Below are 108,667 nucleotides of genomic sequence, written 5' to 3'. Positions count from 1 at the left end.
GGGAGCTACCTGCTCCCAGAATGAGAAGTTTGGAGAGGAAAGCCCTGGAGTCAGGGATGCTGAGTTCAAGGCTGACAGTCTCCCAGCACCCAGAGCAGGACAGGACTCAGAGGCCCCGAGACAGGGACAGGTGGCCATTGATCCACAACTTGGCACCCAGAAAGAATGAGGGAGAAGGGCCAGCAGGCGCTGAGTGGGCAAGCTGGAAAGCTGACCACTGTGGACACAGTGAGGCCGCTATATCTGTCAGTCAGTATTCAGAGCCCCCACAAGGGCTGGAGGGCAGAGGATGACCACAGATTACAGGAGTGGGCTCTGTTTTGGTTTGTTTGTTTGTTTGGGTTTGGGGTTTGTTTTTTGGTTTTTTTTAAGATGTATTTACTTTCATTTGGAAAGGCAGGTTTACAGAGAGAAGTAAAGAGAGATAAGACTTTCCACATGCTAGTCCCAATTAGCCTAAGTGACTCCAGCTTTAGCCTAGGTGACTCCTGTCACTCTAATCTGAAGTTGCACAAAGGCTGAGTCAGATGACAGGACATTTCTCAAGGCAAGGTCCCCTTTAGAGACAAAACTCTGTTAAAAAAAAAAAAAATTCTATGTAAATGAGGGATTGATAGTTGACCAATAGTATGCCTCATAGAGATAAGACTTTATGTAAATGAGGGATTGATTGTTGCAATTCTGATTGGCTGAAATACAGTTAACCAGTCATAAGTGTGACTGTGTGGAATACCCCTGAACTGTATAAGAACCCTGTGATTTTCAACCTCGGGGCTCTCAACCAAGAACTGCTGTGTCAGTGACAGTGAGAAGTCCAAGCTCAGACATGCCAAGCTTGAATAAACCACCCTTGTGCCCTTGCATTGAAGTCTGACTCCTGCCAGTTCATTTGGGTAAGGCCGGAGGCTGAGAGACCGGAGCTGCCGCCAACTGCAGCCTGCTGTCGAGCCTGCCGCTGAGCCCCTACCAGGCCTGCCGCCAAGCTGTAACACTACCGCGGTGGCTGACACTGCCCCAGCAGAATCAGGACTCATATAAGCCCTGCTGCATGGCCAGCTGTCTCCACCACGGCAACCTGCCACTTTTGTGGCAAGCCACCACTGAGCTGTAGCACGGAGGCAGCAGTGGGTTGCAGCAGGCGTCCCTGACCTGCTTCGGGGGCTGGCAGTGGGTGGTACAACATCCCCAAATGACCACAACAGCTGAAGCTGAGCCAATCCAAAGCCAGGAGCCAGGAGCCAGGAGCCTCTTCTGTGACTCCCACACAAGTGCAGGGTTCCAAGACTTTGGGCCGTCCTCCACTGCTTTCCCAAGCCACAGGCAGGGAACTGGATAGGAAGTGGGGCAGCTGGGACACACCAGTGCCCATATGGGATGCCAATGGTTGAGAGTAGAGGATTAGCCAGTTGAGCAATGGCACTAGCCTCTGGGGTCCGGTTCTGGACGGAAGCTTCAGGGCAGCAATAAATATACATATACAAGGGTGGGATCTTAGGAGGAAATGCTTTAGGGAAGGGAGGCAGGACCGTGGCACACATGTGGGTGTTGAATAGAACAAACCCACATATTTCCAGCAAGCAGCTCTGAGCTTTCTCAGGATGCCTGAGGTCAACCTGGGGACAAGCCGCAGGTGTCACAGGCCAGGTGAGTGTGGCTGCCAGTGACCAGAGGTCAGCAGCTCTCACAGGGACGAGCGCACTCAGGGGCAGCCTCAGGCCACTGTCCCAAAGCCCCAAGACCCAACCTGCATCCTCCAGGCAGATGCTGAAGCCAAGAGCAGTCACACCCAGGAGGACAGTCCCAGTCAGCCCACGTGACAAGCTCCTGCTAACCAGGGTGGTCGCCTATTAGGGAGAGGTCAGAGACCAAGAGAAAGAGAGGCAAGGGCGTAGAGAGAAAGAGGGCTGCTCAGTGACTCCACAGGCCAGAAAAGGCAGCCAGGCCAATTCGCCACACTCCAGGAAAGCTGCTCAGGAGCAGGGAGATGCAGGCGGGCCTGTAGCCGTCACCCCCGAGGACAGAAAGGACAAAGCCAGCCGTGTGAAGGCCGTGCTCCCTCGGCATTTATTAGGCGCCATGTGCTGATGTTTGACTTGTGCAGTTCTCACAGGTTCCTCCACAGCAGCTGGTCTCCGCAGAGGAGGGGTTGGGCCGGGCTGATCCACAGCACACGTGGGTATGAGGTGGTGAAGGCAAGACGTGAACCCAGTGCCACACTGCAAAGCAATGGCTTTTCCAAGGCTGTGTACACACACACACACAAATTATTTTTCTCCAGAGTTAAAAATAATTAGAATTCTTTTTCTTCTTCCTTCCTTCCTTCCTTTTGTCTTTTAAGATTTATTTTATTTATATTTGCAAGTCAGTGTCACAGAGAAAGGGGAAGAGATAGAAATCTCTCATCCTCTGACTCATTCCTCAGATGGCCACACAGCAGCCAGGCTGGGCCAGGCCAAAGCCAGCAGCCTGGAGCTTCATCCAGGCTTCCCAGGCAGGTGGCAGGAGCCCGAGGACTTGGGCCTTGTTCCACTGCACTCCCAGGCTGTTGCCAGGATCAGAAGTGGAGCAGCTGGGACATGAACTGGTACCCCTAGGGGGCTCCAGCATCACAGGTGGCACCTGTCCTGTTCTACCACATCGATCAGTGTCCTCTTTCCTTTTTGTTTTTTAAGATTTATTCATTTTTATTTGAAAAGCAAAGTTACAGAGAATATTGGTTTGTTTAGGTTCTTTTCTAAGGTTGATTTATTTTTACTGGAAAGGCAGATCAGATTAACAGAGGGGAGAGACAGAAAGATCCATCTGCTGGTTCACTCCTCATATACCCACAATGGCCAGAGCTGAGCTGATCCAAAGTCAGGAGCCCAAGCTTCATCCGTATCTCCCATGCAGGTGCCAGGACCCAGGGCTTTGAGCCACCCTCAACCGCTTTCCCAGGCCACAAGCAGGGAGCTGGATGGGAGTGGAGCAGCAGGCGCACAAACTAGCTCCCATATGGGATCCAGGAGCTTGCAAGGTAAGGATTTAGCCACTAAGCCATCGCGCTGGGCCCCTCTTTCATTTTCGAGAGTTAAAGAGAGACAGAGATAGAGGGAACATACCTGACCACCAGTTCATTCCCCCAATGCCCACAAGGCCTGGGAGGGCCAGCCTGGAGTTGGGGGCTGGGAACTCAGTCCAGGTCTCTCACGTGGGTAACAGGGACCCAAACACGTGAGCCATCACCACTCCTTCCTAGGTGTGCCTTAACAGGATGTGGAGTCGGGAGCTGGCGCAGAAAATCAAAGCTAGGACTGTGGTGTGGGATAGGAGCATCTTACCTGTGGGTTGGATGACCCTCTAGGGTGGGGCCCAGCCCTTTCCCTGGGGCAACCAGGGGAATCTCAGCTGCCCTTGGCCATGGGGACATGATGGAGTTCTGGGAGGGAGTGCATGCCCAGGAGGCCCTCCGTGCTGCAGTGTCCCAGACGGGAACAGGCGGTGGGGAATACCTGCACCCTACATTTGTGGAGACCCCCATCTAGGAGCAAGTGGACTCTCGGGTCCTTTGTGAGAAGCCCACCTGCTATCCTTGTGCTCACTTCACTCAGCTTTGCCAGCATGTTGGCTGCTACTCTCTGTCTCACATCTAAAACCCTGGCACTATCGTATTTCTCAGCAGCACGCGCTGTACCCATGTTGCTAAACGACAGAAATTATACTAAATGTGTTCGTTTGTTTGGAAGACAGTTACAGAGAGAGAGATCTTCCATCCACTGGTTCACTCCCCAGATCGCACAGGAGAGGCTGGGCCAGGCCAAAGCCTGGAGCGTCTTCCCAGTCTCCTAGGTAGGCAACAAGGATCCAAGTACTTGAGGCATCCTCTGCTGCCTTCCCAGACACATTAGCAGGGAGCAGGATCAGAAACGGAGCACCTGAAACTCTGACCAGAGTCCATACGGAACCAAACTCCTCTGGGTGTCACATCTCACCGTGAGCGGAGGTGGGATCTCCCCCTGTAGAGGTATTTTAAATGAAGACATGCAGGTCAGCTGAAGTCCCGCTTTGCACTCAGGGACATGGTCAAGCCTAAAACCAAGTAAATGAAGCAAAATTGTTCCCTACCTATCTGTTAGGGATTAAACTGAAGGCGACTCCCCAAGCTCGCACAGGTGCTCCAACACTAAGCCTTTTTCTTGTCCCCATTGTGTATAAAAAAAAAAAAACAGGCTAGTGGAAATACAGATAATGGCTATAAACAACAACTAAACAGAAAAATGACCATTTCATTTGCATTCAGTAATTTTAAAGTAATCACAGATCATCAAAAATACAGTATAGGTCCCAGAGCGATAGCCTAGTGGCTAAAGTCCTTGCCTTGCATCAGCCAGGATCCCATATGAGCACCGGTTCATATTCTGGCTGCTTCAATTCTCATCCAGCTCCCTGCTTATGGCCTGGGAAAGCAGTGGAGGACGGCCCAAAGCCTTGAGACCCTGCACCCGCATGGGAGGCCTGGCTCCTGACTTCAGATCAGCTCAGCGCCAGCCGTTGTGGCCACCTGGGGAGTGAACCAGCAGATGGATGATCTTCCTCTCTGTCTCTCCTCCTCTCCATATATCTGACTTTATGATAAAAATAAGTAGATCTTTAAAATGATTGATTTTTAATTTATTTTGAAAGTCAAAGTTACAGGACCCAGTGGCGTGGCCTAGCAGCTAAAGTCCTCACCTTGAACGCACCGAGATCCCATATGGGCTCCGGTTCTAATCCCGGCAGCTCCACTTCCCATCCAGTTCCCAGCTTGTGGCCTGGGAAAGCAGTCAAGGACAGCCCAAGGCCTTGGGACCCTGTACCGTGTGGCTCCCAGCTTCGGATCGGCGCAGCACCAGCTGCTCACTTGGGGAGTGATTCATCGGGCCTCTCTGTCTCTCTTCCTCTCTGTACATCTGACTTTGTAAAAAAAAAAAAAAAAAGAAGAAGAAGAAAAAGAAAAGAAAAAGACGAAGAAAAAGAAAGAAAGTCAAAGTTACAGAGAGAAGAGGAAAGAGAGAAAGACCTTCCTTCTGAGATTCACTCACATATCTATAGCTGCAATGGCTGGAGCTGGGCCAAGCTGGGTGCAGGGTCCCAAGGCTTTAGGTTATCCTCCACCGCTTTTCCAGGCCACAAGCAGAGACCGGGATGGGAAGTAGAGCAGCCAGGACACAGACCAGCGCCCAGTGGAATGCCAACACTACAGGTGCTTTGCCACTGTGCCGGCTCAGCTCTGGTCTGGGGCCATTTAGGGAGTAAACTAACAGGTAAAAGATCTCTTTGTCTCTCCTTCTCTCTCTGTAAATCTGCCTTTCCAATAGAAATAAATAAATCTTTAAAAAAAAATCATGTTACTTTTTTTTTAATTATGGAATTAAACTGGTGCCCATATGGGATCCTGGTGCTTATGAAATGAGGACTTTAGCCACTAGACTACCGCACCAGGCCCAAGAAAATAAATCTTAATAAATAAATAAATTTGGGGGGCTTTGAGAGCAGATGAGATCACCTGACAGTAGAGAAAGAACAGGACAGGTCCGGGCGTTGAGGCTCTGTGGGTAAGGAGCTGGGGCGACCAGGAGTGACCAGCAGAGAGGGACCTGGGAGGGCAAGGGCTGCCCAACTCCTGAACTTGTACTTACAGGTAACTTGGGCTTCCGAGTAGCTTCTCAGGAGGGGCCACACAGGCTTACTTCAGTGTCTACCGTGAGCGGTGTCTACCATGAGCTGTTCTTAGTCTGTGTGGCCACATGATCAGGAACAGCCCGAAGCTCAGTCCTTGCAAGGTCACAGCTGCCCAGATATACTGTGTGTGACGGGCAAGTTAATCCTATCGGAAGTTAGACAGTAACAGAAAAGTCAGGTAGGCAAAGCAAACCCCTATTTGATGGGATGCTGTGAGGAAAGAGGCCCTCGGCACCAAACAAAATTCACGGCCCAGGCAGCTCACCGTAAGGTGGATGGCACCACCCTCATCAGAACCCACCCATCAGCCAATGGGAGGAAGAAACAAGCTGAGGAAGCCATCAATATATATCTTTTTAAGATTTACTTAGTTTTGGGCCAGGCGGCATGGCCTAGCAGCTAAAGTCCTTGCCTTGAACACACCGGGATCCCATATGAGCACCAGTTCTAATCCCGGCAGCTCCACTTCCCAACCAGCTCCCTGCTTGTGGCCTGAGAAAGCAGTTGAAGATGGCCCAAAGCCTTGGGACCCTGCACCCATGTGGGAGACCCAGAGGAAGTTCCTGGCTCCTGGCTTTGGATCGGCACAGCACCAGCCGTTGTGGTCACTTTGGGAGTGAAGCATCACATGGAAGATCTTCCTCTCTGTCTCTCCTCCTCTTTGTATATCTGACTTTGCAATAAAAACAAATAAATCTTAAAAAGAAAGAAAGAGGAACAGCACAACATGAACCTACACTCATATAGGATTTGACACTGCAGGCTGAGGATTAGGGTGTTATGCCACCCTATCAACTTTTTTAATTTTTTATTTTATTTTTAATATTGTTTACATAGTTGAGAGGATACCCTCCTATGATTAGGGTGGGAAGGGTGAGGTCTGGAGGAAGATGGAAGAGACAAATGTTTTCATTCTGTTCTTTTTCTCTCCCGTGTGTGTCCTCTGAGGGAAATGGTGAGGAGCCACTCCTTGCTGTCAAGCTGTATCAGCACCCGAGGAATGGGACAGTCATTTGACGATGCCTTAGAGACCCTGATGTGGGGAGTGTTACTAGAAATTTTTTTTTTTTTTGCGCTGATGTTTACATAGTTGATTAGGGTGAGAAGGGTCAAGGGTTAGGGAGAATTGGGTGATACCATTGTTTCCACATTTTGTTTTTTCTTCTTTCTATATCTGAGGGAGAGAGAGATAAGGGGAGGAACCACACCCAGACTCCCAACCGTCTCAGTACCAGGTGACAGGAAACAGCCACCTGATGTGGGGTGACCTGATTGTGGTCCCAAGGTCCCTGATGTGGGGCCTTCTCCAAGAGTCCAGCTCAAGTGGCTTCAATTATTTGATAATTCTGAAGTACTGTAAATCTCACCACTTAAAGGACAGTGACATCCATCCAAAGAGCACCAGCTGTGCTGTCCACCTTAGAGTTTTCATTCACCCAGATATTTACTGCCAATTCTTGGCTGGGGTAGTTGACTAATTTGTTCTGCCCTCCTTCCTCTGTTATGGTACCAGATGTCCTCTGCAGGTGCCAATGGACTCCCATATCCTCCATGTGCACCTGGATATGCCATCCACTGCTCCATCTCAGCCACTGAGGAGGCCCAGCTCCGACACATGGACTCCATAGTCAGACCACAGATCCTACAATTCATCCGATGGATGGAGTTTTGAGTCCAGCAGTTCAATTAAGGGGAATCCCCAAAGAAACCCCATCTAAAGTGATCCCTGACCTGACTCTTGTGTGTGCTTGCCAGTGTGGGATCCAGTTCTTTCAGTCACCCATACCAGCCTACGCATACTCTGGTAGTTGGAATTGCTGGGTCAGTTCTGTCTAACAGTTGGGTCTCCCACACAAACCAATGGGTACTGCAGCCCAGCACGACCCTACACACCACACACTCAGCCCTCACATACACCAGCGGGAGCTGCAGCCTCATCAGAGCGGCCCTCAGTAACCCGCACTCAGTCCACCCCCAGCCCTGCTTCCTGTGCTTGCCAATACGTGCAACAGACTGATCCAATCTGTCCCACATCCCATTGAGCTCTCAAACACGTCAAAGAGCGTTAAAGCCTAGCTCAATTCAACTGACCCCATTATCCAGCCCACACTTGTGCCAGCAGGTGCCACCTCCTATCTAGCCAGGCCCACCCAAAGCCCTGGTTCTCATGCTCACTAATGGGAGTGGCAACCTGTCAGAGAAATCCCCACAGTTTCCCTACTGTGCCCACTTGCAGTAGGATCTTGCATTCTCGGATCTTGAACTCTCCAGGTGGTTCTGCAGTCTAGCTTGACAGGATTTTCCCCGAGTCCCAGCACTTGCCAGCTGATGCTGCAGCAAAACCCAACCCACTGTGGCTTATGCATGCACCAGTGGACACAGTCGGGGTTAGCTAAGTCTGGCTCTCCCTCTAACCCAGTTCACATGGAGCCAAACAGGTGTTGCAGCCCTGCCCTGCCTAGTCTGCCCTTCATCCCAGCTCTAACACTCGCCAGTGGCAGCAATAGCTCATCAGGAGCGCCCCCTGCAGCCTTCCTAATGGATTTGCACCCCTCTCCCCAGGTCTCATATATGCTAGTGAGTACTGCTGCCCAACCTGGCATGGCCTGCTCACCTCGGTATTTACCAACAGGTGCTATAGCCTGGCCCAGCCCAGCCTACATCCAGTTCCAGCTCAAGCTGGTGGGTGCTACAGCCTAGCCCAGCCCAGCCAGCCTCCAGTACCAACCCTAATGTGAACTGGCTGGTGTTTCAGCCCAACCTAGCTTGTCCTGCATCCCATCCTGCCAGTTCTCACATCTGCCAGTGGATGCTATGGACTGGTCCAGCCTGACTCACCCCCAGAACTGACCCACATGTACACCAATGGATCCATAACCTGGTCTGGTCTGGCCTTGGTTCCTGTGTTCACTGCAGGGACTGCATGCTGACAGAGTTCTCCAATCTCCTCTGTTAGAGCACCTCCCAGTGACAGATCTTATGCACACCAGTGGGTCCTTGGCCCAGCCTCATTTACTCCACCTCCTGTCCTGGCAGGGACAATGGCCTTATTCACTGGCCTATATCCAATCTGGTTTTTATGGTTGGATGCCACACCTGGTCCACACCCAGACACAGCTCTCATGTGATTCAACAAGGGCAAAGATCTAGCCCAGCCTACACCCACCCTGGCTCTCATGAGCCGTGGGGTACACCCCAGACCCAGTCCACACAGTTTGCTAACTGAAGGAGTTGGTTGCACCCAGCCTAGAGGGGTTTTGATAATTCTGAGACATTGTCAGCTTCATTGCACCAAGAATGAAAGAATCTTTCCAAAGTCTATTGGTTGACAAAGTCCACCTTAGTGCATCCACAGACCTAGACACCTACTGCAAAGCTTGGTCAGAAGAATTATCCAATCTGTTCTGTTCCCTTCCTCTGACGAGGCACTCAACATCCTCTTCTGTTGTGAATGAGCCGGCTGTCATGTCCCCTGTGTGCATCTGGACATAGCGTCAGCGTCTTTTGGCTCAGGGAGAGTGTATAGCTCTGTACATCTAAGTAGGAACACAGAGCCTTGCCTAAGGCAAGATCAGACTGGAGTGGACCACACACCTTCCTGACACTGTCCACCCCACCACACTTCAGACTCCCCCCTCTACCTGACAACTTCTCTGTCGCTGCTGCCATTGCTTGTATATTCCAAGCTCCAGCCTGGGGGCCTGGCCTCTTCCACACACAGTGAGAAGTCAGCAGCAGGACTGAAGTGACACCTTCAGTCCTTTCCACCCAGACTTCTTGGTTCTTCCAGAATCCCAGGGCTTCCCCTGAATTTCCATTCACTACTCAGCAACACCAGCTCCTTCAGTTAGCAAACCAGAGAGCCCAAAAGAAGGGACTTCACACCAGCCTTTCTCTTCCTCTTTTTTTTTGCACCCACAGCCACCTCCTCAGCTAATGACGGTGACAGGAAAGAGGCCATGACACCAATAGGACAACAGGCCAAAATCACAGACAGAAAGCTGATATAAGAAACGTGAATATGGGCCCGGCGCGATGGCACAATGGTTAAGGTCCTTGCCTTGCACACCCAGGATCCCATATGGGTACCGGTTCTCATCCCGGCAGCCCCGCTTCCCATCCAGTTCCCTGCCTGTGACCTGGGAAAGCAGTCAAAGACAGCCCAAAACCTGGGAACCCTGCACTGTGTGGGAGACCTGGAGGAGGCTCTTGGCTCCTAGCTTTGGATCGAAGCAGTTCTAGCCATTGTGGTCATTTGAGGAGTGAGCCAGCAGACCTAAGATCTTTCTCTCTGTCTCTCCTTCTCTCTGTAAATCTGCCTTTTCAATAAAAATAAACGAATCTTTAAATAATAATAATAATAAAAGGCAAGGTAAACCTAAGGAATTGTATCCATATTAAACCAAAGATTTGACAGCTAAAAATAACGCAGGATCCTAGATTTGATTATAGTATTATTTCAGTCTGTGCTTTCTGATTTTGATCATTGTGCTACATCGGGGGTGAAAAACAACAACAAGAAGGAAGCATTCATTCTTAGGAAATTCTCCCTGATAGACCTGTGAAGGGTCCGCTGTGTGCCGGTGGAACCCGTTCATCACAGGGCGGTGCTCAGGCGCCCGGGGCGACAGCTGTGCAGGCCTGCACACTGGGGACACAGCTCCTGCTGACACTTCCTGCCACCCCGGGCCCTCGGTCCTCTGAACCACTGGAGGAACTCAGTGAATGGCTGACCCCAGAGCGGTCGGTTAACTCAACAAGGTAGGATGACCTTTTCTGGACCAGGAATTCCCATTTGGAATTTTATTTACTTGAGTTTTGTATTTTGAAAGTTCTTATGTTTATTTACAGAGGCAGAGAGAGATACACAGAGAAAGACAAAGGCCTTTCTTCTGCTGGTTCACTGCCCCAGATGTCCACAACAGCTAAGCTGGGTCAGGCAAAGACAGGAGCCAGGGGCCTCTTCTGGGACTCCCACATGGATCCAGGGCCATCCTCGGCTGCCTGCCAGGTGCATTAGCAGGGAGCTGGATCAGGAGCGGAACAACCAGAAATCAAATCAGCCCTCACGCATCACAGGCAGCTGCCTAACCCACTGCGTTACACCGGTCCCTTGGACATCGTGCCCTGACTGCCTCCCACAGACTTCTGCAGTGGAGGAAAGCAAAGATGGGGGCGTGGAAGCTTCCTAAATGCAGTGTTTTCTGCAGATAATCCAGACTGCGATATTTACAGCAGAGTGTATTCAGTTTCATATGTTCTCTTCCAAAGGACAGCCAAGACCTCCCCCAAACCATTCCACAGAGGGATAAAAAGGAAGCTCTGCAAGGATCCCCCTGAGGACCAAAAGTCCCCAGGGACCCCCACCCAACCTCCCAGGGAGAGCGGTTCCAACCAGGACAACTTTCAGCTCCTCTGAGAAGCATTGTCCCCTGAGAAGACGAACAGGGCAGTCTCCCAGCACCCACTCCTCTGTGCCAGGCCCTGCACCTCAAGCACAGGGACAGCCACCTTGCCACTCCCTTTTCTAGAAAAAGAGAACCCACATCCACAATGAGAAAAGCTGCCACTGCCCCCCAGGGGCCCCTGCTATTGCCTACCCTCCAGCCACACAGCCCAACTCCCCCCACCTCCACTTCCCCAAGGGTTGTCAGAGACACAAAGGCCCCTCCCTCTCCCCCCATGTCCCTCCACTCGCCCCCCCTCCACCATCACTAGGGTGTCCAGGACATTGTGCGACTCAGGAAACAGCTCAGACGCGAGGTTTGCAGCAGGCCGAGCAGGAGGAGGAAGGGCCAGTGGGAGCAGAGGAGGTGGCCCTGGCTCAGTGAGGGCTCTGAGGGTCCCTTCCCGAAGAGGGTCCAGGCTGGGCTGGAAGCACAGGCCCTGGAATGCAGCCACCTCCTCTGCTGCTGCTGCTACTGCTGCTGCTACTGCTGGGTTTCCCAACTGTCATGACAAGAGGTGAGGCAGGGGGTGGGAATGCAAAGGGACCCAGCTCCCTGTGGAGACTGTCAGGGAGGGTGGGGGAAAGGCCTATAAGCCCAGGCCTCCCCAGGGCCCTGCCTGAAGGAACTTCTCAGCCTTCCCATAGAAACAGCCTCCAGGGAGAGGCGACCCTGGCACTGGAAGTGCACAGCGGCTTTGGCTTGGAGCCAGGCATGGGGACTGCCTAGGGGGGCGAGGAGGGGTGCACACCCCAGTCAGCCCTGGAAACAAGAGGCAGCAGGCTCTTGCAGACTTATGGTGGGAAGGGGGCAACACACTGACCACCTCTCAGGGAGGGAGATGAGTGGGGAGCTAGAGATGGAGACTCGGAAGATCAAGGGCCCAGCCCTTTCCCAGCCCAGTTGTCCCCACCCCCCAGATGGCTCTGTGTTAGGCCCTTCCGGGAGGAAATCCCTTCCACGACCCAGCCATTCACCTCCCTCTCCACCCCCCCTCCTGCTCTCTGTTGTCCCGCTTCCGAGGGAGGAGCCTGAGGCGGCCAGAGAACAAACAGGAAGGGGAGGGGTGGGGTTTAGTAACTGGAGGCCTGAGCCATTGAGGGCTCAGGCATGGGGAGCACGTGGGCACAGGACACAGGAGCGTGAAGGACACCCTCTAGTCAGGGCAGGTGTGAAGGCTGCTCTGGGCAGGCCTCCCTGGGACACCTTGAAGAGGAACCCAGAGGCAGCACCTGGCTCCACCTCCTCTCCCTGTCCACCCCTAGGGCTGCTGTGCGGGAGTTTCCCAGACCCCTGTGCCAACGGAGGCACCTGCCTGAGCCTGTCTCAGGAAAAAGCGACCTGCCAGTGAGTGCACCTTGTGAGAGAGACTAGAGAAAAAGGAGGAGGCAGGGTGGGGGGGGTGCAGGTGGGAAAGAGAGAGGAATGAGTGAGAGATGGCAACATGTGAAGGCCTGGAAGGGAGGAGGAGAGGGACCAGTGGAGTGAGCTCTTCCCTCCCGTCCCCTGCCCAGGTGTGCTCCAGGCTTCCTGGGGGAGACATGTCAGTTTCCTGACCCCTGCCAGGACGCCCAGCTCTGCCAGAATGGAGGCAGCTGCCAAGCCCTGCTGCCGGCTGCACCGGACTCCCCCAGTCCCCCCTCTCCGTCAGCCCCCAGCTTCTCCTGCATCTGTCCCCCTGGCTTCAGTGGCGAAAAGTGCCAGTCCCAGCTCGAAGACCCCTGTCCTCCCTCCTTCTGTTCTGAAAGGGGCAGCTGCCACATGCAGGCCTCCGGCCACCCACAGTGTTCCTGCCTGCCTGGCTGGACAGGTAAGTGCCGACAGGGGCAGTGAGGAGGAGGAAGGCCGAGCAGTGGGCTAAGCTGTGAGGTAGGAAAAGCGAAACCGGAGCCTGGGACGTTGGGAGCCTCTGACGACAAAGGCCGTGAGACAACACGCCAGTTCCCTCCTTACCCAAGACTGGCTTTCACCAGGGTGCTTGTGCTGATGGCTAAAAGGTTTATATATTTCCAAACTAGCTGAAATTTTTGCAGAGTACCATGTACCCTTTCAGCACACCATCCCGATTCCTCTCCCAGCTGCTTCAGCCTCCCTGGGATCCAGTAGTCTGAGGGTTGCCCACCTGGCACCCCAGGGTGCCTCCTCACTCTTAGCATCGAGGAGTCCCTATTCTGCCTAGTGGGTGCCCAAGGGATCACCTAGAAAGAAGGTCCCGGTGGGAGGCATAATGGAACTGGGAGGGATCAGCCCTGGTGAGATCAGTGGGAGCCCATCCTAGGGGTGTGACCTGGAAGCCTGGGGCAAGCTCTGGTTTTCAGAGCAGGAGCTTGGGGCGGCCCCGGGGTCCCAAATGCAGGGTTGCATCCTCTCTGCGTCCCTGATTGTCCACTGACAGAGACACTAGCATCCACACTCCATGAGGTGGTTGAGAGGATGAAGGGGGACAGACAGACGATGCTTGGGAAGTGCCCCAGGGACAGGTGCCATGCCCCTCCCCTACTGCTGCGCTTACCACAGTGCCCACGCTGTGAAGCAAGTTTCCTTAGTGCTTTCCAGGTGGTTACACTCAGGACATCAGTGTCAGGGAGCCACAATAGCGCACCTGAGGATCAGGGTCAGCTGTGGCAGTGCAAGGTGCCAGCCTAAGTCTCCTGCCTTCAGACGCTGAGTGGCACCCACTGCCCCAAGGAGGTGACCACTAAAGGAACCCCTTGTCCCCAATTTTCCCAGGCAGGGCCCATTAGCAGTACTCCATCATTAGGTACAAATTTGAGGTTTATGTTTGTTCCTGATATATCCTCCCAGGGCATGGGAAAACTGAGGCAAGGGGAGATAGAACAGAACAAAAAGAAGTGCAAAAACAGAAATAGTCTAGAGAGAGCTGTAACCTCAGATGGGCTAGAACCCAAGCTGGAAAGCGCTCCTTCCGCCCTCTGCCTCAGGTGAGCAATGCCAGCTTCGAGACTTCTGCTCTGCCAACCCCTGTGTCAATGGAGGTGTGTGTCTGGCCACGTACCCCCAGATCCAGTGCCGCTGCCCACCGGGCTTTGAGGGCCACACCTGTGAGCATGACGTCAACGAGTGCTTCCGTGACCCCAGCCCCTGCCCCAAAGGTGCCTCCTGCCACAACACCCTGGGCTCGTTCCAGTGCCTCTGCCCTGCAGGGCGAGGGGGTCCACGCTGCGAGTTCTGGGCGGGATCCTGCCCCGACAGAGGCTGTCTGAATGGTGGTACCTGCCAGCTGCTGCCGGGGACAGACTCTACCTTTCACCTGTGCCTCTGCCCACCAGGTGTGTGCTCTCAGGATTTTCTCACAGCTCATCTCTCTGAGCAGGGAGGGTGGTCTCTCTTAGCCTTGCCCTCCTCTTCTCCCCAACAAGCTGACCCCTTGACCCTGCCAGGCTTCACAGGCAAGGAGTGTGAGGTGAACCCAGACGACTGTGTTGGGCACCAGTGTCAGAATGGGGGAACCTGCCAAGACGGGGTAGGCACCTATAGCTGCCTCTGCCCGGAAACCTGGACAGGTAAGTTGTTTAAGTCACCAGGGGTACAGAGGGCCAGCCCCATGACTTCACGAGCTCCCTGATCTGGCCCTGGTCCCCTGCCCATCCCTTTACCCCCACAGGCTGGGACTGCTCAAAAGACGTGGATGAGTGTGAAACACAAGCCCCCATGCGCTGCAGAAACGGGGGCACCTGCCAGAACTCAGCAGGCGGCTTCCATTGCGTGTGTGTGAGTGGCTGGGGGAGCGCCGACTGCGAGGAAAACCTGGACGACTGTGCTGCGGCCACTTGTGCCCCAGGTTCCACCTGCGTTGACCGTGTGGGCTCCTTCTCCTGCCTCTGCCCGCCTGGACGCACAGGTGTGGGGACAGTGAAGCCAGCAGGCAGGGAGATTCCGAGGGGAGCACTGGAGGCTTCCACTAGGTGGCCTCCGAGAGCCTCACCAGCCCTACCCCTGCAGGCCTCCTGTGCCACCTGGAAGACAGGTGTCTGAGCCAGCCATGCCATGGAGAAGCCCAGTGCAGCACCAACCCCCTGACAGGCTCCACGCTCTGCCTCTGTCAACCTGGCTACTCAGGGCCAACCTGCCACCAGGACCTGGATGAATGTCAGATGGGTGAGGTGTCCCCATACCACACTACACCCTGAGGTCCTGGCCCAGCTTTAGGAACCTCTGCATTGAAATTAGACAAGAGCACACTGGTTTCCAAATTAAGAACTGAGTCCCTCATTTTCCTAGGATTTGTCTGGTTTGGGTGTCTCAACCCTGGCTCTCCCAGACGTACCCTCTTTTGTCTTACCCCATCTTAGAGACACAAGTTCCTGCCCCAGGATTATCTTATCTCCCGGCACCCAGCCTCGTGCCTCCACCCTGACCCTATGCCTCCTCCCTGACCCCCTTCCCACAGCCTGGCCTCTGCATCCTCTGGCCCCACCTCTTGACTCCCAGCTCGTCTCTCCTCCCAGCACAGCAAGGCCCCAGTCCCTGTGAACACGGTGGCTCCTGCCTCAATACCCCCGGCTCCTTCCACTGCCTCTGTCCACCTGGCTACACCGGCTCCCGCTGCGAGGCCGATCACAACGAGTGCCTGTCCCAGCCCTGCCACCCAGGCAGCACCTGCTTGGACCTACTTGCCACCTTCCACTGCCTCTGCCCACCAGGTGCCAGCAGGATGGGGTCTTGGTGGGCAGGAAGGAAGGCAGGATATTGACCTGAGCCCAAGGGACATTGCTCCTCACAGCAAGCACAGCCTTGGGCCAGTAGGGCTCAGTTTCTGCTCCCTCATGCCCAGATGAAAACACGCTAGGAAGGCTAGCACAGATGGAAGTGAGGTTGCACATGGCTCAGTCGACTCTAGGGGGCTGTCTTTCCTTTCATTTTATCATGGAGTGCACAGCCCGTGGCAGGTGGAAGGGCAGTTAAAATTCCTCTGCTCAGGCATCCCAGAACCAGAGTAGCTTGCTTTGCACCAAGTACAGTGTGAAACTCTTCCATGCCTTCTCTTTTCAACAAGCTATGAGTCTACCTTGTCACTACACCTATTGCGCAGAGAAGTGAAATGACCTGTCCAACATCACCCAGCTAGCATGTGGCATTGCCAAGATTCATGCTGGGGGCTCAGTAGTTAGAACCTCTTCGTTGCCTGGCCTCTGGGAATGGAGTAACACCGAAGGATGATGGCTCAGGCCACCCACAGACAAGGCCAGAAGAGTAGAACTGTCCAGAAACCCAAGGCACAATGTTGTAGATAGCTAAGACCTTCAGGGCAAACTCCCTTGATTCAGGGTGAAGTCTAGGAGAGCCAGTGAGGCCAAAGCAACAGAGCAAATGCAGGAACCACACAGCTTCCCGGTGTCCTTCCAGTGCCCCCACCGTGGACTTTCCAACCTGGAGGACCTAACCAGGAAGGAGCAGGAGGGACTCACTCCCTATCCCCAGTCCACCTGGCTCCTTTGTACCCTGGGGAGTCCTCCACAGGGAGCCTGGCTCTGTGTACACAGCACTGTCCCCAGAGGCACCTTCCCCAGCCCGCCTCCCTGTCCCCAACAAGTCCCCTACTTCCTGACCTTTCACCCCAGAAGGAGGCAAAGTACAGGCCAGAGGAGAACAGGAACCCAGGATCATGGAGTTGGGCCCCCAAGCAGATGACAGTGGCTCACTGGGCAGGTTTAGTTCTAGAACACTGGTGTCCTGGGCAGAGGGAGCAGCCGAGGCAGGGCACACCCAGCTGAGCCTCTCCTCTCCAACATCCGGCCTCAGGCCTAGAGGGACGGCTGTGCGAGGTGGAGATTGATGAGTGTGCCTCAGCTCCTTGCCTGAACCATGCTGACTGCCATGACCTGCTTAACGGCTTCCTGTGCGTCTGCCTGCCCGGTGAGCTGCCACACCTGGCCCAGGCCTCCAGATCTCCCAGTTCAGCCCCAGCAACGGCCTTAGGCCCCTTGAGTGAGGCTCTAGCCTGGCCTGGGAGTCGTTGTTTCTGTCCCCCCATCCACCTCATCCCTGTCCTACTAACATAATTGGGTCCTTCCACTCGTACCCCGAGATGGGTTCCATTACTATTCCCCTTTAACAGGAGGGCTGGAGCCCAGAAAGGCTGGAGAGCTGGCCCTGCATCACACAGCTACCTTTTCCATATCTCCCTCCTGTCACCCCATGCTCACCTGCCCTAGGTGTATCCTCTGGGAAGCCCGACAGGTTCACCTCTGTATACCTCATCCTTCTCTCCCCGCCCACTCCCTGCCCCCCAGGATTCACAGGCACCCGCTGTGAGGAGGACATGGATGAGTGTAGAAGCTCTCCCTGTGCCAATGGTGGGCAGTGCCAGGACCAGCCTGGAGCTTTCCATTGCAAGTGTCTCCCAGGTACGCTGAGATTCAGATGCCGGTTGTGGGGAACGGGGTAGGGGCAGATATCTGTGCAGGTCGCTGAGTCTTCCACTGCTGTGCCCCAGGCTTTGAGGGGCCGCGCTGTGAGATGGAGGTGGACGAGTGCCTGAGCGGGCCCTGCCCCCCCGGAGCCAGCTGTGTTGATCTCCCAGGAGCCTTCTTCTGCCTCTGCCCCACTGGCTTCACAGGTCAGCAGGGTTGGGGGCGGTGCAGCAGAAAGGCCTTGAAGGATACTGGAGTCCATTAGGGGTAGAGCAGAAGTCCTTAGTGGGTGTCAGGATGTGAGAACAGAATGCCAATGCCATCCTTTAAAGTTAATTCAGTACAAAAACCACACAACCATGCAGCCACGGGGACAAGGGCAGCGGTCACTGTAAGGCCCACAGTGGACCAAACCTGAATGGCCAGCGGGGGACTCAGGGACAGAGGATGGGCTTAAAGGGCAGCCATGCACCTGCTCACTTAGCAAGCAGCTGTGAGGCACTGACTGCACCAGACAAAAAGTTCAACAACAGAATTGCTGTCCTCAGCGGCTTTAAATCAAATACAGAGACCAGCACTTTCCCTGTTGATTGTGGGCTCAGACAGGTGTTCTGAGAGGGGAATGTACCAGATTCTATTCAAGCCCTGAGGCCCAAACAACCCAGGCTAAAGGGACAGGAAGGCTTCATGAAGGAGGTAATGGCTAAGCCGTGTTGAAAACGGATCAGGAGTTTATCAAGACAGAAGAGAGGCAGTAGGTTTTAGTCGGAGATAACCCTGTGGTCAAAGGCACAGAGGGGAGGAAAACAGCCCACTGAAGGACCTGCAGGAGAGGCAGAGCTCGGATGCAACGGGGTTAAGAGAGAAAGCGAACCATTGTCAAGGGCCTTGTCACAGTGACTCCACAGTGTCACTGTGAGGCAGTTAGATGCTGTCCAGGAGGCAGCAGGGAGCCACTAGAGAGCGGGTTCATGGGAAGTGCACGAGTCATGCTGAAGAAGAGGACAAGGAGGGTTCTGCTTCCTCTCTGACCTGCCTCCCTACCCCAGGCCAGCTCTGTGAGGCTCCCCTGTGTGCCCCCAACCTGTGTCAGCCTGAGAAGAGCTGCCAGGATCAGGAAGACAAGGCCCACTGCCTCTGCCCTGATGGGAGCCCCGGCTGTGCCCCTGCTGACAACTGCACCTGCCACCATGGGCGCTGTGAGAGGTGACTCCCCCCACCCCCAGATTCTCCCTCTTGGTTCCTTCCCCTCAGCCCTCCTCAACTCAGGTGGGGCAGGGCGGGTCGAGGGAAACAAGCAGTAAGAACAGGAAGGAAACAGCCAAGCTTGCAGGGCATGCTGGGGTGGAGACTCAGCCAGGCCATGTTCAAGGAGGAGCTCAGACTTCATGGGGGAAACAGAGCGGAGAGAAGAGCTCCAAGTCCCAGGACCAGCTCATCGTTCACTCAGTGCCACTGAGCTCTGCTTGGCGTGGACACTGTTCCAGGCACAGAGCCACAGAGACAGGAGGCAGGCCACAGGGAGCTTCCACTCCAGTGGCAAATAGAAAGCACATAAGCAGCAAATTAGAGAAGGCACACACACATATATGCATACACGTACATATACACACAAGCATATGCAAACATATACACATACACGTTATGCATAGTTGGATATGCATAACATGCATAAACATGTGTATATATGCATATATGTGCGTATGCATATGCATGTATGTGGATATACAATGCATGCATATACGCATATACCTATACTGGCATACGTGTACATAAACATGCATGTGCATATATATACATGCATGCACGTGCATATAAACATGCACACAGAGATGTCTGTGTGTGCATGTACATATACACACAAGAGAAAGTGAGCAGGAGGAGGTTGTGAAGAGGGAAAAGGTGATGCTGACAGCAATGTCACTGAAGGCTGTGACCAGCAAATGTCGAGGCCAAAGATGTCCAACCCTTAGTAAAAAGCAAGGATTCACTTAAGAGGAGAAACTCTTTTTCTTTCTATGACCAGATCCTCCTGTGTATGTGATATGGGCTGGACAGGACCTGAGTGTGAGGTGGAGCTGGCAGGCTGTGTCTCTGCACCCTGTGCCCACGGGGGCACCTGCTACCCCCAGTCCTCTGGCTATAACTGCACCTGCCCCGCAGGCTACACAGGTGAGGCCCTCTCTAAGCCACAGACACTATGAGCCAGTCACCCTTCCACCTGACCCAGTTAAAGGCAAGGCATGTGTCCAAAGATTCTAGGTCTCAGTCACTACCAAAGAGAACTGGGCATGGGCTGCAGAGGGTCACAGGTGACATGCAGGGTGGCGGTGGTACATGTGTGAGGGAGGGAGGAATAGAAGAGATTGGATGTGGGAGAATAGTAGGGTGGGAAGGAAGGGGGCAGAGGGAAAGACCCACCTGTTTTTCTCAGGGCCCACCTGTAGTGAGGAGGTAACAGCTTGTCACTCAGAACCCTGTCTTAACGGTGGTTCCTGTAGCCCCAGCCCTGGGGGTTACTCCTGCACCTGTCCTCCAAGCCACACGGGACCTCAATGCCAAACCAGCACAGACCACTGTGTGTCAGGTAAGTGTCACTGTGTCCCATGGGATGGAGGGACTGGGCAGGGTGTGCTAGAGCCATCTCCCTAAAGAACTGATTGGATGGTGTGAGCTGTTGCTCTCTGGTGAGGGACGGGGGTGAGTGTCCTGTGTGCAGTGTGAGGTCACAGGCAAAGAACAAAAAGAACCATCACCTCTCTCCAGCACCGTGCCTCAATGGAGGCACCTGTGTGAGCATGCCAGACACCTCCTTCTGCATCTGTGCACTGGGCTTCCAGGGCCCACGCTGTGAGGGAAGGACTCGCCGCAGCTGTGCAGACAGGTGAGCGGAGCAGAGACCCCAGGATGAAGGAAGGGGGTCTCAATCCCCACCCCTCGTCTCCCCACCCCTCCTCTTCCTTTCCCCTTGGGCTCCAGGCTACCTCCAGGTCCACCCCTTTACTCCTGCTTCCCCTTCATCCCATTTGGCCATCTCCGCAGTGGCTGATTCCCAGCGCATCACACTCCCTCCTGCATGTTCCCCAGACCTTCCTACTGCACCTGTCTACCTTCTTCCACCCTGTCCCTGTCTTGTCCAGTCCCTGTAGTAACCAGGCAACCTGCCAAGACAGCCCTCAGGGTCCCCGCTGCCTCTGCCCACCTGGCTACACGGGAGGCAGCTGCCAGGTGAGCTGAGAAGGGACAGGGAGGGCAGGGAGAGCTCCAATCAGTGGGGTTTGGGGGATAGAACCTGGGCATCGGGAAGCTTGGGAGAGAAAGGTATAAGGATCTCTGAGCAGGAGTGCAGGATGAGGTTTGCATGGAGAGGGAAGTACTGAATGAACATCTAACTCCAGGGACTGCGCTGGGCTGGGAATATCAAAGGAAACCAGAGAGGGTCATCGAACCCCAGGCCATTCGGGAGAGAGCTGCAGGAGTTAGGACAGGAGGAGGCATAGTTGGCAGGGGACCACCTCCAGGCTCTCAGATCTGATGTCCTATCCTGTCTCGTGTTCCCTCCCAACCCCCAGACACTGGTGGATCTCTGTGCCCAGAAGCCATGTCCACTCAACTCCCGCTGCCTCCAGGCTGGACCCTCCTTTCACTGCCTGTGCCTTCAGGGATGGACTGGGCCTCTCTGCAACCTGCCACTGACTCCCTGCCAGAAAGCTGCGCTGAGCCAAGGTACCAGCCCGAGGGACAACTGGGGCGCAGAGGAGGACAAAAGGGTGTCCACCAGCAGAGAGGCAAAAACCACACCGACCAGTCATGGTTACTGAGTCCACGGTTCAGCACCCAGGGAAGCCCAGCACAGCTGAGCCACTGTCACATGCTGAACACCAGGTCAGCAACCCCAACCAGCCAGTGAGCAGGCTCCGGTCTACACAACCACCAGGGACTCACTGTGAAACAACCCAGTTGAGTCATGATCATCACAGCTATGCACTCCACCTCACTTTTTGCAAATGAGTTATTTTTTTAGTTATTTGAAAGGCAAAGTTACAGAAAGAAGAGACAGAATAGTCTAACCACAGATTCACGCCTCAAATAGCTACAATGGCAGGAGCTGGGCAAGGCTAAACCCAGAAGCTGTGAACTTCTTCTGGGTCTCCCATATAGATGCAAGAGCCTGAGCATTTGAACCATCCTCTACTGCTTTCCCAGTCGCAGGGAGCTAGCTCAAAAGTGGAGCAACTGGCACTAGTACTCATGTGGTATGTGGCATGGCAGGCAGAGTCTTAACCCACTACACTACAGCACCACCAACCCCCACCCCCCCCACCCCCGACTTCACTCACTTAAGCTCTGGTCTGAGAGGAGCTTGGGAAAGAGACTTGTGAGGTCAGGGCATGGCTGACAGAATCAATCACAGGGAGAGAAGAGCAAAGATGCAAAGTTCGGGAGACACAAGGGTCCCTGGCCAAGCCACACATCCCCACTTGAAGGTTCCCTCCCATTCTTTGATCATTATTTGATCTAAACCAAGGAAACAAGTATTATGTTTGCAATTTCCTAATAAACTTAAAAAGAGACTTTCTGCAGCACTGGCAGAAAGGACATGAAAGAGGGTTCCCACCCGGGATGGTAGCAGCCCCAAACCCTCTCTCATAGGGTCTGGTGACATCGGAACTACAGTCAGGAGCCCTGGGTGATACTCAGAGATAAAAGGGTTGTAAATCTCCTTTTGGACTCAGGAGAGAAACTTTCTCTGGTCCTTATCTAGTTCCAGCCTTGGCTCCCAGGTCTGTCTTACACCGACCATCAGGGTTGCTCATGAGCCCCAAAATTAGTTCAGATAGACAGAGACTAACAAAGGTCAGCTAGTTGATAATCACTCAGCTTGTGCCTTACTGATCAGGCTTCCTATTTGGCTTTTCAGGTAGAGAGAGACATAGATATAGATATAGAAAGTCTGGAACAGCCAGGGAAAAGGCCAACTAGCTCAGCCTGTACTTACTGGCCAGGCTCCCTATTTGCGTTTCCTGGACTTTACTAGGTAGGGTGTAGAGTTAAATTCTTCCTCACTCACTGGGAGGTTGGGGATTTCCCTGCTCACCTGCCTAAAATTTTTCTATTCTTCAGTTGTTAAAATGCAAAGTTCTGTAAAACCATGCTTAATCACTATACACTGCAAAGTTTAAATTGTGGCTTAATTTTCTTCCCCCCCAAAACTTTATCAACTTATGAGTGTTAATGCTAAACAAGATGTAACAGTATAGAAACTTTGATGTTAAGTTTGTACTTAGCTGTTATATATATGATGGATGCTGATGTTGATGCTTGAAAAAAAAGAAAAAAATAATTCTACCCTCAAAATAAAATTAATAAATCTTTTTTAAAAAAGAAAGAAAGAAAGAGGGCTCATGGGGATGGGCGGGGAGGAGGGGGGCAACCTGATGCTTTTATCCTTTGAGTGTCAGCAGATGCTAACTTCCCAAGCTCAGAGCGGGGCTCATGCAGGAGTGTCCACAGCCTCTTTTCCCAAGGTCAGGGGCCCTGACATTTATCCATCTATGTTCTGATTTCTCTTGCCAGGCATAGAAGTCTCCTCCCTGTGCCAGAATGGAGGCCTCTGCGTGGACAGCGGCCCCTCTTATTTCTGCCGCTGCCCCCCTGGATTCCAAGGCAGTTTGTGCCAGGATAAAGTGAACCCCTGTGAGTCCAGGCCTTGCCAGCATGGGGCCACCTGTGTGGCCCAGCCCAACGGGTACCTCTGCCAGGTGAGAGGGTCTAGAGAAGAGTCAGCAGGGGGGGGTGGCAGAAGAGACTGGAAAAGGCTAGATGGGGAAGAGAGCAATAGGGAGCAAGAACCCCACGTGTCCAATTCCTCCTTCCTCCACCCGACACAAGCAGGCAACCCCAGACACACCATTCTACCCTCTGCCCGGGGCCTTCCTCAGCACCTGTGACCAGATCCGTGTTGCATACCACCAGCCTCCCAATTGCTGTCTGCCTCTACGCTGTCCTACAACTTCACTCTGTGCCCATTCCTTTGCCAAAAAGGTTTGGCTGGCCTGTCGCTGCCCTGCCTGATACTCTGGAGGAGTTGCCCACTTCTCTTCAGAACAGCCCAGCACAGCCCAGCACTGACTGCCTCGTGGGCCTCATCTGCCCCCATCCCCCAGCCTTTCAACTCTCTGCCACAGCAGCATAAGCATGCCACTGGCTTCTGGGCACACGACAATATGGAGTCACACCTCCTGGCCTGTGTCCTGGTTGTTGTATCTGCCTGGAACAACCTTCCTCACCCATCTTTCACAAGGCGGTGCCTAGGAAGTGTCCTCAACATCTCCCCCTAATTCTGCCAAACAAGATCCTCACATTAGTGGTCCAAATCCCCAGGCTCAGAGAGCCAAGTTAGGGTTCAAGCCCAAGCCGCCCAAGGCCTGCACTTGGAGCACAGGATCCCAGCTTTCCACAGAAAGCACAGCACAGTTCCCCAACCCCCTCTTTCTTCCCCATTTCCTTTGTGAACATTTCCAAACACATCCAGAAATAACACACCACTGATCAATAGTGACCCTCCCTCTTTCACAGCACACCCACCTCCAGAGCTTTCCAGCCCCCCAGCCTCACTTACTATCTCTAGCCACGCCCCCGTCACCTGTGCCAGCACATTCCTGCACACGTGCATGCCTTTTCAGTGACCCCTTTCTCTCTAGCAGAGCTGCATGAAGCAATCAAATAATGGTTATGGGTTTTGGTTATGGAGCTACAAGTCAAAGTCTCTTAATCTTTCAGACATTGCCATTTTTTCATCTGTAAAGTGGAGATCAAATGAGGTCATCCCCATAAAGTGTTGCTGGGAAGGCTTTTATAAAGTTCTGTGTAAAAAATCATGCAACAAACGCCATCTCTGGTTGACTAAGAGCTTTGTAGAAACAAGAATGATCTCTAGTTTTCTTGCTATTCCTAGTTCTTAAAACAGTGTCTGGCACCACATAGACATTTAATAGCTGCTAGAAACTTGTAAAGTATGAGAAAGCTTCGTGTGCTGGTCCAGAAAGGAGGTTTTTACCAAAACAGAAGCTGAGCTGAGAGACTCTGATTGTGCGGAACTGGGGAGAGTTAAGTTGTGTGCTGCTGCATGATCATGGGTCATGTGGTGTTGAGACAGAAGGGTCAATCCGTGCATGGCGGTGAGGGATGCTGAGTCGGCTGATACTGTTGAGCTGGAAGGCAGGCAGCCAGGCAGCTGACCTGAGCTGGATGCCTCAGAGTAGTGTCCAGGCTTACCTGTGGGTTCCCTGCCTGACTCTGCCTGCAGTGTGCCCCAGGCTACAGTGGACAAAACTGCTCAAAGGAACCTGATGCCTGTCAGTCTCAGCCTTGTCACAACCATGGGACTTGTACTCCCACACCTGGAGGCTTCCACTGTGCCTGCCCTCCAGGCTTTGTGGGGCTGCGCTGTGAAGGGGACGTGGATGAGTGCCTAGATCGGCCCTGCCACCCTACTGGCACCTCAGCCTGCCACTCTCTGGCCAATGCCTTCTACTGCCAGTGTCTGCCTGGATATACAGGTGAGTCAAGGCAGATCTTGGAGATCCCTACAATCCTGCCCCATAGGCAGCCTTGGCATCTCGCCCAGCCCCTTCCTCCACACCCAGCCCACAGGAGATGCCCCAGGAGGCCTTTGCCTCTCCAGCTTCTGCTGGGTCAGCTCCTTGAAATGAGGCAGGGACCTGCTCAATGTGATGCTTGCTCTTCCCCCGACACACAGGGCGGTGGTGTGAGGTAGAGACAGATCCCTGCCAGAGCCAGCCCTGCTCCCACGGAGGGTCCTGTGAGGCAACAGCTGGACAACTCCCAGGCTTCACTTGCCACTGTCCCAAGGTAAGAGACTACAAAGCTGCTTCCGCTGATGGAAGGCAAGGATGGCTGAGCCAGAACCTAGAGGGAGGCGTGGGGACGCATCACAGTGCACACTGCTGCTGGGGTCAGCCAACTCAAGAGCACAGTGATGCAGTCTCCCAGTAAGCAGTGGGGAAGGCAGGATCCACTGGTAGAGTGGACGGAATGTTCAGAAATCACAGATGTCAAAGGGACAGTAGCCAGCTCCCCCAGGACGAGCTGGGCAGCTTAGAGACGTTCTTTAATTCTCTATATGTGTTCATGGACATCAGATGCACGAGCTTGATTATTTCATCATACACTCACATTGGTCTGTTCCTGGCATTCATTAAAAAAATTTATTTTTATTGGAAATGCAGATTGACAGAGAGAAAAGCCTTCCATCTGCTGGTTCACTCCCCAGAGGGCCACTAGGGGTGGAGCTGAGCCCATCCAAAATTAGCAGCCAGAACTTCTGAGTTTCTGATGCAGGTGCAGGGTCCCAAGGCCTTAGGCCATACCCCACTGCTTTCCCAGCCTACAAGCAGGGAGCTGGATAGAAAGTAGAGCTGCCAGGACACAAAATGGCACCTCTGTGGGATGTCAGCACTACAAGGCAGAGGATTAGCCTGTTGAGCCAACACACCAGCCCCTTTGCCTGGTATTCCTATTTTCTTATTCTCACACTTTAATATCCAGGAACATACCCAATTACAATATTAACAACTTAGAGCTACTTAACGTTCTCCTCTATGCTGTTCTCCCTCAAGAGGAAGACATTTAATTCTATCTCCAAGCATTAAGATGATATGTTAGTTCCTGCCTGTTAACTATGTAGGCTTCTAGGACTTGCATTTTGATGCTGTAGGGACATGGCTGTATTCACCCATCCTTACAAGATGTCCTTGTGGTTCGAACACCCACAGAATGACTAACTTGATGGTCTCCAGGATCCTCCATATATATGAGAATCAAGGCACCTCTGTGCTATCCTAAATCAGGGTAGTCTGCATAGATGGGGAGTACACAGAGCAACACAAGGGCTGCCCTTACTGTCTCTCATCCTCTCCACAGGGTTTCGAAGGCCCCACCTGCAGCCACAGAGCCACTCCCTGTGGCCCCCATCACTGCCACCATGGAGGCCTGTGCCTGCCCTCCCCTAAACCAGGCCTGCCACCCTTCTGTGCCTGCCTCAATGGCTATGGGGACCCTGACTGCCTGACTCTGCTGTCCCCTCAAGGCTGTGGTCCCCCATCTCCATGCCTACATAATGGCAGCTGCTCAGAGACCCCCTGGCTGGGAGGCCCAGGCTTTCGATGCTCCTGCCCTCCTGATTCCCCTGGGCCCCGATGTCAGAGGCCTGGCACCCAGGGGTGTGAGGGCAGAGGTGGAGACGGAGCCTGTGATGCAGGCTGCAGTGGTCCAGGAGGAAACTGGGATGGAGGAGATTGTTCTCTAGGGGTCCCGGACCCCTGGAAAGGCTGCCCTTCCCACTCGAGATGCTGGCTTCTCTTCCGGGATGGACAGTGCCACCCGCAGTGTGACTCTGAAGAGTGCCTGTTCGATGGCTATGACTGTGAGACTCCTCCAACGTGCACGTGAGCTTAAACCCTTGGGAAGGGGAAAGCTAGAGAGGGCAGTGAGGGGAGGACAACAACCATGGGTGCCCCTGAGGTAAAGTGAGGCCTTAGCCTCCAACTTAACCACCACCGTGGAATGGGCATAGTGGGGTGACCTGAGGTCTGGTATGGGGCCAGGCCTTTGTCTGGGCTCCTTGACCCATGGGAGGTCAGGCTCCAACTCTGCCTCCCAAACAGTGCCTTGGACCCTTCTGTAGGATGACAGGGAGCTTGACAGGGAAGGGAGACTGGCAGGCTGAGGAGATGGGTGTACATGGACACCAGAGCAGGTGCACGACCATCCAGAGCATCACAGCTGCCTCTGATCAGCAACTCAAGTTCTAGAGGCCAATGTCAGAAATTCTCCCTGGGGGTAGAATGGGGAGTCTGATTTCTGGAGATCCTGAGTACCCTTTCTTCTCATCCCACAGTCCAGCCTATGACCAGTTCTGCCGAGATCACTTCCACAATGGGCACTGCGAGAGAGGTTGCAACACGGCAGAGTGTGGCTGGGATGGGGGGGACTGCAGGCCTGAGAGTGGGGATGCCAAGAGGGGGCCCTCCCTGGCCCTGCTGGTGGTGCTGAGCCCCCCAACCCTGGATCAGCAGCTGCTTGCCCTGGCCCGGGCGCTGTCCCTGATTCTGAGGGTGGGACTCTGGGTAAGGAAGGATGGTGATGGCAAGGACATGGTGTTCCCCTATCCTGGGGCCCGGGCCGAAGAGGAGCTAGGAAGACCGCAGGACCCCTCTCATCAGGAGAGGGCAGCCCCTCACACACAGCCCCTGGGCAAGGAGACAGACTCCCTCAGTGCTGGGTAAGATGCTGAGCAGAGGGTGGGGATTGAATGCTAGTTTGTTTTTCTTAATGGGGGCAATGGGCAGGAAGGGTGTTAGAGACTGACACTGGTTCCTCTCTGCAGGTTTGTGGTGGTAATGGGTGCAGATTTGTCCCACTGCGGCCCTGAGCACCCTGCATCCCGCTGTCCCTGGGACTCTGGACTCCTGCTCCGCCTGCTGGCTGCCATGGTGGCGGTAGGGGCCCTGGATCCTCTGCTGCCTGGGCCTCTCCTGGCTGCTCACCCTCATGCAGGCACCGGTAGGTGATCCCTCCACCTGCCCTCACCTGTGCGCCCAGGCCAGCTCTCATGTGACAGGCAACATAGAGCCAATGGAACAGGGCAACCAGAGCCCGAAGTGTGCTTTGTGAGGACTTCACCTCCTTCCCCCTCCTTCCTTCCAACCCCAGCTCCTCCCACCACTTGGTTCTGCAGTCTCATCCTTAGACCCCTAACCTCTTCAGCAAGCCTGGCCTTTGGCTTCATCTTTTTTGTTTGCTTCATGATTTATTTTTATTGGAAAGGGAAATTTTTACACAGAAAAGGAGAGAAAGTTCTGTCTGCTGGTTCATTCCCCAAGTGGCTGCAACAGCCAGAGCTGAACCAACCCAAAGCCAGGAGCTTTTTGGGAGTCTCCCATATGGGCACAGGGTCCCAAGGCTTTGAGCCATCCTCTACTGCTTTGCCAGAATACAAACAGGAAGTTGGATGGGAAGTGGAGTATAGCTGGGACACAAACCGGTGCCCATACAGAATGCCAGTGCTTGCAGGTGGAGGACTAATCTGTTAAGTCATCAGCCCAGCCCCTCCTGCTTATCTTTACTGAGAGAGAGTACCCAGAGTCTATCAGATGATTCAGGGCACATGAACGAATACTGTCTCAGGGGGATGCTTACATGTGCGTACACCTATGCACTGTGATGCTGGTAACTCACTAATCCTCCCTGTACCCCCTGAAGCAGGCACTTTATCTCCTTGTACAGAAGAAGAAACAGCCAAAGAAGGGCTCCTGCATCTGCCCAGAGGTCTCACAGGCATGGCCAGGAATGACCTCTTTCACTCTTGCTTCCACCAGCGCCCCCCACCACCCAGCTCCCCTGGCCTGTACTGTGTGCACCCGTGGCTGGCGTGCTCCTCCTGGTCCTTGGGGCTCTTCTGGTCCTCCAGCTTGTGCGGCGCCGACGCCGGGAGCACGGGGCCCTCTGGCTGCCACCTGGCTTTACTCGCCGGCCTCGGACCCAGGCAGCTCCCCGCCGCCGCAGGCCCCCGCTGGGCGAGGACAGCATCCGCCTCAAGTGAGAGTGAGGAGGAGCCCAGGCTCTGGGGGATGAGGAGTTTGAGTTCTCTCTGGTCTCTAAGGATCAGAAGTGATAAGAAATAGCATTGCAGATATTGATGAGGGGAGGGAGAGAGGGGCAGGAAGGCTGCTGGCTAGCACAAAAACCCTGATGGTCTTAACTCCAAGGATCCTTTACCAACCCCCTTCCAGGACACTGAAGTCAGAGGCAGAAGCCGATGAGGATGGAGTGGTGATGTGCTCAGGCCCGGAGGAAGAGGAGGAGGTAGGCTGGGCAGAATGGTCCAGAGCAGGTGGAATGGGGGAAGCTAGAAGCGTATGAACAGCCTTTACAAACCCTCACATGCATTCCCAGGCTGAAACAGCAGCATCTCCCTCCACGTGTCAGCTGTGGCACCTGTCCGGTGGCTGTGGAGGGCTCCCTCAGGCAGCCATGCTAACCCCTCCCCAAGAGTCTGAGACGGAGGCCCCCGACGTGAACACCTGTGGCCCTGGTAAGTGAACCAATCTAGACAAGAAAAATGGAAAATAAGTTATCAGAGCTACAGAAATCAGACAATAAAGAGGCTCATATCAGGGGCTGTCCTAGCGGAGTCTTAGAACTGCATCACCGGGGGACTGGTCAGGAACACAGCTGGCTCAGAAATGAGAACAACTGTGGGCCCACCAAGTGAGCGTGACCCAGACTCCAGTTGCCCTAGAACCTTAGGGAGTGTGGGCTGCTCAGCTCCTTTCACAGACCAGGAACCTGAGATAAGTTAGCGAAAACCACACAAAAATTCACCACCAGTATTTAGCTTCCCAACACTCCAGCCGTGCCTGTCTGAGCCTTGTGTTCATACCTCCCCGTCAGTGTGTCCTCTGGTCTGACCCATTGCTCATGTGTTACCCACACACAGATGGAGTGACCCCCATGATGTCAGCAGTCAGCTGTGGAGGAGTAGAGTCCAGGACCTTCCAGGGGGAATGGCTGGGGGGTCCTGAGCCCTGGGAGCCTCTGCTGGACAGGGGGGCTTGTCCCCAGGCTCACACCGTGGGCACTGGGGAGACACCCTTGCATCTGGCTGCCCGATTTTCCCGTCCAACTGCTGCACGCCGCCTGCTTGAGGCTGGAGCCAACCCTAACCAGCCAGACCGGGCAGGGCGCACCCCGCTGCACACTGCTGTGGCCGCAGATGCCCGGGAAGTCTGCCAGGTCAGCACACACGGGGTCTACGAAGGGAAGGGGGGCAAAACTGAAGCATAAACCTGGGCTGAAACATCCTCCAGAAGGAGAATGGATGTCAAATAAGCACAGGGAGCTAGATATGGTTTGAGGAGGTGAAAGTGTGCAAGACCTGAACGAGCAGCTCAGGGTACCCCCCGATGTCACGGGCCTTCTCTGTCCCCACAGCTCCTGCTCCGCAACAGACAGACCGCAGTGGATGCACGCACAGAAGACGGTACCACGCCACTGATGCTGGCTGCTCGACTGGCAGTGGAGGACCTAGTGGAAGAACTGATCGCAGCCCGGGCAGACGTAGGGGCCAGAGATAAATGGGGTATGGAAGGGTGCTAAAGAAGGTGAGCAGATGGGGACAGATGCGGGATGGCAGGGAGCCCAGCTGGAGGCTGGACACTCCCTTGGAACCCTGCTGTCACGGTGGTGAGCCTGCTGTGCAGTGGCAGTAAGGAGCCATCCTCAGCCATCCACACTGCTCTGGGACAGAAAAAGCTGATGGAGGACAGTGCCTGTAGGAAAAGAAAGGGGCCTCGTGGGAGGTGGTCTCCCGGCTCCAGCGACCCCAAAACAATGCCCCATTGTCCCTCCCGCGCGCCAGTGACGTCATCGGGCCAACGCTTCCGGCCTACCAACGGCGGTCGCCGGGGCAACCCTTTCCGCCTTCCACAGATCCCAGTAGCCCTCCCTCCAAGGCCAGAACCCGTGAGAAACCGGAACCCTGGCGTCTCCCCCATCCACGGCCTGACAACCTTCTGCATTGTCCCCTAGGAAAAACCGCGCTGCACTGGGCTGCCGCTGTGAACAATGCCCGCGCCGCCCGCTGCCTTCTCCAGACCGGAGCCGATAAAGACGCCCAGGACAACAGGGTCAGGCCGGACAGGGCCCCTCACACACACACAAAGCGGGGTGCTGGAGAGATGAAAGCGCGCGGGGAGAATGCGAAAAGTGAAGGGGGTGGGACCAGCGGCCCAGCAGGAGGGGTCGGGAAGGAGCTAGTGCTGTGGGCTGGGCCTTCCCTGACTAGGCCCCTGACGTTTTCTCCTTGACAGGAGCAAACACCGTTGTTCCTGGCGGCCCGGGAAGGAGCCGTGGAGGTGGCCCAGCTGCTGCTGGTGCTGGGGGCGTCCCGAGGGCTGAGGGACCACGCCGGAATGGCACCCGCCGACATCGCCCGGCAGCGGAACCACTGGGACCTGCTGACGCTGCTAGAGGGGGCGGGGCCGCTGGACGCGCGTCACAAAGCCACGCCGGGCCGCGAAGCCGGCGCTCTCCCGCGCGTGCGCACTGCGTCGGGAAGCTTGCCCCCGCGCGGGGGCGGGGCTGCGCCGCGCAGCCGGACGCTGTCCGCCGGAGCAGGCCCGCGAGGGGGCGGAGCCTGCCCGCCCCCGCGTCGTGCGTCCGTGGACTGGGCAGTGCGCAGGGGCGGGGCCCACGCGAGGGGCCGCAGCCAATCCGGAGGCGCTGCGGGCGGCCCGCCCCCGCGCGGCCGCGGGCTCTCAGCAGGCATGCGCGGACCCCGGCCCGCCCCTGAGGCGGTGAGAGGAAGATGCGGGGTCGCGGCGGGGTGCAGAGCCACGGCTTCCCCGCAGGACTGGCCGTGTGACTGGGTGGCCCTGGGAGCCGGCGGGCCCGCCTCCTGCACGCCGACTCCGCCTCTCTGCCTGACTCCGTCGCCGGAGCAGGGATCCCCTCAAGTGGTCTGCTCCGTGCCCCTGGACGCGGGAGGAGAGAATCCGAAATAGAAGGCTGGGCGGGGAGCAGGGACTCAAAAGATGACTACCCATTACATGTCAGGCAGCCTGACTCTAAAATCGAGCCCCCAAAGCCTCCACTGCCCTCAAATGGAGGATAGGTATTTATTATTGAGCACCTGCCATGTGCCAGGTGCTGTGTAGAGGCTGTCCCTTGGCCAGGGGCCACTCCAGCTGGTAACTCCTTGTATTCTCCAACAAAGAAACTATTGCAGAGATGAAATCACTCTTCCAGCCAAAGCTATTTAAGAACCCCAATTTGTCCGCAAAAATAAATAAAGGCTCATTTACAGTGTTATTTTTTTCTGAAGGGGTGGAAAATGGAAGGGCAAAATAAAAGTGCCCACAGTGTCTTCTGAATTGAGGTACAGGATTTCGATGGGGTCGTGAGGAAAAATAAGTTTGCAGATTTAGGGCCTCATCTGGAAAAATTCTGCTAGTTCAGGGAGACCCCATTCAAACCTTTTCCCTCATCCAAAGGCTTGTAGGATGGCGAGAGCCGTCTTAAAGTTTATCACCCTTTGACCCACCTTTAATGTTAACAGGCCTAAGACAGAGGCACAAGGCATCTTGAAAGCCAAAAATAACCAGACTCTTTGCCAGCTGCTTTATTACAATTAGCCCTCACAACTCAATGAGGTAGGTGTGACTAAAACCCCAATTTAACCTTTCAGAAACGGACACCGAGATTTTACTTGCCCAAAATTGCAGGCATGGAGTGATAGTGCCAGCTCTCATCACATTCCATGTTCTAGGTCATTCAGCTCTGAAACCCCAAACACAGCAGGTTGCCCTTCAGTGGTCCCAAGGGCCCGTTTCATGCCCTCTTTGGTGCCAATTAGCCAAAGATGGAGCAGGGGAGCTGGTCCCCTCCCTTTTCCATCTTTGCACCCCTCATTCCTGCCCAGAGAACCTCTCCCCACTGCACTGCAAGTGGTTCCAATGCACTGTGTCCCTGAACTTGACTGTGAACACCTGGAGGGCAGGGACTGTCCCTCCACGAGTTGCTGAAGGCTCATTGTGTGTCGAAACCATGATCAGGGGTATGTGCATTTGTTTGAAAGCCTGGGTCTGGACCCTCTGCTTCCCATGGAATCAGGTTCCTCCCTGTCCCAAAAGGCCTGTCAGGGAAGTTAGAGCAAGTCAGTTCCTGCATCAGGGTCCCTCTCAAGGAGTGAAGGGAACAGGCTTGGGGGGGGGGGTAGATTCTGGGGAGTGAAACCACTTCCTGTGTAACTAGTTCCTGTGTTGACAGAAAAAAAATGAAAGGGGGGGTGGAGGAGGAGAGCCAGAGTTTGGAGTGCTACTGAGGCTCTGGAGAAGGGAGGTCCAGGAGTCCTCCTCCACCAAGAGCTCCAGGACAAGCCCTGTGGCTGGAGAAGTTTCTCCCCGCCTCTGTGCTCCCCTGGGGAGAGGTCAAAAGAGCTGTTTGGGTGGGAAGAGAATGGAGGAAGTTGACAGGGATGGGCGGAGCCCGTTGGGGGGGCTGACCAGGAACCCAGCTTCCTGCTCAATACCCAGACATCCAGCCCCCAGTTCACCCCCACCCCTTCCAGCCCCCACTCCTTTCAGGCACCCTAAGTTCCTACCCTTTTCCCAAATACCAGCCACCCCTCCCCCATCTGTCTCTCCCCTCCAGGGGATGGAGGCTGAGAGACCCCAGGAGGAACCGGATGGTGAGCAGGTGAGCTGGGCACCGGGCTGGGGAGGCAGACCCCAAGAGCGGAGGGAAGACCCACGGCTGAGCCCCAGTGTCCGCTGGCCGACAAGGGCCTAGGCAAAGGGGCAAGAACAGAGGTACAGAGAGACTGGCCCCATCTGAAGCTTATCCCACTCCCTCCCTGCTTCCGGACATCTCTTGGCATCAGGACTCCCCCCAGGATGAACAGGGCTGGCCCCCTCTGAACTCCACCCCTCGGCCTTGGCGGTCTGCTCCTCCGTCTCCCCCTCCTCCAGGGACCCGCCTCACAGGTACCCCTGGACCCTGCTGCCCTCCAACACCTTGACTACATTCCCAAAGCCCACTCCATGCTGGGACCTCTCCCACTTTCCTCTGCTCTAACCCCAAGTCTCTAACCCCTTACCCTGTCCTCACCTGCACCCTGTCCTCTCTCTCCTGGCTTCTCTGGGTCTCTGAGCCATTCCACTCCTTTCCCCAGCCCTGGGGCCCCGCTCGGCCTCCCTGCTCTCCCTGCAGACCGAGCTCCTTCTGGACCTGGTGGCTGAGGCCCAGTCCCGCCGCCTGGAGGAGCAGAGGGCAACCTTCCAGGCCCGCCAGAAGCCCCCAAGTGCGGCTCTCAGCCCAGCAGCCCGGCCTCTGGAGGACCGGGAGCAGCTCTACAGCACCATCCTCAGTCACCAGGTGAGGACCCCTCCACACCCGGGGTGATGAGGGGCAAGAGTCAAGCCTGTTAGTCCCTCCATTTTCTTTTGGGCATTACTCCTTCTGTCCCTTGCTCTCTGCCCCACTCCACTGTCAGACACCAGTTCCTCCACTCCAACCATATTTTCTCCACCACCCACCCCCATACCAACCTGCACTGCCATCAAGGAACACCTCATCTTCACACCTCCCCAATGCACCCTCTTTCCCACTCCTCCAGTGCCAGCGAATGGAAACCCAGCGGTCAGAGCCTCCCCTCCCTCCAGGGGGACATGAGCTGCTGGAGTTGCTGCTCAGAGTTCAAGGTGGTGGTCGGATGGAGGAGCAAAGGTCCCGGCCACCCACACACACCTGCTGAGGCTCAAGCGCCTCATGAGCCTGTGCTCCGTCTTGGGGCACACAGCTGGACACCCTGCTTGGTGGAGGTTACCAGAGACTGGAAGACCCCGCAGCAAAAACCTCTCTGTTGGTTGTGCTCATCACCATCCCTGAGGACCAGAGGGGATTAAAGTCCTCAGACCCTGGGACTAGGAAAGGCAGATGGGCCTCCAGCTCCCTCCCCAAGTGCAAGAAGTAAGGCAGGAAGTAAGCCAGAGGAGGCCAGTGGCTAGGAGCAGGTGTCCAACCACCAACCGCAGTTAAGCTACCAGGTATGGCTGTGGGCTCAGACCACCTCCCACAGAAAGGCGCGTCTCCGGAGTTGTGCCCTGAGCTGGCTCAGCCCTCTATCCAGGCAAGGAGAAAGGGAGCAGGGTGGATGTGCTGAACAGAGACCCCGTCCACCACCCTCCTCCCCAGGCCTGGGTGAACCCTCAGTCCTGCACACGCTTCCCTACCGCGGTTGTGGGTCTGTCTGATGTCGGTTGTACGAATAAATGTGATTCCTCCTCTGGACTCCAATGTGATGTGTACGGGGGTGGGCGGGGGTAGAGGGTGGCAAGGTGAGGCCAGAGGCCGCCTCACTCTCCTGTCTGGCCAGAGGCCAGCTCCCCTCCCTGGCTGCTTAATTACTGGCTCATTAAGCAGCGGCTGGAGACCTTCCTAATTATCTCCCCTAGCCCCCTCCCATGCTTTTAATTAAGTAGAACAGGGAGGGGAGTCATTAGAACAAGAAATATGAACTGAGCGGGCTGTGAACCCAAGCTTTGCGCGGCCCGAGCTCTCATCTCGCAGACCCAGGCCTCGGAACCCAGCAGCGAGCCCCCCATCCCGCGCACGCCCCTAGGGGGCCTGGTCGCAAGGCGGTGCTCCCGGTGGCCCAGCCGCCTCCCCTCCTCCACTCGGTCTCAGTTCCTCCGTTTCTGTGCGTCTCTCTCCGCCCCCTGCTCCTCCCCGTTCCTCCTCTCTTCTCCCCTCCTCTTCCTCCCTAGTTCCCCTCCCCCAGCCTCCCTCCCTCGCTCCCCCCCTTCTCCCTCCTCCCTCCTCCCTCTCTCGCACACACACCCCCGCTTGGGCCTCCTCTCTCTCTCTCCGGCTCCATTTTCTCCGCCGCCGGGGGCCGGGGTCTCCTGTGGGGGGCCCGGCCGGTACCCCAGGTCTCCCTTTAGTGCCGGGGTGAACCCCGGGGGAGCTGGGAGCGGGGGAGACGGGAGGGGGTAGGGGCGGAGGGAGCAGCGGCCCCAGCGAGTTTGGGGGGGGAAGTAGCCAGGCGGGGGGAGGGGCGGAGCAGGGAGGGGGCCTCAGGGCCCCCCCCCCAGCTATGGACGAGCGGCTGCTGGGGCCGCCCCCTCCGGGCGGGGGCCGCGGGGGCCTGGGATTGGTGGGTGGGGAGCCTGGGGGCCCAGGCGAGCCTCCCGGCGGCGGAGACCCCGGTGGGGGCAGCGGGGGGGTCCCGGGAGGCCGAGGGAAGCAAGACATCGGGGACATTCTGCAGCAGATAATGACCATCACCGACCAGAGCCTGGACGAGGCCCAGGCCAAGTGAGTGCCCCCACCCCGGGACCCCACACAGACCCGGCAAGACCCCGTTCACACGTTCTGAGTCTTGGGGAGCCCCCGCCCACCCCAGTCTAGGGTCTTCTCCAGGAACCTCCAGCCCTCTTCTCCCCTTGTGCTTGGAAGCCCCAGAAAAGTGATCCTGCTCAGATCCTGCTCCTCTTAGCCCCAGAGACCTCCACAGAGGGAACCCCCAAGTTCCCTCCTAACCTTTTGGTGACCCCTACCCACCCCTGGAATGGTCCCCTGTCCAGTGCCCCCTTCTGGTTCGCTGACTTAGGAAACTGTCCTTAGGCTGTGCTGCCTTCTGTCCTAACTCTCCACCCAGCCCACCCCCATTCCCTCCAGACCCGGGGCCTTCCACATCCCTCCCAGGAGCTACCCGCCCCATGCTGCCAAAGTCCTCACTCCCCCTAACCCTGCTCAGACACTGGGTGCCCAGCTCCCACCTGCCCAACCCCTAGGAGCACTCCTCTCTTAGCTCCACACCCCCAGCCCCTCTCAGCCACTGCAAACTTTGGCTTTTCTCCATCCACCCCAGCCTGCCTCTCATCTGAAATCTGCAGTCACCCTGTTCCTCCAGGCACCCCATTTCTTTCCTAGATCACCTCCCATTGCCCTCAGCCCACCCTTGCACCTCCTGCCGGCCGCCTGCATCTTCCTGAGCAGAGTAGCTTCCTTCCTGGGGGGAGTTCATCTTTCCCCAGAGCCGCCCCTACTCCATTCCAGCCCCAATCTTGCTTCCTCCCAGCCTGCAGTAGCCCCTGACTCCTCATCCCCAGGCTCGCCCCTTGGCCTTCCTAGTAAGACACTCCAGCTTTGTTTCTCTAGCTCCTCACCTCTCTCTCCCCTGCTCCTACCAAGGAAACACGCCCTAAACTGCCACCGAATGAAACCTGCTCTCTTTAGCGTCCTGTGTGAAATCAAGGAGAAAACCGGTATGTGAGTCCCCCTCTGATGGTGCACCTCTGGAGGCAAGACCCTGTTCAGTGCAGAATAGAGTCTGACAATGTGGGGTCCTGAGCCAAGTGGGGAGTTGGGAGGTTGCCAAGAGACCCTAGGGAGGCACCGAAGTCTCCAGGAGGACTGAGTGTTGGGCATGAGGTCCCCAGGTCGTTAAGCCCACTCACCTGCATGCTAGGCCTCAGCATCCGAAGCTCCCAAGAGGAGGAGCCGGTGGATCCACAGCTGATGCGCTTGGACAACATGCTTCTGGCAGAGGGTGTGGCTGGGCCCGAGAAAGGGGGGGGCTCAGCAGCAGCCGCTGCAGCCGCTGCAGCCTCTGGGGGCGGCGTGTCACCTGACAACTCCATCGAACACTCGGACTATCGCAGCAAACTAGCCCAGATCCGCCACATCTACCACTCAGAGCTGGAGAAGTATGAGCAGGTGAGCCAAGAGGGCTGGGGTAGTGGGCAGAAGTGGTCCTGGAAGCTGGGATTGCAGGGGGTAGGGAGGACCCCAAGGCCAGAAGACTCCCCCTCACCTGCCAGACACCTTCCGACAGGCATGCAATGAGTTCACGACCCATGTCATGAACCTGCTGAGGGAGCAGAGCCGCACACGGCCCGTGGCGCCCAAGGAGATGGAGCGCATGGTGAGCATCATCCACCGCAAGTTCAGTGCCATCCAGATGCAGCTGAAGCAGAGCACCTGTGAGGCCGTCATGATCCTGCGTTCCCGCTTCCTGGATGCCAGGTGGGCCCTGCCCCGAGCTGCGTGGAACCGAGTGCTGCGTGGACGCCCATGCCGGCACACTGAGGTCCTCACCATTCTTCTCGTGCAGACGGAAACGCCGTAACTTCAGCAAACAGGCCACGGAGGTCCTCAATGAGTATTTCTACTCACACCTGAGTAACCCGTATCCCAGCGAAGAGGCCAAGGAGGAGCTCGCGAAGAAGTGTGGCATCACTGTCTCTCAGGTCTTGCAGGGTGTGGAGGCAGGAGTTCTGAAGCAAAAACCTCTCTTGTCCTCCTTGTGGGGAACCTCATGGAAACAGGTTTCCACTTTATCTCCCCCATTCCTTTCTGTCCAACACCACACAGGTCTCCAACTGGTTTGGCAACAAGCGGATTCGTTATAAGAAAAATATTGGAAAGTTCCAAGAGGAAGCGAACATCTATGCAGTCAAGACTGCTGTGTCTGTCACCCAGGGAGGCCACAGCCGCACCAGCTCCCCAACACCCCCTTCTTCTGCAGGTAGGAGCTGGCTGTCACCCTGGCTGGGGTGCACGCTTCCTGCTTTTGTTCCCACTTTTATCTGGGCAGGATTATAACAGAGATCTTTGTGCTTGAGTGGGAGCAAGCTGAGAAGAAGCGGAGATGTCTGGGGACAGAGGTCAAGCCATGTCCTAGCAGAGGCTCAGAACTAGCCTGTTCTTTGGGAGTGTTGACATGTTGCTTTGTGGATAATTTGTGTCCAGTGGTGCGTTCCCACAGAGAGCTTTTTGGAAACAAAGTTGTGATTCATCTGTTTTCTTCCCTGATTTCCCCTCTGCTACCCCAAGGCTCTGGCGGCTCCTTCAATCTCTCAGGATCTGGAGACATGTTTCTGGGGATGCCCGGGCTCAATGGAGATTCCTACACTGCTTCCCAGGTCAGCTGGCCAGTCTTCTCTGGAGCATGACTTTCCCAGGATCCACTTTGACTGCAGCTTCTCTTCACTGTCCTGCCTTCCTCTACTTCCGGCAGGTGGAATCACTCCGACACTCTATGGGGCCTGGGGGCTACGGGGACAACCTCGGGGGAGGCCAGATGTATAGTCCTCGGGAGATGAGGGTGAGTGGGTCCTGGAGCACCCCCGCCCCCCACAAACAACCCTCACCAGGGGGTGGGGTGGGAGAGCCTTCTGCCTAGAAGTGTGGTCCTCACATGGGGCATCCCATGACCCTGTTCCAACTGTCTTTCCAGGCCAATGGCGGCTGGCAGGAGGCTGTGACCCCATCCTCAGTGACGTCCCCAACAGAGGGACCAGGGAGTGTCCACTCTGACACCTCCAACTGATCTCGCCCCTCAGGGTCACGGGGGTAGGGGCTGTCACAAGGCAACTCTTGAAGACGACTTGGGCATCCAGAGGACGAACCCCAAACACAGGAGAAGCACAAGACGGAGAAGGGCAGACGGGCTCGGGCCCTCCCATCTAGACGCTCCGTGCTGGGGCTGCTGACTACGTGGCAGGGAGAATGGGGCCCTGAGGGGAAAGTGGGGTCTGTCTCCCCATTTTTCCTTTTTCTCTCCCCCTCTCCTACACAGAAACCTATTCTTCAGACTTCTTGGCTCCTCCCTCCTCTCCTCTCATATACCCACATTGAACTATTCTGTTTTCTCTGGACACCCCCACCCCTCCCACACACACACATACACACTTTCCCTTCCCCACCCTACTTATATGCTCTGGAATCTGTGGAGACGCCAGCCCTGCCCAACCAGAGATGCCAAAAATGGGGACACGCCTGGACAGAGGACATGGGCCACGCCCCCCGTGCATCCCCGCCCCTCCAGACGGCTTTATTACCTCATACGCAGCTCATCTTAAACCAATAGAATCGCTCGGTGGACGAGAGTGTCTGACTCAGATATCTACCTCGGAGGGAGTTTCTGCTACTTTAGGAAATTGTTGACTGGGCTTTGGGGTTGAACATTTTTTTTCTTCACAGAAAGTAAAAGAAGCCCTGGGATCCATTTGTAATTTTGGGGGGTTTGATTTTTTTTTGGCTTGTTGGTGTTGTTGGTTCTTAATTTTTAACTTAGTTTGAGGGAATTAGTTTTTTATATATAAATATATATAAAATATATATTTCTTTTTTTTTAATGTCTTGCTTCCTCCCATGTTAGGGAAGTCCAAGGGGTCTTGGCAAGAGAAAGGGGAACAGGTGGAACTGGTGAAGGTGCCTCCAGGCCTGTTCATCAGGAAGGCGTTTGCTGGGTACCAAGCCGTTCCCCAGGTCACCATGGTGCTGGCCCTGCCGGCTGCCATAGAGCCTCTTCCCATCACCCCTGGGGGAGGTCTGGATTTCAAGACATTTGAAAATGCCACCTTCCCCTCAGACACGGCTTTGGAATTTTTTTTTAACTGTTTGCAAACTGGAGGGGAACAAATGGGGAAGGGGCTATTGCCAAATATGCTAAGTATGGGTTGGGGTGCTTACATGTATCTCCCTCAGTTTCCCCCAGAAATGTATCCTTTTTTCTCACACCAAAACCCAGGGGGTGGGGAGAGGAGAGAGGTTGCAAAAAGCCAGGTATGGGGGAAGTGGAGTCTACACTATCCCGTCCTTGCCCTGGACCCTACCACGTGATCCCCTCAAGCATCCTCAGGATTTTACAGAACTGACAGTGGGGAACCTTCCCGGCAAAGAACCGGGCAGGACTGTGGGACAGGCTGAGGGTGTGATGGGTTGGGGGGGGCGGGAAGCACGGGCTGGGGCAGTTCTCTCCTCACTTGTAAACTTGTAGTTTCACAGAAAAAAACACGCAGTTTTAAATAAAGAAATTTCTTTTTTCCCTGGGTTTAGTTGAGAATTTTCTTTTACAAAAGCATGAAAAACCCCAGAAAAAGAAAAAAAAATTTCTCTCACCCAAATAACTTTGTTCCTAATCCCCTAATCTTGCCCTCGTTAACAGAACCCCAAGTCCATCCTGGGAACAACAACCAGCCTGCCCCCTGGTGGGGCTCTAGTTGGCCACAAGGCAGATTGATGCAATATGGTGGTGGGGGTTTCTAAGAGGAGACCCTGGTAGGTGCCTGCCCTACCCCCCAGGGAAGTGCCTGTGCCCAGAGGCTGGCAGTGCCTGGGGGTGGGGTGACCATTCTTTCTCTTGGTACCTGAAGGACTCTTGTCTAAGAGGCATGAATTCCTAGCATTCCCTGTGACAGCACTACATGGGGAAATGGGGGCAGGGGAGAAGGAGCAAGCCCCACCTAGGGGGGTGGCCTTGACAGTGAAAGCCACAGTCACAGTCTGGAGCCTGGGGAGGCAGCAGGATGGCAGCAGGGGCAGCAGCTGGAGCCTGGGTGCTGGTGCTGAGTCTATGGGGTGAGCCCCTCTCCCTGTCCCACCAACCCTCTCCCTGCCTCCCCACAATCTTCCCAGTACTTGCCTGGTGCCTGGGCATTGCCCAAGCTGCCATGTTCTAATTGCATTAGTCCCCCACAGTTTCCTATGGTGTTGTCTCCCAGGGGTGGTGGTAGGTGGTCAGAACATCACAGCCCGCATTGGGGAGCCGCTGGTGCTGAAATGTAAGGGGGCCCTTAAGAAGCCGCCCCAGCAGCTGGAATGGAAACTGGTAAGTAGGGCTTGGCTTGGCAGAGGGCAGTGGTGGCTTACCTGCCTTGCCAGGCCTTTCCCAGAGAACCTGGCCCTCCTTACACCCGTCTTCTGCTCTCTACCTCCAGAACACAGGCCGGACGGAAGCCTGGAAAGTCCTGTCTCCCCAGGGAGGCTCATGGGACAGCGTGGCTCGCATCCTCCCGAACGGCTCCCTCCTCCTGCCGTCTGTGGGGATCCAGGATGAGGGCACTTTCCGGTGCCGGACAACCAACAGGAACGGAAAGGAGACCAAGTCCAACTACCGAGTCCGCGTCTACCGTAAGGGTCCCAGAGCCTTGGTTCTTCAGCCTCAGCTCTTGGCCCTGTGGTTTGTGAGGAGCTCCGACTTGGCACTGCCCCATTCTCACCCGCCGGCAGGGCACATGAGAACCCTCAAAGCTACAGCCTCTGAGGGGACTTTTCCTTCCCGCAGAGATTCCTGGGAAGCCAGAAATCATGGATCCTGCCTCTGAACTCAGAGCCGGCATCCCCAGTAAGGTACAAGAAGGGCACAGAGTGTCCCGTGAGGGAGAGGGGAACTTAGCTAGCGCAGGAGTGGCCGTACATGTCTCTTTCAGAGAATGACATGGACATTACCTCCCCAGGTAGGGACATGTGTGTCCGAGGGGGGCTATCCTGCAGGGACTCTCAGCTGGCACATGGATGGGAAACCCCTGATACCTGACGGGAAAGGTGAGTCCTGTGGTGCTGGCCTCCCACCTGCCTCTTCCTCTCCCTCCCTCTTTCTCAATGCTGCCCCAGGGATATCTTTCTGGTCTTCCCCCTTCCACAGAAGTATCTGTGAAGGAGGAAACCAGGAGGCACCCGGACACAGGGCTCTTCACACTGCAGTCAGAATTGCTGGTGACTCCAGCCGGGGGGCCAGGGCCGCACCCCACCTTCTCCTGTAGCTTCAGCCCTAGTTTGCCCCGCCGCCGGGCCATGCACACAGCTCCCATCCAGCCCAGTGTCTTGGGTGAGCCAGTCTGAAGTATGGTGTTCTGGGGGGTGGGGTGGGAGACGACAAGCCCACAGCCACTGGAGCACTTGTACTTCGTGCCCCTACCCATCCCAGAGCCTGGGCCCCTGGAGGTCCACTTGCTGGTGGAGCCAGAAGGTGGGACAGTAACTCCTGGGGGGACTGTGACGCTGACCTGCAAAGCCCCTGCCCACTCCCCTCCTCAGATCCACTGGATGAAGGATGTGAGTGATCTGCCGAGGCTGGGTGGCAGAGAACCGGGAAGTGGGTGCTGGGCTCCTGGAGGGCAGGGCAGGCAAGGAGTCCATGAGGGAAGACGGGGCATTTGGTGAGTGTGAGCCACAGCTTAGTGACAAGTCTCTTACCACCCCTGCTCTGCTAGGGCATGCGCCTGGCCCTGCCGCCCAGCCCTGTGCTGCTGCTCCCTGAGGTGGGGCCTCAGGATGAGGGCATCTACAGCTGCGTGGTCACCCAGCCTAACCACGGGCCCAGGGAAAGCCCCCCAGTCAGCATCAGCCTCGGTGAGACCCAGCCCCTCCTTCAGCCGTGTCCCAGGGAGCCTGTGGCTGGGAAGGACAGCACAGAGTGCAGCTCCCTGCCCCATTCTAACATGATCCCCTGGGGCCACCCCAGCCCTCCCACACCCAGACCGCCTATGCCCCACCCAGATAGCACTGAGAGCAGCCCAGCCTCTCCCTTTGGAATGAAAGACTCCACTGGGACTCCCACCCAACACAAGTCTTCCATTCTCACTCATTCCAACTTTGTTTTCCAGAAACAGGAGAGGAAGAGCTGACCCCAGGTGAGGCGCTGGAGAATCAGCAAGAAGCAGGTGGCCTCCACCAGTGGGACTGGAGCATGGCTCACAGGCAGGGAGTCGTGAGCAGTGAAGACTCTGCCCTGATTGTCCCCATCTCCCTACAGGCCCTGTGGGAGGGTCAGGGCTGGGAACGCTGGCTCTGGCCCTGGGCATCCTGGGAGGCCTGAGCGTAGCCGCCCTGCTGGTTGGCATCATCCTGTGGCGAAGGCGCCAACGCCAAGGAGAGGAGAGGTTAGTGGGGGAAGGCAGACCCCTGGGACCTGGGCCTTCCACGCAGCAAGTGAGGCAGGTGAAGTGGCCAGGTGGAGTGTTGGGAAGCAAGTGCAGAATTCTTCCCTCTCCTCTTCCTCAGGAAAGTCCCAGAAAACCAGGAGGACGAGGAGGAGCGCACGGAGCTGAACCAGTCGGAGGAACCTGAGGCAACCGAAGGCGGTGTGGGAGGGTCCTGAGGGACAGGGCCGGCCCCCCAGTTCCTCAGCCCCCTGCCCTATGCCCTGCACCGGTGCTGACATTAGACCAGTTCTTCCCAGTACAATTCCCTCCCACTTCCTCACCACAGCCTCCTTTCCCGCGTAAACAGTGACTAGTAAAGAAACAAACACACATTGGCCCATATGTGTTTGTGTTTGTGTGAGATGTCACCCCTAACACCCTCAGGGAGAGGGTGACACTCCTCCACACCAAACATCTACTCCAGTGGGGTGAAAGAGGGGGAAGAAAAAAAAGGACAGAATCGGGCAGAGTTCCCGTTGATCCACTTCACTTTTTTATTGAATGTGTATTAAAGGAGGTAGTGAGGGGGGAGGAAGCATGTGGAGTCAGAACTCATATTAGACATTGGAGGGAGAATTAAATTAAACCCACAGGAGCAGGGGATTGCCCAAGGGAGCCTTGTCCACCTTCAACATCAAATCAAGAAATCTGGGCGGGGGGAGAGATCAAAGGACTAAGAGGGGGAACACTCTGTAGTCTGCCTTCCTGCCCCAGGGGTCAGGCATTGATGGGCCTCCTCCAGCATGTAGCTCAGAGCAGCCCAGGTTTCCCATCCCACACCCGTGTCACCCCCGCCCCCACCAGCCAGGGCTGGCCTCAACGACAGAAATGGAGGGCTCACAGAGGGGTCCAGGAGGAAGGAAGGGTCGACAGAGACCCCCAATACTGATTCTCCTCTGGCTGGAGGTGGGCATGAAGGAGGATCCAGCTCAAATACTGAGCAACCAGAAAAAGAAAAAGATGGCGAGAAACAGGAAGAGGGAGTCCTGCCAGCTGGAGGCCGGGTGCCCCTGGCCCAAATCCACACCTGTGGGAGAAATGAACGCTGAGGGGGCTGCTCCCCACTCCCAGGGGGCTCCCTAGCAGGGGCAGAGGGAGGAAGCTTACCTGCACCCCGGCGGAAAGGGTCGTGGGTGTTGAAGACAGTGGTGAAAAAGCCAAAGGGAAAAGCACCAACACCGAATGAGAAGTGGAAGCCCCCGGTGTCCCCAAATGGCTGGAACCCCTGCAGAGCAAGAGTAAGTCAGAGGGCTAGGGGCCACATCCCAGCAAGGAGGGGCTGTGGCCACCCAGACTCACCCCTCTGCTCTCTGGGGCTGGTCGCTGGCCCTGGGGACGAGGTGGTGTTTTCAACCTGAGCAAGGTATGAGAGACAGTCAGCGGGGCATCTCTCCCTCCTCTTCCTCACCCTCCTCCCAGCCCTTCACTCTCTCACCGGGGATCCTGGGGCTTCTGGCTTCCTCGCCCATACAGTGGGACAACGGACTCTCTGCTGATCCCAGCCTTACACACCGGGCACTCTTGCCGCTCTGGCCGGGTCTCCAGCCACTGCAGTAAGAACAGGAAGCAGTTTCCAGAGCTGGAGGGTCTCCAGCTTCTCAGATGCTCCCAAGCCCCTCCCCTCTTCATCTTCTCTGAATACGCACCTGGTGAAGGCAGGGCCAGCTGGATGAAAGGAGGCGAGAACAAAGCAAACAGGGGTTAAATGGGATGTGAAAAAAGAGGGGGAGATCCTAGACCTCACAGAAGCCCACCTCGAGCCTCCTCCTGGGCCTGACTTGGTTTCCTTGGATGTTTTCTACCTCCCCAACCATGACCGTTAGCCATCCTGCCTCTTCCTTCTCCCAACACATCCTCAACATACTCACCTCTCCTCGTTTCCCAACACATACACATGCTCTCATTCCCTCCTTTCCCTGCCTTTCAGTGTAACTTCCAATCCTCTTCATCCCCTCCCACCAGCTTTCCCCTGTCAACCCTAACTCCACAGCCCCAAGCCAAACTCCACGGGCTAACACTCCCGCCCTTACTCCTTGATCTCTCACTCAGCAAAGGCCCTTTGACCTCTCAAGCCTGTTCCTCCACAGCGCCCCAGTCCCCCTCCCCCAGCTGTCACCTGAATGTGATCACATAATCCCGGGGTCTCGTCCACCGGACTGATGCGCGCCTCCCTTACCCTCCGTCCACCTGGACAGCTAGGAACCCTGGGGTAAGGCGGCTCCCAATCACCTGCAGGAACGTGCAGCGGCCCGCACTCGCCGCCCGCTCCCTCCGAACACAGTCCACTCCCCAGTTCCAAGCCACCCCCTCCCCGCCACAGACGTGATCTTCCCACCCACACCTCCCAGGAAAGACTCACAGCTCCACTTCGGGTCTCCCCACGGGGGCACGCCCTCCGGCTACCTACAGGACTGCAGGGGTCCCCGCTCCCAGCCTCCCCCTGTCCTCACCCATTCTTACCAGTACAGGTGGCCGCACACACTGACCACGGCTTCCCGAGCAGTCTCCAGACATATGTTACATTCGAAGGTCGCGCCCGCCCCGCCTCGCTCGCGATTTGGCCCTTCGGGGCCCCCGTCCTCCTCCTCGGCGGCTGCCATGGCGGGTTCTAGATTCGCCCCCCGCGTACCCCTCAGATCCCCCAAACACACATACACACGCCCCAACAAACGAGAAACCGCCTCCTCCCCAATATCGTTGGGCCGGCTTCAAGCTTTTTAAATTTCTATTGGTTGGAATGCCTGCCAATTACACGTGGCTCAAAAGAAAAGATTGGCCCAAATGGTGTGGGCGGTAAAAGATTTGCTCGGCCCTGCCCTCGCACGGTGATCATTGGCTGATATAATCACAGTCAAGGGACAGCGAAAGGGAATTGGTAAGAACTCGCCCGGCAACGGAGAATGTTATTCGCCTGAGTAGCCGCCAGTCAAAGCCAAAGCTCAGAAACAATTGGCTCAGGTCCACACAGACCCCGCCCACCACAAGCCGCTATCTTCCCTTCACTTCCTCTTTCAGAGAATGTCCGGATTCCTATTGGACTTTGGAGCGTGTGGTTCCAGAGACGGTGATTGGCTGGAATTCGACGGAAAATGGTGGCGAGGTAAAAATGCGTCTGCGCAGCACGCGCGGGCAGGTTAACCAATCCTATGAGAGTTGACTCTCTTTGGTCCCACCCCGTTACGCCCATCTTGTCGCTATGGTTACTGCTCTGCCATTGGCGGGGTTTGCAGTTCAAAGACCTCGGCGGGGCTTCATCCGGGTCCTCTGACGGTGGTCTCTCTCTCTGCTGATTGGGCGGCTTCTTTGGCCCCTGATTGGCCGAGGTCGGGAACGACAGTGGAGGGCTCGGAAAGGAGGGCAAACACCAGGGTCGCAGGGTTCAAAATGGCTCCGGCCCCCTTGGGTGACGTAGAGAGCAGAACTTGGGTTCTCCAGTCCCTTGTAGTGAAGAAAGGAGCAGGACTGGGACTAGCCCGACGTCTGGAGGGTACGAGCGTGGAGCTGCGGTGCTGGTGTTAACCCCTGTCCCTCGGCAGGCTGACTCGGCCCGCCCCTCTCTAGGTGATTTCCAGGGCAGGACTCTTTTTAAGTTAAAGGCCCAAGTCGTCTTTAATGTGACATGGAATAGCACAGAGCTGCCCGCGACTTCCTTTCAGACCTCAGGAGAGTTAAAAGGCCTGGCTCCCGGCCTCTGAGAGATGCCGAAGGGGCAAAGCCCTCCTCCTCTCAGGTGGTCCGCGGCGGCATGGGGCTAAACCCTCCCCTTCCTTCTGGTAAAGGGGTCTTCTTCCTGGGCCGGAGCCTTGCCTACAGTCGGAAATCCTTACTGTGGCCCAAGGAACGGCATTAGGTAACAGCCATCCCACGACCCGTGTTCTCGATATCCCGATCCCCAGGGTGTGGAAACTGGCCAGGCAAAGGTGTGGCCCAGGGCGGGAGGCGGCTGGCTGCACACCAACGTGTTCTGATCCTAGCCTCCACGCGCCTCGGGATGCAGGGAGATGAGGAGTTGGGAAGTGTGCACAAGAGGTGCGGTTGCAGGAGCCTGGGAGAGGCTCAGCCAAGAAGATGTTGAGAGGAAGGGGTGGCGGGATGGTCCCGATCAAGGGGTGAGCGGTGAGGGCACTGGGACAGGTACACAGCTGTACCCCAGGTTGTCAGCACCCTTCCTCCAACTTGTTTTCTAGGAAACAGTCGTCATTCTTAATTAGCATGGGAAAAGATACATCCCGATTGGGAGTAGGGGGTAGGAATTGTCCCGGTTTGGATAGGAAGGAAAGAATTGGGAAAAGAAGATGCTGAGGTAAAAGCATGGACGAGAAATGTGCCAGGAGGCCAACGAGTGTGTGGGTGGTTGGGTGGAGGAGGACTGGACTGCTGGAAGATAGTGGAGGACAAAGGGCACCGTGGCCGGACTAGAGGGCTGGAGCGCCAAGTGGGGAAGACAGGGAGCCCTAGGCAGGAGAGAAGAAGTGAACTCGGTGCTTGGCATACAGTAGGTGCTTAACTCGTGTTCGAAATTGAATGGGGGATGGGACGAGTGTGTGCGGGAAGAATTGGAGGGAAGAAGCAGTCGATGCTGGAGACGAAGGAAAAGTGGCAGTGAAAGGATGGAGAACGAGAAAGCGCATATAGAGGGGGGCATACAGCACCCAGCCCGAGCTGTGCGTGAAGAAAAAGGGGCTGGAGGGGAGAAAAAGATGCAGCCAGACCCCATCCCGGCTCAGAGGCCAGGGAGAAGCCAGCTGAGCTCTGCCGGGGCGGAGCCAGCCTGACTCCGGCCTGCGCGGGAGGAGGCACCAGGGTCTCAGCTGCAGGCCATTGGCAAAAGCAACCGCCCATCACCGCCCCCCACTTCCTGGCCAGCCCCGGAAACCAGCAAGCATTGGGGAGGGGTAGGGGGGAGGATAGCGGCGGCAGCAGCCCCAGCCCTCAGAGAGACAGCAGGAAGGGAGGGAGGGTGCTGGGGGGACAACCCCCCACCATTCCTGCCGCTATGGGTTCAGGCTCCCACGCCCACCTCCCCTCCATCGGCCGGGGCTAGGACGCCCCCAAGTCCCGTCGCCCCCCCTTGGCACCGACAGAGACACAGCCGCCACCACCGCTGCCGCAGCCTGGCTGGGGAGGGGGCCGGCCCCCCAGGCCCCCCACCCCCACTGAGGTGTGGGCGGGAACGGGTTGGGAGGAGGAGGGAGGCGGGGTGGGGGAGGTTTGGGTCTGGGAGGGCCTACTGGGCAGATGGGTGCTGGGGGCGGCGGGGAAGAGGGGCCTGAGGGAGGAAGGATGGAAGGGACGTGAAAGCCCTGGGGACTGGGGGGTGTGGACAAGGAGTCCAGGAGAGGGAGTTCCCTACACAGCCCCGTGATCCCACATAACTCTTGGGGGTGGGAGGCGGACAGGAGAGGTGAGCAGCAGCAGCTTTCTGAGGCACCTGAGGACCTCTTGTCTGTCAGTGGCCTCCACACCCTGCTGGACCCTGACTGACCGCACCTGCCTTGTGGGGCCATGTTTTCTACCTGCGTCTCTGTGCCTTTGGCATGTCTCATGTGCTGCCAGGGTGCCCGTGCTGGCCCTCGGCTGTGCCAGCAATTATTCTCTGTCAGAATTGCCGTTCACTTGTCTTGTGTTGGTGTCTCACAGACTCAGTACTGCATGTGTGTGAGTTTTTCTGTATCGCACTGACTCCATGGTTTCCTATTACTTCCACATTTTACAGCTTGGCATGTTTATTGTAGCAGGTAAAACTTAGCTGATGCTGGCTCCCATCTCGCCTTCTGCAGGCATCTTCAGGTGTGGAATTCCATGGCTTAGCCAAGTCTTGCACACGCTTGGTGTTGGGAGTGAATCAGTCCACTTATGCAGAGTGTTTTCCCCATTGAGGGTCTCACCACACACGTGCCCACCCCTTGGCGTGACCCATTGATGTGAAATATCCCTAGTGTGTGGGCTCCTTGGTGACACATGCTGTTTGCTTCACAGATGTGTTGTCAGTGGGTTTTGTGAGCTGTATGTTCACTACCCACTTGGTGCTCCATTGTATTTGTCAGTCCTTAGACTTGTGTGCTCCAAAGAGAATGGGGTCCCCTCCTACCTCCAGACCATCGTCCCTTTGTGTCCTACCTTGCCAACCCCCAGGCCTGTCTCTCCACACAGCACACACAGGTGCTCTGTGTTCTGGGTTCCACGCTGCAATAGGTCCATTCTGCTGTGACCCCAGTGGTACATGCAGATTTCTAGATCACATGTACCCCCCTTCTCACATACATGGCGACAGCAGCCTTTCTCCTGTGGCAGGTTGTGGTGTTGGTGCGGTTGTGTGCTCTGATGCGTGCAATTCCTTCCTTGCAGCTGTTGCCCCGCCTTGACCACAGCTCCAGGTTGATCGTAGGTATGTGCTCAGACTAGGTTTCTGGGAAGTTGCAGCACATTCAGGACTTTCCCAGTGACTGTACCCAGTATTCCTAGAGAGGGTGGCTGTGTTGGTCACTATGAAAACCACCACCTCTGTCAACCATTATCATGTGGGTGTACATGCAGGCTGATGTTTAGGGCAGCACTGGGGATTAGATGGAATCCCTGGCCTCAGTCTGCTTACAGCCTAGGGGAAAGGAAGATGGAGGTGAACAGTCACTCACAATGTGAGCCTTAGACTCGGGGGTGCACCTGCTGACTGTGGAATCCTGTCCCCAGACCTGCCTCAGTAGCTCTGGAATGAGGCCCCAGCATCGGCACTTCCGAGCCTTGAGAACCAGCTAGAAACACCGTTTGGACAGGTTCAGAAAGGTGACACCGGGCTGCCTGAGGCAGGAGAGGAGCTAGAACAGGTCCAAGGGTCAACGGCAGGGAGGACGAGGGTGTGTATGAAGAACCCAAGGGATTCATCTTGGAGCAGAAAGTGTTTCTGTCAGGATATAAGCACAAGTCAACCTGGGAGGAAGACAGGGAAGGGCTTAGATTCATGTTATAAAAAAATCTCTGGTTGCCACGTGGGAGATAGACTGGGGAGGAAGTTAGGAGGCTGCTGCAAATAGTCCAGGAGAGAGCGCAGGTCTGAGGCTGCAGGGGCGGCGCTGTGGAGCCTGCTGGGTCTTCAGGTTTCCTCCGGCACCTGCCTGTTCCCTGCATCCTGGGCAATAGGCTTCCCTCCCTCTGAGCACAGCCCTTCCTGCCCCAGGGAGGGAGTGCCTCTAGCCTTGATAGGATTGACAGGTATTTCCTGCACTTCTTTTTTTGTGAAATATGACCCTGCCCCCAACACCAGGACTGAATGGAGGAAGGAGGAAGAACCTAGAAGGCAGGTTCTGCGTGCCTGTGCCGCTTCCTCCTGAGCCCTGTCCTGTCCCAGGGAAGGTGGCCTGAATGCCCCTTTCACTGTCCCCTCCTCTACTCACCTGATGACACCTTGCACCAGGACTGCCCGTCCACTTTGCCTCCTTGTCGCTGGAAGGGTGGTAGGATTTGTTGGCCTTGCCTATCTGTGGAGGCAGAACTGGTGAATGTAGCTACTTCAGGTATGTCCTTGAGTTTCCTGGGAATGGGGGAGGCTACGAGGGTGGACAGATTTTTCTAGGTATGCATTTAATTTTTGTGTCTCAGTCGCTGTGTGTGTATGTGAATGTGTCAGCATTAAATGGCTATGTGTTTGCATTAGTGACAGGTGCCTCTGTGGCCGCTGGCACTCCGAATGAGTCCGAGGGTGTTTGTCATCTTCACTGTACCTGCTACGGACTCTGTATATAAAAGCACAGGCTGCTCAGGGTTAATCTGCAAACTACAATCCAGGAGATGTGCAATCTCACCTGTTGTTTGACCTCTCTGGGCCTAGCACCTTAAAAGTTAAACAGTATGAGGGTGTCTTCAAAAAGTTCATGGAAATGCATGTTATGAAAGGGTTTGGTTTTTTTTTTTTTTTCACATCCAAATAAACCAAATAAACTTGTCCTTTGATCCCATTTTCCACAAACTTTTTGAAGTTTCTTTATCATTTACCCTGTGGATCACAACTAAGAATTTATTATTTTTTTAAAGACTTATTTTTATTAGAAAAGCAGGTCTACAAAGAAAAGGAGAGTCAGAGAGATCTTTCGTTTGCTGGTTCATTCTCCAAATGGCCGCAACAGCCGGAGCCAGGCGGAACCAAAGCAAGGAGCCAAGAGCTTCTTCCAGTCTCCTGTGCTTCAGGGTCCCCAGGCTTTGAGCTGTCCTCTACTCTCTCCCAGGCAGGCAGGGAGCTGGATGGAAGTGGAACAGCTGGGACATGAACCAGCATCCATATGGGGTCCCAGCACTTGCAAGATGGAGGATTAGTCAATTGAGCCATTTCTCCAGGCCCCACAACTAAGAGTTTAATATAGTGTATAGACCAGTACTGTCCAACAGAAATATGTGAGCTACATATGTCATTTTTTAAAAAAAGATTTACATATTTGAAAGGCAGTGTGACAGAGACCTTTCACCTTCTGGCTCATTCCCAAATGTCAGCAACAGCCAGGTGTAGGCCAGGCAGAAGCCAGGAGCTAGGAATTTTATCCAGGTCTCCCACATCGGGGAAGGGGTCTAAGCACTCGGGCTGTCATCTGCTGCCTTCCCAGGCACATTAGGACTCTGGACTGAAAGCAGAACAGCCTGTGCTCAAACCAGTGTTCCAATATGGGATGCTAGCTAATACTGTAGGTGGCAATTTACTGGACCCCCCTCCCCCCCACACACATACTTTTTAAAATATTATTTTCTGGTAGACATACTAGAAAAGTAAAAACAGTGAAATTAATATTAATAGACTTTTATTGAACCCCATGTAGCCAAAGGAAATCAATATAAAAGATGAATGGGCTGTTTTACATTCTATTTTTCAATAAGATCTTTAAAGTCTGATGTGCATTTTACACTTCCAGCACATCTTAATCCAGGCTAGCCCTGTCTCGAGTGCTCAGTGGCCACATGTGGTATCAAGACTGCCCTAAGACACTTGCCAGCTGCAAGTGTTGGCAGCCATCACGGCCATTCTAGTCTCATGTATCTGCCCGTCTCATGTCCCTTACCTGTGTTAATATAAGTGTGCTTTGAGACGGGAAAAACAGAATTAAAAGATAAGTTTATTTTGGTAAAAAAAAAAAAAAAGTGTTTTTAATCCATGAATACTTTTTCATGGTACATGGGTTCCATGAACTTTTTGAAGTGCATCTGTGTTTCTGGAACTTTGAGAGAGAGGAGTGGGAGAACCGTCCTGAGCTCTACATTCCTGCCCGCCCCCTCGGGAGGCCTCCCGGGAGGGTGTCCCTGGGAGGGTGTCCTCGGGAGCACTGGGCCCAGTCTGTGCCTCTGGAGCCTTCACAGAGAGGAGTGGGAGAACTATCCTGAGCTCCACACTCCTGCCTGTGCCCCTCCTGGGAGGGTGCCCCCTGTGTCTCTGGCCTTTGTCTTCGGAGCACAGCCCCCACCTCATTTTCTGCATGCTGCTCATCCTCCTCCCTGCCACACACCAAGCTAATTGGCCCTCACTCGGTGCCCTGCAGGTGGCCAGAATGGAGCTGTGGTCCGGGGCATGGACGGTGCTGCTGCTGCTCTGCCTGCTGCTGCTCATCTTGCTGCCCACCCTGTGGTTCTGCAGTCCCAGTGCCAAGTACTTCTTCAAGATGGCCTTCTACAACGGCTGGATCCTCTTCCTGGCTGTGCTCGCCATCCCTGTGTGTGCCGTGCGGGGCCGCAACGTCGAGAACATGAAGTGAGGGGCACAGGGTGGTGGGTGACAAGGGAACCCAGGGCTGAGAAGCAAGTGGTGAAGGCATGGGGAACGGGGGCTGGGTGGGATGAGAGAGGCAAAATACAAGGCAGGGGGGCAGAGGCTGCAAAGATGATTCAGAGGCTGGGGGGAGGGGGAGCCAAAGCCTGCAGGTGGACATCTGTGGCTCCCACCAGGACTCTTTGCTGTGACCCCACAGGATCTTGCGTCTAATGCTGCTCCACATCAAATACCTGTATGGGATCCGAGTGGAGGTGCGAGGGGCTCACCACTTCCCTCCCTCTCAGCCCTACGTTGTCGTCTCTAACCACCAGAGCTCCCTCGACTTGCTTGGTGAGACCCCCAGCCATGTACTCCCTCCTGGAGCCATCCCAAGAATATCCTCAGCTCCCCTTCCTTGAGACTGGTGCCCCTTCACTCCTTCCTCAGGCCAGCTATGCCCCAGTAGGTCTGTCCTAAGAAGGGGTCTTACCCTTTGAGCCATTTTTCCCTTTCCTTGGGGATCCTTCCTGCTAGCATGGGTGAGGACCTGCATGAGCTAAGCTGTACCCTGCCTGCACACCGATCCTTACCCCATGCCCACCCCACCCAAGGGATGATGGAGGTGCTGCCAGGCCGCTGCGTGCCCATTGCCAAGCGTGAGCTCCTGTGGGCTGGCTCTGCGGGGCTGGCCTGCTGGCTGGCAGGAGTCATCTTCATTGACCGGAAGCGCACAGGGGATGCCATCAGTGTCATGTCTGAGGTCGCCCAGACCCTGCTCACCCAGGACGTGAGTCATCCCAGGGAAATGGGGACTGGGCCAGACCAAGGGGCCTCAGCGGTTCACTGCGGTGCCATGCGCACACTGACCCCTGGATGTGTGTGTATGTTGTTCTTGATCTCTTTTCCTGCAGGTGAGGGTCTGGGTTTTTCCAGAGGGAACAAGAAACCATAATGGGTCCATGCTGCCCTTTAAACGTGGAGCCTTCCACCTTGCAGTGCAGGCCCAGGTGAGTGCCACTTCTCTGGCTGCTCAGCCCCCGGCGCAACATCCCTTCCTTGCTGGAACAGGCTGTGGGACTGATGGCGCTTTACCCTCCTGCCCTCCCAGGTTCCCATTGTCCCAATAGTCATGTCCTCCTATCGAGACTTCTACTGCAAGAAGGAGCGCCGCTTCACATCAGGTGAGGACTCAGCACCCTGGGTAGGTGTGGCCCCAGAGCTCCATGGGGGGGAAGAGGGTGACCTTGCATGTCAGAATCTTGAGGTGACCCCCAGGATCACCTGCTCTGAGCCAGTCAGCCCGTGTTTATGAAGTACCCACCCACTCTGCTGCACTTGGTCCTGCAAGAGGGGCTGTCAGTTTCTAGCAGGCCTGTGTATGCAAAGTTGTAATGACCAGCATTGAACCTAGACAGCAGGGGCTGGGGCGGGGGGGTGGTTCCTGCGGTGTCTGGGAAAGCAGGTGGGAAGGCAGGAGGACCCCAGCAAATAGAGTAGGAGGTAGTCCAGCCCAGGAGGAAAACAAAAGGTGGAAGAGAGGAGAGCAGGACTGCTCAGAAACTGGGCCCCACCTGTGGGCAAAGACCCAGGAGGTCAGGCCATGATGGTGCCTCCCCCACCCCAGGGCGATGTCAAGTGCGGGTGCTGCCCCCAGTGCTCACAGAAGGGCTGACACCAGATGACGTCCCAGCGCTGGCTGACGGAGTCCGGCACTCCATGCTCACCGTTTTCCGGGAAATCTCCACTGACGGCCGGGGTGGGGGTGACTATGTGAAGAAGCCTGGGGGAGCAGGCGAGGCCCGGCTCTGAGCTCCCCTCCCATCATCCCACCTTCCCACACCTGCCAACCCAGTGGGCCCTGAAGCAGGGCCAGGCTGTCTATCTTCTTCCCCCTCCCACCACATAGTCTCCTCTTTGGAACCGTCAACTTCTGAATGTGAATCCAGCACCACTCCTTGCCCCTCCCCTGCCCTCCCTCTAGCCCTCACCTCCTGCCACCTTGTCTGTGGGACAGTCACCTTTCCCTCAAGTGGCTCAGCTGACACAGGGGTGTGGAACATTGCAGTCCAACCTCAGTGGACTCTCCTTTGTGCTCCTCTCCCTCTGCATTGACCGTGGACTCCTCTGTTCTGTGGAATAAGCCACCCCCCCTCCCCCGCAGGATGGATTCGGTGGACTCTTCCCCTTGGGAGGAGGAGGAGCCCACAGACTGTGGCTGGAAGCTGAGGCCTGGGGAGCCCCTCAGCCACCCCCCCATGCAGCCTCTGCCAGCTGGGGCTGGACTCTTACAACTGGGGGCTCGGCCCTGCCTGGGCCCACATACCCAGGGTTGACACCCTTCCAAATGCCAGTATGATCTCCACGTTTCTGCCTCTTCCCCACCCCACCCCCACGGTACAATTCTTCAGGGGGCCTGGCCTCAACATGAGCAGGAGGCAGCCAGCAGGTGCTGCACGCACTTTCTGCTCCTGGGGAGTCGGGGAAAGGAACCGAACCCCGGGCTGGAGGGGTAGGAAGGCTTTAATTTATTTTCTTTCTTTCGAGTTTCCCCCTCTTGGAGCCAGTTTTCATTTCCTCCCAGTGGCATTAGGCTCTCCCTGCTGCCCACTCCAGGCCTGTTCCCACAATTGGGGGATGTGGGCTGGGAGCAAAAGGAGAGGTTGGGACCCAGTTTTTGTGGTTGGTTTTTATTCATAATCTGGATAACAGCAAGAAAATGAAAATAAAGAGAGAGAGAGAGATCTGGGCATTTTTGTGTGTGTTGAGTTGAACCAACAGTCTTGGCCCAGCCAGGAGAATCAGGCAGGCTGCAGGACCACCTGCACCCTGGCCTCTGCATTCCTTCTTCCACTCTGCCGGTCCCAAGGCTTCATCTGCAGCTGCTAGGTGCCCAATCCGAGGGGATTAGTGGGGTTCAGTTTCCGTATAAATTAGGGGGGCAGGGTTGCTGCAGAGGCTCTTTAACGTTGATTGAGGCTCCCGCCCAGGCTGTTGTCTTCACAGGAGCCTGGTTAATGACGGGAAGACAGGCAGACCCAATGGGGGCGGGGCAGAGGCTGCCATGCTCCCCCAGCACTGAACTGTGAAACCTCCTTTGCCCCGTGGGTCAAGTGGGCTGGTCGGGGAGAGGAAGGGCAGAGTGGGCTCCCGGGAGAGGGAATCCATCAGAACAGCAGGGGCGATGGGGAGGGGGGAGCTGGGGGACTCACAGGTGCCCAGCCTCTCCTCCAGCAGCAGCACCTGGTCGCTGAGAGAGTCGATTCTGTCGCCTCGGCCCCACAGCTCGGCCACCTGTTCTGGCTGCAGCTCCTCAGGCGGCATGGGCAGCACCGCCCGCACCCAAGCCCCGGCCTGACTGGCCCACTGCCAACAAGAGACACCTCAGGGTGTTGGCGACCGAGTCCACCACGCCACAGACCTGATGCCAGGCACCTCGGCTCACCTGCTCCAACCGCTCCAGGCGCCCTCGCAGCTCGCGAATTTCACGCTTCAGGGCGCGCCCTTCGGGTTCGGCCTCCCGAACTAGGGCAGAGAAGGGAGTGGGGTGACCGGTGCCCGCGCCAAGCCGCCGGCCCCGGGCCCTGGCCTTCACCCACTCACCGGCCACGCTGAGGATACTGGCACTGGTTGGGGCTTCCGGGGGCCCCTCGGTGCAAGTGCGCCCGTCGGGGCCCAGCAGCAGACCGCCAGGGCAGCTGCAGGTGAAGCTGCCCGCTGTGTTGTGACAGCGGTGCGAGCAGAGGGAGACGCCAGCCCTACACTCGTCCACGTCTGCTTACCGGAAGGAGCAAAGGGCTCGGCGGGGGCACGGGCGGGGTGGGGGGGCGCCGCTGGGAGGGGGCGGAGGCGAGGCGACTCACCCACGTGACAGTGCTTCCCCCCCCAGCCGGGGGCGCACTCGCACTGGTCCGGCCGGACGCAGCGGCCTCGGTTCTGGCAGGGCTTGGTGCAGATGGCTGCGGGGCGGTGGAGATGGGGCTCAAACCTCCTGCACCTCCCCCGCGCCGCCCGCACGGCCCAGACACTGCCTCACCTTCACAGGTGAGCGCCCCGGGGTGCCGCTTCTTCCAGCCCTGGCAGCACGTGCTATGAGTTTGGAGCACCTCGCGCCTCACCTCCCGCCATGCCACGCGGTAGGTGGTCCTGAAACAGAGCGCCCGCCTAGGGTGGTGTTTCTTGGGGTTCTCTGAGAAAGCCCAGAGTCCCGCTCCCTGTCCCTCACCTGTAGGTGCTGCAGACCTGCCTCCCGGAGCACAGCGTCAGGTAGGGCTTGTACACTGGTTGGCTGTAGGATTCGTTGTAGCGGAGGGGGACTAGCAGTGTCTGCTTAGAGCAGACCCCCTGGCTGCGGCCATGCCAGAGAAACATTGAGTGGGTGAGGGCCGGAGGACCCAGCAGCCCCCCACTTGCCTTCTGGGAGCACTGATGCCCAGCTCCGGATTCCCGGAGGAGACAGCCTCTCATGTCTCCTTTGGCCTCCTGTGGAGTCCGCTCCAGGAGAGGCTCCCGCAGACCCCACCGCACCCCCATCCCCTGGGCTGTCACCTCTCTTTGAGGGTTCCACTCCTCTTGGCCCCCTCAGCCGACATCAGCAGGAGGAAGAAGAGTTGGCTTAAGAGAATGTGCAGCTCAACCCCTGACCCCATGGTTTCTCTTTCAGTTTGGATTTTGATGGGCTGCAGGCAAGAAAAGATGAATGGGTGTCCTTCCCCTCTCCTGCTAACTTCTCCAGCCCCAGCAAGAGCGGTCTGCCTGTTCCCGCTAAGGAAGTGACAACTCTAGCCTTTACACCAAGATTGTCCACACCTGTGTGTATCCTCTGCATAGCCTGGGGGACACACACCTGGTTATCCCTCCCCCAGGACCATCCCATCTCTAATATGACCTCTAACTTCATCCTTCAAAACCCGAGAAGCAGGTACACATTCACACCTTACACACAAACCCAAGCAACCAGACTCCACACCTCAAGCCTTCCTACTGCCTTCACACACCTTAAAGGTGTACCCCAGCTTAGACCATGTCCCCCAACTCACACGACTCTGAGTGACACCCTCCTTCTCATTCCCCATTAACATTCTCTCCCCACCTGGCTTCCCCTCTCTCCTGGGAGACTTCAGGCAGACAGAACAGTCTCAGCAGCAGTAACTTGGGCTGGTGGGTGGGCCTCTCGGGCCGGGAACCAGAGGAGGGGCTGGGCCAGACAGGGTCCTCCCATTGCTGCCTTTTTCCACAAGCCTCCTTCTTAGCTCCAGCCTGGTCAAGTCAGTGGGGTCAGGTCCCACTGCTGTCACTCCCACCACAACAAAAGGGTCCCTAGAAATATCTTTCCAAGCCTATGAGCCCACTACTTCAGGCTTCTCAAAGACAACAGAAGCTGCTGGCCCTAACAGCAGCTCCCTAACACACACACCTTCAAGCCAGCTATCTGGCAGAGAGTTAGGGGCACAGAGAGACAGCGCAGCTAGGGAACAAAGCGGTTCAGGTCTCAGAAGCAACAAGATCAGCTGACAGAAGCATGGAGGGCAAGTTGTCCTAGAGGGTAATGGGGCAGCCCAGGGCATGGAGGGAGAAAATTGTCCTCATCTCTTGACGACATTTGTTAGGCCTTAGGGGCCAGAGTTGAGTCAGTCTCCACTCCCGATGCCAGAGCAGACAGGGCCCTATTGTCTCCATCAAAATTCCTTGTTTCAAGGAAAAGGAGGCTCATTGTCCGGCCCCTCACCAAGCTCTGACCAACAAAGGTCGAAAAGGGGCGCGACAAATGCCCACACTGACCCTCAGCCCCCTCGTCTAGGCTGGGAAGGCATGCCCATTTCACCCACAAGGTGGTGGCCCAACCCCACTGGAGCCCCAGGCTCGGCCCCCCCAATCTCAGGCTGGGACAGGAAGAGAATTGTCTTCAGCAGGAAAGAACCCGCAGAGAATCAGGAACCCACACAGAATGGGCCTTGAGAAAGCGGAAACACCATGGGGGTCCCCACCCCAAAGCAGGCATCCGGGTACCCAGGCCTTGGGCCCTCCATCCCCTCCCTTTTTGAGGAGCCAGGTCTCCACATGGAAATGAGCCAAGCCACGCTGAGGAAATGCAACTTTATTCCCATAAATACAGGAGAAACACCCATTCTAGGGCAGTTAAAAGAGGGGCTGGGGCCTCAAAGAAACTAGGCCCCTAGGGGTACCCCAACACTGATCATAGGGACTGGGGGATCCCCAAACCTGAGATGGGCCTCACAGGCCACAGATATTCCCCAACACTGACACTTCAAAAACGGAACTGTCCCCATAGGGGAGCCTCACTCTCACTTGGTCTTGCTTGGGAGTGAGGAGAGCTGACACACAGGGGAGTTCAGAGAAGGGAACATGAGAGAACAGAAGCTACAAATGTCCTGAGTGGCCTGAGGGAGGGAGGCCCCTATGGCACACAGGGGCTGGGTTCTCCTCCTGTGCAGCCAGATATGGAGGAGGAGCAGCAGCAGCAGCAGCCACAAGTTAAAAACCTGGATCTTCACATCCCAACCTCAGCCCCGGGAGAAAGGGGGAGCCCGGAGCACCCTCCAAAGAGGGCGTGAGGTAGGGAAGCCCAGGACCTGTCGCTTGTCGGGGGGAGGAGCAGAGGAGGCGAATCTGGGAGCCCTGATTGGTGGGGGCAGTGTGGGAGCTGGGAGGTGGTCACAGGGCGCACCAGACCACCTGCTTTCCAGGACCCCCATCAGGTCTCTGGGCTGAGGAGTTCCTGGGGAGCCCCAAGAGCATCCTCAGGAGAGCCAGGGTTTGATGCAGGTTTCGTAGAGGGTGCGGTTGGAATGCCAGGTTGTGTGGGAGATCCCGGCCATCGGACACCTCACTATGGCCCCCCGTGCCAACAGAGTCTTCAAGCCGAAAGAATCACGTAGATAAACCTTCAAGTGGGGAAAAGCATGGGAGAAAGACACAAGGAGAGACCTGGTGAGTTACTGAGGTGTCCCGGGGCCCATCCCCACAGGGTCAGGGACAGGGAGATCTCTGGGGTGAAATGGGACAGTGGGTGAAGTGACCCCAAAGTGCTCACCAGTTGATCTTCCATCTCCAAGACAGTCTCGTTTGCATCATAGAAACCGAAGAAGCTACGAAGAGATGGGGGAGGAGTTATCAGGAGAGCTGGCGGGGGCAGGATACCAAGCTGGGATGGGACCCTGTAGGAACACTCAAATCTCATTTAAAGGATGGGACCTGGATCTGATGGTGAAGAATCCCACAGGGTAACCAATTCATAGGTTTCAAATAATGTCAACGTCCATAGGCAAGGACTGTGTAAATATTCCAGATTAATATTAAAGAACTAAAGAGACAGGACAACTGGGGTGAGCATGGAGGCATAGCCAGTTAAACTGCTACCTGCAGCCCATACCACAGTGGGACAGTCCAGCTTTAAGAAAAAAAAAAAAAAAAAACCCACTTGAAAGGCAGTTACAGAGAGACGGAAGGACAGATATTCCATCTTCCATCTAAGGGTCACTCCCCTAAATGGCCACAATGGTCACAGCTGGGTCACTCTAAAGCTGGGAGCCAGGAGCATTCTTCTGGGTCAGCCATGTGGGTGCAAGGGACTGTTCTTTGCTGCTTACCTAGGCCATGAAGTAGAGCAGCTGGGCCATGAACTGGAACTCATATGAGATGCCGGCAGTACCATTAAGTAGAGGCCTAACGTGTTATGCCACAGTATGCCTATATATTCCACTTTTTGTTTTGTTTTTAAGATCTATTTACTTTTATTGGAAAAGCAGATATACAGAGAGGAGAGACAGAGAAGAAGAACTTCTGTTTGCTGATTCACTCTCCAAGTAGCTGCAATGGCTGGAGCTGAGCTGATCTGAAGCCAGGAGCTTCTTCTGGCTCTCCCATGTGGGTGCAGGGTCCCAAGGCTTTGGGCCATCCTTGACTGCTTTTCCAGAACACAAGCAGAGAGCTGGATGGGAAGCGAGGGCCACCAGGATTAGAACCAGTGCCCATATGGGATCCTGGTGAATGCAAAGTGAGGACTTTAATCACTATGCTATTGTGCCGGGCCCATATTTACATATTTAGAAATAAAGAAATGTCATTCCTGCAGGCTACCTCAAAGGGTACACTATTTAAATATTCACTATATTAAGTATGTTTGCATATTAGCATATGCAAAAGAATATAAAATACACTCAGGGGGCTAGTGCTGCAGCCCAGTGAGTCAAGCCTCCATCAGCAGCACCAATATCCCATATGAGCACTCACTCTAGCCCTGGCTGCTCTTTCAGTCCCGCTCTCTGCCAATCTTCCTGGGAAGGCAGTGGAAGATGGCTCAGGTCCTTGGGCTCCTGCATCCATGTGCAGACCCAGGTGAGGCTTCCGAATCCTGACTTCAGCCTGTCCCAGCCCTTGCTGTTGTAGCCATTTGTGGAGTGAACCAGCAATTGGAAGAGATCTCTGCCTTTCAAATAATTAAATAATCTTTATTTTTAAAAAAGGTCTTAATGAAAACATGGTAAAATGTTGATTTGGGAAACCTAGCTTTATACTATTTTGGTAACATTTTTTAGGAAAAAAAAAATTATTTAAAGATTTCTCAGAGGGCCTGATGCAGTAGCCTAGTGGCTAAAGTTCTTGCCTTGCATGTGCTGGGATCCCATTTGGGCACTGGTTCTGATCCAGGAGGCCCCACTTTTTATCCAGTTCTTAGCTTGTGCCCTGAGAAAACAGTTGAGGACGGTCTAAAGCCTTGGGACCCTGCACCCACGTGGGAAACCTGGAAGAGGCTGCTGCCTTCAGACTGGCTCAGCTCCAGTCACCGAAGTCACTTGGGGAGTGAACCAACAGACAGAAGGTCTTTCTCTCTGTATCTCCTTCTCCCTGTATATCTGCCTTTCCAGGTAAAAAAAAAAAAAAAAAAAAAAGAGATCTGACAGAGTTAAAAACCAGAGAATTCTTCCATCCATCCACCAGTTTAATCTCCAAATGTACACAATTAGGCCGGACCAGACCAAAGATAGGGACGTGGAACTTCACCTGGGGCTCCCACAACATGTGTAGCAGGAGCCCTGGTCCTGGGGCCATTATCCATGGCTTCCCAGGCACAGCTACAGGATGCCGAAGGGAAGCAGAGTGCTCTTGATTAGGTACTCTGACGTGGGATGCTGGCATCACAGGCACTGGCCCGATCCACTGCACCACAGTGGCAGCAGCAGTAACTTCTCATTACTTTTTTTGTTCTTAAAGATTTCTTTATTTTTGCTGGAAAGGCAGATCAGATTTAGGGAGAGAAGTAACAGAAAGATATTCTATATACTGTGTTACTCCCCAAACGGTCGCAATAGCTGGAGATGAGCTGATCCACAGCCAGGAGCCAGGAGCTTCTTCCCAGTCTTCCATGTGGGTGCAGGACCCCAAGGATTTGGGCCATGCTCTACTTTCTCAGACCATAAGCAGGGAGCTAGAAATGAAGTGGAGTAGTTGGGACATAAACCAGCTCCCATGTGGATCCCGGCACTTGCAAGGTGAGGGTTTAGTCATTGAGCCATTGCATTGGGCCCAAGCTGCAATAACTTCTAAGTATGCATTATTTAAAACCAGTCCCAGGGCCCAGATCCTATACCGGCATGGGAGACTTGCAGGAAGACCCTGGCTCCTGTCCTCAGATCAGCTCAGCTCTGGCCATTGTAGTCCTTTAGGCAATGAGCCAGTAGATGGAAGATCTTTTCAAACAAAAAAAGTCTTCAGATTAAAAAAAAAAAAAAAAAAAAAAAAAAAAACAAAGAATATTTAGCTCAGGTACTGAGAGGACCCTGACCACAAGTAACAGAAAAGCTCATTGTGTTGGGACAACAGGCCACAGGAACAGAGGATGGGCCACGTCCTAGTTTTAGAGCATCAGCACAGGATTTGATCGCCCTGGGCTCCTACACTGGGGAAGGCTGTTTCGCAAAAAAGGGACAGTGACAGGCAGAGAGGTGAGGTATGGCTGTGGGCATGAGGGGGCCGTGCTGAGGAGCTGGATGGCAGATGTGGGAAAGCAGGAAGGTCACAGCTCTGCTGGACACTGTTCAGTGTGCGTCTGTCACCTACCTACCTCACCATCATTAAGACTCACAGCCTGACTTCACCTATCCACCCTGAATGTGGGCCCTGCCTCCTTTGGTGCCAGGCGAAAATAACCATGATTACCTTGTATTGTGCGGTTATCAAGAGGCTAAAGGAGCTAACAGAAACACTTGAAACAGCACCTTAGGACCTGGGTGGGGACTATCAATCCTGTGCTGGTTGTGGGTGGGAAATGAGATCCCTTACAACTGTGCTATTACAGTATTGTAAGGAGTGTCACCTCTTCACGCAGCACCTGCTGTCTCATGCATTCCCATCTCACTCAGAAGAAAACAAATGAAAGGCTGGGAAGAGGGAGGGATGAGGACTTATCATTTAGGCAGCACAGGACTTTCAGTTTGAGGAAGGAACATTTTAAAGGTGGATAGTGGTGGTTTCCTGCCTGACAATATGGATTTTTGTTAACATTACAAAACTGTGCTTAAAATTAATTAAAATAAGGCCCGGCATGGCAGCCTAGCAGCTAAAGTCATCTCCTTGCATGCACCAGGATCTCATATGGTGCATTGTGTTCCCATCCAGCTGCCTGCTTGTGATCTGGAAAAGCAGTGGAGGACTGCCCAAAGCCTTGGGACCCTGCACCCGTGTGGGAGACCTGGAGGAAGCCCGTGGCTCGTGGCTTCAGACTGGCACAGCTTCAGTTGTTGCAGCCACTTGAGGAATGAATCAATGGATGGAAGATCTTTCCTCTGTCTCTCCTCCTCTCTATTTATCTTACTTCACAATAAAGTTAAACAAATCTTTAAAAAATTAATCAAAACAGCAATCTAAGTGTTACCTAAATTTTATTTAAAAAAGAAAATCAGGGTCTTACTCTGACACACAAAGGCTCCATGTAACCAGTACCCTGTGGCCCCTCTGCCTGCTCTCCCCAGCACCTTGTGCTCTGGCCGTCCAGTCTTCTCACTCCTCACACCTGCCCCAGGGCCTTGGGGGAGCCACTCCTCCCCTACACTGTTGCGCCATTCCCTCCCTCATTTCCTTCAGTCTGTATTCAAATCAAACTCCAGAGCCACCGTGCACAATAGTTCCCAGTGACACTCTGACCCCTTTCCCTGCCTTATTTTGTCATGTAACATGCTTCAGTAGTAACTATAGGCCTCCCCGAGTAGATAAGCCACCTAACACAGGGACTTGTCTTGACCGTCACGTCCCCATGGCCTGGAACAGTGTGTGGACACATCATGCTCAATCAGTTTGGGCAACTGAAAGCGCTCAGGTAGCATTTCAGATCATCCATGACAGGGGCATGGACTAAGTGCCACAAAGCCTCAGATGTTCCTGAGCACGACAAGGAGAGCACAAGGCTGAGGCAACTGATGGCTGCGCAGGGCAGGGCACCGGAGACGAGGGGCTGGTCTGCTCTGGACCCGGCACGTCTCCCAGGCTTCAGCCTGGAACAGGAGGGGCCACAGGAGCCAGTTACGTCACCGACCTGGCAGGATTCCAGTTGACCAATGACACACATGAATGGACATTCCTTATATAGTTGGGGCATAAACAGCCCCTTTGCCTGCCCACGTGTCTATAGGCGCATAAAACTCCTCAACACGTGTCTCAGAGGCCCTTTTTGCCTCCATTTTCCTTTCCCTTTGTGTGAAGGGGGCCAGGAGTGGATTTTCCAATAAAGCTTCCATTACAACTTTGAACAACTTGCTGATATTATTCCACCAGTGGGAGGGCGGTCAGTGGTCATCATCCAACAGCAATGAGAATGTTATAGACAGATAAAAAAGTGGGAGGAAATATAATAAATCAGGACCTGCTGCAATGGCTCAATTGGGTAATTCTCCCCTTGCAAGTGCCGGGATTCCATTTGGGAGCTGGTTTGTGTCCCAGCTACTCCACTCCTCATCCTGCTCTGCTTGTGGCCTGGGGAGGCAATAGAGGACGGCACGAAGCCTTGGGACCCTGTACCCACGTGGGAGACCCCAAAGAAACTCCTGGCTTTGGATCAGCTCAGCTCCAGTCACTGCGGCCACGGGGGAGTGAACTGATGGTTAAAAGATATTTTTCTCCATCTTTCTCAGCAAATATGCCTTCTCAATAAGAATAAGTAATATTTTTTAAAAGTACAATAAAATGACATAGAGTTAGATACACACACAGCACCAAAACCAATTTTCTAACTTTTCTATTGCTCTAATGATGCAAAATGCAACCCTTGGGGATATGGGGTACGCAGAGCCCTCATGTCATCTTTGCCATTTCCTAAGATTCTCTGAAATTACACATTTTTTTTTTTTTTTTTACCCAGAGCTATGGTGGTAAGGATGGAAAGGAAGTAGATACAGTAGGACGTAATGACCAGCCAGACACAGGGCTTGGGGTATGACCTGCAGGTTTGGTCTGGGAGGGCAGAAGGAATGGAGTGGGGAGGCATTAGCTGAACGGCGGGAGGGGCAGGCCAGATCCAAGCAAGAGACAGAGACTGATGGGCTAAAGTCCTGAAGGGAACGTGTTTAGGTAATCTTCAGGCCACACAGGCCCCTCTTACCTGGATTGCCAGGGAGTGATAACACCATCGTCAGGACCCCCAATCAGCACCAGGCGGCCCACACGAAGGAAGTTCTTTCGCCATGCTGCAAGGAGAAAAGAAGACAGCCCTAGTCAGCCACCGGGGCCAGGCCAGAGGGAAGGACATAGGAGGTCGGAGTCGCAAAGGGGAGACCCAGCAGCATGTGGCTCACCAGTAGCGTTGGGATGGTCTCTTTCTCCATTGATGAGAGCCAGAAAGCTGCTGGCATTGAGGTACAAGTCATCATGGTGAGGATCTGGGGACAAAGAGCAGTTCCAAGTTAGAGAAGGAGCAGTCAGGAGGCTGTGCTTACAGGTAGTTAGTCGGGTAGTGGGAGTAACAACAATTATAAACAGGGCAGCAGGCACTCCTATACTTCTGTACAGCACCCACTGTAAGGCAATGTTGTTCAAAGAACATGAAAGCAATTCCACGAGGGTCAAGCTCTGTTAATATTTCACAAATGAGGAAAGCTGAGTCACAGCAAAGTTAAGCACCTGACCCAAAGTCACACAGCATGGTCAATGACCCAGGGGTAAAAACCTACCCTGTCACTTTTATATTTTTAGGATTTACTTATTTGGGTGACCATAGTCAACGACCAAGAGGTAAAACCTACCCTGTCACTTTTTCTTTTTTTTTTTAGATTTATTTATTTTTTATTGTAAAGTCAGCTATACAAAGAGGAGAGACAGAGAGGAAGATCTTCTGTATGATGATTCACTCCCCAAGTGACCGCAACAGCTGGAGCTGAGTCCATCTAAAGCCACGAGCCAGGAGCTTCTTCCAAATCTCCCATGTGGGTGCAGGGTCCCAAGGCTGTGGGCCGTCCTCAACTGCTTTCCCAGGTCACAGGCAGGGAGCTGGATGGGAAGCAGGGCTGCTGGAATTAGAACCGGCGCCCATGTGGGATCCTGGTACATTCAAAGCGAGCACTTTAGCTGCTAAGCCACTGCACTGGGCCCGTCACTTTTATATTTTTAAGATTTACTTATTTGGATGACAAATCTTCCATCCAAAGCCAGAAGCCAGGTCCTCCAACAACAAAATCTCCTCTAGAAGGACATTATGACCCTGGAAGGTCAGCGAGCACAGGATTACAATTGATTGAATAATATTTATATAAGAACAACCAAATGGATACCTTTTTATGTATGAGAACAGTTGAGTAGACAGCATGTGAATGAGAACAGCTGGTGGAATACTCAAAAGGAGTTCCAAACAAAAATATAGAAACAGTTGATGGGTTCTGTTGATAAGCTCAATACTCCCTCCCTTATCCCATATGACCCTCAGTGTATAAAGTCTGATGCCACTAATAAACTTCGGCTATTGACCATCAGTCAGTAGTTCATGCGTGTTATTATCAGTTCTGTGCACCAAGTCCATTGCTGTGGGACAGCGACAGTCTCCCACAATGGTGGCAGAGACCCACGTGCTTGGGTCCGCATCGGCTGCCTTCCCAGCAGGTGCAGTAGCAGGAAGCGGGATGGGAACCACAGCTGCTGGGACGGGAACCAGGCACTGAGATGAGACAGAGATGACCCGAAAGTGCAGCGAAACCTACTACGCCACAAAGCCTGCCCCTGCCACTTGATTTTGTAGGAAAAAAGTTGGCTGGAATCATTTATTTATATATTCACATTTATTTACATAAGGTCTGCAGCTATCTTCAGACTACAACCAAAGCCAGCAGCCCTGGCAATAATTTCATGGCCTACATAACCCAAAATATCTTGTGTCTGGCTCTTTACCGAAAAGGGTTGTGGTCCCAGGCACCTGACACATCACCTCAGGCTGTGAGGCGAGACAGCAGTTCAGATGCGCAGTGCTAGGAACATGAGGTTACTGTCATTACTGTAGGGGTGACAGCCACAGCCTGCACCCCTAGGATGCCCTCTCTGTGGGGGCCCCAGTTCCGCACACCCAACTCACCGTGCCAATAGTTGCAGATAGAGAACTCCTGGCCCCAGGGGCTATAGCAGATCCGGTAGAGGTTGGACCGCATGGAGGTGGGGAACAGCCACTTCAGGTAGTCAGTATCTGGTAAAAGAATGGCAGTGCCAAGTGACCACAAACCTTGGTGCCCTGCAAGCCAGGGCCTTCCATGCAGCCCACCATGCCCACTCACCCCCATACTGTCCCATCTGTGGCGAGGAGAGGGAGATGAAAGAATCCACGTTATGATCATCCATGACCGAGAGCAGCGCCCGGCACACAAGGCCCCCTGGAGAAAGAACACCATTGTCGGGGGGAGGGAAGGGGAGCAGGGTCTCAGGGGCAGCAAGGCAAGGAGACACCTCCTAGCCAGACCGAACACATAGCAGAAGTCCAGAGAAGGCACACACACCTTATCCCAAAGGCCACCTGTCCCGTGACAGAGCCAGAATGGGGTCTAGGCTTGCTGGCTGTAGGTGCTTCTAAGAGCCCCCAGGCCCTTAAGTGCCAGAACCGAGAACAGCAGTCCAGGGGGCCTGCCAGCCCACACTGGGGACAGGGACATAAGACCAGGTGCCGAGGACAGTCAGGAGAGAAAGGGTTCAGGTGCCAGGGAGCCCTGTGACTGAGGACAGGGGCACAGGGAGGCATTTCTCAGACAAGCATCGGACCTCAGACAGTGCTTAGGAGTCGGGGCAGGGGGGCATGCCTACCCTGAGAGTAGCAGATGAGGTGCACTCCTTGAGGAGCCTTGGCCATGATGGGGGCCACTGCCTCTCGGAAGCCTTGCACCTGTTCCCACAGGGGCCGCAAGCTCTCTCTCCCATCGAAGAGATCCAGCACCGTCACCACAGTCCCCGGGTGTGTCTGTGGGGGAAGGAGGTGAAAACTAGGGAAGTGTCCCGCCCCCCTGGACCGTGTCCACACGCCCCCTCCGTCCTGCTAGAACCTAGGGTGCTGGTCCCCCAGCTCTCTCCGCGCCAGCAGACCCACTCCTCTTGGAACCGGGCAGGCCCCCACTACCGCAGTCTCCGCCCCCCCCCAAGCCTCACTGCCAGTGCCTTCGCAGGAGGCGCCCCACCACAACAGACCTCGTTGATATATTCCAGCAGGTGGCGGAAGCTGTACGAGCTGTCAAACAGCCCATGCACCACAATGACCGGCTTGTAGGAAGTGCCGCGGGGTGCGGGGGCTGCGGGCAGCAGCAGCAGCAACCAAACCGGCAGGAGAAGCAGGACCCAGGTCCAGGGCAGCTGCTGCCCCCTGAGCCCCAGCATGCTCCTGGCTGGGAAGGGAGAGAGAAGAGAGAGCCCGTGAGGGAGATGACAACTCCTCCTCCCCCTCGCAACAGACGCCCGGCAATCAAGTGTGCCCTTCCAGCTCCCACGGCAGGTCCTGGTCACAAAATAACTTACTTTCCACTCAGTGCTGCCCCACCCCACCCCACACACTCCTCTCCACCGCGCAGGTGCACCCGAGCGCACCTGATGTCCCGCCCCCAACTCAGCGCTCCGGGGGTCCAGGGTCCCCAGGACGAGGACCTTCCTAAGGCATCACACACCAACCACGCGCAAGCCGCGGTTCTGGACCACTCCGAGCAGCAAGCCAGGACTCCCCGCAGAGCGCAGCCTCCCACCTGGCCTGTGTCCCCGTAGGCCTCGGTCCTCCCGCTGTTTACTTCTCCCGTCTGGAACCCGCGGGGTAGGGAAGTGGGTGTGAGAAGTCAGCGCGCCAGGAACGACGGCTTGGAAGCGGGGAGGGCCGCTCGGGGTCGCGCAAAGCCGTCACGTCCGGGGCTTTCCCTGGCAACTGTGCGGGCGTCCCCCGTAACGCGGCCCGGGACCGGAGGGGCGCTGGAACATTCCATTGCGCCCGAGGAGAGGGGGGTAAAATGGATGGAGCGATCCATTCAAGCCAGTGGAGAGAGGGAGAAGCAACGAATATTCTGGCGGCACCAAAAGAAGGCCGTGCTGCACCCCAAGTCCCCAGGGCCTCGTTTTCCCGGCTTTGATGTGCCCCCGCCTTCCAGTTCAGGCGTCTGACTCCGCAGCGGAACGCGGAGTTCCCAAGGGAGACGCTGCGGAGCGGCCGGGGCAGGGGAGGGGGTAGGGGAGCTGCGCCTGCTGCTGCCCGCCGGCCGAGCGCCTGCAGGGCCCGGAGGACTGATGGCAGCCCCGGAGAGCTCCTGGGCGCCCGCCCGCCCGCCCCGGGTCAGCGCCTTACAACTCTTGGTTCTGAAGTGCGTGTAGCAAGCTTGTCTCCAGAGACGCGGAGAGTCCTTCAGGCCCCTCAAGCCAAGTGCAGCCTGGCCCAGTTGCTCCCTCGCGTCTCAGCTTCCCTCCCCAAGGACGACCCACCCCCAGGGGGGCGGAGAGCCCCCGGGGCCACGCCGACTCACGCCCTCGTGACCTCCGCAGACCTTCCGACCTAAGCGACCCCTACGATCCAGCCCTCCGTGGGCGCCTCCCAACGCAGACCCTGCTTCCCCACCTCCACCGCAGGCCTCGGGCGCCTGCGCCCCCCTCCTCTGCAGCTCCGCTCCCCCTACCCGATATGCCAGCGCGGCGGCCACAGCTCGGTTTGTGAGGGCTTTTACTCGGTATCTGAAGAAGCGACCATGGAGGAAAGGATTTCCCAGCAGGTCTGAGCACCTCCCTCCGTTCCTAAGCTCTGGCCTCGGGCGGTCCCAGCCAAACCCATTTGCGCTCGGAATTGTGTCAAGTGGGGATGGGCTGGGGGCGAGGAATCTGGGCCTCACGCGCACGCCTGAGAAACCAGAACGATCGGTGGGAGGCTGCGGTCGCAAGTCCCGCAGTCGGGTGGTCTCCCGCCAGGACGTGGACAGCGATTCGAGGCGGGGCCTGGGGAGAGCTCTAGAACGCAGAAGCGGGGGTTACAGGGATGTCTCCCGCTCTGTTTCTGCGAAAAGGCCAACTGGTGGTGGAAATCTCGCTAGACTGCCTGGCCTCAGCCCCCTCCCCACCCACGCGCTTCCAAGACGCCAAACGCAAATAAAAAGACTGCAATAACCGGGTGCCTCAGGTCGCGCTGGAGGTGGAGCTGCGCGTGGGCGGGGGTTGCCGGCAGGGGATGTGGGGAATGGAGGGGAACACGGGCTGGCCCAGGCAGTCCCAACAGGCGGAGGTGGAAGGGTAGAGCAAACGTGCCTTCCGCCGCCCCGCTGCTCGGTTGCTCTCTCCTGACGCCTTTGCAGAGCAGGTGCCTGTACAGCCTCCCAAGCCCTCTCAGCCTCCTCCCCATCTTCAGCCCCTGCCGACCTGGCTATGCCCAAGTGATACCCCTGATCATCCCACTTTACTTCAGGCCCGGCTGTGTCCTGGAAACTTTTTAGACCCTCTCAGTTTTCAGTTTTGCCCAGAGCTCTCTCACACATGGCTGTCTGCTAAAAATGGAGAAAACTAGGGCCGGGGGCTTGGGAGAAGACCTTGGTGCCTTACAGGGAGGGAAGGAGACGTGCCTGAATGACCCAGGTCTGGAGGGAGGACCTGGGATATAGAATCTACTGTGCACCTGCTTGCTTCCTCCCATAACACAACCCCTAAAGCTAGTCTTGGAGGGGAAGACTCTAGAGAGTTCTCTCTCCCTCCTCCCTTCCTTTAGTCCCTCCCCCTTCGCCTGGTCTTGCCTCCCTGTTTCCATGACAACTCCAAGGGAGCCTAAACTGGGGGCTTGAATGCCAGGGTGAGAGGAGGAGAGAGGTGGTCCAAGTGCAGAGAGAGACGGAGGAGCCGGAGTGGGGGCACGTCTGGAGCTCTCCCCTCCCTTGTCTCGGTCCCTTTAAGCTCACCCCCCCTTCTACCCCCCCAGTCCCCCCTCCCGCCGCTGTCTTCATCTCTCCATCTCTGCGCTGTTGCTGGCTGCGCCATCCGGCACCCGGACTCTGGACCCAGCTGGGGTTCCTGACTCCAGCAGCGGGGACCCTGTCCCAGCGAGACCACAGGCATGTCATCGGAGAAGTCAGGTAAAATAATAATAATAATAATAATAATAACAACATCTCCAGCCTGCTCTGTGGTCTCCTGAACCTACTCCTCCCCCACCCCTTCCCTTACCTGCCCCCCTCCCGCCCCCCCCCCCCGCCCGCTGGTGCTTCTGTTCCAGTTCTCTGCTCTCCAGCTCTGAACTCCCCAAGGCCCCCTCCTTGCTTCTTCTCCCTCCCCCTGCCTGCCTTTCCTCTTTCCAGTCTCAGCGTGTGCCCCATGACCAATACCCTGGGTGGGGGGCAGGTGGAGAGGGTGAGGGTGGCCCAGGGTGGCTGAGCATCCGCCAGGGACTGCAGGACTAGCTAGCATCTTTGGGAGTGACAGATGGACAGTCTCTGGCTCACAGGGAGACATCCAGTGGAGAAATGTGGAGAAACAAGATCAGAAGGGGGTTGGTTCAGGGGTGGGGGGACTAAAATGCCCAGAGAACAGGTCCAGAGATTTCCAGATTGCCTACGGCACCCCAGTGCTGCAGGAACCGCACTGTGGAACACGCCGTTCCACTTGTGTTTATGCAACTGTTGAACACATGTCAACACGACCTACCGCGTTGCCATGTGTATAAGTGGGAACACACAGGCCAGCCCCAAGGAACCCACAGCACCAGAACAGCCCGCTGGGTCTGTGTGTGAGAGCATGTTGCCATTGACCCAAAAGAGAAGCAAGAGTTCTGACCTGGAAACAAGACTGACAGCAAGGGGGAGGGGGTGCTGGCCTAGATACAACCCCTCTGTGACCCCAGAATGAGACAGGGCTTCTCACCGCATCTCTCTCCTCCCTCCTTCCTATCTCCCGGCTATGTCTGTGGTCTCTGCCCTGGTCCCATTCCCAGGCCTCCCAGACTCAGTCCCTCACACTTCTCCACCGCCCTACAATGCCCCCCAGCCCCCAGCCGAGCCCCCCGCCCCTCCCCCACAGGCAACCCCCTCCTCGCACCATCATCACCACCACCACTACCACCAGTCTGGCACCGCCACCCTCCCGCGTTTAGGAGCCGGCGGCCTGGCCTCCTCTGCGGCCGCGGCTCAGCGCGGTCCCTCGTCCTCGGCCACGCTGCCCCGGCCCCCGCACCACGCGCCGCCCGGCCCAGCCGCCGGGGCGCCCCCGCCAGGATGTGCTACCTTGCCCCGCATGCCTCCCGACCCTTATCTGCAGGAGACTCGCTTCGAGGGTCCGCTTCCCCCGCCGCCGCCGGCCGCCGCCGCCCCGCCACCGCCGCCGCCCGCCCAGACCACCCAGGCCCCGGGCTTCGTGGTGCCCACGCACGCGGGGACGGTGGGCACGTTGCCGCTGGGGGGCTACGTGGCGCCCGGCTACCCGCTGCAGCTGCAGCCATGCACCGCTTACGTGCCGGTCTACCCGGTGGGTACGGTGAGTTCGGGGGGACGGGGAGGTGAGGGGGAACCTGGGAGGAGAGGGGCAGGTGGAATGGGAATGGGGGACACACAAGCGGCTGAGGGGATGAAGAAGCAGGTGTCGGTGCGAGACCCATCCCAGAGAACACCGAGAGGAGTCAGGGATCTACTGGGGTTATAAATCAGGCCGAGGAGGGGGAAGGGAGCCTGGAGGGCCCAAGTTGAGGCGACCTGGAGCGAACCCAGGTCGAGGCGGAGCAGCACAGGCGGGGGTTGGGGGTCAGTGCAGAGGAAGCGTCCAGACTGCGCTGGGCAGCGTCCAGAGATCTGGCAGGAGTATGCAAACTCCGAAGAGGCCCGAATACTGCTGCTGAGGCCAGAACTTGGAGGGTGCGATTGACAGCCGAGAGGGGCGGAGGTGCGAAATTTCTAGATGTCCTGAGTAGGTAGCAGCAGGTGATCCGCTTCTTTGAGTAAGGCAGGGACTTGTGGAACCCGCAGCGGGGTCGGGGTGTGGGGGTGTCGCCGTGACGTTTTCCTCCCCACCCCTCCGCTTCCTCCAACAGCCCTACACAGGCGGGACCCCAGGAGGAACCGGAGTGACCTCCACCCTACCCCCGCCGCCCCAGGGCCCAGGCCTGGCCCTCCTGGAGCCGAGGCGCCCGCCCCACGACTACATGCCCATCGCGGTGCTGACCACCATCTGCTGCTTCTGGCCCACCGGCATCATCGCCATCTTCAAGGCCGTGCAGGTGGGAGCGGCGGCGAGCCGGGTTGGCCGCATCCCTGGAGTGCTGGGCGCCCTGGGGCTCCAGGAGCACAGGAGTGAGGGAAGCGCCTCCCTCACCCCTCCACCCTCTCCCCGTCCCCCTAGGTGCGCACGGCCCTCGCCCGCGGAGACATGGTGTCGGCCGAGATCGCTTCGCGCGAGGCCCGGAATTTCTCCTTCATCTCCCTAGCTGTGGGCATCGCGGCCATGGTGCTGTGTACCATCCTGACCGTAGTCATCATCATCGCCGCGCAGCACCACGAGAACTATTGGGATCCCTAGGATCGCACCCCGCCGGGCCCCACTCTGCGTCCCTCGGCCTCCCAGGCATCTGCCGCAGTCCGGCCGCGGACCCGGGGGACGCCCTGCACACGCGCCTCGGGGGCCGCCGGGCTGAAGTGCATCCTCAACTCGGCCTCCACGGGACCTCGGGCCGGGCGAGCACGCTCCGAAGCCAGTTCCTCAGGAACCTCTCCAAGACCCACACCCCCAGGGACGCCGCTTCCCCGGAGCACCCCCAAACGTCGGGCCCCAGGGCGCTCCAGGCCCCCCACCCCGACCACCGAGCTGGCCGGCCCGGCGCTCCGCAGTCAGGCGCCCGGCCCCCGAAGCCCCGCCTCCTCCGTAGGCTCCGCCCCCGCCCTGACGAAACCCCGCCTCCAGGTCGGCAGGCTCCGCCCTCTCCTCGCCAGTCCGGCCTCTGGGTCTGCGGCTGCAGGCCTCGCCCGGACTGGGACGGACCGGTCCCCTTCTCCGGGCTTCGGGATCGAGCCCCGGGCTAGCCACGCCTCCACATTCACCCCTATTTTGGCTAGGACGGTTTTGTCCATCCTCCGCTGTTCTCTGCGCCCTTTCTCTTGCGTTTCCCAGACCCTCTCTTATTTTTGAATAGGATTTAAGAGGTTTCTGGTTGCAGACCCTTCGCCCTGGGTTAAGAAATGGGCTTCGGTCGCTGTAAATAGTCCCTCCCACCCATTCCGTGCGGCCAGCCCTCGGCAGCCGGCCGGAGGGAACCCAGGAGCCGGCCCGCTCCCCGCTCGCCTCGGCGGACCCGCCTTGTTCTGATCTGTCTGTGCGTGCGTCTGTGTGTGCAGTTCTGAACGACGATATTAAAGAGACCCAGTGGATTCATCACCGGCAGTTCCAAAGCCCGCGCCTCCCACCCCCTACCTGTCCTTTGGGCACGCCCCTTCCAGAAAGCCTGAGGGAGAGAAAAGTGGGGAGTGGGAGAAGACGAGGTCCCAGGCGACCACTCGGGGGAGAGGCTACCTGGGAAGATCTTGGGGTGCATTCTCAGCGGGGCCTTGCCACTTGCCCTCCCCCTAGGGCTTTGGAGAGGGGAGCTCCAAGAAATGTAAGCAAAGAAGAAGCAGGCTCTTGTGGAGAAATTGTGGGAAAGGAATGCCAGGCTCCGGTAGCTGTTACTGACCCTGGGCTGGCAGGCGGCAGGCGGCTTGGCTTAGGGGGTGCCGCGCTGTCAGGGTCTGGGGACTGGGCAGGCAGCCCCAAGGAGAACATTAGCTTCTCCTGTTGCCCGGAGCCAGGAGCCCTCTGCTACCCCACGGTGAACCCAGAGGCTTCTTGGTGAGGGTGGCACCGCCATGGGCTTGGCTTGGCGTCTGGTTATGTTCTCGCCCGAGTTCTGCATTCACACCTTGTTCAGATGCTGTGCGGGATGCTGGGGAGAGCTGCCCAGCAAGCAGGCTGTCCAGGGCCTCCAGGAGCTTCCCTTTGAGGAGAGAAGCCTGGCCCTGACGAAGCGCCTGAGCAGCAGGGGCAGGCTGTGGGCACCGCGGGTTCTCCTTTGAACCTCCCACACCATATTTCTCAGAAAAAAAAAATTCCATCCCCATTTCTTTTTTGGGGGGTGGTGGTAATTTTTTTTAATAATCTTTACAAAAACAAATTTTTTTGCATCTGTAGCTTGTACTTTCTCACCCCTGAACCTCCTCACATTGTTTTCTTTGGGGAGTGTAGCTAGCAGGAAAGTGTAACTCTTTCACACCCCCATTTCTTGAGTCCTTGAAATATGCCTCTTCTGAAGTTGCTCTCAACCCACCCAGTACTACAGGTTACTCAGAGCCAAGGTCAATGGCATTTCACAATACTCTGTCTGAACCCTCTCATGCTTGTACCTTGACCCTGCACCCCCACAATGCTGGGGTCTCCTCCCCCGACCCACTTCCCCTCCACATACGACCCCACCACTGCTCCTCCTCTGCTCCCCCTTGCTTTGTCTCTTCCTTCCCCCAGAGTATCTATCTCTGCATTTTTTCTCTCTCTGAGACTTTGTCTTGCAAAGGTCAACTACTTGACCCAGCCGTTACCCCTAACCAAATGCTTCTTTGACCTACTTTTAAAAATATATATATTTATATTGGAAAGGCAGATTTACAGAGAGAAGAAAAGATGGAGAGAAAGGTCCTCCACCCACTGGTTTACTCCCTACATGACCACAATGGCCAGAGCTGAACTGATCCGAAGCCAGGAGCAAGGAACTTCTTCTGGATCTCCCACACGGGTGCAGGGTCCCAAGGCTTTGGTTCGTCCTCTGCTGCTTTCCCAGGCCACAAGCAGGGAGCTGGATGGGAAGTGGAGCAGCTAGGACATGAGCTGACGTACATATGGGACCCTGGCATCTGCAAGGTGAGGATTTAGCCACTGAGCCATCCAACTGGGCCCCAACCTGTTTCGCATCCAGACATTCTTCCAGGCCCTGCAGAATACAGCCACATGGAGTATGGTGCCAGCCCTCCAAGCTCAGCATGTCCAAACTGAATACATGGAAATCTGATTCCCTGTCTCCTTAGCTCCACTTTCCTGTCACCCATTCTAATCTGGAAACTCCATGCCACCTCTGTCACTCCTGTCTTACTTCTGGAATACTGTCAAAGCAGGTAAATTCTACAACCACATCACCTTGCAGTCCACAGGTTTTCCCCACCCCGTGCCAGAAAAAGACCTCATCTTGGGTGTTGCAACAGCCTCCCCAACAGGTCTGCCGACTACCACCCTCTTCCTGCTCCAAGCCTCCCTCAACACAGCTGCTGGATCATCCTCCCTAAAACAAACACCTCCTTGGTTTTGTTTAAATTTATCTTTTAATCCCACTTCCTGTGAACTTTTTTAAAAAAGATTTATTCATTTTTATTTGAAATATTTTAAAGAGAGAGATCTTTCATTCACTAATTCATTCTCCCAAATGGCTGCAGCAGCAGGAGCTGGGTCAGTCCAAAGCTGTGAGCCAGGAGCTTCTTCCAGGCCTCTCTCCCCCGTGCAGGCAGGGTCCCAGGCCATTAGCAAGGAGTTGAATTGAAAGTGAGGCAACCAGGACTGGAACTGGCATCCATAGGGGATTGCCAATACCACAGGCAGGAGATTAACCTACCAAGCTGTAGTGCTGGCCCCAAGAAACTAAAACGTTTTTGTTTTTAAGATTTATTTATTTTTATTGGAAAGGTAGATATACAGAGAGAAGGAGATATGGAGAGAAAAGTCTTCCATCTGCTGGTTCACTCTCCAAGCGCCTGTAATGGCTGGAGCTGAGCCAATCTGAAGCCAGGAGCCAGGAGTTTCTTCCGTGTTTCCCACGCAGGTGCAAGGTCCTAAGGCTTTGAACTGTCGTTAACTGCTTTCTGAGGCCACAAGCAGGGAGCTGGATGGAAAGTGGAGCTGCCAGGATTAGAACCAGTGCCCATTTGGGATTCTGGTGTATGTAAGGCAAAGACTTTAGCCACTAGGCTATCGCACTGGGCCCAAGAAATTAAATCTTAAGAATGAGTTTTCTGACTTGGCTCTAAACTATCAGGAACAGCTCTGCAGTCTTATTAGATTTAAAATGTTACTACACTATTTCCAGTTGTAAGGAGACTGCTGATGTCTATGGCATCATGCACACAAAATCACCAATGGATCCATCCAATCAAACACTTATAGGAAGCAAAGATCTTGGTGATGTGTACGCTACTTCCACATTTTTGTCAAACTGATAAGTTTGATGGCTCCTAAAGGTGCCTGACAAACTGGATCAAGAAAAAGAGATACTTGGGATTTGAATTTCCAGAATAAGGGCAAATGTCCTAAAAGCTCCTATATTCCGCCTACCCTCCTTACCTCCCGCTCTGGTGGAGTCTCATGTGGCCTGATCAGTGGACTCCTCACTCCAGCAGGAAGGTCTTGCTCTGTTCTCTCGGTTGGATCAGGGCAGCGGGCTCCTCCACAGAGACTCAGGTGCTCCTTGGAGCTACAGTTCTTATTACTGACTATGAATTAGAATAGTCTGGGGAACATTTCAAAATCTCAAAGCCCAGATCACATCCCAGGCCAATTAAATCAGAACCTCTGGCTGGCTGCGGGACCCACACATCCCAAGGGAACTATAGGCTTGGTGGACTTTTCTAGGGCGAGGGGCGAAACCAAAACATGGTTTCATCCAGGGCAAATGATTTGAGGAGAAAAAGCATCTACACACAGCCAACTGTCATTGGCTTTGTCTGCACCTCCGCCATTTCTTCCCATCTCAAATCTGGCTCATCTCTGGTTCTCAGGCCCTCATCAACTGAAAATTTCCACCCATCTTCGAATTCAATCAAACAGAAAGGAATTTGGCACCAGGACAAAAGACTTCTCCTCAAGCAGGCTGCTCCCAAAGGAGAGAACAGTCTTCAGATTCCATTCTCTCCCCACTACCTTCCCTCCTTTCCCACCTCCCCTCTTCTCCCTCTGCATGTAGTGCCCATGGCGCTTGCACCTGCAGTGCTGGGGACTACACAAAGATCTGGGCCCCCGTAACCTGCACCTGGGTGCTCTATTCCCCCATGAGTCAGTTATGGGCCATTGACATTCTATTTCAACTTCTGTCCCTTTGTTATCTCTCATGCTTTCAACACCCACACAGAACATGCTGTGACCCGCCCAGTTTCTGGCCTTGCCTCCAATAATCTCTCTTTCCTTGCTTCCCAATCATTTTCTCCCCACTGTGTCAGACTTTCAGCTTGGTCACCACCAGTGACTGCCACCCCTGCCATATTCCCACATCCTCAGTCTTCCTTCGCCCCCATCTGGATCTCCCACCCCCGATTCTGTCACTTTCCGTTGTGGTTTGTTCCTTCACTGACCCCCACCCCGTCTCCTGCTCTCCTCGTTACTGGATTCGGGTTCTGGAATCTGACTCTGTGACTGCTGCTTTTCTGTCTGTCCCCAAGAGTCTTGCCCTCTCCCTCCAGCACTTCTCACTCGTGGTTAAGCTTAACCTGCCTGATCCTTACTCACCCTGGAGGCTGAGCAAGCATGGGGAGAAACACACAGTCATAGCAGCTGGTCTCACTTCCTGTGGGTCCTTTGAGCAGCCTGCCAACCCACATTTCCCTACCCAGCTCACCATACCCAAATGAAACCACAAATTTACAAGATGACCACCCTTCTCCCTATTTCAGTGATGAAGCAGAAACTTTCAGAAGAGAACTTCTTTGTGGTCTCAACACAAATCCACCAGCCTACATGCATCTCTGTGTAGTCAGGCGATCTGCCCCCAACCTCCACCTCATTGGTACCCTAGGATGAGCTCAGAGGCATGAATCATGAATGTCCTAATTATATGGGAGAGACACGACTGATTTTTCCCTCCCTATGGAAATATTTCACAGCACACAAATACGCTATCACAACACACTGTGTCTTCGAAAAGTTAATAACACATAAATTACTATTTACTTGTATAGTAAAAGTCCAACATTCAGAGTAGTGCATATTGCTTAGAAAAAGGGAATTCTGAATGGATGGAGAGAGACAGGAAGCTTCAACAATATTGGGCAACTTTTACTTGAAAAGAAAATGTGTTTAGATTTATATGGGGTTGGTATGGTGACTCTACTGGCTACCTTGAAGTGCAGACATCCCATAGGGGCGCCAGTTCATGTCCCAGCTGCTTCACTGCTCCCTCCTTGTGGCTTGGGAAGGCAGAGAAGGATAGTCCAAAGTCTTGAGATCTCACATCTGCCTGGGAGACCCTGGAGAAGCTCCTTGGCTTCAGATCAGCTCAGCTGTGGCCATTGAGGAGTGAATCAGAGGGTAGAAGATCTTTCTCTGTCTCTCCTTTTCTCTGGAAATCTGTATTTCCAATAAAAATAATCTTTAAAAAAAAAACAGTACTTTTATTTATTTGACAGAGAGAGAGACAGATGCAGATTGTCCACCTAATTCACTCTCCCAGATGTCCACAAGACTCAAACAGGATCAAGTCAAAGCCAGGAGCCCAGAGCTTTCTGGGTCAAATGTGAGCAGCAGGGACCCAAATACTTGAGCCACACCTGCTGTGTATATTAAGAAAGTTGGAGCTGATGCAGACTTCAAGCTAGGCACTATCATATGCTATGTGGGTGTCTCAAGCAGTGTCTTAACCACCGTGTCAAACGCCTGATCTCTTTTACTTCTTTTTTGTTTGTTTTTTCTCTTTTTATATATTTTTTGTTTTTTTTTTAAATTTTTATCCTGTTTTACTTCTTAAATGACACAATGTTCATTTAATTATAATTTGAAGCACACATGTATATATTCATATATGTTATAATTTTGCATGTATAAAATAATTCATTTATTTTAAATTTGAAAACTCCTTTAATGTAGGTCTCTGAGCTGGGAACTCAACTAACCTCACCCACGTAGAGGCAGGGACCCACATATGGAATCCATCACCTGTCACCTCCCAGGATCATCAGGAAGCTGAAACTAGGGTCAGAGCTAGGATTGAAGCCCAGGTAGTCCCATGAAGGATGTGAGTGTCCCAAAAGGGATCTTCATAACTGTGCCAAATGCCCACCCGGGCAGACATCATAACTAGTGTTTTTCAAGAGTGGGTGGTCATCTAAACCCATCCCCAGAAACATTTGACAACGCCTAGAGATGATTGGCATCCTTGGAACTGAGGATGGGAGCTGGCAGTGCAATGGTTATAGCACTACCTGTGACATTGGCAATCCATATCAGAGCTCCAGTTAAAGTCCCAGCTGCTCCACTTTTGATCCAGCTCTCTGTTAATGCCCCTTGGAAAAGCAGCACAAGATGGCTCAAGTGCCTGGGCCTCTGTCACCCATGTAGGAGACCCAGATGGAATTCCAGGTTCCTGGCTTCAGTCTATACAAGCCCTGAATGTTGCAGCCATTTAAGAAATGAACCAGTGAATGGAGGATCTGTCTTTCTCCTCTCTCTACCTTTCAAGTAAAGATACAAATAAATCTTTAAAAAAAAAAAAAGGGTTGTTGAGTGAATGAGACCCTTAGGATGTGCTGGTATCATGGCCATGTCCACGGCCAGGGCTTGGAAGTGGTTCTCTCTACAACACACTTTGCTGCAGACAGCCTGCCTTTCCCTTCCTCATCTTGCCCAAAAACCCTGCCTATAAAGCAAGCACAGGCTTTGGGAGTAGAGGTGGGAGGAACAATTTTGATAGAAATCCCAGAACTCAAAACCACAGAAACCACCAAAACTAAACAGAAGGGAAAATTTATTTAGCCTTCGGAAAGCTAGAATTGTTGTCTCTCATGCTGATGACAAATGGCAGAGACTAAGTGCAGCATATGGTCCATATGGCAAGTGTGGAATGCAGGGGGATGTGAGAGTATAAAAACTTCCAGTGGGAGCAATGCCTGGGGACAGGACAGCATGAACTGGGATCGGAATAGCTTGGGAGAGCTGAGATTGACAAGTAGGAGGTGAATAATCCTGGGTGTAAAGTGGATTTCCCCCCCTAATCTTGCCTGCCTTGTGCTGCTTCCTCTACCTTCATTTGGAGTCAGCTTGACATGACTGCAGCCATCTTGGTAGTAACCTTTACCTTGCCCTCCAGGCAACCCAACCTCATGGAATAAACAGTCATTAAGATAATCTGCTGGGCTCAGCCTGGATCCTTCAGTGTCCCTTATCTATGCCTAGCATATTTCTTGAGAAAATCCAGGTACACCTAAATTAGCTGTGAGTCACCTTTATCCAGCCTAAGAACACAATCCCATACTACTGACTGCAGTGCAGGGACCCAACTTCTCATGGCTGACAGAGGAAGTAGGTATTCCTTGGGCCCTTCTGCGTTTGGGGATTGGTTCTTGTACACCAGGTTTTTCCAAAGCAGCCTGCAACATAAATTATTTTCATCTTGACATGTCAAAATCATGGCCATTTCCAATGTGCAGCTCTGAATTCCTCCAAGAAGGCTTTTTAGCTCAACTCCCTTGCCACCCACGATTTCCCTTGCATTTGTAGCATTTGCATGACTTTTCCTTGTTAGATAACTGCTTGGGGCCCTTTGCATTTGTCTTTAGATTTTATGGATGAATTCCAAATTCTCAGTAAGGATTAGTGAGCAGATAAGAGATAGGGCAGGCATTTAACCTAGCAGTGAAGGCTAGTTAAGTTGCCCATGGAGCGGCCAGTTTTGCGTCTCAGTGGATTGACTCTTGGGCATCCTGTGTCAAAGAACCAGTTTGAACTTTAACTCCTGTTTAGATCCAGCTCCCTGCTAATGCATTTGTGAAGCCAGCGGAAGATGGCTCAAGTACTTGGGCACCTGCACCCGGGGGGGGGGGTTCTTGGCTTCAGCCTGGCACAGCCAGTGGATAGATCTGCTTATCTGTGTCTCCCACCTCTGCCCCTAATCCATGCCCAATCACTCTGCGTTTCAAATGAATAAATAGCTTTTCTTCCTTTCTATTTATTTATTTGTATTAGAAAGGTAGATTGTATGGAGAAAAAGATACAGAAGAAAGATCTGTCCACTGATTCACTGCCTAAGTGGCTGCAAAAGCCAGAGCTGAGCCAATCTGAATCCAGGATCCAGGAGCTTCCTCCAGGTCTCCCATGTGAATGCGGGGTCCTAAAATTCTGAGCCATTCTCTCTCTACTGCTTTCCCAGGTCATAAGCAGGGAGCTGGATGGGAAATGGAGTGGCAGGGACACAAACTGGTGCCCCTGAGGGATTCCAGCGCTTGTAAGATGAGGATTTACCTGCTGAGCCATCACATTGGGCCCTAAATAAATCTTAAAAACAAAGAAAAAGAAAAGAATAATTGTGCTTCTTAGTTCAATATCTGGGTTTGAGTCCTGGTCCTGGCTTTTAACTAGCTTCCTCTCAATGCACACCCTGGGTTCCCAGCTCCCAGTTTCAGCCTGGCCCTGTTTTTACCACAGTGGGCATTTAGGGAGTAAGTCAGTATATAGGAACTACTTCTCTGTTTTCTCTTCACTTCTGAAAAAATTCATTCAAAAAATAATTTTAAAGATTAAATCTAAGAGAGACAGGAGCGTGGCTCAGTGGTTGAAATGATGCTTAGGATGCCTGCACTCCATATTAGAGCGTCTAAGGCAAAGGTTATGGTCTTGTCTTAGGATTTCCTGATGGATCCTCTGAAAAACTATGGGTTCCTCTATGGCTTATCCAGCCTCAAAAGTACAACAGCTATCTCAAATACTATCCTAACCCTGGAGAACATGGAATTCCCAACAGAACCTCTTCAAAGAATGGAAGAACTTGAACGTTCTTTTTGGTTCTGGACAAGCTGAAAGTCTACCTGAGACCCTCAGGGTTTACAACAATTGACTTCAACAGAGAGACCTTGGCGCTTCAAGCAGTACTTCAGACACCTAATGACTTATCATCTACTAGGGACCCCTAGATCTACCCCCTGAAGAATCCCCTGCTGCTGTTGCCCCTCTACACCCCTTCTCAACTTAAAGCAGCCAGAGCAACTGTCATCCCCTGTCCTTAACAGCAGCTAGGGTCCATTCTTCTGGGGGAAGGAATAGGGAAGTCAGACTGGATAATAGGCAGTTAGCTCTTGGGTCCCTGGTGAAGTTGCCTTTGTAAAATATAAAATCCTGTTTCTTCCCATTTGTTGCCCTTCTAAGAGCACATTCTCCCTAACTTGTTCCCTCAATCCTAGTTCACAAAACAGAGAAGGGAAGTCTGTAGGCAATAGATTGGATATACAAAATAAAGATACTTGCAGGCAAGGGTGTGGAAACAATTGATCAGTCCCATAGATAGGCAGATGGGAACTCCCATAATCTCAAATCAACTCCCCTTTTGTTGATATGTAAATTCCTCAAACCCTCCTCTCTTATCCTATGTGATCCTCAGTCTATAAAAGCCTGATGGCACTAATAAACTATGGCTATTTGCCATCAGTCAGTAGTCTACATGTGTTATTATTGGCTCTGTGCACCAAGTGCATCGCTGAGAGGCAGTGAACAATTTAAAAGTTAAAGATTAGAAGCTAATAGAGACAGGTGATTAAGATGGTGCTTAGGATGCCTGCATCCCATGTGAGAGTGCCTGGTCTGAATCCCAGCTCTGCTTCTGATCCAGCCAACTGCCAGTTCTCACTCTGGGAAGGCAGGTGTTATTGGCTCAAGTTCTTGGGTCCCTGCCATCCTTGCAGGAGATGTAGATGAGTTCTGGCTTCTGGCTTTGGCCTGACTCAGGCTTGGCTGTTGCAGGCATTTGGGAAGTGAACCAGTGAATGGAAGATCTCTCTCTATTTTCTTTCTCTCTCTCTGCTTTTCAAATAAAAAAATTAAAAATGAACAAAGTTTTCTTCTTTTTCAATAATTATGATTTTGAGGGAAAGTATCATCTCTGTGTGTGCAGAAGATGGAACATCTACCAGCTCAGCAAGTAGCCTGCACCAGCCCCTAGGTCACTCCTTGGCTACTGCCTACAAGGTTAGACATTTTTTTTAATTTTATTTTTAATAGTTAAGGCAGATATATAGAGTGGAGAGACAGAAAGGAATATCTTTCATCCATTGATGATTCACTCCCCAAGTGACCACAATGGCTGGAGCTGAGCCAATCCGAAGCCAGGAGCCCAGAGCGCTTCCGGGTCTCCCATGTGGGTACAGGGTCCCAAGGCTTTGGGCTGTCCTCGACTGCTTTCCCAGGCCACAAGCAGGGGGCTAGATGGGAAGCGGGGCCACCGGGATTAGAACTGGTGTCATATGGGATCCTGGTGCGTGCGAAGCAAGGACCTTCACCACTACACTATCGTGCCAGGCCCAGATTTTTTTTTAAAAAAAAGATTTATTTATTTTTATTGCAAAGGCAAATTTACAGAAAGGAAAGACGGAAAGATCTTCCACCCAGTGGGACGGGGCAGAAGCATAAACCTCACAGCTGTTTCTCTCCTTCATCTTGATTTCTTGACAACTACCTGTAAAGGGCCCAGCAACGACAGAATGAGACTCCAGCAGCAGAGAGCTGGGAGAGAGCAGAGTGTATCCCTCAACATTCACACATTCTCTCTGTTCTGTCTTCATTCACATCCTGGTGACCCCTTGCTACTTCTGTGTTTCTCAAGTTGACACCTGGTGAATCTTCAGGTCCCTGGTAGTCTTTTCTGGAAACCTCTGAGTCCTCTTTTAAAAGATTTACTCTTGTGTTTGCATCTGGATGTGTCATTTAAAATAAAGATATTTTTATTTTTGATGATTATGTTCCATGAGGATGTGTATTTCTGAACCATATATCCCTGATTCTTACAGCATGCTGCCTGGCTTATCCCAAATGCTCAAGAAATATTTGTTGGGCCCGGCGTAATGGCCTAGCGGCCAAAGTCCTTGCCTTGAACACATGGGGACACCATATGGGCACTGGTTCTAATCCCGACAGCTCCACTTCCTATCCAGCTCCCTGCTTGTGGCCTAGGAAAGCAGCTGAGCACGGCCCAAAACCTTGGGACCCTGAACCCTTGTGGGAGACCTGGAGGAAGTTCCTGGTATTGAATCAGCACAGCACCGGCCGTTGCGCTCACTTGGAGAGTGAATCATCAGATGAAAGATCTTCCTCTCTGTCTCTCCTCTCTGAATGTGTGACTTCGCAATAATTAAAAAACAAAACAAAACAAAACAAAAACAACAACAAAAAACAAAGAAAGAAAAGAAAAAGAAAGAAATATTTGTTAAGAGAATGACGAGAACACAAAAGAACAAAAGAAATAGAGACAACCTCTCCCTCCTCCACCTTGCCCTGCCTTTTGGAATCTGTTAGAACCAAAACATATACGTAGGAAGCAATAATGAAGCACTGTAAAGGGACTGATTTGTAGCAAAGCAGTATTTCCTTTAGTGGAAAGAAGACCAATGCCCCTCTTCATTAAGGTATATATAATATAACTACAAATTAGCAATGATTCTGTTTTTTAATATATATATATATGTAAACAGAAGATGACAGAGAACTGTCAAACACCGTTTCAATTTCCAAAGGCCTGCAAGAGCCAGGGCTGGACCAGAGCAGAGCCAGAAGTCTGCACTCAATCCTGGACCCCACACGGGCTCACTTGTCACCCCCAGGATGTTGTTAGCAGGAAGCTGGATTCCAAGCTGGGAGAACCCAAGCACTTCTATTGCCAAACAACACCCCGGGGCTAGTTGGAGGTGTCATTTAAGGCACAGGAAGATGATCACTGGCCTGGGTGTGATGGAAGTCAATGTATATTTACTGTAACGTGTAGAACAAGGAGCCAGCAGCTATTGCTTAATTCTCAGGTTCTCCTAGGAGTTAAGGTAAAGGTGCTTATAGACTGGAACTGGGGCTGAGCAGTGCATGAGCAGCTCGAGTTTAGGTTGCTGGTTGGTCTGATCTCCTGACCTTCGTTTGTTTGGTCAGCGATGCTGTGCTCATTAGGGAACTCACGGTGGCCAAGTGGATTTCAGCTGGTGGTGAGGGTGGGGAGCGGTTATCTTCTGCCCCAGACCCGGAATTTCCCTACCTGGACTTGTACTTTTTCTAAACAAACACTTTTCGCCCTGAAGAAGGTTTTCTTTATCGGAGAAGCAAATGGCTTAGGATGTCCAGAACTTTGTAGGACTAGTTTTTAAAACTTTTTTCATGTCAGTGAATTTCTTTTGATAAAGAACATGCAAGGACACTTGGGGCTAAAGGAGACAGACAAGAGGATAGGTCCTGTCTACATGATAGGGACCTAGTGCAGTATGGTAATGTGGTCAACTGAAAAGAGTCTTGACCCCACCGCATTAAACTCACAGCAGAGCGCTTTGACTCAAGCCTGCAGCCAGTGATGCGACTACGCCCCCTCCTGGCGGCGCCAGCCGGGTCCTGGTCGTCTACTGTAGAGTATGAGAGAACAAGCTGCAGAGAGGGGAAAACAGAGGCATTAGGAGCAGGTGGCCCTGCCTTTGCAGGTCTCTGGACAAGCAAGGCTGAATCACAAAAGGGACCTAGACCTTCTGAGAGGAGGCCCAGTTTCTCACTCCTGCAATCAGTGGAACAGGTTCTTCCAGCTGTGTCTTCGAAAATTAGGGCACACCGGGCCCGGCGCGGTGGCGCAAGTGGTTAAAGGTCCTCGCCTTGCACGCCCGGGATCCCATATGGGCGCCGGTTCTAACCCCGGCAGCCCCGCTTCCCTTCCAGCTCCCTGCCTGTGGCCTGGGAAAGCAGTCGAGGACGGCCCAAAGCTTTGGGACCCTGCACCCGCGTGGGAGACCCGGAGGAGGCTCCTGGCTTCGGATCGGCATAGCATCGGCCCGTTGCGCTCACTTGGGGAGTGAATCATCGGACGGAAGATCTTCCTCTCTGTCTCTCCTCTCTGTATATCCGCCTTTCCAATAAAAATAAATAATAAAATAAATCTAAAAAAAAAAGAAAGAAAATTAGGGCACACCGCAGGGGCACAAAGCCAGCAGTCAAGAGAACAGGAGGATCTGATTCTGGAATGTTTGTATTCGGGGCGTGGTTCCTAGAAGAACAGCTCCCGCGTCTTCCACTTTCAAGCGCAAGAAACACAGACCCCGCTCAGACTTCCTAAATCAGAAGCCACGGGTCAGTAACCTCCTGGCGGATGTGCAGGGACGCGCGTTCACGTTCAACAGCGCTCAGGCTTCTGACAAAGGGGTGGGGAGTCAGGAGAAGCCAGGTGGTTTCCTCCAGGGAATAGAGCCGGGCGGAGAGAAGCCTGAGGATCTACCCTGCGCACCCGGGACACTGAATGCGCAAAGGGGCGCGCAAGCGTAGGCTGTGGTCCGCATCTCCGATTAGAGGAGGAACACTCAGGAGGGCATCCTGTCGCCAAAAAGGATTCCAAATTGCCCCCTCCCTGGATCCCTCTCTGCTGTATCTCCTCATTCACCCCCAGCTCTGCCGTCGGGAACTCGGTCCACACTGCCTTTTGGGTTGATTCAGTCCCGTTCTGCTGCTTCGGCCTAGTTCGGTTGCTAAGGTCTGGTGCTTCGCGGTTGCGGAGGAAATGATGTCACGTCCAATGGGCGTGCTGCCCAGCCGCTGCCTCCTCCGAGGCGGTCTGCAACTTGACCCCTTCGGAGCCCCGCACACTCCAGGCGCTGTCAGCCTCCCGTTCTCCACCGGCCTCTCTGTTCCCACCGCCGCCCGCGCGACATTCGGCGGACAGCCCGCGCGACGCGCCTGGCTTCGGAAGCAGAGCGGAGTCGAGAGGAGAGGTGATCCCCAATGGCCACCTTCCCGTCCCCCGGGCTGTAACCGCCTGGGCTCCTTTAGATCCAATGGGGCATCCGCAGCGGGGGCGGCGCTCCGAACCGCAGGGAACTGTGGAATTTGTAGTTCGAAGCTAGGTCGGGGAGCGTGGGGGAGCAGGGAAACGGGGTCTCGAGCAGGACAGAAACAAAATCGAGAAACTTGCAGGATAAGGAGTCTCGGCCTCAGCGGGATGGGGAAGGGTGAACCGGCATTAGGATCAGAACCCTGCAGTTAGCACTATTTCAGTTTTCTTTTCAGGTGCTAACTTGAACCTGTAGCGTCCATCGACTGTTCAAGGTGGGAGTGACCAGGCGGCCACATGGAGTTGCCACCAGTCAGCCAGGCGGGAGAAAGAGGCACTTCTCCACTGCAGCCACCGTGGAAACAGAGACCTGGGGAGATGAGGCCACAGCCCCTAGAGCCTCAGCTGGGACTGTGCCCAGACTCAGCCGACCTCATGCCGCAGAGTCCTGGACACGAAGGAGGCACTGCTGCATCTCAGGGATCAGCCAACGAGGGGCCAGGGCTCCCAGCTTCTGACCTCTGGTCCTGCCCGGACGGGAGCTTTGTCAAGAAGATCATCACCCGGGGCCGTGGCTTGGACAAACCTAAGCTAGGCTCCCGCTGCCGGGTGCTGGCTTCTGGGTTTCCTTCTGGGTCCGGGCCTCCTGAGGGCTGGACGGAGCTGACCATTGGTGTGGGGGCCTGGAGGGAGGAGACATGGGGGGAGCTTGTGGAGAAATGCTTGGAGTCCATGTGTCAGGGTGAGCAGGTGGAGCTGCAGCTTCCTGGACACTGTGGACCTCCTGTGGGGCTCACGCTGGCCTCCTTCACTGCCGGCCGGGACTCCTGGGAGCTGGCGGCCAGCGAGAAGGAGGCCTGGGCCAGGGAAGAACGGGACAGGGGCACGCAACTCTTCCGAGCTGGGAACCCTCAGGGGGCCGCCAGGTGCTACGGACGGGCCCTCCGGCTGCTGCTGACTCTGCCCCCACCTGGTCCCCCAGAACGGACAGTGCTGCACGCCAATCTGGCTGCCTGTCAGTTGCTGCTGGGGCAGCCCCAGTTGGCGGTGCAGAGCTGTGACCGGGTCCTGGAAAGGGAGCCTGGCCACGTGAAGGCTCTGTACCGCAGGGGCGTTGCACAGGCGGCCCTTGGAAACCTGGACAAAGCAGCTGCTGACCTCAAGAAGGTGCTGAGCATGGATCCCAAAAACCGGGCTGCCCAGGAGGCGTTAGAGAGGGTGGTACGTCTGGAGAAGAAGCAGGAGGCGGGGCTGGCTCAGGGGCTGCGCAAGATGTTTGGCTGATTAAAAGTTTGAAACGGGGATCTGTGACTTGTCATCTTTGCTTAGAAGGTGGGAGAGTGGGAGGAGCAGTGGAATCTTAGCCCTTCTGTCTCTCCCAGACTTTTCTTTCCTGGTCTCAGAGAGACTGTCTTGGGGGGCGGAGGGAGGGGCTTATCTTTCTTCGAAGATGTTTGGAAGGCGATCAATGGCCAGGGCGCTTGGTGGTGAGCGCTGAAATCCGAGAACTACATCTCCCAGGCGCAGTATCCCGGGGCCCGTGCGGCGCATGCGCTGCTCTCTTTCCGGCTGACTTGCTCCTATTGGCTCCCGCAAGGTACAGTCATCGCTTGCATTGACGCATGTGCTCGGCTCGCCGGCCTCTGATTGGTCCGCAGAGCTTCCGGGACGCCTCCCTGTCTGAGCGAGCCAGCTGATTGGCGGAAGGCGGGAAGAGGCGGGCCTTGGGAACGGCCTCAGGGCTGGGGGGTGGGGGGGAAGATGGCGGAGCTAATGCTCCTGAGCGAGATTGCGGACCCGACGCGCTTCTTCACCGACAACCTGCTGAGTCCGGAGGATTGGGGTCTGCGGAGTGAGGCCACGGGGAGGGGGCAAAGCGCTGTGGGCAAACCGTGTGTCTGCGACACGCAGGAAGGGAGCGGGGGCCATAGAGGAAAAGCCGGGTCCGATTCGGACCTCGCCGCCGGAGGAGGGCGGAGCGGGGCTCGCCGAGCATTCCCGGGGTGCGGGAGGCTGGAAACGCCGGGGCCGGCGAGTTGTTCCGGGGTCGAGGAAGGAGGGGCCCGGGTTCCACGGTTGTCTCGCTTTTCAGTGGGCGGGCGGTGGGTCTGGCTGGGCCGAGCCAATGAGGGATGGGGCGCGGCCGTAGGCTGGGCCGCCCCCCTGACCCCGCGCTCCTTGCAGACAGCCCCTTGTACGCCGGCTTGGATGAAGTGGCCGACGAGCCGCCGCCTCTCTTTCACGGCCCGGAGCAGGATGTCCCGGTATCGCTCCCTCCCCAGGCCTCGCTTGGGGGGTGGTGAGAGAGGTCCCGGGAACCTGGTCTTTCTTACCTCCCTGTGCGCTGATGTTTGCCCAGGTGCAGTTTGACAGCAGCCCTCTGGACGTGGGCATGGACGCCAGTCCCCCGGAGCCCCCGTGGGACCCGCTGCCCATCTTCCCAGGTGAGGTGTCCGCTGCGGCTGCCTCATCTTCCAGAAGGCCTCCTCTTCCCAAGACGTTACCGGAAGCCACACAGTCCGCTCCATCCTTGTATCTCCTCTGCGTACAGAGGCACTTCTGTTCCCTTAGTCCCTGAGAACTGGTGTGCTCCTGACCATGGCCTGGTGGAGGGACCCCCACCACAACGTGTTTGGACACTTGGTTTCACACTGTATCACCTCTTCCTCCAGACCTCCAGGTGAAGTCCGAGCCCTCCTCCCCATGTTCCTCCTCCTCTCTCAGCTCGGAGTCATCCCACCTCTCCACAGAACCCCCTGGCCAGGTGAGGACTGTCTGCCTCCCTCTAATCTCTGGCCAAGACCCTGCTTTCCACCATGGGTGCGATGGCAATGGCTTGTTTGCTATGAGCCGTTAGATGGCTCTCTTCCTTCTTTTTCCATTTTGTGACCATCCTCATATTTTGTTCCTCCATGCTGGTGGTCGAGAAGTGAAAAGGAATTTTTTTTTTAAAGATTTATCTGTTCTTTTTTATTGGAAAGGCAAATTTGCATAGAAAAGGAGAGATGGAAAGATCTTCCATCTGCTGGTTCACTCCCCAAATGGCCACAATGGCTGGAGCTGAGCTAATCTGAAACCAGGAGCCAGGAACTACTTCCAGGTCTCCCACATGGGTACAGAGTCTCAAGGTTTTGGGCCATGCTCAGCTGCTTTCCCAGGCCACAAGCAGGGAGCTGGAATGCAAGTGCAGCAGTCAGGATTAGAAATGGTACCCATATGGTATCCCAGCACATGCAAGGCGAGGACTTTAGCCACTGGGGTACTGCTCCGGGCCCAGGAAATCTTTTTAATATACAGGAGTATGGAGCAGGGAAGAACAGCGGTAGCCTGCTCAGAGTTCTGGGCCTGTTCTTACCCAAGTTGTCCACCCAGAGGCAGTTTTTGAAATCCTGAGACTTTGCCAGCTCCCCTAGGAATGAAGAACAAGGAGAACAAGCAGTCAGGGACCCTTAGGGAGATGCCCAGCACCACTGGGACAAGAATGTCAAGTGACTGGTGGTTGGTGAGCACAGAACCTCGTGTTCGCTGTTATTCTCAACGCCTCCCTTGCTGATTTTCTGTGTTTGTGCCCTTGGCTCTACCTCAACTCTCATCCAGGCCCTGGGAGTACGGGAGGTGCTACATGTGAAGACAGAGTCCTTGGCACCCCCACTGTGCCTCTTGGGAGACCATCCGACACCCCCATTTGAGATTGTCCAGATCAACGTGGGCTCCACTTCTGATGACCTCTCAGGTACCAGATCACAGGTTTTGCTAAGCCAAAAGAGGAAGGCAAGGGCGAGGAGAGGAAATGGCAGGGAGCTAGGAGGGAAACTAGGAAGGGGAGGATTGTGGGAAACCACAGCAGGGGTGTGGCAGAGAAGATGGAGATGAGTTTTTTTTCCTTTTCTTCTCCTAGGACTCTATTGTGTCTCTCAACCTACTATTTGCATTAAAAATTTTTAATTTCCTTTTATTTTATTTGAAAGGCAGAGAGACAGAGAGAAGTAGAGATATTCTCCATCCATTGGTTCACTTTCCAAGTGTCCATACCATGCAGTGCTGAGCCTGGACCCTGGAACTCAGCTGGAGTCTCCAAGCAGGTGGTAGAGGTTCAGTTCCTGAGCCATTGTGCCCTCAGCTGCCTCCCAGGGCACTCATCAGCAGGAAGATGGGTTGGAAGCAGAGGCAGGGCAACACACCAGCACAGGCACTCTCCCTGGGATGCAGGTGTCCCAAGCAGCAGCTCAACTGCTGCAGCAGACACTCGTCTCTGATTTGCATTTTTTAAAAAGTGGGTGGTTTAGGGTATGTTTGTGTACTTCCCCCTGCCCCTCTGTTTTATTATGAAAAATTGTAAGCACACAGAAACATTGAAGTACCATATGCCTCATTTCTAGAGTCTCCAATTAGCACTATTTATGCTATTTTATGCTATGTTCTCAACTTGGGGTGGTGTTATAGTCCAGTGGGTTAGTCCAATGCATGGGTAGTCACATCTCATGTCGGAGTGCCTGGAAGCCAGTTCTGCCTCAGCTTCCTGTCTATCTTCTTGCTAATGTGTCTGGGAAACAGCATGTAATGGCCCATGTGCCAGGGTCTCTACCACCCGCATAGGCAACCTGGATGACTTTGATCTGACCCAGCTCCAGCTCTTGTGGGCATTTGGGGGATGAGCAGATGGAAGATCTCTCTGTCCCTCTGACCTTGAAATAAATAAGTAAAATTGAATTTTTCCCCTCAGTTTTATTAACTGTTACATGTTTATTCAAAAAATATGTAGTGATCACCTGCTCCCAAGCCAGGTACTGGACAGGGTACTGGGAATATAAAGATGAGTTAGACATGACCGCAATCCTGATTTCATAATCTTGTGGTGTAGAACAAGAAAAACAAGCGCCACTCACATAATTCTATTAGCCCATCAGAGGGTACCATGGAAACTCAAAAGAAGGGGCATGTCCCCTACTCAGGGCCAGGATCGGCCTTGTTCCTGGAGGAAGGGCTTCCTTGGTTGAATCTTGAAGCACACCTAGACTTTATCAGAGGAAACTGCATGAGTGGTGTGTGTGTCTATGTATGTGTAAAATGAACCTGTATTTTTGCATGCGAGCAGGGAATAGCAAGGAGTTGCAGGTGCTACAGGTCCCTGCTGAGGGCTTCAGCTTTAATGGGCAATTGAGAGTCTTTGAAGAACTAAATGAAGAAGCAGCATGACTAGGAAGATGACCTTGGTCATTGAGAGTTGAGAATGGACCATGGAGAGGCAGGGCTGGAGGCAGGAGGATAGTGGAAGAAGCTACTACAGTTTATTATGATTCCAATCCCAGGAAGAAAACAGATTTGAGACAGACTGAGGTGGATGGGTGAGTTGGAGTGCCCCCCTGGGCACTGAGAAGAGAGGTTCTGGCGAGGGCAGCTGCCAGCGGGTAATGATCCTGTTCACTGCTTGGGCAGTGTTGTCCCTGTTGGCTGTTGGGCCTTCTGGTTCTTCTGGCGCCTGCTCTTACTGGCGGATTCATACGGTGTTTTAAAACATTATTTTATTTAAGAGGCAGAGTCCCAAAGAAAGGAAAATAAGGAGATCTTCCATCTGTTGGTTCCAAATGGCCGTAAGAGCCAGGGCTGGGCCTAGCCAAAGTGGGAAGCCTAGAATTCCATCAGAGTCAGTATCATTGAAGTTTCAGAATACCAATATTAGTGATCGTATGATGAAGCACCAAAATGAGAGTTGAGGGACAGGGGACGGCTCTGTCCTTGGACTGTTGACCTCTGGGCTGAATCTAACCCTTGGAGAGATCTGATTTCACCTCCACAAAGCCCAACATTGGCTTCCCTAGAGGATCAACAAATGAAGGCACAGGGTGCCGAGTTTTGTAAATTGGTACCTGGGCGGGTGACAGATGTTGAAAGGGCACTTGGGTGAAGGGAAAAACAGTGAGCCTCTTGTTTTTTAAAGATATATTTATTTTTATTGCAAAGTCAGATATATAGAGAGGAGGAGAGACAGAGAGGAAGATCTTCTGTCTGATGATTCACTCCCCAAGTAACCGCAACTGCTGGTGCTGTGCTGTGCTGATTCGATGCCGGGAACCAGGAACTTCCTTCAGGTCTCCCACACAGGTGCAGGGTCCCAAGGCGTTGGGCCGTCCTCGACTTTAGCTGCTAGGCCACTGCACTGGTCCCAAGATTTATTTATTTTTATTGCAAAGTCAGATATATACAGAGAGGAGGAGAGACAGAGAAATATCTTCTGTCCGATGATTCACTCCCCAAGTGACTGCAGCTGCTGGTGCTGTGCCAATTCGAAGCCAGGAGCCCAGATCCTCTTCTGGGTCTCCTACACAGGTGCAGGGTCTCAAGGCTTTGAGCCATCCTTGACTGCTTTCCCAGGCCACAAGCAGGGAGCTGAATGGGAAATGGAGCTACCAGGATTAGAACCAGCACCCATATGGGATCCCAGTGTGTTCAAGGCGAGGGAGGACTTTAGCCACTAGGCCATGCCGCCAGGCCCAGTGAACCTCTTTTAAAGGCCAATTGAATTGGGGTGAACGGTGGACATGAGAATGGAAGTGACCAGCAAGGGGGTCAGTTTAGGAGCCCTTGGTGGCACTGCAGACATGGTGGTGGACAGCGTGTGGTCCACTGCTAGGATACGTGTGGTCAGGAAATCAGCAAGGTGGGAAGTTGAGTCGAATGAATGCTGGAGATGCCCACTGCATAGAACAGATGAGGTCTGGGAGGAAGAAACCGCGGAGAGCAGAAGGCCAAGGGCAGCAAATCTGCCTCTGGAGAAAAACAAGTGAGGGAGGAGAGGTGCGGGGAGGGGGGTGGGGCGGGGGTCAGGACTGCAGCTTAGGGGCTCCACCTGCTGGATGGCCTGCCCAGGGCCAAGATTGCTCATCTTTAGGTGCTAACAACCCATTTCCCCATCTTAACTGATCGCTTCCCCCTCCAGTGTTTCTCTGACCCCCAGTGCTTTGTCTCACCCTGCCATCCACAGATGTCCAGACCAAGACAGAACCTATCTCTCCGTCCTCCTCTGTCCACTCTGAGGCCTCCCTGCTCTCGGCTGACTCTCCCCGCCAGGTGAGCGCCAACTTCCCTTCCTTCCTCAGGTACTGTGATGTGCTCCTCCTGACTTAGAGGTGTGAGAGCTTTTCCTCCTTTATCTCCTTCTGCTCAGCCTCCTCTGACTAACCCTGCCCCGACGTAGGCATTCATAGGAGAGGAGGTCCTGGAAGTGAAGACAGAGTCCCCCTCACCCCCAGGATGCCTGCTATGGGATGTCCCCGCCCCCTCGTTTGGAGCTGTCCAGATCAGCATGGGCCCATCTCCTGAAGGCTCTTCAGGTAGTAGGACTTCTGGGTCCCCTGGGTCCCTGGTGAGTGGCCTGTGGTGCTGACCTCCCTTCCTTTCTTCTTTAGACAAAGCCCCGCCCCCCCGGAAGCCACCGCTGCAACCTAAACCTGTGGTGCTAACCACTGTCCCAATGCCTCCCAGAGCTGTGCCCCCAAGCACCACTGTCCTTCTGCAGCCCCTAGTCCAGCCACCCGCAGGTACTAGAGAAGGGCAGCACCCATCGGGCTGACCTTGGCCTGGGGCTCCCCTTGGGTGCTTGGCCATGCAGTGGACACAGCACTTGCCTGACTCTCAGCTCTCTGGTCTCCTTCCTGCTGCAGTGTCCCCAGTTGTCCTCATCCAGGGTGCTATCCGAGTGCAGCCCGAAGGGCCGGTCCCCCCTGTTCCACGGCCCGAGAGAAAGAGTATCGTTCCAGCCCCCATGCCTGGGAATGCGTGCCCGCCTGAAGTGGACGTGAGTACTGGGGACGGGAGGTCTGTAACATGGAGAGGTGAGGAGGGCCATCAGGGTGGACCTGGTTCTACTGGAGTAACAATTCCATGTTTTGGGGTCCTTAGGCTTGCTGTCACTGCAGGTGATGGAGTGGGGGTAGTCTCAGGAAATCCAAGGCAGGGAGTGTTATGGCAGTAGTTGGGGAGCAAGGTTAAACTTGGGGGCCTGAAAGGCAGTCTTGAGAAGGCAGACTCCGAGGAAGGAGGTTCCCTGTGGCTGGAGGCGTCCCTCCTGTAGCCTGGCCTCTGCTGCCTCTGGGCAGGGCTGCTCAGGGTTTTTGTGAGTGTTTTGTTGGGTCTGGCTGTGGAGACAGAGGCCAAAGAGGCAGGGTAATGGCCCATGGGAACTTTGGCTGACGGATCCCTGGGGTTGGGGACACAGCCCTGCACACCTACTCATCTTAGGTTTTTGTTTGACCTTTCTAAAACACAGGCAAAGCTGCTGAAGCGGCAACAGAGAATGATCAAGAACCGGGAATCTGCCTGTCAGTCCCGGAGGAAGAAGAAGGAATATCTGCAGGGGCTGGAGGCGCGGCTGCAGGCGGTGCTGGCCGACAACCAGCAGCTCCGCAGGGAGAATGCTGCCCTCCGGCGGCGGCTCGAAGCTCTGCTGGCCGAGGTAAGACTGCCCTGTCCTGGGGACACCAGGCACATGGGCTCCTTGGGCCGACCCCTGTCCCTCTTATGTCTTCCTCTGCATCTCAGAACAGTGAGCTCAAGCTGGGCTCTGGAAACAGGAAGGTGGTCTGCATAATGGTCTTCCTCCTCTTCATTGCCTTCAACTTTGGACCTGTCAGGTGAGCCTCTCCTTGCTTCCCAGAGGCCTCTGGGCCCACTGACCTCACAGCCGCTTGCTTGCCGGTCATGGTCTCATCATTCCCTCCCAGGTGCACACAGGACATCCTAGTGTTCTTAGCAGCAATGTCATAGCCAACCCCACCCATCCTGCACTGTGATTTTCTCAGGGCACCTCCTGGCATGGATGGTGGTGATGATGTTGGTGGAGCCTGAAGCTCCCCTGCATTCTAGACTCTCAAATGGATGCTCTTTTACTTGGGTGTTCCTGGAACCTATGAGATGGGGGCCCTTCTTGTGTCCTACAGAGGAGCCAGCCTCAGAGCAGCCTGGTGGTCTGTCCGCACAGACCTTGCTGACAATTCACCCTCTTGACAAAGCTGCCATTCTTCATGGCGCTCTCTCCTCCCTCATCTACAGCATCCATGAGCCTTCTGCAGGCCCCGTGTCTTCCCGGATGGCCAGGGAGGAGCCTCGACTCCAGAGACACTTGCTGGAGTTCTCAGAGCAAGAGCCAGTACAGGAAGTCGAAGCTCTCCCGGGGTTTTCCCCGCACCCTGAGGAACCCCAGGCTGGGCCTGCAGGCCGGCCCAGCTTCAGGTGAGGGGAGAGGGGCCCCGGCTTTATGGGAGGGAGCAAGCTCCCCACAGGGGCGATGGAGAGTCTCCCCAGAAGCCCCTTCTGCCAGCAGACAGAGTTGCTCCTTTGCCCTGCTTGCCCGCTCTGTTGGAGCTGGGCAGTCTCTTACCCTCTTAACCCTGGCCTTCTCCCCCCATCCCAGGAACCTGAGCGCCTTCCCTGGGGGAGCCAAGGAGCTATTGCTTAGAGACCTCGACCAGCTCTTTCTCTCCTCTGACTGCCGGCACTTCAACCGAACTGAGTCTCTGAGGTGAGAATTCAGGGCCAGGCCCCTTCCCTGTCCTCTTAGGACCTTGCCCCTAGCCTGACTGCCCTGGGTACTGAAGTACTGGCTCTCGCTCCACCTCCACCATGTGTGCAGGCCAGGGAAGGAGCATGCCAACTCTGCCTTGCTTCCCCAGGCTCGCCGACGAGCTCAGTGGTTGGGTCCAGCGTCACCAGCGAGGCCGGCGGAAGATCCCTCAGAGAACCCAAGAGAGACAGGTAGGAGGAGGGCTGCTTCACTCTAGGCCATATGGAGGAACTTCCAGAGGGCATTCTTAGGGCTGAGGGCTGCGGGGTGGGTGCCAGGTGGTGTCAGCTTCCAGGGGGTGTCTTGTCTCTCTTCCCTTCCCCCCTCACCCACTCCAAATCCTCAGATACTTCTCCTTCCAGAAGGCTCAGCTGCGGAAGAAATCTCTTCCAGTTAAGACCATCCCTACCCAACCCCTGGGGCCCCCAGAAAGGTGAGGATTGTTTATTAAATGAGGTTCTGCCCCAAAGAGCTGTACACTCCTAGAGTGATCCTAGGTTTGTCCTTGTTGCCATTAGGATGCTGCCTCCTTTACCCAGCAGGGTTCTCCTGTCTGTCGCCTTTTCTCTCACCCTCCTCTCCCTTAGCCCAGTGGGAGCAGGGCACAGGGCTTAGTTCCTCCCAAACCCTGTCTCTTGCCACGCCAGGAGCTCCGTGAGCCAGCTGCAGCTCTACCGCCGCCCAGAGCGTTCGCAGCCTGAGTTTCTGGATGCCATTGACCGGCGGGAAGACACCTTCTATGTGGTGTCCTTCCGCAGGGTGAGTTCCAGCTCCCCAGCAGGGTGTGCTGTGTGGGGCTGTGGCAGTGGGTGAGGGGACCTGGCAACATCTGTTCCTCTCCGACCTGTTTCCCAGGACCACCTGCTGCTGCCAGCCATCAGCCACAACAAGACCTCCCGGCCCAAGATGTCCCTTGTGATGCCCGCCATGGCCCCCAATGGTAATTCTTCTCTAGCTGAGGTTGAGGATAGACATCCCCAGCATGGGGGCTGGGGCACCGGGAGGAGAGGGGCTGCAGACATGCCAGGCTCCTAAGTGTGAAGCTGCTTGCTAGTGGGACAAGGGGACTGCAGGGGCAAGGACCCCTCCTTTTGAAGGTACTTGGGCGGGTGTTGGAGTATGGGGGAGTGGAGGAACTTGCTAGACGCTCACTTGTTATTTTCTCCCCATGTCCTCTTCTCTGTGACCCTGCACTCACCCGTGACACTTTCCTTTCCTGTCCATTTCCTTCTCCCTGCACTGAACTCCATCCATGGTGTCACTCACTGGTTCTGCCCCCTCTCCCATGCCCTTTGCTCTCCTCCCCATTCCCTTCGCCTTTTCTCACCTCCCATTCATGCCCCTCCCTGTCCTCCTCTTTAACTGCCCCCTCCCACAGAGACCCTGTCGGGTCGGGGGGCCTCAGGGGACTATGAAGAGATGATGCAGATCGAGTGTGAGGTCATGGACACCAGGGTGATCCACATCAAGACCTCCACAGTGCCCCCCTCGCTCCGAAAGCAGCCGGCCCCGACCCCGGGCAATGCCACGGGTGGCCCCTTGCCGGCATCTGCAGCCCGCCAGGCCCACCAGGCCTCTCACCCGCCCCTCTACCTCAATCACCCCTGAGTCCTCCCACTCACACTGACTTAGGACCCAGGGGTGGGGCTCAGGGTGGCCAGCTGGGATGGTTAGCAATTGCTCTGCTCCCTGGGCTGGGGCAGCTGTTGAAGGAAGGACAGGGTGTGGAAGGGAAGCACTTGTCTGGAGTTGGGGGTTCACCTCTGTCCTCACCCCTTTTCCAGATATACAGGGCTCCTGCATTCCTCTGAACTCCCAGCCTTGCAACTCTCTTTTAGGGTGTTCAGTGAGGGTGTTTGGTTTTGGGGTGGGCTGAATCCTGCATACTCCTTATTTTGTTTCTCAGTTTGGGGGCTAGAGGTCGGATTTGATCCCCAGGTGGGACAGGAACTTTTTTTTTTTTTGGTACTATACTTCTTGAGCTAGTTTCTGGGAGTACAGGAGGGGTGGTGGAGGAAGATCAAGTTTATGTGTGTGTGTCTCTTATTTTTTATTATAAATAAACAACGTGGAGGAGGGAGTTGAAGCAGTGGTGGCTGCGTTCCTGGCCTGTAATGGGACACAAGGGGCAAAGTGGCTCCTACAGGGCCAGCATCAAGGAGACAAACCCAGAAGCACAGCTGGTCCTCGGGTGGGATCACAGACCTCAGTCACTGCCTGGCCCCACCCTGCAGCCCTGGAGTATGTCTGCATCTAGCAGGGTTGCTCCATGTGCACACACACGCGCACGCTTATACATGCACACACATACGCATAGCAGCCCAGAGGACAGAAATCCCTGGAACAAACATATCAGAGTAAACAGGAAGGACGGGGAGCCCCATGGCCACCAGGGTGTGTGCGTGGCCTCCCTGCTGGGTCCCCTGCTCCCAGCAGGTCTCCCTCCCTCCCTCCCTCTTTCCCCTTGCTTTCCAGGATGAGAAGCTCAAACAAACAAGGACCACTGGGGCCAGCTGGCTCCCAGCCCTGGGGGGAGAGGCCGTGTGGGACGGGGGTGGCACTTGGAAGGGAGGGAAGCAGGGTATTGCAGGTCACCCTCTTCTCCCTAAAATGGAGGAGACTGTATCCTCATCTGGAGGGAGGGAGGAATGGAGCAGGGACTGAGGCGCAGCCCGGTCTGGAGGGAGTCCCATCCCACAGTGCCTCGGGCCTGACCTTGCAGGAGCTGCCTGGGTCAGCTGGAGGGTGTGAGCTGGGCCTGGGCTCCATGCCCGGATGACTGGACAGGGGCTGCCCGGGCCATAAGCCCAGGCCTGAAGGGGGGAGAGAAAGAACCTCACGTGGCCAGCCAGACTTTCTCCCCCAACCCCCCACCCTGACTGTGTTTGGGGTGAAAACAGACCCAGTGGCTATGGCAACCTGGAACTGGGGCTCCCAGGAACTAGACCTCTCCTCCCTCCAGAGGGCAGCCCTGGCTCCTCAGCCGTGCTTCCTGTCCCAGGGCCCCTGGGTCCTTAGCCAACATCCTCCAGGCAGTGTTTGGTGAGAAGCAGGATCTAGGGGCAGGTCCCCTGCCTTCCCTGTCATTAGTAGGTGCCCCGAACCACTCTGAGCCTTCGTTCTCTGTGCCTGGGAGATGGCTGCACCTCCGGCTCCCAGGTGAAACGTGGCGGAGGTTCCAGGAGCACAGAGGACCACCGTCTCTACCCTCCTTCCCTTCACCATTGACATTGACCCTTTCTGCCTCTTCCACCTTCATCCCTGCTGGGGCCACTGCTGCTCATTTCCTCTTTATTCTCTGTTTTTCCCGACCCCACTAGAGGAAGGTGCACCTCAGTGACTGGCCTGGCGCAGACAGCTGGCACTCCCATGGGAACCTAGCATCAGACCTCCTGGCAGAAGTGTGGAAAGGTGTCTTCCATGGGAGTATAGGCAGGTCCTGGGCCACTGCCCCAGGCCCACGTGGGTCTCCAATCCACCTCAGAGGCCAGGCTACCGGCACACCTGCACCTGAGGGACCCCAGTGCTCCCAGCTTTTATTCCTCACCTCTCCTGTCCCTGCCATCCCTCCCTCCCTCTCCTCACTACACCCCAGCTGGCACAGTGTGGGGGTTGGGAAAGTTGTATCACATCTGCTTCCCTCCCTGTCTCAGTTTTCCCATTGCCTCGCCTCCCGCTCTTGACCTTGTGCTCACCACCTCCCTTGTTCGTGCCACCCCTGTCTGGCTGCCTTTCCACTCTTGTGTCCTCGTTCTTGTCCTTCCCATTCCTTCCTCTCTCCTCCCCAGCTCCAGGCCTGTCCTCTTCCCTCCCCCTCCTTGCTGTGCATCCCCACGCCAATCCCCTATCCTCTCCCCAGCTGTGGGGGCCGGTGCCGGGGAGCCCAGTATTTGCCTCATCGTTCTGCTATGGCTTCTGGATGCAGCACATCTGGATTCCGGGGCCCAGATGTGTGGTTGCCACAGCGACCTCAGTCCCTCTGGTAAATACAGGCGCCCACCCGGCTCAGAGTAGAGAGGAAAACAATTGTGTGACTTTTCTTTTGTCACGAGATAGAAATGTCCTCCCTCCTCCCTTTTCCTCACGCCCATGTCTCTAGACAGAGGAAGTTGTAAGGGTCCCCTCAGGTCCAGGCCCTTCCTGCCGTGGTTCCCTTGTCTTGGGTACCCTTGCCCGTGAGTGCTGGCTGGTTTTCTGTCCCTACCCTGCCCCACCTCCACCCCCTAGCTCTCATTAATGGACCCCCCCCCCCCACACACACACAGCTTATGTAATTCTGAGTCTACAAGGCAGCTCTGCAGAGGGAGATGCCTGGGTTCCACAGCCTTCTCTCCACGAGTCCTTCTAGGAGCTGCTTGGTGTCTCTGCTCTCCGCAGTCCTTCCCTTTCCCAGTGCTGATGTTGAGAGAACACACAGGCTTTGAAATCAGGAAGCTGGGGAGGTCCCACTTCCTGGCCACCAGCAAAGTCCCCTGGATGAGCCACGGTGTCTGAGCTGCTGCTTCCTTGGGACTAATAAAAACACCTGCGCTGTGTCAGAAACGGCTTTGTCCACAGAAGTCCAGCATGACCGTGTGCCAGCTCTCCCGCTCTGGCACTGCTTGCCTGGACCACAGCTCTGACCTCCCCTCAACGCACCGCCGTCATCCCTCAAGTCCTTTTCCTGGGTTGCCCTCACTCCTGTCTTCCTTCTGGCCTTCCTACCTTCCCCTTCCTTTTCTGTGTCTGTTATCTGTAACCTCCTGAGCTCAGGTCAGGAACCTGCAAGATCATTCAAGGTGGAGGTTGGAGCAGAATACCCCCGGACTGAGGATCCCGGGAATAGCCAGAGTGCATGACCGTTCCCTGCATCACTGTGACCTTTCTGCCCACCCCCAGGACACTTCAGTGAAGCCCACCCAGCTCTGACCTGGCCTACCTCTGTGGCTCCCCACCACACCCCCCATTCCCTCCTCTCCCCATCTCTCACTGCTGCTGCTGACAAGCACTCAGGGTCCTGCACCACGCAGGCTCCTTCCCCTCCTGATGAGGGGCAGGCATGTGGAAGGTACAAGTTCCTCCAGAGTCAAAACCCAACAGGTGGTTAAAGTGCGAGACCATGGTTACTTTGGAATCTGAAATCTGCCTAGTACCCAGTGGTTTTCCCAAGTGTTGTGCCCCGTGATAGCTTCTAAAAACGGGCTATCCCTTGGCTCTTGTTTCTTACCATAGTTCCTGGGTCACACATACCTAGGAAGACCATGTTTCTAAAATACTAAAACCAAGATAGGGCCTGGAGGGACACAGACATGGCTGTAGACCAGGAGCAGAGAACACTCCTCTGTGGTCCGCTGTTGCACCAATCCACAACCCTCACCCTTTTAGCTACTGTCCCCACCATCCCCCACTCCCTGCCAGGAGGTCTGAGAGAAGCTGTTACCTACTCCTGCTTTGGGGGCCCGGGGCCAAGGCTCAGGAAGGAAACTGAGCCCAGCTTTGTCTCAGATGATGACTTCATTCTCTTCATCAAAGCCAGGAAAAAAGCACACACATGGGGACACCCACGCGAGAGGCACACGGCTCTAATGGGGCTGCCACGGGGCCAGCGCACCCCATCCAACCACAGCAGCACACCTGCACACCACATGCAGACAGCTGTACCTCGGTGCAGATCCCTGGCAGAACTGGGCCCCTTCGTGCCCCTTTGCCTGTGGCCTAGGACTTGGCCAGGGGACACCTGGGTGGTGAGGTGGCAGCAGGTTAGGGAGAACTCTGTCTTCAGTGTGGAGCCTGGGGCGGGTTCTCCCTTTGCCCCAGTAATTTCTGCTCAGTGGAAAAAAATCTTTTCAATCCCCCATGAGGGCAGCACAGGGGGAAATGAGGGCACAGGGAACACCCAGCCGTGCCTGTTTGCCCATTCACCCCCTTTTATTTTCCCTTTTATTTTTTTGTCACCAGCTGATACCCAAGTGCCCTTTGCCTATGACTCCCAACATTGTGCCTACTCCTTTCTTGCTCCCCAGCAGTCAGTCCCGTAGGGCTTTCCAGTACTCAGCCCCTTCATGTGCGTGCCCCACCCCCTGTTTGCCTCCTCAGTCAGAGGTCATCTGTACACCGTCCTGTTGACCTTCCCCGGCCTTCTCCACCCCAGTTTCCTCCCGAAGTCTTAAGCCCCTGTGTCCTGGTGTCCAGCCTCACCTGCTGCGTCTCTGGGGCTTGGCTGAGGTGGGAGAATGAAGAGGGCGGTGATTCTGAACGAATAACACGAAAGACACCTGGCAGGACTGCTGGGAAGAAGCAGCAACAGCCAGGTGGGAGCAGTGGGGACCGATGGGGCTGGGATGTGGAGTCCAGAGCCAGCTCCATGTGGCCAGAGGAAACTTCCCACCCCTTCCTCTGCTCCCCGCCCCACACTGCCTGGTGGCTGCAGAGGGTGAAGACATGAACCCATAGACAAATGGACTGAGATCTTTGCTGGAACGGTGGCTAGAGAGAGCAGGGAGGGGCTGCGGAGAGGGGTCAGCAGAGGAAGAGTGTTGGCAAGGAGAGAGCCTGCCAGAAGGGAAGGGCGACAGGTGGGGAAGTGAAATAGCCCGAGGACAGGATATCCAGTTGGACAGAAACTAGGGTGAGTTTTACATGGGATGGGGGAAAGAACGATGAAGGGGGCAAGGTGAGGCTCTGGTGGGAGTAGGGAGTCTAGACAGGGAAGGGGCGGGGGGAGGGGGAGGAGGGGTGGGAGGCCCTGCCCTATCTCCGCTCCCCTTCCTGACCTCATACTAGTCCTCCCCTTCTCCTCCCCCTGCTCGCTGCGTCTCTCCTCTCCTCCCTCTCTGTCATTGCCGAAATCCACGGTCGGTCGTGGTCAGGGCTCAGTAAGCCTCTCCTGCAGGGGACAAGCGCAGGGCCCTTCAGGGAGCTCACCCTGCCCTGCCCGGAGGCACTGCCTTTCCAGAATTGGGGACGGCAGGTGTAGAAACACTACAAGTGCTCCGCGACCCAGGTAAGGAACCGCTAACCAGATACTTGGAGGAGAGGGCGCGGCAAGGGGCTTCTCTGTCATCCCCACCTGTTGGGCGGCCGAAGTGCGACCGGACGGACGGCTTCTAGGAGCGGCTCCCCGGCCAAGCGGGGATGACTTTTTCAGGGGACTCCCCGCGGAGGGTGTGTCTGGAAGGACGTATGTGTGTGTGTGTGTGTGTGTGTGTGTGCGCGCTTGCTTGCTTGCTTGCTTGCGCTCGCACTCCGAGAGTACTAAAACTCTGGGTACAATGCAGACACCGGGTAGAAGCTGGGAACAAACCCAGGGATTCTGGATTCAGGTGGCAGCAGCTGCTGTGAGGTGGCTCTGGGCTTTGGAGGTGCTGGGGCTGGGACCGGCAAGACGAGGCTGAGCTGGTGGGCAGCGGAGGAGCCTCGGGAGGGAAGCGACAAGGGGCATTCCAAATGCTGAGCCCTGAGCCAGGGCTCCCCAGCCTTCCTGATGGAGGCTCTGCAGGTGGCAGTCCCTGAGCTTCAGGACCTGGGAGGCAGGTCTGGGACATGCTGAGTTGGGGCAGTCGGACAGAGTGTGATTCTGAAGCCAGCAGCACTGCATCCAGAACTCATGGTTCAGCAGGGAGGGAGTGACTGGGAGATGTCCCCGTAGGGCACAGGGCTCTGACTTGACTTGGGCCCCCAGCCAAGCTCCCCCTGCTTCTGTCCGTCTGACCCTCCCCACCCTACCCCAACACATGTGACACACCCCGGTAGGGCGGGCGGGCCCCTTATCTCGCCTGGAAAGAATTTAATGGCATAGAAACAACTGGAAGCGGAACTGAAGGGAGCTCCTCGGAAGCAATGTGGAAATATCACAGCTGCCATGGACCCCGCCTCTGCTTCCTGGACCCCCAGCCCCTCCCCTCTTGTTCTGACCTTGCTCCAGTCCCGCAGGACTTAGCACCTCAATTCCTCAAACTGGCCACTCAGGGTAGCACTAGGACCAACCTTCCTGCCTCTCCCTGATCCCTGGCCCTTCCTCACAGGGTCCGGAAATTCTTTCTGTCAACTTTTTCATTCCCCAAACCCATCAGCTCCTCAGAATAAGGGGAATCGGGATCCCCCAACTCCCCCCACCCATCTAGTTCAAATTCAGCCCCCACCACCTCAGTACACCCTTCCTCTTCACATATTCCTGGAATCCTTCCACCTTTACCCCCTACCACCAGATTCATGGGGATGGGGGAAGAGAGAATGTGGCAGAAAAGGCACAAGCAGGCATGGTGGGGTGTGGCCAGAGACCCCCCCACACCTCGAACATCCCTCAGAGAAGCCAGTCCCTCTCCCCCCCTGGAATCTGCAGTCCCTGATGAGCAAAGTGTCAAGATTGGCCACAACACTGAATACCAAGGAAGCTGAGTCACGGTTTGGGAGGACACCCCCACCCCTGCCAGTCATCCAGCAGGGGTGCCAAGAGGGTGAGGCCATGTGCCCCACCCCCACCCCACAACACAGCCCCCCTGCAGAGGTGCCCCAGACACAGCTTTAGAGGAATGATGAGGGACCCAAGAGACATCCTCTTTCTTGGCTGGCCAGAGTTGACAGAAAAGCAGAGTTCTCCAGCGGTGAAAATAGAAGTCAGAGAGAGGGGCTAGAGACCAAGCAGAGGAGGTGGGTGGTTACCCACCGTAAGGAGGTGCTGGCTGTGTGGTCTCGGGTGTGGGGGGACTGTGCCTTCCTTCCAGACCACCCTGGCTGCTGGGTTCTCTGCCCTCCTTCCCGCTGCAGAATCCTTCTCATTTCCCCCAAACATGTGGGGAGAGATTCAGGCTCCAAGGGTTGGGGGAGGGGTGCTGGGCTGCACCAGAGGCCTGGAAAGGCAGCAGCTGGGGAGTCCTTCCGTCCCCTCTGGGAAGAGCTTGCTGATGGGTTTCCTGAACTCCACCTGGATTCTTTGACTCATGTAACTGCCCTCTGAGCTTCCTCAGGCATCATCCCAAGAGCAGATAAGGGAGAAAAGGGAAGGGGGAGAGTGTGTCTGCCTGCAGACTTGCAGGCTATGTGTATTTATGCACAGGTGTGTTTGCTTTTATATAAGGAACTCTTCAAAAAGATGGTGGACATTGTATATCGTGAGATATACTTGGATTTCACTATTTTGGCACCAAAACAAATGCTTAAATTCCGTCTCTCATAGACTTTGCAAGATAGTCCTGCGTTTGTGGATAGTCACACATGAATGGACTTGCACATCCACACATTTGTGTCTGCACAGCTTTCCCCCATAGCCTGTGGTTGGTATGGTGGTATCCGCCTCACCTTAGACCAAGAACAACAGGCTTTGAGAGTAGGCCAGAGTCCCTGTCTTGTTGAGGCGTTCTCCCAAGGTGGTAGAAGCTAATCTGTCCCAGCTGTCCCCTCTTTCCTCTGGGCTGCTGGGTGTTGAAGTAGCCCTGAAAAATGCCACTGTCATTCAGAGGAGACACAGCAGCACAGGGAGTCAGGAAATGTGTGTGTGTGTGTGTGTGTGTGTGTGTGTGTGTGTGTGTGTGTGTGTTGGGGTGAAGATCCAGTCGGTACTTGCTGCCACTGCGCTGGCCTCTCTCCAGCCCCTCTGGCCTGGAAGAGCTGGCCTGGAACAGCTGCCCTCTGACTCCACAGCTTTTCACCTGAGCAGAAGCCTGGCCCTCTCTGCTCGCTATTTTGCTCCCAGGAGCCCCTTCTCCTATCTCCTGCCTTCTCCATTGCCTCCCTGCTCTGTCCAGTCCTGGTCTGCACTCCCCAAGCACAACTGGCCATCCTTGCCCAGATCAAGGGACAAAATATTCTCAGCCCCATGATGTCCCTTCTGTTCATTGCCCTGTGAGGGGACGCAGCTGTGGCCCAGAACACTACAGATTAATGCTTTGTCTCCTGACTCTTGGAATAAGTAGGGCTATATGGCGTGTCCTCATAGGTGCCTGGCTTTTTGGGTTCAGTTTCATGTTCGTCTCCCATAGACTTTGCAAAGGTATCCACGCTTTCACCTGGGGTGTAGCTCATTTTCACTGTTGTGTTATATTCTACCGTGAGACCAAACCACAATGATCCAGTCAGTTCTACTCATGGGAAACATTTGAGTAGTCCCGGGGTGAGGCTCTTATAAATAGGACTGAATACTGCGAATATTCCTAGTGGTAGAACTACTGCATCACAAGGTCTGCACACGTTCAGCTTTACTGGATTTAGCAAATTCTGCTGAGCAGTTTGCCAGAGTACTTGCACCATCTGGTTCTTCCAGGGTCTACCCTGACCTATTCTAAAACTCTGCTTCTGCCCCAACTGCTATTTATAACCAACTTGCAATCTAGACTCTGTCCGTGGTCCTAGCCCTGACCTTGGTCCTGCCCTT

At 55.1% G+C, this 108,667-nt stretch overlaps 11 protein-coding genes across 21 annotated transcripts; 8 read left to right on the top strand and 3 right to left on the bottom strand.

Moving 5' to 3' along the window:
* Positions 1–11,454: 11,454 nt before the first annotated feature.
* Positions 11,455–32,978, top strand: NOTCH4 (notch receptor 4). 2 transcript variants are annotated; one of them, XM_040988428.1, is made up of 30 exons: positions 11,455–11,664; positions 12,413–12,494; positions 12,662–12,957; positions 14,090–14,437; positions 14,549–14,671; positions 14,773–15,009; positions 15,111–15,266; positions 15,617–15,811; positions 16,911–17,024; positions 17,402–17,515; positions 17,605–17,727; positions 18,571–18,727; positions 19,548–19,693; positions 19,956–20,108; positions 20,288–20,405; positions 20,662–20,749; positions 21,094–21,247; positions 23,099–23,283; positions 24,831–25,083; positions 25,284–25,396; positions 26,468–26,991; positions 27,444–27,827; positions 27,933–28,108; positions 28,924–29,143; positions 29,338–29,410; positions 29,501–29,639; positions 30,045–30,340; positions 30,539–30,686; positions 31,136–31,233; positions 31,417–32,978. In XM_040988428.1, the coding sequence occupies exons 1-30, from the start codon at positions 11,592–11,594 to the stop codon at positions 32,107–32,109; spliced, it is 5,979 nt and encodes a 1,992-aa protein (XP_040844362.1). In that variant the 5' UTR covers positions 11,455–11,591; the 3' UTR covers positions 32,110–32,978. The 2 variants fall into 2 exon arrangements, with proteins under 2 accessions (XP_040844362.1, XP_040844361.1); XM_040988427.1 differs by having other exon boundaries at positions 29,338–29,419.
* Positions 32,979–33,428: 450 nt separating this feature from the next.
* On the top strand, positions 33,429–35,395 carry GPSM3 (G protein signaling modulator 3). Its single transcript, XM_040988429.1, has 4 exons — positions 33,429–33,802; positions 33,987–34,089; positions 34,278–34,480; positions 34,722–35,395. The coding sequence occupies exons 1-4, from the start codon at positions 33,563–33,565 to the stop codon at positions 34,857–34,859; spliced, it is 684 nt and encodes a 227-aa protein (XP_040844363.1). The 5' UTR covers positions 33,429–33,562; the 3' UTR covers positions 34,860–35,395.
* Positions 35,396–35,915: 520 nt separating this feature from the next.
* Positions 35,916–40,945, top strand: PBX2 (PBX homeobox 2). 3 transcript variants are annotated; one of them, XM_040988425.1, is made up of 9 exons: positions 35,916–36,421; positions 37,301–37,374; positions 37,578–37,825; positions 37,944–38,134; positions 38,223–38,358; positions 38,483–38,636; positions 38,945–39,033; positions 39,129–39,215; positions 39,348–40,945. In XM_040988425.1, the coding sequence occupies exons 1-9, from the start codon at positions 36,201–36,203 to the stop codon at positions 39,438–39,440; spliced, it is 1,293 nt and encodes a 430-aa protein (XP_040844359.1). In that variant the 5' UTR covers positions 35,916–36,200; the 3' UTR covers positions 39,441–40,945. The 3 variants fall into 3 exon arrangements, with proteins under 3 accessions (XP_040844359.1, XP_040844360.1, XP_040844358.1); XM_040988424.1 differs by having other exon boundaries at positions 36,185–36,421; positions 38,945–39,057; XM_040988426.1 differs by lacking the exons at positions 38,483–38,636; positions 38,945–39,033 and having other exon boundaries at positions 36,149–36,421.
* Positions 40,946–41,006: 61 nt separating this feature from the next.
* AGER (advanced glycosylation end-product specific receptor) lies at positions 41,007–44,154 on the top strand. 6 transcript variants are annotated; one of them, XM_040988420.1, is made up of 11 exons: positions 41,007–41,473; positions 41,617–41,723; positions 41,875–42,025; positions 42,180–42,244; positions 42,352–42,439; positions 42,540–42,722; positions 42,822–42,949; positions 43,108–43,246; positions 43,501–43,527; positions 43,650–43,776; positions 43,898–44,154. In XM_040988420.1, the coding sequence occupies exons 1-11, from the start codon at positions 41,422–41,424 to the stop codon at positions 43,992–43,994; spliced, it is 1,164 nt and encodes a 387-aa protein (XP_040844354.1). In that variant the 5' UTR covers positions 41,007–41,421; the 3' UTR covers positions 43,995–44,154. The 6 variants fall into 6 exon arrangements, with proteins under 6 accessions (XP_040844354.1, XP_040844352.1, XP_040844350.1 ...); XM_040988418.1 differs by having other exon boundaries at positions 41,833–42,025; XM_040988416.1 differs by having other exon boundaries at positions 41,833–42,025; positions 42,180–42,262; positions 42,295–42,439.
* Positions 44,155–44,288: 134 nt separating this feature from the next.
* Positions 44,289–46,632, bottom strand: RNF5 (ring finger protein 5). The gene is made up of 6 exons (XM_040988423.1): positions 46,279–46,632; positions 45,465–45,483; positions 45,254–45,366; positions 45,118–45,172; positions 44,926–45,043; positions 44,289–44,845 (listed from the first exon to the last, which is right to left on the bottom strand). Exons 1-6 carry the CDS (start codon positions 46,416–46,418, stop codon positions 44,748–44,750), a joined length of 543 nt encoding a protein of 180 aa, XP_040844357.1. The 5' UTR covers positions 46,419–46,632; the 3' UTR covers positions 44,289–44,747.
* Positions 46,633–48,769: 2,137 nt separating this feature from the next.
* On the top strand, positions 48,770–56,283 carry AGPAT1 (1-acylglycerol-3-phosphate O-acyltransferase 1). Its single transcript, XM_040988414.1, has 7 exons — positions 48,770–48,979; positions 53,334–53,542; positions 53,760–53,893; positions 54,154–54,329; positions 54,454–54,549; positions 54,651–54,723; positions 55,167–56,283. Exons 2-7 carry the CDS (start codon positions 53,343–53,345, stop codon positions 55,349–55,351), a joined length of 864 nt encoding a protein of 287 aa, XP_040844348.1. The 5' UTR covers positions 48,770–48,979; positions 53,334–53,342; the 3' UTR covers positions 55,352–56,283.
* Positions 56,284–56,446: 163 nt separating this feature from the next.
* Positions 56,447–59,336, bottom strand: EGFL8 (EGF like domain multiple 8). The gene is made up of 9 exons (XM_040988415.1): positions 58,632–59,336; positions 58,088–58,218; positions 57,765–57,887; positions 57,576–57,685; positions 57,403–57,498; positions 57,143–57,313; positions 56,985–57,064; positions 56,752–56,905; positions 56,447–56,549 (listed from the first exon to the last, which is right to left on the bottom strand). Exons 2-9 carry the CDS (start codon positions 58,186–58,188, stop codon positions 56,503–56,505), a joined length of 882 nt encoding a protein of 293 aa, XP_040844349.1. The 5' UTR covers positions 58,189–58,218; positions 58,632–59,336; the 3' UTR covers positions 56,447–56,502.
* Positions 59,337–59,626: 290 nt separating this feature from the next.
* PPT2 (palmitoyl-protein thioesterase 2) lies at positions 59,627–71,088 on the bottom strand. 2 transcript variants are annotated; one of them, XM_040988413.1, is made up of 9 exons: positions 70,335–71,088; positions 69,203–69,396; positions 68,825–68,978; positions 68,305–68,400; positions 68,109–68,216; positions 66,346–66,429; positions 66,153–66,237; positions 60,594–60,648; positions 59,627–60,444 (listed from the first exon to the last, which is right to left on the bottom strand). In XM_040988413.1, exons 2-9 carry the CDS (start codon positions 69,386–69,388, stop codon positions 60,301–60,303), a joined length of 912 nt encoding a protein of 303 aa, XP_040844347.1. In that variant the 5' UTR covers positions 69,389–69,396; positions 70,335–71,088; the 3' UTR covers positions 59,627–60,300. The 2 variants fall into 2 exon arrangements, with proteins under 2 accessions (XP_040844347.1, XP_040844346.1); XM_040988412.1 differs by lacking the exon at positions 70,335–71,088 and adding an exon at positions 69,748–69,925.
* An 874-nt stretch (positions 71,089–71,962) lies between these two features.
* On the top strand, positions 71,963–74,795 carry PRRT1 (proline rich transmembrane protein 1). The gene is made up of 4 exons (XM_040988384.1): positions 71,963–72,093; positions 72,948–73,486; positions 74,037–74,222; positions 74,345–74,795. Exons 1-4 carry the CDS (start codon positions 72,075–72,077, stop codon positions 74,519–74,521), a joined length of 921 nt encoding a protein of 306 aa, XP_040844318.1. The 5' UTR covers positions 71,963–72,074; the 3' UTR covers positions 74,522–74,795.
* A 13,743-nt stretch (positions 74,796–88,538) lies between these two features.
* FKBPL (FKBP prolyl isomerase like) lies at positions 88,539–90,044 on the top strand. The gene has a single exon (XM_040988383.1). It carries the CDS (start codon positions 89,058–89,060, stop codon positions 90,042–90,044), a length of 987 nt encoding a protein of 328 aa, XP_040844317.1. The 5' UTR covers positions 88,539–89,057.
* Positions 90,045–90,515: 471 nt separating this feature from the next.
* Positions 90,516–100,399, top strand: ATF6B (activating transcription factor 6 beta). 2 transcript variants are annotated; one of them, XM_040988411.1, is made up of 18 exons: positions 90,516–90,603; positions 90,945–91,024; positions 91,126–91,204; positions 91,433–91,524; positions 92,358–92,493; positions 95,743–95,828; positions 95,956–96,091; positions 96,167–96,298; positions 96,422–96,555; positions 97,027–97,212; positions 97,299–97,390; positions 97,809–97,988; positions 98,170–98,277; positions 98,429–98,510; positions 98,682–98,752; positions 98,967–99,078; positions 99,175–99,259; positions 99,698–100,399. In XM_040988411.1, the coding sequence occupies exons 1-18, from the start codon at positions 90,522–90,524 to the stop codon at positions 99,925–99,927; spliced, it is 2,103 nt and encodes a 700-aa protein (XP_040844345.1). In that variant the 5' UTR covers positions 90,516–90,521; the 3' UTR covers positions 99,928–100,399. The 2 variants fall into 2 exon arrangements, with proteins under 2 accessions (XP_040844345.1, XP_040844344.1); XM_040988410.1 differs by having other exon boundaries at positions 90,516–90,612.
* Positions 100,400–108,667: the final 8,268 nt, after the last annotated feature.

This window comes from Ochotona curzoniae, unplaced genomic scaffold (genome assembly GCF_017591425.1).
Source record: "Ochotona curzoniae isolate NIBS_2020 unplaced genomic scaffold, NIBS_Ocur_1.0 contig_4862, whole genome shotgun sequence".
Taxonomy (NCBI): Eukaryota; Metazoa; Chordata; class Mammalia; order Lagomorpha; family Ochotonidae; genus Ochotona; species Ochotona curzoniae.
The sequence above is the reverse complement of the archived record's forward strand: the minus strand, read 5'-3'. Positions and strand labels throughout refer to the sequence as shown.

What these genes read in the sequence shown, in the direction of transcription:
- AGPAT1 (XM_040988414.1), top strand. Translation starts at nt 53,343, where the DNA reads ATGGAGCTGTGGTCCGGGGCATGGACGGTGCTGCTGCTGCTCTGCCTG. An exon ending in GAGCTCCCTCGACTTGCTTG is followed by an intron (nt 53,894 to 54,153) that starts GTGAGACCCCCA and finishes ACCCCACCCAAG; the next exon opens with GGATGATGGAGGTGCTGCCA. An exon ending in GGAGCGCCGCTTCACATCAG is followed by an intron (nt 54,724 to 55,166) that starts GTGAGGACTCAG and finishes CCCCCACCCCAG; the next exon opens with GGCGATGTCAAGTGCGGGTG.
- EGFL8 (XM_040988415.1), bottom strand. Translation starts at nt 58,188, where the DNA reads ATGGGGTCAGGGGTTGAGCTGCACATTCTCTTAAGCCAACTCTTCTTC. An exon ending in GGGGAAGCACTGTCACGTGG is followed by an intron (nt 57,314 to 57,402) that starts GTGAGTCGCCTC and finishes TCCGGTAAGCAG; the next exon opens with ACGTGGACGAGTGTAGGGCT. An exon ending in GCCTGGAGCGGTTGGAGCAG is followed by an intron (nt 56,906 to 56,984) that starts GTGAGCCGAGGT and finishes TCTTGTTGGCAG; the next exon opens with TGGGCCAGTCAGGCCGGGGC.
- PPT2 (XM_040988413.1), bottom strand. Translation starts at nt 69,388, where the DNA reads ATGCTGGGGCTCAGGGGGCAGCAGCTGCCCTGGACCTGGGTCCTGCTT. An exon ending in CCTCATCTGCTACTCTCAGG is followed by an intron (nt 68,401 to 68,824) that starts GTAGGCATGCCC and finishes TTCTTTCTCCAG; the next exon opens with GGGGCCTTGTGTGCCGGGCG. An exon ending in ACAGATGGGACAGTATGGGG is followed by an intron (nt 68,217 to 68,304) that starts GTGAGTGGGCAT and finishes TTCTTTTACCAG; the next exon opens with ATACTGACTACCTGAAGTGG.
- PBX2 (XM_040988424.1), top strand. Translation starts at nt 36,201, where the DNA reads ATGGACGAGCGGCTGCTGGGGCCGCCCCCTCCGGGCGGGGGCCGCGGG. An exon ending in TGAAATCAAGGAGAAAACCG is followed by an intron (nt 37,375 to 37,577) that starts GTATGTGAGTCC and finishes CCTGCATGCTAG; the next exon opens with GCCTCAGCATCCGAAGCTCC. An exon ending in ATAGTCCTCGGGAGATGAGG is followed by an intron (nt 39,216 to 39,347) that starts GTGAGTGGGTCC and finishes CTGTCTTTCCAG; the next exon opens with GCCAATGGCGGCTGGCAGGA.
- GPSM3 (XM_040988429.1), top strand. Translation starts at nt 33,563, where the DNA reads ATGGAGGAAGTTGACAGGGATGGGCGGAGCCCGTTGGGGGGGCTGACC. An exon ending in AGGAACCGGATGGTGAGCAG is followed by an intron (nt 33,803 to 33,986) that starts GTGAGCTGGGCA and finishes TCTTGGCATCAG; the next exon opens with GACTCCCCCCAGGATGAACA. An exon ending in TCCAGGGACCCGCCTCACAG is followed by an intron (nt 34,090 to 34,277) that starts GTACCCCTGGAC and finishes TCCTTTCCCCAG; the next exon opens with CCCTGGGGCCCCGCTCGGCC.
- NOTCH4 (XM_040988427.1), top strand. Translation starts at nt 11,592, where the DNA reads ATGCAGCCACCTCCTCTGCTGCTGCTGCTACTGCTGCTGCTACTGCTG. An exon ending in ACACGGGAGGCAGCTGCCAG is followed by an intron (nt 20,750 to 21,093) that starts GTGAGCTGAGAA and finishes CCCAACCCCCAG; the next exon opens with ACACTGGTGGATCTCTGTGC. An exon ending in AAGAGGAGGAGGTAGGCTGG is followed by an intron (nt 29,420 to 29,500) that starts GCAGAATGGTCC and finishes ATGCATTCCCAG; the next exon opens with GCTGAAACAGCAGCATCTCC.
- AGER (XM_040988416.1), top strand. Translation starts at nt 41,422, where the DNA reads ATGGCAGCAGGGGCAGCAGCTGGAGCCTGGGTGCTGGTGCTGAGTCTA. An exon ending in CTACCGAGTCCGCGTCTACC is followed by an intron (nt 42,026 to 42,179) that starts GTAAGGGTCCCA and finishes TCCTTCCCGCAG; the next exon opens with AGATTCCTGGGAAGCCAGAA. An exon ending in CAACGCCAAGGAGAGGAGAG is followed by an intron (nt 43,777 to 43,897) that starts GTTAGTGGGGGA and finishes CCTCTTCCTCAG; the next exon opens with GAAAGTCCCAGAAAACCAGG.
- PRRT1 (XM_040988384.1), top strand. An exon ending in CGGTCTACCCGGTGGGTACG is followed by an intron (nt 73,487 to 74,036) that starts GTGAGTTCGGGG and finishes TTCCTCCAACAG; the next exon opens with CCCTACACAGGCGGGACCCC. An exon ending in CCATCTTCAAGGCCGTGCAG is followed by an intron (nt 74,223 to 74,344) that starts GTGGGAGCGGCG and finishes CCGTCCCCCTAG; the next exon opens with GTGCGCACGGCCCTCGCCCG.
- FKBPL (XM_040988383.1), top strand. Translation starts at nt 89,058, where the DNA reads ATGGAGTTGCCACCAGTCAGCCAGGCGGGAGAAAGAGGCACTTCTCCA.
- RNF5 (XM_040988423.1), bottom strand. Translation starts at nt 46,418, where the DNA reads ATGGCAGCCGCCGAGGAGGAGGACGGGGGCCCCGAAGGGCCAAATCGC. An exon ending in CAGAAGCCCCAGGATCCCCG is followed by an intron (nt 45,173 to 45,253) that starts GTGAGAGAGTGA and finishes TACCTTGCTCAG; the next exon opens with GTTGAAAACACCACCTCGTC. An exon ending in CCCTTTCCGCCGGGGTGCAG is followed by an intron (nt 44,846 to 44,925) that starts GTAAGCTTCCTC and finishes TTTCTCCCACAG; the next exon opens with GTGTGGATTTGGGCCAGGGG.
- ATF6B (XM_040988410.1), top strand. Translation starts at nt 90,522, where the DNA reads ATGGCGGAGCTAATGCTCCTGAGCGAGATTGCGGACCCGACGCGCTTC. An exon ending in CGTGCCCGCCTGAAGTGGAC is followed by an intron (nt 96,556 to 97,026) that starts GTGAGTACTGGG and finishes TCTAAAACACAG; the next exon opens with GCAAAGCTGCTGAAGCGGCA. An exon ending in ATGTGGTGTCCTTCCGCAGG is followed by an intron (nt 99,079 to 99,174) that starts GTGAGTTCCAGC and finishes CCTGTTTCCCAG; the next exon opens with GACCACCTGCTGCTGCCAGC.